Here is a 144,179-nt window from a genome sequence, read left to right as displayed (position 1 = left end):
CTCCATGTACTAAAGGAATATAGTTGGAAGCCGATCTGAAACTACGATCAGTAGGGAAGTCGTCTGACACATATTAAGAAGAACAATAGATGCAGAAGAAAATCTCAAACTGGTTCATCTCACATGCATTGCATTAGGAAAGTTATTCATGTTTAGTACAAGTCAAAAGTTTAAACATCTACTCATTCTTTATTGTTTCAGTTTTCCACATTTTAGATTGATAAAAAAGATTACACTTTATTTTAAGGTGACGTAGTTACATTGTACTTACTCATATAAGTACTGAGTAATATTAATTAACTACATGTACTTGTTACAGTTAGGGTTAAGGGTTTGGTTTAGGGTTAGTTACTTGTAATTATGCATCATTTACTGTTATTATATAGTAAGTACATGTAGTAGCGTGTAAATACGTCACCTTAAAATAAAGTGTTACCGTATAAAATATTACGAAATAACACAAAGAAGAATAATGGGAACCAATGACCAATAAATGTCTTATATTTGAGCTTTAACTTTGACTATAGATTCCAGTCCTACTTGTTTTGTTCCTATATGAATCATGTTTTGAACAAATCAAATTTACTCGTTCAAATATACAATCCCTTTTCGTTATTGAATGAATCAGTTTTTTTTCCAACTAATCAGTTAACAGAATCATTCAACTAAATATATGATTTCACAATGTTTTCAGAACTCACAAATGCTGTACATGTATGATTTATGTTTACACTGCTCATAATGGAGACTTGAATCAGGGTTATTATTGTTGACTAAAACTACAACCATAAAAAATAAAAAAAAATCATTATTTGCAATGAAATAAAATTAAATATTTTCTTATTTTATTTAAGCTAGTTGCCAAGGCAAGATTTCTAATTGTTGTTTAAGTTGAAGTACTAAAATAACTAATCTGAAATTCTGAAATACTGAAAACTTAAAACGTAATATAAAAATGAAAACAAATAAAATCTTATATTAATAGAATATTGACATTAATAATATATAAATAATTAATGAAACTAATTAAATCTAATATTAATAAAATATTGATATTAATAACAAATATATAAAAAATGATAATAATAATAAAAAATGAAAACTATAATAGTATATCAGTGATTCTAAAATAACATTGACTTGAATGTATGCGTATTTCATTGTGTTGAAACAATTACTGATGTGTGTGTGTTCACGCTTGGCTGATGTGTGAGTGCACTGTGCAGCAGAAGAGGATATGGTGGTGGCACTGTATTCAGCATGGCTGCAGCTGGTTGAAATAGGTTCAGAAGACAGTGGCTCTTCAGCACAAAGCTCATGAAGTCAGCATCCCTGCTCCCACCTGGCAGCCCCCGCTGGAACAGCTCTGCCTGGGAGAGACCAACACGTCACATCAGCTTTAATGCTCTACTTCCCTCCTCCAGATCCTCCAGCATCAGCGAGCTAACAGCTGCACCGCGTCCTCCGTGAATGCACACAAATGCACATGCACACATAAACACATGTGCATGTACACATGCTCACACGCACCTCCCATAAGCATTCTGTTTGCCTCAACACTCAAGGCTAGAAGACGGCGTTATGTACACTGCTAAACACCCAAACACCCAATTAGGCTCAGACTTTCAAATGCATGCAACTTTTGACTTGCCAGTAAATAGGATGCTTAATGAATGTACTTATAGTGCTTTATAATCCACATTATAATTAGTTGCATGTCTTCAACCATATGTTTAATATATATTCCGCCTATCCATACGATGCATTAAAACACTTGATACCATTCCATATGTGATATCAAAATTATTTGTTTTTTAAAAGTTGTTGCCATGAACAGGCAAGTTTTTATAATGTTTTTTAACTTTGATCAGCATTTTTTATGAAGAGATCAGTGTCATGTTCCTTAAAGCATCGGTCTTGAATGAATCAGTTGAGTGATTGATTCATTGTTTATTTCCTAAACGAATCGATGGCTGTGTCCGAAAACGTAGGCAGCCCGATCAGGTAATGACTTTGCGTTTGCGCATGAAGGTACCTCACGAAACTGATCTCAGACAGACTTCAGAGGCAGCGTAACGATTTAATGATCTACAGCAAAATAGAGAGAGAAATTACATCAGTGGAAAGTGGAAAATGTTGGTCAAAAACATACATTTACACACAAACTGACCACCAACCGTATCTTTCAGACGCTATCTTTATTTTTTAGCTTAACTGTCATGGAATGGAATGCACAGGATTGTGGGATATCAAAGGCAGCTAAGGATACATCTATGCTGCCTTCAAAATCAATCAGATCAAGGTATCTCAGGAGAGACGAAAAGAAACTTACATTTGGATTCGGACGTGCCTTGATGCCTTCTCACCTTGCAATGCATTCTCCGAATGCAGCATTTTTACGATTTCTGACACAGCCATACGTAATTTTGGACATACTATTTAACGGTTCAAATGTAGCACCTACTCAGACAGTACACGATTTCGGACGCACTAGTGTTTGAACAAATCGGATGTATGAACAGTCTAATGACACTCTCATAAAGACAAACACTTGTCGCCACCTACTGGCGTAACGATGTAATGTGTGTGAAGAATCACTGAAAATCCCTACCACTAACAACATAGACAGACAGACAGACTGACTGACTGACTGAGACTGTACTAACTAACTGCTGTATTTTTAAAATATATACCATAATTTGGTTCACAAAAGAAAGCGATACACCAATTAAAATCAATACAGAATGATGCTAATCACAAATGCAGTACATATGACCATTATTTATGAAACAATTTCATGCATTACAGTGCATATTGTTAACTAATTTATTTGCATCATATTTGTTACTATGTTGTGTTTTAGCATGGCTGAAACACTGTATTGACCAATCAGCATTCATGTACTATGTTGTATGCTATGAATAGGTCGTAAATAAAATACCTTTATTATGAATTATCTAAAGGATTCAAGTTAAGTTAATACCCACACACATTTTAATTTACATACATTTCAAGAGAATCAATAGCATGAGGCACATGGGCTGTCATTAAATGCTTTAAATACAGATGTGTGTCAACATCAATAAGCAAAGCTCTATTTAAAGAGCCTATAAGCTGTCAATCACTGATATTGAGAAACAGAGAATTTACAGTCTGAATGTCTGTCCCTGAGCCAATCTGATCTGAATTTAGTCAAACAAAATTAGACTGTCACATAATGCAGTATCACATTAGAATCACATTGGAGACAATCCAGATGTAATTCTATTTAGTCCAAACGCAACATCATTTAAATTTCATCAATAGGGAAGCTAAGATTATAGGGTAAATAAGACAACATTGTGAATAGAAGGAGTTTTTAACAACTGGTGGGAAAATATACTGCAGAGCATGGAAGCATGAAATAAAAAGCATGGGAACCGTCTCAAACCGGAAGAGAGAATTTGGAATACAATTAAAGCTTCCATTTATATCACGAATATCAATGATGTATGATGTAGGCTTGCTTCTAAAGTCCTTTGTATAGCCGTGAGATTGTTTGCAAAGATGCCAAATATGAAAGGCTTATAATCATGTTTCTGAGCTGGCAGACGCCCTAGCCAAGCTCTGCCCAGCACTCATGGGCATGTCCTGCTTCTTCCTGTGATATACCATTTCACTTGAGCGTGGTGAAGAGGAAGGAGTGTTAAATGAGCTATGTGTCCACTTATTTTCTCTTCCAAACCCTCTCTCTCTTCCTTCAGTGCCAGCAGAGTTGATTATAAATTATGCGTGTTGTCTATAGCCCTGTGACCCATACTGTCTTACTCGCTTTAGCAATGTACACACTACAATAACAAGCTGACAAAGGATGTCTATAATACCTGCAGAAAGCTATTAGATTTCCCATTCACCTCAATGGTGTAGAATTTAAGTACTTGCACATCATGATCTTGAGATAATCTCTTGGAGTTTCATCTGGAATTTAGTTTCATATTAAGAAAACTAATTGCCAACTTGTGAAACTATCCACATTTGAAGACTTACTTCACTGTACTACACTGTAACATAAGATCTCTGCCATTATGTGAGTAAGACAGCACTGCTATGATAAACTCCATATAGCACTCTTTTTTTCCACGAGGGCCAGGCTGTGACACTAAAGGGCCACACTAATGGGATCATGTGCCAATTTTTACTCCCACTAATTCACGCTTCCATGTCTGTCTGCATTCTTTAACACATTAATAAAGCCACAGTATTGAGTGTATGTCAGTGAATATGTAATTTACAAGATGGCATCCCACTTGCCAACTTGATTGTCAGAATACTATGTAAATGAAGTGCTTGACTGAAAATTCCTAACAATACAGACTCACCTAAAGGACAATAGTGTCTCATTAGGAGAGTAATTAGTGTAGTTCTTGCATATACTCATACAGAACTCTTTGAAGCACATGTACACGCTAACATGCTTCCAGCTGTATCAACATAACATGTGTGAAATGGGTTTTGTCTAATATGGTCACAACGTGGGTGGACAAGTTTGAGTCACTGATGATGTGAGAAAATGTATCAAGGCAGCAAGAGGATAAATATACCAGCTATAATGTGAAAAAAAGAGGAAACAAAACTTTAATGATGTCAGGAATAATCTCTCCCAGTGACTCAAGATCTCTTTTTTTTCTCTCTGAGGAAGTTCGAGTTTAAGCATATTCCATTGTGACAAGCTTTTTGTGTTTGAGTGGCCTCTGCAAATATATAGGCATGCATTCCATCTATATGATATTTAGTGTTATTTCTTTCTTGTAAAACAGTATGAATCGAAATGAGAATCAAATCTAAAGTGAAATTAACTGAATTTAGATTTAGATTTGGAATTTAATTTGGATACAAATAAATATTTAGGCCAAAATTCAGATTTCATTTTAGATTTGAATTCTGATTTTGAGCATAGGTTCAGATTCAAATTTGGATTCTGATTCTAGAAGCTTATTGGCGCTTTGACAGGACAAAGTTATGATTGGCTATGAAGTGTTCTCACCCTAAAGCAGAAATGTAGTCGCTTAGGGCTTTTGAGACACATATGTAAATCCTAAACTTGCTTTGAGAATTTGGTCAGTGTAAAAGCGGTTTAGTTCAGAATTGATTTGACTTGTTTCCCAGAAATTTTGAAATGCATACAGTGGTCCCAAAAAGTATATGATTTTGTGAACCGCACTTAAAATTGTATTGCATTGGGTAAGCAATATCCGACCAAGCAAGTACGTAAATAAATAAATAAACTAGTAAGCACACTTTTCAAGCAAGACTTTTTCAAGTCTATTTGGTTTTAAATTATTAAACAATATATATGCATAACACTTTCCTAAAATGTTAGTGGAAGATGTTAACTCTTATTAATAGTTAATGTGGTTCCTCTGCTACTAGGACACCTGTGTAAACCTGAGGGCATCTGACTTAAATCCACTAAAAATCACCAAAACATCAGCTGGTTGTCATAAAAAAAATAGTCCAGCATTGTTTGCTTAGTTGATGATGCTTAGTTTGACATTTTCATAACATATTGAAGGAAATTCAAGCATTTTAAATGTCAAACATTTAAGCTTTTAATACTTGTTGGGGCCTCTGCACACACACATACACAATTAAGGTATCTGTCTCTCTTGTTCTCTCTCTCCAGGGGTTGCAGCAGCCCCTCCTTGTTTCTTCGGTCCTGACTCCGTCTCTTTGCCTGTGGCTGGAACAGCTGTTGCAGGGGCTGAGGATTCTGGGTACACAACACTGGGGCACCGCTGCCAGTCATGCTCATCCTCAGCACAGCTGCCACTCTCCATGCAGAGAAGAGATCAACTCCAGCAAAACTTCATCGCAGGGCTTCTTCTCATAAGTTGCTTTGGTAATAAAGAGCCACACACATGAATGTGTGCAAAATGCGATTTTCATTCCTCTGGGTGGATGTGATACATTACACAATGAAAATCAGTCAGCGCTCTCATTGAAAAAAAGGCAAGGCAGTTTCCAAAATACATCCCATGGGACACAGTCAGTCAGCTCACTGATTACTTTACAAGGATCATTTCTCTAGCTGTCGCCAGGCCCACATGAAATCTGTAAAAAAAAAAAAAAAAATCTTTTCCCTTTTTAGCAATTTTAAAATCCATTCTGCAAAATCTGATTTTCTCCTAAAATCCACCTGGACCTATAAGAACGCTGTTGACTATTGAATGCTTTTAGAAATAAATTCTAAATGCTGGAATAAACAACAAAACTTTTGTCCAGATTTGCAGCCACTCCAGTTGAAAGTCAAAACCTGTAGTCTGCAAATGTAGGCAGTCGGAGTTGTCAGAAAATCATGAAGTGTACAACGGGCTCAGAGTCTCTTTAGTTTCTCACCAATTAGCTTGAGAATATCTAAAGCCTAAGGATCATGGTGATGAAAAAAAAGAAATAAAAGAGAAAAAATATATTTCAATTGTTTTTGCGTTCTAAGTTAACCCAAGTACCTTTGTGTTCATTCGACAAAAGTTTTGCGTTCCCCTGAGAGACTTTGCGTATACTCGCAAAACCCAAAGTTCCCCTGAGAAACTCATTCTTATCTGGGTCACGGCACCAATCCCATACACAAAAGAAATATATTTTCTGGATATGTTTTGGAATATATGCACATATTTGAAATTGGCCCAATAAATATATTTCATACTTATATTTCATATATTTTTGTTATATTTCAGAATATATTTCAATGTATTTTTTTCTGTACGGGTCCCCAAAAGTGTCAAAAATATATGTGGCATATATTCCAATCCAAATACATTGAAATATATTCTGAAATATAACAAAAATATATGAAATATAAGTATGAAATATATTTATTGGGCCAATTTCAAATATTTGCATATATTCCAAAACATATCCAGAAAATATATTTCAAATACAATTCTTTTGTGTATGGGATGTAACCCCTCCAGTTCTACCCGCCCCGCTCTGAGCAGGGTTTGAACTGGTGTTTCTGGCATAAAAAGACAAGCACAATAACAAGGATGCTAAAGACAGCAGTCTCTAGCGTCAGTCGCCAGTGCACCTCTTGGGTAGTGAGGTTTATCTGCACAGCTCATTCTAGGCCTCCATTACAAACGCAAAACATTTGCAAGAGAACACAAAAGCATTGACATATCATTTTTCCTCCCATCTCATATTTTTCCCACCACCATATCCCTTTAGGGGCTCTGTAAATATCAAACATGTTTGTTATTTTGAACTGGTTTTTGTTTTTATTTGACATACATATTCTAGCAATGAGGCGCATGTTTCTACATCCGCTTTGTTTGGATTGACTTGAAAGTCTGGTAGCGTGTGATCCTCAGACCTTTAGTGCATGATGCCTAGTTTTTCTCTGTATCCATTTACAAAGCCATTAAGTGTATGAAGCCTATAGTGTTTTAAAATCTATTTTGTTTTTTAAAAAGTAGTGTAGTCAATTCCAGCTTTAAGGCTAGCAACAGCCTGGATAATATAATATTCAAAGAAAGTTTAATCTGAAATGATTTATGATTTACAATCGCAGGGAGTGATTTATTGTAAGATGTTGTGCTCAAGGCCACATACATTTCAACTCTACATCTGCTGGTTCACTGACACAACCTTGAGATAAAGTCTCCAGTTTGTTTACTAGCAACCTTGAACTTTAGCTACGAGACCACTCTATACTGCTCGCGTAAATGCAATTTCCTTTACCTTACCTGTCATTTACTAACCCTAGTGTTGTTCCAAACCACTGTTGTTTATCTATCTATCTATCTATCTATCTATCTATCTATCTATCTATCTATCTATCTATCTATCTATCTATCTATCTATCTATCTATCTATCTATCTATCTATCTATCTATCTATCTATCTATCTATCTATCTATCTATCTATATCTATATCTATATTTATTTATTTTACATTTTAATGGTCTAATAATCCAGTGGCCTCAGCAAACTTCCAAGGGGACTACAGAATGACTTAAAGTTATTTAAATTAATATATAATTATGAATATAATTTAGTATTGTTAAAATATTTAATATGTAAAGAATATAAAACAATCTTGGTTAATTCATTTTTAATTTTAAAAGCCATTGCTTTACAGTTTTTCTCAGTCGCTTTGGTGCATTTCTCAAATCACTATTTACATTTGCACAACAGTTAATGCAGTTCTCAAAACAATTAGTACAAACTGCAAAACCTAGTTGATAACCTGCAAAAGCATGTCACTTTCTCAAAATGGATAGCTCATTCCTCAAAAGCAAGTATTCATGTCAATGAAAGTGTCAGTGTCATCAAGATGAAAAGTCCAGACACCATTGTTTATGAACAAGATAGTCAAATGGCTTTGTCATGTTTTCATTATGACCGTTTACTTTGTAAATGTTTTCCAATGCAAAAAAGTCAGATCTAAAAAATGCTCAAGACAGCACTATATACTATTTGCACAGCCATTTGAAAAATACAGTAAAGTTACACATTACTGTATTCAGTGAGGTAACTGAGTACAAGACACTGAATATGTATGTTTCACATTTTTACTGCATATGCTCTTTGCAGTTCTAATTTGTTCACAGCATTGTGCAAAAGAAAAAATACACCCTTATTTACAACAAACATAAACTCCCTTTGCGTAGAGCTGTGCACAACTGAAAACAATATTGCAGTACATATTGGAACATACGACATACATAGTACTGTAATCATTCATGTACATCCAGACGTTCCTCATCAGTGAAAGCTGAGATTCACCTGAGAGAAATTGTTCAATTTTGGAGACATTTTCAGGAAAAAAAATATTGTAAAAAATTTGTAAAATTTGCTTGACAGATTTTGACAGCTAGTTCAACATTTTTGTATGTAATGACTCAAGCAATGAAATGAGGACTATTAGTTTTATATGGAGTGACTATTCAGCATTCACAAGTATAGTTAATTTTGACTGACATGACATAAGCAAATGATAATGTTATAAAACAGCAGAGAGTTGTATGAAAGCAATTGATGCATGTCCAAAAGCATTTGCAATTTGTTGGAAGGAATGAGAAACTGCTACTATGATGTGCACAAATGACTAAATGTTGTGGAGGTTGAACTAACTGTTGTGCAAATGTAAATAGTGATGTGAGAAATGCACCAAAGCGACTGAGAAAAACTGTAAGTGGAAGGCTTTCCAATACGCTTTGGCCATTATAATCTAGTGCAATTCCCTTCAGTGCGTTCGGTAACGTTGTTGTGTCCATTCCGTACAACAGGAAGTCTGTCACCTCCCTCACTTCCTACACTCCGTTTGCTCTCACTGCTGTAGGAAATGACTGCTTCATTTAAACAAAGCAAGGCCTCGTACGCCGAAGACAAACACGTCCTCCCTGTCTGCTGCAGGATCATTGTTCCTCACTGCACAACCTTGAGACAAAAGACTTCCTCTGCTCGCAGCCGAGTCTAGAGTTAGCCATGCAGTGACTGAAATTCGCATAGATCCCATTATTAGACACCTGAATGTACGCAGAATTCCCATGGTGCACAGAGAACACCTCCTTCTCTGAAGCACAGCAGTTTGGCCCACATCTGTCAAGCAGCGGTGTGATAGACAAAAACCGAATATCAAATATTTCCAACATATGGCCATGAATTTTAGAAATGGGACTTTGGCTCTGAAATGCTTCAGTGAAGATCTTTGGGAACAGGGTGAAACAAACATTTGTCAAATCTCTGGTCTTCCTTATAACATCATGACATCAGAGTATGAGTTCTGCTTCTGATCCCTCTTAACAATTCCAATTCTTTAACTGTTTTATTACTGATTCTTTTAGCACTTTTAAGGAATATTTGAGTAAAAAAAAATCAGTTTCAGAATAATGAGAATTACACCAATAAATAAATGTAAGCAAAAGGTGTGTTTACATGCTTTTTAATGACCTTTCATAGTGTTTTTAGAGACATGTAGCCCATTGGCATTGGTAATCTTATAGTGCTGATGGTTACCCAGCATGCTTTGTGTCTAACTGATTTCTGAACAGGTTTGGGTCCAGTTACTTGCAGACACTGTGGAGTTTTGTGAATTGGGTTTGAATGTATGTTCTTTGTAAGTTAACAGTACAGAATTATTGCCTGTGTTCCAGAAGTGTGGTGACCCAACGCTTTCTCACGACCAATTCGTACGAATTCGTACGAATGATAAAAAGTTGGCTAATTCGTACTAATTCGTACGACCTCACTCGTACGAATTTGTACGATTTGTCTAAACCCACGTGATGGGTAGGTTTAGGGGCGGGGTCAGGGGTAGGTCATTCGTATGAATTCATACGAATTGGCCAATTCGTAAAATATGTACGATTTTGCAAAAATCTTACTAATTCGTACGAGTCAGGTCGTATGAATTCGTACGAATAAGCCACCTCGTAGAATTTGTACGTTTTCCCGTGAGATCGGGCTGGGTGACCAGCGTTATTAGTAGTGTTCATTTCAAATGTAGGCTATAATTTTGATTATTGTGTGTTGTTTAATGACAAATATAGAATATAGATAAATGTGTTGCTGTAGTGATCTGATCATTATACTGATTTGGACCTTTTTAAATCTCGTTCAGCAAAATCCTCCACTTGAGCAGAAATATATTAAAGGTTCATTTTCAGTAGCCAAATTTCATTCTATTGTCATGTGACAGCCGCTTAGGCTTTGAGTACAGGAAACAGAAATGATTAGTACATGACAAATGAACGAAAAAGCATCGGACTGGACCAAGGAGAGACTCGGGGGGGTGAACTGACAACACTATAGCTACGCTGTATGTTTCTGATCCTCTTCCTGCAGTTAAGCACACGCGAGAACCGCTAATGGAAGAGAACATCATACGGTATTTAAAAATATGCTTCTCATTTCAAAACCTGTATTGAGTGTTCAGTGATTGTGTCCAATGATTGTGTAGTAGAGCAGCATGGGTAAAAGCACTAGAGACCAGGGACGTTTGTCAGGAAGAGGCCCCTGGGAGAGAGCAAAGTTTGAAGTGAAAAGGAAATAGTCTTACCAGCACAGGAACCATAGCGTACAGAATAGTGCTGTATGTGGGATTTAGAGAGCTTACACTGACATTTTTACTACATTTATTTGACCTTGAAACTTCTTCTTCGTTTGATTGGCATAAAATACAAGGGGGTGAAAATACAGACCTTACTAAAGGAATAGTTCATCCAAAAAGTGATTTGTTTAAACATTTTGGTAAAACTCTTTATTGAGTGATTGATTGGTTGGGAAAGTCTGTAGCATACCATTCAAAATATAAAAAAAACCTTAAAATGACTTAGTATAACCTAATATAATTAGGCTGATTCAGTCATATGTCATTTTTTAAAAACTTTTTTCTTACTCCCCCAGTTTTGAAAAAAGAGTTCAGGAGATTTGCAAACAGTGTTTTAACTACCTGAACTTGTTTAATGTTTTACAGAAAGAGTGATTTATTCGACAAATTTGTTTAGGCTATTGAGAATTTGGTTCAGAGAATGGGGTTTAGTGTTTTAGCAATTCAGAAAAACTGTAAAGTACATTTTGGCAACGTAACTGGTGACTAACTTTTTGGCAAATATTTAAGTAAAACATAGTAGACCTTGATTTTTCCTCTACAAGTTCATTCCCTCTTTGAAGTTCAACAGTTAGTCAGTATTACTGATGACCACAAATTACAGCATGGCTCTTCTTTGAACAAGGGAACAACACTTTTACACTTACATTTATGCATTTGGGAGTCTTTTATGAGTGATTTATTGACTTATTCATTCAAATAGTTTGTTCAAATATGCTGTTGATTCATCGACAAACAAAATATCCAAAATCTAATACTTCCCTTCTATATAGTATGAGAAAAACTGTATGCCAATGGAGTAGTGTTCAAAAACGTAGTATTAGAAAAACAGTATAGGCAAAAAGTACTCAGATGACCTACTACTTCTGCCAAGATTCTGAAGTGTACATTTGATGGACACTTTACTGTCCCATGAGGCCACAGGAGAGGATTTGTGAATGGTGGTGAAGCGATGCAACTGATGCCGTAGGTCACATGACAGTGACAACGTGGCTGATGTAGTACGTCCGAATTTCATTCATACTACATACATTCATTCTATATAGAATGTACTTACATACAGACAGAGTTTCTGTATGCTTCCATTTTTTTTTTTAAAGGAAGATACAGTAATCAGTACTTCTATTTTTGTTGGACACAGAGACGATGGAATGGAAGAAGCCTGCCTAGATATTTCATTTGATGCATGCCAGGGGTGGATCAGGCATGCAAGAGGATTTTTACTGCTGTCCGGCTAGGGCCAATAGCCTGTGATGCTGACGAGATTCTCTGGCCTGTCCCAGACCAATGACGGGATGCTGGGGTCGAGTCATTTTTTGATGTTGTTGTTTGGTGTATTGTACTGTACAGTACATTAAGGAATAAAAATGTGCAAATGGATACATTTGTTGTGTCTTTTGTTGTGTTCATCATGTGAAAGGATTTTCGAGGGGGAGAACCACAAGTAAGTCATTGAACCTGCATATTAGCGACCAAGTTTAATTTATCTCACCAGTGTGTAAGACTATGTTGTAGTGTGTGTGTTTTTGAGGATTTGTGTGTCATGTCTGAGGGCAAAGTTTCAATTTCAAATAAACGCGGTTCTTTTGAACTCTCTATTCATCGAAGAATTCTGAAAATAAATGTATCATATTAAATATTATAAATAAAATATTACGCAGCAACTGTTTCAACTTGACAAAATCTACATATTAGAACGATTTCTGAAGGATCATGTGACACTGTAATGGCTACTGAAAATTCTGCTTTGCCATGCAGGAATATACACTCACCTAAAGGATTATTAGGAACACCTGTTCAATTTCTCATTAATGCAATTATCTAATCAACCAATCACATGGCAGTTGCTTCAATGCATTTAGGGGTGTGGTCCTGGTCTCCTGAACTCCAAACTGAATGTCAGAATGGGAAGGAAAGGTGATTTAAGCAATTTTGAGCGTGGCATGGTTGTTGGTGCCAGACGGGCCGGTCTGAGTATTTCACAATCTGCTCAGTTACTGGGATTTTCACGCACAACCATTTCTAGGGTTTACAAAGAATGGTGTGAAAAGGGAAAAACATCCAGTATGCGGCAGTCCTGTGGGCGAAAATGCCTTGTTGATGCTAGAGGTCAGAGGAGAACGGGCCGACTGATTCAAGCTGATAGAAGAGCAACTTTGACTGAAATAACCACTCGTTACAACCGAGGTATGCAGCAAAGCATTTGTGAAGCCACAACACGCACAACCTTGAGGCGGATGGGCTGCAACAGCAGAAGACCCCACTGGTGTAATGGTGTGGGGGATGTTTTCTTGGCACACTTTAGGCCCCTTAGTGCCAATTGGGCATCGTTTAAATGCCACGGCCTACCTGAGCATTGTTTCTGACCATGTCCATCCCTTTATGACCACCATGTACCCATCCTCTGATGGCTACTTCCAGCAGGATAATGCACCATGTTACAAAGCTCGAATCATTTCAAATTGGTTTCTTGAACATGACAATGAGTTCACTGTACTAAAATGGCCCCCACAGTCACCAGATCTCAACCCAATAGAGCATCTTTGGGATGTGGTGGAACGGGAGCTTCGTGCCCTGGATGTGCATCCCACAAATCTCCATCAACTGCAAGATGCTATCCTATCAATATGGGCCAACATTTCTAAAGAATGCTTTCAGCACCTTGTTGAATCAATGCCATGTAGAATTAAGGCAGTTCTGAAGGCGAAAGGGGGTCAAACACAGTATTAGTATGGTGTTCCTAATAATCTTTTAGGTGAGTGTATACATTTCAATATTTTCAAATAAAAAACAGTTATTTTAAATTGTAATAATATTCCAAAATATTACAGTTTTTAATGTACTTTTAATCATATAAAAAATGCAGCCTTGGTGAGTATAAGAAAATCTTCTTAAAAAAATCTTACTAACCCCACACTTTTGAACATATATGCACTGAGATTCTTGTGATATGTTGGTTGGATGCATTAAGTTGCTTGAATAAAAGTGTATTTTACATAAATGCATGCATTTTGTAAATAATATAACTTGTACAAGCAATGCAAGTCTAAACAATGTAAACCACATCCAACACGAAACTGAATTAACCCTAAAAGTTTTGGTCAAACCAATCTGAGTTCCAAATAACCAAAGCCCAATTTATCGTCCTTGTGGATTCACCCATCAACCTCTAATCCTGAAAAGCAAGAGCTTAAAAGATTTCAACCAGTGCTCTGATTTTAATTTGAAGTCTTTTGACCTTGTGGCTTTGTGCCCACTTGTGCAAGCTGAAAAGGGTGGCCACTCTCTGTGCATCTCCCCAACTTCCTGTTTGTCTTTGAGTCTGTCCTCTAAGCTGTCAGTATCCTACCGCAGTCTCTCTCCGCAGGATCCATCTCTCTCTTGACCCTTCCTCTTTGTTGAGCCTGCAGGGATCTGGGTGATCTGATCCATAATCACAGCTTTCTGGCCCACATCTGGCATTCTTTTTCCCTCAAACCCCCCAGTCTTGATCTTTGATGGTTAAAACAAGCACTGCCAACATCCAGCAGACCCAGTTATTGCGATGACCTCACAGGCATCAGTTCCTCCCATGCAGAGGCTGTTAAATTTGCTGATGGTAGATTATTGTAATGCGGTTGTTCTCATGTTAAGGACTGTTGTTACAGAGTCATGGCTTTGTATCTAAGGAAATGCCTAGGAAAGAATACAAACGTGTGTGCTAATTACATTGTGACTGATCAGATGAGGAAAGATGTGAAAGAAAGTGGCAGTCAGGGATAAAGGGACGGAAAGAGAGAGTCTGTTTCTTATTCAACTGCTGAGTCAGATGCACCACACCCATGAAACAATGTTTCCATTGCATCTGGCTTACTGAGATACTGTAGTCGACACATTTATTTGAGAGATTTTTGATTCTGTAAACTGAGTAGAGATGATAAGAACAGTTAAAGGAATGCTTAGGGTTCAATACAAGCCAAGCTTTTTTTTTTTTTTGACTAACCGCTACTTAAAAATAAAAGATAAAAATAGCAGTTACACTCAGAGGTAAACAGAGAATTGTTCTAGAAAGTTCAAAAGCAGAAATGTGAAACTCAAATTTTTGCACTGACATGAACTATTCAGTAAACATACAGTAATTATTAGAGCTGTTCAAATCTTTATGAATTCTTTGAGATTCTTAGAATATCCATTGGCCGACTGTATTGTGTTTTACATAAATGTACAAAATGGAATCCAAAATTAATTAAATAAGTTTTATTTCATGGTTTTACAGTTATTGCATTTACCTGATTTCACACATTGTTTCATTCCATTCTGTGACATTTCTTAAGACTGGTCAGATCAGTGTTGTAACACACACACACACACACACACACACACTTAAAGGGACACTCCACCCAAAAATGAAATCATTTGCTCACCCTTATGTTCCAAGACTGTATGATTTCTTTCTTAAGAAGGTATCTCAGTTTTGTCCGTACAATGAAGTCAATGGGCTCCAATTTTATCTGGTTCCCAACATTCGTCAAAATATATTTTATGTTCCACAGAAGAAAGAAAAACAATGCAGGTTTGGAACCACATGAGGGTGAGCAAATGATGAGAAAATTTTCATTAATGGATGGGTTACCCTGTTCAAACTGTAACATTGCATTGCATGCCATTTAATTCTTATTGATTCGATGATAACTAATATAAAAACAAAGACTTCCTTTTTTTTTAGCCCCATCTGAATTTAATTCATTATTTGCTATAAAAAAATAAAGATTTTCTGACAAAGTTCTCCATCATTTACTGATAAATGAAGCTGTGTCTGAGTCACAGCACTGCCCAATCAGTCAATGATTGAACTGTGTTTTAGTACAAAGGCACCTTTTAAAGAAACTAAGGTACCATAACATCATGTTTAATGATCAAGAACAAATCCATTTGAGCTTTAGAGCAAACCAACTGAATTTTTAATGACTGCAATGCTTATTACTTATTAAAAAAGACACTCTTAGGCATTTCTATTCTTTCAACCAAACTGATGCTGTCAAAACATTGATAATGTATTTCAATGTCTATCCAACGTACAAACATTACTTAATAAATACTTGAGAGCACTCTGAGTAAATAGAAACATAATCAACTTATTTATTCATACATTTATTTATTTAAAGTGTTCTAAAGCATATCTGGCATGGCCCCAACCTCTGCTAACCCCTGCAGTAATGACCGGGTCTTGCAAGGCGTGCCAAATGCGTTTGAGTCTTTCAGATAATTTGGGTAATTGCTGAGTCGTTGGCATTCACGATTTGAGATTCTGTTTAAAGGGGTGGTGGGGCATGCCTCATAGGAGCGAGTTCTCAAAGTGCCTCTTCCTTTGATGTGTGTCTTGTAATGGAGTGTGTGTGTCTATAATTATCTCGCTGTTAGATTTTGCTGCGTCCATCACATGACCCGATTCATTAGCAGGCGCGTGGACCACCCGTATCAGTGAGTCTTTCATTACATCTTCAGAAGAGTTTTACTGGACAGTGACACAGATCCACAGACAGGTGTGACCAAGTTTTGCATGATGTTATTTCTTTAGCAGACGAAAGCATATCAATATGCACACATCTCCCAGGGGGAAGAGAATAAATTTCACCGTAATATCAGTGCCATCCGCTCGAAAAACTCACAAGAAGTGTAAATTGATCTATAATGGATGAATTTGCCTGTTTACAAGGAAACTGTCATGTATTATAAAAAGACTAATTGGGGGCAAAACAAACTAACTTGAAAGTGGTTCATCTATCAAATCTATCTATCTATCTATCTATCTATCTATCTATCTATCTATCTATCTATCTATCTATCTATCTATCTATCTATCTATCTATCTATCTATCTATCTATCTATCTATCTATCTATCTATCTATCTATCTATCTATCTATCTATCTATCTATCTATCTATCTATCTATCTATCTATCTATCTGGAAAGGCTCTGTCAAGCCAACATTCAAATTCTTGACAAAGTCTTGATGAACTTTCCCTTTTTTTTTTCTGTGCTATTAAAAAACATCCAATGGGCCATTAGAGTCTGTTTATGTTTGTAAAAAGTAAAGGAAAAAGAAAAGGACAAAACTGCATCTCAAACAATAGCATCAGTCTCTAAAAATAATCGTTTTACAAAAACATTGAGCTTTATTCATTATTGTACAAATGTAGGTCTCAGTTCTGAACATGTTTTCTTGTTTGGGCCAGCTTTTCCTCCAGCCAGTTCCAGCTGAGAGGAGTGAGAGGAAACCTTCTCAAGGCTCTCATTGTTGTGCCTAATCCCCTTCAGACGGGACCCGGACAGAGAGAGGAAAAAAAGCACTTTTTCTAAAGCGTGCTCCGGTTCTATTCATGTACAGAGCTCTCGCTCACCCTCAGCTCAATAGGCCCACAGTGTCGCGTGTCTCACCCAGCGTGGCCAACAATGCCTTTAATTATGCAAAAGACCAACCTTTAGCCGCTTTACTTAGCTGAGCAGTGGTGAGGACATAACTGGACTATGCAGACATGGAGAGAAAGGCCTAATGAAACGGAAATGAGATCAGTGCATGTTGATAGGATGATATACAGAAATTAAGGCCTGTTCACACAGGAAGTAATGTCTGGATATAGAAGTAGGCCAAGCACATTATTAATCATCATTTAGGCGTCATGTAAACCTTGTAGATACCACATGACAACTTGCATCATTTCTTGCAACCTTAAGGAATGAATGGAGGGGTTGTTGTCTATATTTGCCCGTTTGACTGGAACAGTGACTGTAGGAAGAGGATATTCACATGATATTATAGCTATGACTGCACTGTAATTTGAAAAGGATTTTTTTTCTTAACATGGTTAAAGGCAGGGTAGGCAGTTTCGGAGAGGCTAGCAATAGCTTTGAAGGCATGAGATTCATTGAACACGGTGATGACATGTGATATCTGCGCGAGCAAAGTGCGCAGAGGTATGGAAATACATATGTGCACAGGCAGGTAGGACATCCTATCATTGCATTCGGACCGAATGCAGTGATTGGATGAACATTTTTCTGAGACTTCCACAGAAGTGAAAAAATATTTAGACCACTTCTATTATTGATTGCTATCAGGATGTGAAGAGTTTCAACCAGTATAACAAAAAGTCTTTATAAAAAATATTGCCTACCCTTCCTTTATAGGATGGAGTTACATGACCCAATCCAAAAAGTGCACAAAATGCCTATATTACTATAATTTATAAAACTTAATTTATAACTTATAATTTATAGAGTGTAAATCCTATATGAATATATTCAAAGCCGTGGTGATTAAAACGCAACAATAAATGTACTCTCTCTCTCTCTCTCTCTCTCTCTCTCTCTCTCTCAGTTTTTTAAAGCCTCTTATGCACACCAAGGCTGCATTTATTTGATTAAAAACAGCGATATTGAAAAGAGATCTCACTATTTTAAATTTATAATATTGTTGTATACTGGCATAATTTGTTATATCGTAAATAAACAGATTATTAAAAACACAGCAATATTGTGAAAACATTTATTTGAAATCTTTTGTAACATTATAGAAGTCTTTACTTTAACATTTGACAAATGGAATGTGTCCTTGCTAAATAAAAGTAGGCTATTAGTAGACCGATAGAAAATATATAAAAGTATAGGCTATATAGGCCTACATGTATATAGCAATAAGCCACGCAAGGCTCGAGTGTTACAATGATTTTAATGCTGCCTTCACATGCTATTGGAAATTTCCTACTTCTGAAGTCGTGATTACAAGCTCATCGCATTCAAATTTTGACTTGAGAGGGCGTTCATGTCCAATTTATTTTAACTATAGGAAACTAGCATTTATGATAATTCCAATAGCACGTGAAAACAGCATAAAGGCACAATGCTTCACGTCATGCCTACGAACACCAATTCTGGTCTACAATTGATATCCACCCTCTCATTGATTTTTGCTTAATTTGATTTAGCAGAGAAGTATCAACACGACAGCAGCGCTATCAAAGAGTGACATGAACACTGAACACGGTAAACTTCACACACTTCAGAGGGAAATGATAGGGTGACAGGGTGGCCGTGACTGTAGTGTGATCCGAGCAGAAAGTCTGTTTCATGGCTGTGAATTATCTTTAGTCAGTGTGAAATATCTGTTGTGTTTGACAGCGTGTGGTGTCGTAGGAGGTATTGTGTTATGGATCTGACGGCCCATCAAGAGCGCTGACAGCATAAACCTCTCTATCCATTAGAAGCCTGACAGAGGCCGTGACAGACCGCTTGATGAAGGAGAGGAGAGAGGGAAACGCAGAGCTGAGGAAACTGAGTCAGCAGTACACATCTGTTGCCGGAGCACCAGGGCAAGCCAGGGTAACATCAACCAAGCACAGATGAAAATCACTGTCAAACTCAAGCGGAAAATACTGGGGAAAATAAATGCACCTGTGGCAGCTGCATCTGGTCGAAGCTTAGGCCTAACCTATGTGGAAAAGGGATGCCAGTTTTTATGAAATGTGATACCTAAATGCCATTTAATTAATGAAATTATAAATCTATTTTAATGACAGAAATAACAATAAATAAAATTTATAATATATTATTCTAAGAATCTTTGATTTTAATGGTATTTTTTTGCCTTTAATATATATATATATGAAGACCTCCAATGCAAAAGCCTCTTAAAGCCACCTCTGTCAAAAATGAGATAATAATATTGAGTGAATACTCTCCGTTCATCAAATACTTTCACTTCAAACTCACTAAATCCCAGCCTCAGCCCATTCAGAAATCCCGGTACTCAGGTAGAAACCTATACATAGGAGCCTGATAATGTTAATATTAAAGAAAAACGTTAGATGGACTTAGAGGCTTTTGGATCTGAAGTCTCTCTCTCTCTCTCTATATATATATATATATATATATATATATATATAATTACTTATATATGTTTTATATGTAATTACTTACTCGAAATATATATTTTAATCCACTGTATGTTACTGAGTTTATTATGTTTTTTTTTTTTTTTAACTGGTTGAATGGCTGGGTTTTTTTAACTATTGCAAAATTTATTAAAGCAGAGGTTTCCAAACAAATCAAAATATTTTCTCGGGGATATTTATAGGGATTATTTTGGGAATAATCTTGGAAATGATTTATAGTTTTTTCTCACTTATTTTATTCCATCCTGTGAGTCTTTTGTAAGATAACAAAAGACACTTCCTTAATGACATCATCATCCAGGAAGTGACATCATGTTGGAGGGAAACCAACAGCACAAACATCAGTGAGTATTTGACGGATTCTGTTGTTTTATGGTATTAGTTAGTTTGCCTCGTTCTAAAACGTTGCATTCTGTTAGAGAAAAAAATGACAGATAACAGTTTGTTAATGTCACAATGTCAAAAGACGGTTTAAGAAATTAAAATAAACTTAAGGTTGCATTGGGAGTGTTAGAAACCCGTTAGAAAGTGGTCATTTTTGTAGTTCTGATTTAGGCTATATAGTGCAACTGTTTATTATGAGCCTGCTTTATTTGTGCAATTAAGACATTTTGGATGCTTGTACAGTGTTCTGGCCCCATTGTTTAAATTATTATCAACCATTTTTGTGTACACCGATTAAAACTGACATCCCTAGTGTGGAAAAAGCATACCGGTCTCAAAGAGAGAAGAGAAGTGCCCTGACTCACTCCACAGTTGTCTGCCAGGAACATGACATCTACTTATAGTTTAATGTTATAACTGGGAATTCACAGTATTTATGATTTTACTTTCTGCTTTTTCTCATAAAAGTAAAGAGATTCTGAGCATACTGAATATCCCAAGCAACTCCCAAGCAATTGTATACTGAGATCAGTTGAAAACAAATAGATCCAGCAAAATGTGTAGTAACAATGACATTGATTGAATAAAAAGTTGCCATTGAGTAGATCTATCATATTGGTCAGAACTTTTTATGTTTAACCTATGTTTTATGCAAAAGAACATATGATACCACAGACGGCTAGTATATGTAGGCAAGCATGTGTTTTGGGAATTGGCAAGTAGCCATTTGAAAATCCCTAGATGACTACTAATGAATTGAGCTCTCAATGACTACTGCTGTTTGGGGGCTCCACCCTCAGCTTTCATGCCATGGTTTTGTGTTTGGTGGTAAAATTCAAGTCTAGGATTGTTTTAAGACTATTTGATAATCGTAAACTAGTTTGTCTACAATGATGCCTTATACATTCCCTTTATTTTCCTGTAGCAACTGGTAGTGTGTTGCAGCATGCAAAGCATATGGATTTGCTTTCTGCCGTAAATGCACTGTATTGGTTTTGAAGGGTTTGCCAAAATAATACATTTACATGTTATTCTAAACCTTTTAAAGCTCAGAAGTGTACCATTAGTGCCTGCTTGAGGGTTATGTCATATTTTAATTTTTCAAGCTTTACTTGTAAAAATTTGGTCACCATATTCACTTATATATCAGTTCCATGATGTCAACGACCTGTTTGGCAGATTTGTGTAAAACAAGCTAGCATGCAGCAAACTGTTACTTTGTAGATTCTCCATTATTTTTCAGAAGAGAAAGAGCTGAAGTTGAATTTCGACCTCCGAACGGCAAGCTAATGATTCGTCTTCGGTTGGGGGCCAATTACATGATCTTCAAAGGCATTTTGGGCAATGAACTCTGATATTAGGAAGTGTGTGTAAGCATGCAGAGTCTTGGTGGATAAGTAATAAGACCCACTTAACTCTTCAATTATTTTCCATTACAGGGGAGCCACAGCAGTGTTTTGCCTGCTCAGTTTATTGGTAATGGAAGGCTTCATACTGAGGAGTGTTAATTGGTAGGTGTCAGAGCTAGAGAGTTGCGGGTTATGTTTAGAGCATCTTCATTAGCGCTTAGCTCCTTAAGTGAAACTCGTCACTGCCTGCGTGCACCTATGCGTATACAAGCACGCACTTTTTTATCGCACCGCTTGCTGCTGTTGCAAACACGGCGCATTTCAAGCTGGTCTCCAAGCTGAGGCCCTTTCAGAAGGGTGGATAAATTATGTACATTTTTTAGCATTTAACTGAAACTCTCTTTCATTGGGCGCAGCTGCACTCATGGGGACTTTCTTGATTTCTGTGGTGATTAATTCAGTTCACATCTTTATTTTCAAAAGCCGATTATTTCATTTAAAGCCATTACAGATTTATCCTCACTCAATGTCTCTGGATAATTCACACAGCCAGAATTAATGGGCTTTGCTGTCCTTTGAAATTGACCATCAATAACTGAACAGGGCAACATAGATTTTTGTTTTTTTATTTATATTTATAATTATAATAAACAAATTTTAAATTGTATTTAAATACATTACTGTTCAACATTTTTAAATATGAATATTTTATTGGCCATCGTTGTAGTAAAGACGTTTACTGTATAATGTTACAAAAAATTCTATTTCAAATAAATTCTGTTATTTTGGACTTTTGGACTTTCTATTCTTCAAAGAATCCTGAAAAAAAATGTACTGGAGTAATGATGCTGAAAATTCAGCTTTTAAAATATATTCAAATCAAAAATATTTTAAATTGTAATAATATTGCATAATATTACTGTTTTTACTCCTATTTTTGATAACATTCTGTAAATGTAGCCTTGGTGCACATGAGACTTTTTACAAAAAATATGTAATATCTTACAGACCCCAAACTTTTGAAGGGTCATGTATTTGTTAACCATAGAACATATTTATGTTGTAAAAAATATGTCTGATTTATATTTAAAACACATATTTGTTGAAATAAAAAAATGCAATATAATACAAATGTATTAAAACGTTTGTTTATTATAATTGAAAAATATATGAACAAATATCTTTGATAAAACATATAGTTCAGATGAAAAATGAGAACCCAAACATTAGGGTCTACATTTAACATTTTATTGAATATTGTTTAATTTTTATCATGTTACCGTTAATGCCTGTTTAAAAAAACAGTAAGCCACTGCAGTGACAAAATCACTTTAATGCATGGCCTCTAGTCGGTTATTGCCTTAATAAACTGCAGATTTCAGAGGGCGGCTTTCGATCAAGAAGGAGATAAAAGCCATTTGTTCTGACAAAGCATTTCGGTTTTGTTTAGTGAGTGTGAGGAAACACTCTACATGGACTATGTGCATACATTGTGTGGACGGTTTCATTAAACTTTAACTGCAGAGCCCTTCTGGCTCAAAATCTGTTTAGTTTAGCCCCAAATCCGGCACCCCTCCCCCTGAAAACCACCCTGTCTCCCACGTCTCACGGGACCACTAGATCCCATTTAAACACGGCCAAGTCACACGAACGCATTCGCCCTAGAGAAGTTTGCTTCCTTTGACAGACTACCCTTCACCGACGGCGCGTTTTCATTAAGGCTTGCAATTTGGACACTTTCCAAATCACCTCTATTCTTTCGGGCGAGAAGCACACTAATTATGCCAGCGTCTTAAGGAGAACTGGAAACACAATTACGCATCTTCCTTCTGGTGCCTGTGCGCAGTGGTTTGTAGGTCAGGGGGACGCGGGCCCATTTCATCACAATGAACGCATGAGCTGCATGGCTAATGTTTTAATCGTAATAATTAATACCACTTCGCTCTCATGCTGCTGCTAATTATGCATCCACACGTCACGGCGCAGACCTCGTTGATATCTGGAGAGAGGGGATTTCAGCCAGGTTTTCCAAATCCCCAGGAAGTCAGGGTTCATTTGGCAAGCCGAGCCATTTCCAACACTTCAGCTGAATGTAAAACATGTGAAAAGGGCTTTTTACTTTCTAGATTTTTAAGTGTCATGTTTAGTTGTACAGTATGTTTCGAGTATAGTGAGAAAGTAGACTGACAAATGGTCTATTCACACCAAGAGTGAAATGTGCTGCTGATCGAAGATCACGTTGAACTAATAGTTCAGTTCAGGGGTTTGCTGGTATATGCCATAATTATGCCAATATGTGGGCATAAAACGTATTTCTCCATTGTTTCGGCCATTTAAAAGTACACACAAAAAAATACTGGGTTGTTTTAACCCATGTTTGGGTCCAATATGGACAAACCCAACCGTTGGTTTAAATTTTGTAATTAAATTTTATACCAAATGATCAGGTTTGTCCATATTTCACCCAAAAATAGGTTGAAACAAGCCAGCATTTTTTAGAGTGTAGTCTTTCAGACAGAATATATATAGCACACTTTATCATGTTTTCTTTCTTTTGACGAAAGGCCTGTTCACACCAAGGACGATACGTTTTTTCCAGCTGTTAAACATTCAAATTGACATTGACAACCAATCAGAATCCATCCTGCTTTAAAGAGATCAAGTATTTAAAGCATCAGATGACTTAACTGCAGTGTGCACTTATAACAGAACGATATCAAGCGTTGGTGTGGTTGCTTTTATAGTTATCGTTATACAGTAGTTATAGTAGTTATAGTTATCATTGACTACGTTTACATGCAGCCAATAACCCGTTCAAAACCGGGATATTAGCAATAACCCGGTCGCGCACGGCCATGTAAACACCGGCAAAAACCCGGATATGCTCATATCCCGGTTTTTAAAAACCCGGATATTACCCCTGGGGTACCCCTTTTCTAACCCGAATATTTGGTCATGTAAACGCGTATCGGCATATCCCCATCAAAAGGAACATTGATTTGTGTTCTGCGCATGTTCTATTCGCAAGGAATCTTGGTCTTTTGAGTAGAGACGGCGCATAAAAAAACCCGCGTGCAGTATACCGGAAGTAAACAAGAAGTAGAGGTTAACATGGCGAGACGCAGCACAGCAACACACTTTTGGAGCGAGAAGGAAAGCGCAAACAAAGGCGATCGCTATCTGCCCCGAACTATTCATTATCCGGGTGCTGCTGCTGTTGTTGTTGCCTTTGGATACAGGAAGAAGAATTGGAAATGACGCATATTGCGTCTTAAGGTTGTCCGTACGTCCCGACGCTAACCGTGCGTCGCCGTTTACATCGGGATATTCCCAACTGATTACAAATTCCATGTATACAGGAGTAACTCTCTCTGCTCACGCATGTAAACGGGTTATTCCGAATGTTTCAGAAACCCAAATAGTGACCTTAACCCGACCATAACCCGGATATTGGCTGCATGTAAACGTAGTCATTGACTACGTTTACATGCAGCCAATAACCCGTTCAAAACCGGGATATTAGCAATAACCCGGTCGCGCACGGCCATGTAAACACCGGCAAAAACCCGGATATGCTCATATCCCGGTTTTTAAAAACCCGGATATTACCCCTGGGGTACCCCTTTTCTAACCCGAATATTTGGTCATGTAAACGCGTATCGGCATATCCCCATCAAAAGGAACATTGATTTGTGTTCTGCGCATGTTCTATTCGCAAGGAATCTTGGTCTTTTGAGTAGAGACGGCGCATACAGAAACCCGCGTGCAGTAGGCCTATACCGGAAGTAAACAAGAAGTAGAGGTAAACATGGCGAGACGCAGCACATCAACACACTTTTGGAGCGAGAAGGAAAGCGCAAACAAAGGCGATCGCTATCTGCCCCGAACTATTCATTATCCGGGTGCTGCTGCTGTTGTTGTTGTCTTTGGATACAGGAAGAAGAATTGGAAATGACGCATATTGCGTCTTAAGGTTGTCCATAACGTCCTGACGCTAACCGTGCGTCGCCGTTTACATCGGGATATTCCCAACTGATTACAAATTCCATGTATACAGGAGTAACTCTCTCTGCTCACGCATGTAAACGGGTTATTCCGAATGTTTCAGAAACCCAAATAGTGACTCTAACCCGACCATAACCCGGATATTGGCTGCATGTAAACGTAGTCACTCTTAGTGTAAATGGGCCTTGTGTCTTGGTGTGTAAACAAATCACTCAAGTTGTTCCACACCTGTTTGGCTTCCTTTTTGGAACACAAAAGACCATATTTTAAACAATTTCTTTTTTTCTTTTTTTTGTCCATGCAATGAAAGTCAGTGGAGTCCAATGTTCTTTGAACCCCAAAGTTCTTCACAATTCTTTTGTCTCTTTTGTGAACTGCAATGAGTAGATTGAATGAGTAAATGATGACAGAAAGTAATTTTTTGGGTGAACTATCCCTTTAAAAGTGTGAAATTAAATTGTGGTTTCCCGTGTCTGCTGTAGGAAGTTGCAAAGAGTTAGTTTATTGGGTCAGAAACGAGCTGCATGTGCCAGCTAAGCGATTGCCGTTCAGATGTTAACGGACAGTTTCTCCAGGCAGTAGACCTCGTTGGTTCTTCAGAACTTTCCTCAATATACAGATTCATAATGTCTGCTCATTTTCCTGAGGAAACACATCACTTCCCAACAAACAGGAACACTACAAGGCAGAAGGGTGCCTAGGTCAGAGGGAGGGAAGGTTGCTGAGGAGATGAACGGAAATGTCCGTTAGTGGGTGGAGGTCTTTGGAGATAATAAGAGAGCAGCTCCACCGCTTCAGATCAGGGCAGAGAGATAGTAGCCTGGCTGAAATCCTCACAAACACTCCAAACACAGATGTTCTTCAAAAGACCCCTGATAACGTAGAGATATCCCGCTTCATTCAGAGACAGACTCCTGACTCATACTGTGTTTAGTCTGTCTGCAAGTGTGACTTTACAGCCCCATTTAATTCAGCTGTAGAACATAAATATTTATGTATTTATTATACAGTACACGGTGTTAAAGGAATGTTCTGGGGTTACGAATACATTTTTTTTTTTTTTTTTTAAGATGCTGATAAACTATTTTTCTGATCAAATTTTGGTGACACACATTATTAATTTTTACTTGTTTTAATGCGTTGGCTGTAATATCAGTTGGAGACTCACACTGTGCATTTAATGTATCTATCTACCCAATTAAATAATGTCACAACCGTGCAGTTCATTAACATGCAAATGGCGTCTTATGAAGAGTTTAGTTAATTGCAACTCATTTGCATAATTAATGAACACTCAAATGAATAATGCTTTAGCGAATTTGTGCTGCGCTGTCATGAAATAAATTATAAACGACAGGCTGAGACCATTGTGTAAAATCCCACTGAACTGCATGAAATAATAAGCAGGTGAGGGATGTATAATGAAATCAGAACATGGGAGAAATATGTATGTATGGTCATTTGTACACATTACTTAAAGCTAGATTTTAGCCTGTCATAGTGACAGCATGCAATATCCCGTACAGGCTCTGTAGGGTATCTCTGTAATAAAAAAGACTGATTGTCATGGGGAAAAGTTATGATGGCAATTTATAATACAAAAATGACACAGAGGGTCTGTCAAGATGCTTTCGTAACCTCGTTGCTGTGTGGTTATACAATTACACTTGTAAGATTTCTGTCCTCTAGTTGGAAGAACAGGCACCCTTTATCCATTTTCAAACTGATAGTCTCAGTGTGAATTCCAAATGACGTATTTACGACCTTGAAGAACACTGTAAAAGAGTATTGTAATTGTAAAGTCATTCCAAAAGAACTTGAGCAACCAGATCCATTCGTAATGGGTCCTTTCATGAACATGGTACCTATTGGCAATTTATTTTAAGGTCATACCTGAAATTTTAAAACCTTCAATAGCTCTCAAATAGAAAACATTCCTTGCATATTTTCATGTTTTTTTGTTTGATTTTAACAAACTCCACATGGAGAAAGAAATATTCGAAGCATACGTTTTATTTAAAACCGTCTGTACAGCTATAAACATGAATATTGATGCATTATCAAGGTATTTAAAGTGGCAGTAACGAGTACCAAACACACACATATAAGGCATTAAACAGGACCTATTATGCTTTTTTACATTTCAACGTTCCTCAGTGTGAAATGTTGCTGTTTAAACATGAAAAATGTATGCTGAAAAAAGTATTTCTGAAGTCCCTGAAACACCTCAATTGTTGTCTTGAGTTTCCTTCTGGGAACGTAGCTACACGTCTCCATATTCCTCATTTAAATAATTCCCGCCCAAGGCATGCGCAAAAAGGGGACAAGGCCTGGTTAAGTTGCGTCAGTAGTGTGTTGTAACTCGCAGTTATGGTAAAGCCGTGTGACGTTTCTGAAACGCACTCAAAGCAGTTGACCAATCACAATAATCGGCGAACATTGCGCTTTTTGGAAGGAGGGGCTTCATAGAGACAGGAACTAAACAGTGTTACTGACAGACTGGGAAAAGAGGTGCTGCAACAATGTAAAATATGTGAAAAATAATGCATTTTGAATATTCAAGCATTAAAACCTGTTCAAGTAGACCCTAAAAACAAAATCAAGACTTTGTAAAGGGGCAAAATATGGCCTCCTTAATGTCTGATATGTGCTCCTTTAAAGAAGACAGCAGCAAAAATGATAAAAAAAAATTAGAAAACTAATTACAAGAAGATTTTTTTTATTTATTGTTTTTGTTTATAAAAAGCAAAAATCTCTCTATATTCTGGTTAACTGCTGAGCGGATGTTTGCTGTGTGCTTTATGACTCTTGCTCTGTGATTCAATTGTTCAAATCTAAATGTTCTTAATTATTTACTGGCAGTAATTAATTTCCTTCAGAAACTGCAGTTGTGGTTGACAGTAAGATGTTTAATGATATCGCGTGATCATGAACTGCAGAATCAGATGCTCCTAGTTTAGCACCAGTAATTTTCCTCTTTTCTATCATTTTGTACTTCTAAAAGGTCAATGTCCTACATTAAGACAAATGACTGTGACAAGACCTCACAAAAAAGAGGAAGCCATCTCTTCCGGTGTAGAATTAAATTAGTAACCTAAAAGTGAATATTCTACTAAGTTTGACTCAACCTCATGTTGTTCCATGTTTGCATGCTATCTTTATTGAGTTATTTTCTCCTTCTGTGTTGCATAGAAACAAAAAATAAAAGGATATACATTTAAAATTACATTAGTAAACTATTCCTTTAACTTACATTCACACAGCAGCACACTAACTTGTCTTTACTGTAAAATCTATATTGTAATATTAGGCCTCACAGCCATACTGACACAAAAACCCAAATAATAATTTCTCAAATTAAATTAAAGTATCCCACAATCCCCCCACTTTTGTAAAGTCAGTGAGTCTGGGATTACATTTGCTTTTACTTGACTTTAATCTTTCACAGCATTCATTTTACAGTCTTTCTGGGGATTTACTCGCTGCAATTGTATTAACCTGCGGCATTGAATTATATTAGAGTTTGTTTCCCTGCAGATTTGCTCATAAATCACATTCACTGTCATTACTGCAGTTGTTATGTGGCTGTTTATATACTGGACAGCGTTGCTACAAATCTTGAACCATAATGATATTGTTCTTTTCTGAAACACTTTGGGACGCCAAGTACTTTATGCACAATCGACTGACATTACATAAATAGCAGAACCTAATTTCACCAAGTGAAACATGTTAAAACATCTTTGTTGATCCTGGAACAACATTCCAATCAACCAATCAGATTTGAGGGACAAGTTTAGGATTACAACCAGGGTTTAGTGCTTCTACATCTGTGTTATTCACCTATCATTTCCCTCTGATTTTAGAGATAATTTATGGATAAGGTTAGGTTTAAAGGGATACACTTTTTGGGGGGAAATAGGCTCATTTTACAACTCCCCCAGAGTTAAACAGTTGAGTTTTACCGTTTTCGAATCCATTCAGCCGATCTCCGGGTCTGACGGTACCACTTTTAGCATAGCTTAGCATAGATCATTGAATTGGACAGGACCATTAGCATCTCTCTCAAAAAAATTACCAAAGAGTTTAGAGATATTATATAAGATATATAAGAGATATTTTTCCTATTTAAAACTTGACTCTTCTGTAGTTACATCGTGTACTAAGACCGACAGAAAATGTAAAGTTGCGATTTTCTAGGCTGATATGGCTAGGAACTATACTCTCATTCCTGCGTAATAATCAAGAAACTTTGCTGCCGTACCATGAGTCCAGCAGGTGTAATGATATGACGCAGTGCCTGAAAATAGGTCTAATAGGTTAGACAAACATAGTCCCGGTCATGTTGGAAGTTAGCGAGCTGGGGACTATTTTCAGGCACTGCGTCATATCATTACACCTGCTGGACTCATGGTACGGCAGCAAAGTTTCTTGATTATTACACAGGAATGAGAGTATAGTTCCTAGCCATATCAGCCTAGAAAATCGCAACTTTACATTTTCCGTCGGTCTTAGTACACGATGTAACTACAGAAGAGTCAAGTTTTAAATAGGAAAAATATCGAAACTCTTTGGTAATTTTTTTGAGAGAGATGCTAATGGTCCTGTCCGATTCAATGATCTATGCTAAGCTATGCTAAAAGTGGTACCGCCAGACCCGGAGTTCGGCTGAATGGATTCGAAAACGGTAAAACTCAACTGTTTAACTCTGGGGGAGTTGTAAAATGAGCCTATTTCCAAAAAAAAGTGGAGTATCCCTTTAAGGGTAGAGATAGCTAAGATACATTTTTTGGACAGGAATGTTGCTCCAGGATCAACAAAATATGTTGACCCAGGAACGTGTCTAACTCGGCAAAATCAGGACGTGCATCTATATAATACAATACAGAGCTCATTAAAACACTGTGCTTAAGTGCTCAACATTTGGTTAGGATAGCTCAAGTTTCTGGATTTGTTTTTTGCAAAGGATTTCATATATCTAGTGCAGTGGTCTGGGGTGGTCAGGAAGGAAGCTTTAATCTTTGGGGAATATTGCCGTTTTGGGTTTGGGAGGGTTAAACGGCATTCAGATCCTGCTGACTGCCGGTTTATTTAGACGAGACACAAGTAGGTCATTGATATATCACTAATTAGTGTTCCCCTCACATCCTTGACTTTGTATACAGACCTAGAAAATCCTCAGCGGTTTCAGTGTGCGCTTGAGTGAGCACACTCAAATGAAACCAAAGCAAGGTCAGATTCCCATCATGTTTATTTAGACATGCAGTTTAAGGTAAACTGTTAAACGAAGACGGTCTACTGTAAGTCTTTTGGGGTGGTTTGAAATAACACTTAAAAGACCCATTGTTACTGTGCGTTCCTGGTTGAAATGGACGATGTTGAGTAACTTCATGCCATTGAACTTATTAAACTGGCTTTTTGTTATTTTGTGGACAGTGATGCAAATGCAGTTGAGTGATTTCATGCCGTTCATCTTGAACTAGGAAAACAGTCATCAGCTAACCACAATTCCTGTAATGCTTTGTGGTCTAATTCATTTCTACCTCCCAGTTGGTTCTCCATGACTTTGACCCACTGGACCAAATTCAAAATCCACAAAGGCACTTTTCTAAAAAGTCTTAATAACCTCATGAAGATTTTGTTTGACAGTTTTACAACACAATGAGCGGTGTGGTGTGATGACCAGGGATAGAGTCTATTGTATTGTAGAGTCAGTGTGATACTGTCTACTGCCTAAGTTGCCTTCTAAGGCTGAAGAATAAGAATTTATAGTTATGTAAACTTGATTTCATTCAGACAACAATTTATAATAAAACCTTAAAGGGATAGTTCACTCAAATATGAAAATTCGGTCACCATTTACTCAGCCTCATGCGGTTCCAAACCTGTATGATTGACTTTCTTCTGCGGAAAAGTCATTTGGAATTACATGAGGGTGAATAAGTAATGACAACTAACCCTTTAGTTTGCATTGCATTCACAGAATTGCCACAAAGGGTGCTATAGCGGGTATTAGTGTAAGTCATATTCTACAGTCAGTTTTTTTATTTTTATTCAGTAGAGTTTGGTGGCAGCATGTTGCTAGGCTAACAATGAAATTAGCACAAAAACAAATCACAGATTTTCAAAACAATAGTTAATTTTAAATTACCTTTCATGTTGATTGGATTGAATTGAATTATAAGTATGTTTATGATCATCATTTATCACATTTAGTTTGCCATCTTCTGTCATCTTTGTCCACCATTTTTGATGCATTATGCATTGTGTAGATGCCTTTGCCAGGTCTGTAACATGCATTGTCTAAGAATTTGGCCAAAATACTTGAAACAGCACTCATGTTGGTATCATGTACTTAGGATGACAGGGCTTTTCACGCTTGAAATAGTTAACCCCGGCAACACGTAGCACATGTTTACATAAAAGCTCTAGCACTGTACTAGCGAGTTTATACTGAATGGATACTTCGGTCTTAAAAAGGTAAGAATGAAACGGCCTCTTCTTCACTCAGATTGATGCGTTTTCTGTCAGCATTTGACATTTCCTCGCTGAAAACACTGAATTTACTGTTCATATAGCCTACAATGTGAAGTGTTTCCATGACAGTACAAAGCACGCAAAAATTTACGCGATTGGTTGTCTGTTGCTAAGCATAGCTTTAACATTTTAACACCACATCGTTTCACACTGTACAAGTTTGGCACCGCAATGGGGGATAACACTCAAACGCGGCGATTTATAACCCCGGGTAAGAAGCGGTGCTAATTTCTACATTTTCTAAATTACAAGACTGAAGACCTCCGATGCAAAAGCCTCTAAAAGCCACCTCTGTCAAAAATGAGATAATAATATTGATTGAATGCTCTCCACACATACGTTCATCAAATAATTTCACTTCAAACTCACTAAATCCCAGCCTCAGCCCATTCAGAAATGTCGGTACTTGGGTAGAAACCTATACTTTCCTTTACCCGGGGTTAAAAGTTTAGAACGACGATAACCCTGTTAAGCACAGTGTGAAAAGCCCTAGCTGCTAATGTCTTTGCCCATTTCTCCTACTCTCTTGGTCTTTCTCTGTTTGGACTTATTTCTCTGTCTCTCTCTAAAGTCTGAATGCCATTACATTCTACGCTGGAGACTGTGTGTTAATAAGCTGGGACATCTGGTAACCAGCTTCTTTTCTGATTCATTAACTGACGTAGTTGCAGTGGCCAGAGGGGTTTACGGTAGATATTTGAGGGGAGGTTATGGTGCTAGAGGAGGGGAAGGAGAGGAGTGGGGACGGGGTAAACCAGGAGAGACGGGTGTATGTGACGTGAGAAAGACAGTGTGTGTGCCTGGGAAATGTGTGTGTGTGTGTGTGTGTGTGTCAATGGAAAGTCCTTGCAATGATAGGAGTACATGAATGTGTGTTCGGTCTGTTTGTTAATGACACCTATTTTGAGCTCTAGATCAATTCTTAAAAGATTATCCTGGTTGAGTACAAGTTAAGATCTATCAGATTCCTCAGGATTTGGCTTGTCAGTTTCCACCAAAAGTAATTTAGCCTTTTCTTTTTTCTTTTTTTTTTTTTCTCATAGGCTATAAAGATATGCAAGCCGTTTAAAAATAATGTCAACTAGACCTAAATATTATGTATTTGATATTACATATTAAGTAAATATCTCAGCCTAAGACTTTAAATTGCTTGTTAATATATGAGTGTATTAGTGAAGAAAAGAGGATTTGGAAATGTTGCAAGTCTGTCAGGCCTACTTTAAATGTGTTTTATACCATACAGAAAGAGAGAATAAACCTGTAAGAAATTGTTTAATTAATGAAGTGTAATGGTAGCCCCAGTAAATAAGATCATCAGCCCATCGCAAGAAAGCCCCTCCCACCTCTGAAGATGATTGAGCAAGAAAAATACGACTTGATGGCACACATTGAAGGATGAAATGGACAATGAAGTTTCCATATGTTGTTTTTACACAGTAATTAGAATCTGTTCTATGCTTTCTCTCACACACACACATATATATGAACAAACACTGATTTAAAGGCTTATATCTTGTGTGTTTGTGTGTGTGTGTGTGTGTGTGTGTTGCCTTTATAAGATCTACTGACACATATGATATCATTATTCCGGTCAGCTCTTCTGAAGATGCTCCTGTTCTCGGGCCGCCATCCTCTGTGGCCTTGGTACTAAACCGATGACACGGCTACAGATCATCCAAACCAAATACCTGCTGCGATCTTTGACCCCGGGAACAGACAGAGGTCGCTTTCTGAGTTCAAGTGTGCCCGTCGTTCTCAAAAAAGGCATTAAAATCTGTTTGCAGTTCATTTGAAATGTTTGGCCTGCTTTCAATTTATCGCAATCGGTACGATTTCCTGGAAAATAAACATAAATAAAATCAAAAGGGGAATGCAGAGCTCGCAAACTGCCTCATTTATTGCGATATCACGTCTGTTATTCATCACCATGGCGACCTGCGAGAGAGCCTTGATGCGTACCACTCACAGATGTGACCGGTTTGTATTCATTGGATATGCAAATGTGTTGATCCAATGCTCATTGTTATTCACTGCCCCTGAGACAAATGAGGTTGATGCTGTTTGTGTATTTGCTGTATGCTTTTAGTCTTGGGAAGGAGAGCGCGAGTGCAATGCGACACAGCTTGCTGAATGCTTCGACAGGGCTGAAAATGAATCCCGTGCAAAGGCGGTGTATTTTTCGAGGGTCGCCTCGAAGCAGCTGTGAACGCGCGAGAGAAAGCGAGAGGTAGAGCTTTGGCTCCTCTCTTCTCTAATCTCATCCCCCATGGAGGGAAGCATTGGGCCGTGAACCTGGCTGCGAGCTGATTGGCTGCCGAGGTGATGGGTAGGGGGCTGTCAGTGTGAGGGCCGCAGCTGTTTTGGAAGAGCCTGTGTCGGTATCTGCAGCATGTCTACGTGTGAAGTACAAAAGATGAATCCTATTTCTCAAGAGAGCCCCACATATGTCAAGTATATTGTCCCATTATACCAATTCATTTATCAACCCACTGAATGCCAATTAGATTCACAGGATGGTGCAGGTATACGGCGAGTGGTCGGTGCCAATGCTCTGCCGCAGCTGAGCTCCTCTGGCTGGCTACCGCTGCCTCCCTCTCCGTGGCAGGGCTTACCGGGGCATGGTAACCTTCCTAAAAGGGCAAGCGGCGTATTGGCGGTGACGCCCCGTGCCGAAAACGAGAGAAGGCTCGGAGTTCCCGTTTCAGCTCGGCCCCCCCCCGATGAAGATGTCAGGGAGAGGGACCCGACCCGTGTGCCAGTGTCTCCACAGCCTGGAGATCAGATGAGATGAGAGGATCGGATGATGAAGCAGCCCGCTGCTCGCCTTCAGCTGGGTACGTCCCAGCTGAGGCGAAATGAGAAAGAGGGAAGGGGAGGAAGCTAAATCTGAGAAGTTGGGGAGTGGAAAGAAAACAACAGAAGGGTGGAATCAGACATTTTGACATCGACATTAACGTGTTTTACTGTGATGGGATGACATCTGGATTGTGTCTAAATCTGGCATTTATTGTGGTGTCATTGTGGTCAGATCATTGAAACCACATCAGAAATCGACTGATATTGTGTGTGTTTTTTTTAAATGTCTTTAATTATTGTTCTGTTTCTTATTTTAGACACAATCATTCATCACTAGCATCTGAAAATGAACAGTCTGCGTTATAAGACCAATATTACATCTATCAACAAAGTATTAATTTTAGCCATTTTGTTGCCAAAATATATTTGCCTATGACTTTTCACTTTATTAAAATAATTTCAAATGTAAATTCTTTAGAAACATAAGAAATATTTTTTTCTAACTATCTGCAAACCCATAAACTCGTATATCTCTTAACTTTTTGGAGTTCAAAGTGGAAAATATTGTTTGAAAAATTGTTTGATGAAGATGTAACTGTTATTTTAGTAAGATTTATAGTATTTATTCATATTTATTCAAATTTTGAATGAGCTTTTATTTTATTTATTCCATTTTCATTGTAATTTTACTTTTAGTCATTTCCTTATTTGCTTGTTATTTGCCCCCACCCCCACCCCCCAGTTATGTACAGTTATGTACATAATACAGTTATGACTGTAAAAAAAAAACAAAAAACCTCACGTCAATTCAAAACGACAGCCAGTGATTGAAAAGTAATGATGACTAATTACGATCCCACGTGTCTGATCTGCCCGGCTCCCCGGCAGCGTAACGTCATATTGAAATAGTTCTTATTCCCATGGCTGTGGTTCACATTCTCCACGGCTGTGCTCATGTGCTGATGGATTCAATTAGCTGGGCTATATAAGCGCCTGTGGACGATTTAGTGACCGTTTGTTTGCCTAAAGGGCCTGGTGTTGCCTGGATTTGTACATCCGGTTTTATTTTGCTTGATTAGATTGTGGCGCTGGCTTTTTTGGAGTTGCAAAATTTTTACATAGAAGTAGTTTCTCAGAAATGACTTCATGTTTCCTTTTTTTTCCCTTGATTTATGGAAATGCTGCAATGCTGGGCGGCCTACTAAAATAGGCCAGAGGTTCTAAGCTGGTGTGTTGGTCAAAGAATGTACACCCAAACAAAGTCTTGGAAAAATGGCTAATATTATTTAATGTGTCATTTTTTTGGTAATATTAATTTTATATTTCATTTATTTTTCCCATTCATTCGTTCGTTTGTTCGTTCATTCATTCTCTGTAATGTTGGACATTTGATACATTTGTTGGACATTTGGTCTAGTGTCAAATCTGGGTCCAGTTAAGAAGTACTGAGTTTGGGTTCATAGGTGACTGTTTTAGAACACTTGTTCTCTGTCTTTTAAATGGCTTCCTCAAACAGAGGGTAGAGGAGAAAGATTTCAAGATTTGAGACCTCCTGGGACACGCATGCCACGACCACAGCTGGGGTTCATCTTTAGTGATAGCTCTGTGTCCCGTCACTGATGTTGCCTCTTATCATGTGTCTCCTGAGCCCCCCTAAACCTCCCAGACTGCACTTCCAGAGTTCCCAGAGTACAACTGTATTGCTCTGATGTATTTCTTTCATTGATGTAATGGTGTTGCAGTTATGTATCAGTATCATTTAAGTATTAACTTTGTCATTTGGAGAAATAAAAATAGACACAAAAAATATAATTTATATTATTATTCAAAAATATATTGCCAGGCTAGATATATAATTATATGGTAAATTCAATAAATTGGGAGACATTTTCCCACTGAGATTAACGAGATCCATATGTGCATAAAAAAAATCTGATGGTTTAGTTACTTACATTTTCTAGTTTTTTATGTATTTGTAATGTAAATATATTTATATTGTCTAAAGTAAGATAAATATATATTACTCAAATACATCATGTAAAATATTTTGTCATTTGACTGTTACATTGAAATGTAAAATCTGAATCTATATTTTGAATCTGAAAGTTGACAGTTTGATATATTTAACATAATCTAAAGCATGTTTTGCCTCTTTCTTTCTTTCTTTCTTTCTTTCTTTCTTTCTTTCTTTCTTTCTTTCTTTCTTTCTTTCTTTCTTTCTTTTATTTATTTATTTTCCTTCATGTGGAGTTCAGGGCCGTTGACACTTCCTGTGTTCTGCATACTTTTTGTGATAGTAAAAAAAAGTTATCACAACAAGGTTCTCGGTCATATTTTTTATGTTTATATTGGACCTCAAGAACATTTCTTTTCTTAACATGAAAAAACTGCTTGCAGTGTAAAAAATGTTTTATCTCTCTTTAAATTTTGCCGTCAGTAATTGCGAGGTGATGAAGGTAGTGATGTCATGGGGGTAGAGTTACTGGGACAGTAGCGGGGGAAGGAGAGAAGGTCTCTGTCCCACTGTGAGGCCACATTCTTGGCTCTGCATAGGTAAGAGGTGGATACCATTAGCATTTCTGCTGATAGGAATATCTGCCAAGAACAGCCTCCTGCAGAATCTCTGATGGTCTGAGAGACTTTAAGCCTCATTGTATGTAGACTGATTAGCAGACCAGCGGGAAATCTGTACACTTTATTAGCAGTTTCTACGCTGATTTTGAATTCTGGAATGGATTTAAACGCGCTAAATTTTGGTAAATGAAACAGGAAATACTGTGGTAGCTAAAAGCACAATTAGGCAAAAAAAATTGGATCTAATTGGTCAATAGTGTATTCAAACTGCAATATAATCCGCAACGTAACAGTTAAAATGCAAAATACCCATAGCAGATTGTTATTTTTCTGCTTACAATTTTAAGAATTAAGGTTCCAAAAGGGGGGGTTCATAAAAGGAACTTTTTTTTCTTATTCTGAAGAACATTTCAATAGTCTAAATAAACTTTTTCCACTAGAATGTTTTGTGCATTTGAAAGTTCCAGTTCTTCATGGAACCACCGATGCCAATAAATAACCTTTATTTTTAAGAGTGTTGCAATGTTTTATGTCAGCAATTGTAGTAACAGTTGAAATTAGTCAACATTAATGCGTAAACTAACATTAACTAACAATGAGCAATACATTTGTTATTAATCTTAATGTTTTTTAAATCTATGTTAATGTCAATTAATGAAATATTAAACTTATTTTTTATATATATATATATATATATATTTTTTTTTTTAGAAAAGCAATATGGCACTAATTTCCATGCTATATTGTGAAAGTAGTCACAGCTAAAGGGACATAACATTCCCAGTATAGCACAGCCTTTCTTACCTTATAGAACTTGTAGGTTAATTTTTTGGGGAAATCTACAGATCTTTCTGTAAAGTTTTGCCGTTGCAGTTTTCGTGTGGGCCTGCTTATTAGCAAAGCTGCTTTTCTGTCGCAGCTCCAGAGACTTCACCAGGGTCATGACGTGTTTCACATAACAAGGACGTTTTGATGGTAAAGGCAATTCATCAAGCATTACTTTCTGCTCCCAGAAGCCATAACAGCACAGAGCGAAGAGAGGAAAAATTACTTGTTTTTCTTCTTCAGGACTCTTATCAGGATTGTACAATGTAATCCTCATTTTATCTAAACAGATCCATTCTCCTTCCACTTTATTTGTAGTATCAGATAACATGTCCTCAATGTGTTTCAAACGGGAGCTTTCCAAAAGATAGAGGAATTTGGGGTCACATTTTATAATAACTCCACTCATGTGCTACTCTAATCTGCAGATTCAAAATAACCCCCTGATGCTGTAATAACCCTTTATCTAATTATGAATGGCTTTTATTCTTAATATATGTGATAGTTTGAATAAGCACAACTGCAGAAACACATCTGGGCAGGGTTAGCAGGGACAGTTTCCCATCACTGGAAGGTCCGGGCAGTGGAGAGAATCGGCAGAAAAACATTTAAATATTTAAAGGGGTCATATAATGGTACATGCACTTTTACAAGTTGATTGTTCTGAAATGTGTGTTGGCAGTGCCTGTACACAACCATCATAAAATGATAAAAATCCATCCAGTGTTTTTTTTTTATCTCCTTATATGTTTTCCCCTGTCTCAAATCAAGCCGTTCGATCTTGTGGCGTCACACGGTCGGACGCCCCTCCCACGATTGTTGATTGACAGCAGCGTTTCAACACAGACCCACCCTCGCTCGTGAGCGAGCTGTCAATCATAGTCCGCATTGTTGATACGCTGGAGCAGAATGGCGTCTAAGCGATTGTGGTGTTCTGTTCTTGGGTGCAAATAAGGAACACAGCAGTCATTTTGATGTTCCTAAATCCGAACCACTGAAGGCGCAGTGGCTGAGTTTTGTTTTCGAAGGGAATATTCCCCACGATCAACGTCAATGCTTTCATGTTTGCGCGAATCATTTCACACACCAGACTGCTTTACAAACGAGGGTCAGTATAAAGCTGGTTTTGCTAAGAAGCTGCTCCTGAAAAAAGGATCGGTACCAACTATTCGTGTTCCTGCTGCACCTCCAGAAGAACTGAAGTGAGTGTAACGTTTTATTAACCTTTATATTAATATTTACATTAATCTTTGCAAATCGCTAGCACGCTTCACGATGAATGCGGCTAAGGTTTACACTCAGGGTACATTACGGCATGTTTTCTATGTACGACGTTCTCAATATAATTCATAATCCCACGTTTATAATGAACAACGCGTTATGGTTATTGTGTTATTATTACAAACGGTGTAGGCACAGAACAGAGGGGCGGGGTGAGCAAAGCTCATTATCATTTAAAGACACATGCACTTAAACGGCGTGCTGAAAACAGAGCTGTTTTTGACCAGGTAAAATTAGTGTTTTCTTACAATACTAATGAGAATTTTTAATTAAAGTATATTACAAACTTTTAATTTAGACCCTAAAGAATCATATTAGCTTGTACAAAAATGGCATTATATGACCCCTTTAAACCAACCTATGCATGAACTTCTTTGTTCATAATATGTATGTTGATAAATGTACCTTAAGTGCATCTCCTGCCCTTTTCAGTCACCTGGATCAACAGATTTTGTTGATACTAATAACATTCCTGTCTGAAAATTTAGGCCTTTCCCTACCCCTAAGCATAATCTTACCCATAAGTTATCCCTAAAATCAGAGGGAAATGATTGGTGAATAAAACTGATGTAGACCAAGGGGATAATCTTTCCGAAAAAACTGAAGCTTCCCCGGGGGCCGCCATTGATTAGCAGACCATCACCTGCTGTTAGCATTCCATTGACTCCCATTCATTTTGGCGTCACTTTGACAGCGAATAACTTTACATCTGAGGAGTTTAAAGACTCAATTTCTGTAAAAATAGGCTAACGATTGCGTCCACGTGACTCTCTGTCGCACAGTAGAGAAATTACCGTATGGACAGGAGGAGAAGCTCGCGGGCAATCGGGGGGACGTGGAGGCAAAATGACAAAATAATCAATCAGAATAGCAAAAGTTTCTCCTGCTCCTAGCTCATGGACACCTCCTACTCACTCTCTCCGTCTCTGCAAGTTTCGGAAGGGAATGATTCAGATTTCTCTTGGCACAGCTACTAGAAGACAGACAGGTTGCTCACGTCACATCTACGTCGTCAAGCTCAGTTTGAGTCTGCGCAGTACGGTCAGCCATCAGGAAGTGAGTGCTTCTAATTGACTTCACTTTTCTCCGTTGAATCCAGTGGGGTCGCTGTGTCCATTTCTTTTACTGTCTATGATGTAGACGCCCAAAACTCTGGTAGTAAGCCTAAACTTGACATAAACTGTAAACTTGTCCCTCAATTCTGATTGGTTGATTGGAATAACAAAGATGTTGATCCCGGAACATGTTGTACTTGGTGAAATCACATTCACCGCCCTTTTACATTATCGTTTATTAAGTAGCAGAACTGTTTTCAGTATTAATATGTACGATTATCATATTTAATATAATGTTTTGAATTAACTTTTATTTTTAGATATTCAGTTTTATTTTTATTTTTAGTGTAGCCCACATTTTAGTCAATTTTGTTATGTGCTTTAGTGGGTTATTTAGCTTTAAGTTATTTTTTACTTTACGTAAAAATTACTTTACTTCAAAGTTTAAACTTAGTTTAAGTTAGTTCAGATTTTCACTGTTTTCTTTCAGCTTTATTTCAATTACCAAAAATTATATTTAATAGTTTTAGTTAAAGTCCCCCTGTAGTCAATAATTATATCCCTTAAAACTCATCTTTGATCACCAAAATAACTTTCCTTGAAAAAAATGTCTTCATGTCATTCAAATTGCTTGAATGTATACACCCTTGCCTCATTTAGTATACGCGGTTCTATTATGCAAACTAGCCCCGTCTCCAATCACTCACACCAGCTCAGAGATCCACCCGTTGACGATCACACATTGACGTGATTGGTTGCAAGGTAGTTTGTGACATCAGAAACACCAATGATTTCAATATGCGTTTTTGAGACAGTTTTTTTTTTTTTTTTTTACTGCAGTTTTAAGGAGAAAATAGTCAGCAGTGGTTTTGACTTATGAATTTGCACATGGTTTGTCTTAAAGCATATTAAAAACACCATAGACAACATTAAAAACTTGATTTTCACCACAGGGGGACTTTAACAATAACAACACTGTCAGACAAACAGGGTCACTTTCATACATGAATAGCCTATACTTGTTTTTGAATATTTTTAATGCAATAGAACAAATTCGTATTAAAACAGATGCACAAATTTTCAGCAGACTTTCCCCTAAAATCGCTGGAATGTAATGTCTGTTTTTTATGAACTGTTATATTGAGGGGAACTTCAAAAGTGAAGTTGTGAAGTGCATTTAGCTGAATGTGGGAACATATGTATATATACAGTATATATATATATACCCTGCATGTGTGCATGTGTTTTCCATGCTTTGCACATGGCGTCTTGTGCAAACATCAGCAATATGCATCATACTGACCATGCAAAATAACCATGAAGGGTAAGTCATCCCTTCTTTGACCTTTGCTCTTTTTTTTTTTTTTTCTTGCACATGTTAGGGAATTTAACAACTATTGCCCCTCTGAAAATTCAGTTCATTCTGTTTCTCTCCTTTTTCAGGACCTCCCAGAAGTTTCCACAAATCTGTCACCTTATGTCCCCCAATACTCTGTAAGAATTGTTTGTTTATCCAAAAACAGATTTCATAAACTCTTTTAGCAAGGGTGAAAATATCAGGGACACTCTCTCAGAACAGATTTTCTTAAGCATTTAGCTGTCAGCAGTGATAAAGGTGAAGTGTGTAATTGCAGTGCTTCTACTGCAAATAATGCACAAAATTGTTTTCAAAAAGGTGTCCCAAACACTCCCGATATTTGACATTGGTTGACCAGCCAAAGTTTCATCAAACTGAGGTGCGTTTCCCGTACAGCGACGTAACTCTACCACAGTACGATGTTGAAGAAATCAACTAGCAAGTCGCGACTGTTTCCCGAAACCATATTGTCGCAAATTGGTCGTTCAACCACGTTGGTTAATGATGTCACGCAGGTGGTGGAGTAATAACTTCTTTTAATGAATCTGTTTGAGATCGAATTAATGCTATGTTTTGCTATAAATTACAGACATGTCAGCTGAGGACTATCTCATATTTTTCTCAGTTATTTGCTTTATTTCCAGATTCAATCATAGGCTTGTTCTTACATTTGCTTTGCTTTGCTTACGGTGATTTAAATCTATTGACAAACTAAAAGGCGTAAAGGACATTTGTATGTCTTCTAAATAAAAGATACTGATCGTACTGAATGTCAACTTGCTTATTTGGCTCAAGATAAGGATTTATTAAAGGAATAGTTCACTTTAAAATGAGAATTAGCCCATGATTTACTCACCCTCAAGCCATCTTAGGTTAGGGTTAGGGTTAGGGTTAGGGTTAGGGTTAGGTGGATGGATGCACGTTTTTGAGCTTCAGTCTGTTGGTTGCAATCCACTGCCATTATAAAACTTAGAAGAGCCAGGATATTTTTTAATATAACTGTGATTGTATTGAAAGAAGAAAGTCATATACACCTAAGATGGCTTGAGGGTGAGTAAATCATGGGCTGATTTTCATTTTAAAGTGGACTAATCCTTTAAGTCAACATGTTATAAAAACAAGAAACTATGCTTCTAACCACAGGTCGAGAGCTGTCTTTCCAACCACACAACTTTGCAATGCTGTTTGCGAATGTTCGTTGGAACTATGGTTTCGGGAAACACCGAAAAGTATTTTAATGCATTAATTGTGCCTTTAATGCACATTACAATGCATTGTATGGTCTCGTGAATAATTGTAATCACATTTATAATACCTTTTTTATACACCTTTAGAAAGTATAATGCATTAAAACATGACAAATAACCAATTTCAGATTTAACAAGGAATCTGTGAATGTTATAATGTATTTTAATGTTGGTTACAATTATTTATGAAAAGATATGCATTGTATGAATACCTTTATAATGCATTACCCATAATGGGTTTAAGTAAAGTGTTACCAAGGTTTCTCGAGCACCAGATCAGCATGATTTCTGAAGGATCATGTGACACTGAAGACTGAAGTGCTGCTGAAACCTCGGCTTTGCATCACAGGAATAAATTATATTTGAAAAATATATTCAAATAGAAAACACTAATTTTAAGGTGTAATACAATTTCACACTATTGAATACTATTTTGACCATTTTAATCATATGTGTTAATGAGCATAAGACACTTCTTCTAAAAACTTCTTTTTTTTTTATCCCCAAACTTTTGAATGGCAGTATGCCGTAACTATTATTATGCAGGAAACATCACCTTTAAGATGTAAAATAAAAAAATCCTGTATAACCAAGAGTGATGCAGCTGGCTGGTCATTCATTGCCTTTCATTATCAAAAACAGAGTAAGGGAGAGAGACAAGTCTCTCTTTCACACTTATTAAAGGGTCTCTGTGGATTATTCCCTATGGAGGAAGTAGAGTGGCTGTATCTATTGATAGGTACTGAAAGAAATGCACACCCAAACTGTGAGTCTCAGAGCGCAAAAAAAAAAAAAAAATTGTGACACACAAATGTAGTTAAAGAAACTTGATGATGTCCCAGGCCTCACACTGTGCTCCTTATCCACAGCACATGTGTGCTTGCTATTATCACTCAGAGGGGAATTGTGTGTGAGGCATCCTGAGACTCACACATTTAATAAGGCCGTGTGTGTGTGTGCGTAATAATATGCTTTGTCATGGTCATAAGGCTCACAAAAGTGAAAAAGGATTTGTCAAGATAGGCTTGATAGATTGTCTGACAGACAGATAGACTTCACTCGCACTATGTGAGCTTCCACAAAGCTTTTAAGAACCACTACTTTATTTGTGTACTATTTGTGCTGTAAGACATTACCAACTGTCCATAAACCCATTGCATTCCTCCATAATTGCTTCCATGACCTATAAATCTAAAGTTTATGTATGAACAAATGTAAGCACTTTGTGTGACGTCAACCATAGAACTTGAAAAATCTTGTTGAAAAGTGATTTTTATTGCTAGCCTTCAAGTGCTGTTAAAATTGAGGAATGAGGAAATCATTGTTTAAAAAAATAGTATGTATGTGCCTAAATAAAAATGGTCATTTCAATAGTTTATTCACTCTTCAAATAATTTTTGTTTGACCAAATAAAATCCTAGGCAGATTTGATCTCCGTTTTACAACAAAAAAATCATGTCTTTTTCAAAAAGGTTATTCAACCTTTTTTTCTCTTTAGGGTCAACACAATTAATTAGTTAATGCTTAGTTAATTTAGGCTATGTAATTTCAAATATAAAATATAAGAATATTTAACTGCATTACGTTGTTTTATTTGTTTGTTTATGAATTAGATGAATACAATAAATTATACCCAAGTAACGTTCCTCAGTTATACTTTTTTGAGGTATTCAATGTGTTTTGGGGCGTCAGAGAGAAAATATGACGGTTAATACATGTGTTGTTCATCATTTTCCATTGTCCAGAGTCTGGAGACGAGCTCGTCGAAGTATCCGCTGTCCGGCGCTCTCAGCGCGGTCACGCCCCCGGCGGCGCGCCCGCGCTCACTTCAAAAGCTTCCTTTTACTCAGAGCGGCGTGACGTCATGAGGCGCGAGGCGCTCTCGAGCAGATGAGATGAGGGAGCGCAACAGGCGAGCGCACATCGCGAGCTCACAACTACAATGACAACTTCCTGATGTATTAACAAAAAGTTTATTTGAATTGTTTGCACTTTTGTTTTAAGTCAGCATTGGCTCTCTTCTGTATTCTGTGTGTGGTGCTATGACTGATGACGAGATGATTTCATCACAACTCATTAGAGATTTTCTGAGGTGGAAATCTGTTGTTTGGACCCTGTGGAACCTGCTGATTTTGTGTGACTGCTACAATCTGGATGTGGAGCATCCTTTAGTTTTTAATGGACCCAATGGATCATTATTCGGGTACTCTGTTCTGCTTCACCAGCATGCTGAGAACACACGGTAAGTGATTTAAACATGCATGAGAAGTTTTGATGTTTTCAGTAAATTTGATTTTCAGCTTGTTTTTGTTTATTTCTCACTAGTAGGTTACGTTTTCTATTTAATGTCAAGTACTTAAGTTGAATCAAATAAATAATAGTGAATAATTTAAAATAATTGTGAATAATTATGGAATTTACATTTGCATTCAATATTAAACTTTGGCCAGCATATGTTTAATACATTTGTAAAGTCACTGTTACTCAGTAGATGTCTAGTTTTTAATTCAAAGTCATATCCTGAAATGATGAACTAACCAAGATATGCCTAGTGGAATATTGTGAAAGGTATCACATGTTGTAGAAGAACTGTATATCTCACATGAGCATATCTGTGACAGTTTTTGTCCCGAGCCCTGGTTAATATCTGACCCTGAATTCATATTTGTACAATGCGAATTATCTGTAATTATCTGCTGTTTTTGACCAATTAATAATTCAGAGACTATATGAAATATTTGTAGGCTACTTAAATTCATGTCACACTGCAGGATTTTTTATAATGAATCATTGATGTTGGTCACAAATGGTCACAAAAGACACTTTATGCTTAAACTATCCAGCTACAAGTGGTAGACTGTATTCATTGTCATATTTTTTGTTAAGGCTGATAGTTGGAGCGCCCGTGGCTGATTCCAGCTTTTATCCTGATACCAAAAATCCTGGAGCCATCTACAACTGCAGTGTGTTGACCTCCCAATGTGAGCAGCTCCATGTTGGTAGGTCTTCCCCCTCTTACCTTCAGAAGTTCAGCTTTTCTTTCTGAATGGCAGAGGTTCTTTTTAAATAATGTTCTTGTTGAAGTTGATGTGGGGTCCAAAAGTTGACCAAAGCTTCACAATCCCATTTAAACCCAGAAAAACACGTTTTAGGATTTATTTTTGAATTGAAGCACAAGATTCTCTTTGAATTGTTCTCAAATCATGTTGGAGAACATGGTCATCATGTTTTGTTCATGTCAGCTGATCTAAAGTAATTAAAGCAAAAGGTGGACGAACCAAATTACAAAACCAAAGGCATTCTGAAATTTCCAATTGAACTTTTCACTGATTTTATTACTCTCATAATATAATGAAAACATGCACAATAGAAGCATTTAGTCTCAGACAATAAATAATCATTTAATGACACTTTATAATATTTGAATGTATTTGAACATTTTAACAATACTCATGGGTTTATTTCCTCTTCTTTGTCCTTCGGTTTGTTGTAGACTTACTCAGAACAACTGAGCATTTCCATTTGACTACGTTAAACTGTTTAGACTTCACACTTCTGAATTCGCTCTGACTGAACTCGTGTGCTTACTAGACCCCTGGCTGTGAAAACGTCCTGTGAATGTATTCCCCATGAGGGTTAACCAGACTTTGGAGAGTTTCCTCCTGTCAGGAAGAGGATGCTTATACTCCCTGCCCGAAACAAGGGATGGGGGGGGGGATAGTCATCTTTGTAGGTCAAGCTGCAAGATATATATAGCACGCAAATAAAATGGCGTTAAACAAATGATTTCTAAGCCATTCTGGGCTGGAGTACAACCAAGTTTCATAATTGCGTTCAGATGATGTGTCTGAAAAGGTTTCATTATTAGTGCCATTTGCTAAGACGAGTATCACTATTTTTATTTATGAACAACCCTTAGCCATAAGTATCAAATGTAGCATGTAATCCACGTTGCACTCTTTGTTCTTTAAACATGAATCGATGTATTGAGGAGTCCCCTGTTTCCCCTGGTGAATGATAAAATGGCTATAGACCTGGATTGAGAGCCGTATTTAGGGACCAGATTTGGCTCTTTTTTTTTTTCTTTTTTTTTTGGCCCAGTATGCAACCCCCTATCAACCACAGCCTAAAAACGAACAAAATACCTTAGCTACCACATGCACATGCCCTGGCAACCATCAACAAGACCACATTGTGAAGACCACACACATTTTCCTCAAATGTCAACTACTCACATTTTCCTCAGATAATTTTAAGATCTAGTTAACAGCCTTAAAGGCCTGTCCACACTAAGAATGATTACTATAAATATAACTATTATGATAACTATATTAGTGTCCAACGCACTATATTAGTCGTCTGCCACTTTAAATGCTCGAGCTCTATAAAGTGGGATGGATTCTAATTGGCTCAGCTGTCAATGTTTTTATTGTTCATTAATTGGAAAGAAAATCATTCTGTAGGTGATTCCAATAATATTGTTTCTCTGTGCCGTCCTGTTATCGTTATAGTTGTGGTATGGACTCTGCTATTCTTTTATATATATAGAATGATTTTTAGATCGTTATCCTTCTATCGTCCTTGGTGTAAATGGGCCTTGATGGTAGAATTAACAGTTTAATATGGTTTGTAATAACAAGAGTTCATAAGGGCAAAGCCGATGCTCAGAAACGCACAGCACTTTATTTCACATCAATATTTTCAAAAGCTATTTATTGCCTTGTGATGGTAAGTTTCACCACAAGCTTCTCATCCTGTGTTGTTTGTGTGTGTGAACCAGAGGTGTGAATTTACTTAAGGTAAAAAACATTTGTACTGCATGTCTAACATCTCTGCATCTCTAACATGTTGTACAATTTCCTCAAAGTAAACGGTTTGGATTGATTGTATATATTAATTTGGGCACATTGCACTGACTGATTTCAGGAGATGTACAGAACTGTGGAAGACACTGTTTGGCAGAGAATGATAACCAGTGGCTGGGTGTAAGTCTGTCCCGGCAGCCCTCAAAAGGCCATGTTTTGGTATGTCTTTAAGTCTAACTGTCAAAGCATACGTTCTTAATTGTGTTACCTTGAGAGTAAATGCATAACTATGATTAATAATTTTAAATGGAAAATCTCCTGTTTACTTCTAAGGTTCATAGAGAAGGTGCAAAATGTTCATAAACTAAATTGTTTTGGAGCAAACAAACAATAATGTAGTCTTATTCCTTAGTGTCTTAATGTATATTATAGTTTGCTTTGTCTGTTGTTGTTATATTGATGTTGTAGGAAGATTTATAAGGCAACCTTGAGTGTCATGAAAGGCGCCAATAAATTAGAAATGAATGAACGAATGACCACATGTAATATGTATGGTGAGTAAATGGGTGTTTACTCTATGCTGGTTTAAATTTAGGCATGTGGACACCGGTGGAAGAACATCTACTACTCTACTAAAGACAATCAGAACAAGCTTCCGCATGGTATTTGCTTCAGATTCAGCCCAGACTTGAAACACGTCACTCGTGTTATCCCCTGCTATAAAGGTACACATTTCAATTACTGCTGTGTTGGTTTTATTGTTGTTCACAGGTTCAAACACAGCATAATTACTTTATAGCACCATTTGAAGCTCCTTAGTGTCAAGTGAGCACCAATTTTCTCAAGGTTTTTTCTCTCTCTCTTTAGACCATCAAAGGAAGTTTGGTGAAGGCTACGGATCATGCCAAGCAGGAATATCAAACTTATTCACGGAGGTATTCAGAGCTTCTATGGCATTTTGATTGAGCTGTGATTGAATTCAGTTGTTTTGGTAATGATGTATTGTGTTTGTAGGACCTGATGATCATGGGAGCTCCTGGTACCTCATACTGGACAGGATCCGTTCTTGTCACCAACACCACAAGCAACGTATCAGCTGCTTATGTGGATGATGACAGTGCAGTTCTCTATGGAAGTTATTTAGGTGAGTTCTCAAGCTGCTAATGTTATTTGCTTTGTTTCAAATCATAGTAGGCAACATTATGAGGCATCGTAAATACAAAAGACTGAAGCCGACCTAATTGTCCTGCCTCATAAGATACTTATTATACGACTGAGCCTGGGTTCTCCCAAGGTTTTTTTCTCCATTCTGTCACCTGATGGAGTTTTGTTTCCTTGCACTGTTGCCTTGGCTTTTGGCTTGCTTAGTTGGGGACATTTGCAATGTTGCTGGGCAATGTTGCCGTCAAAAGGCAACCAGATGAGACACAGGGCCCATGACCGAACTAAATTATCCAGATAGAAATTTAATGCCCATTTTCAATGGGAAAGTGCCCAAGCAACAATCGCTCGGCAAGATTGCCCAGCAACATTGCTCAAAAAGTTGCCCTGTGTTTCATCACCTTAAGGCTGCGTGTATCTTTTAGCTCAGATCGGTCATTTATGAGGTTCCACGATAGCTAGGAAGCTTCCTTAGATGGCAGTTGCCTATGTAGGCAGTACACAGCAAGTCAACTCACTAGGTTTTGTAATAGAGCTATGGTCTATTTTATATAATGATTTATCTATGAAATTGCTAAGAAATAAGTGCTTTCTATTTTGGGGGTTAAGGGATACAGTGATCTGATTTTAATAAAATGTTTAAAATTAAAGATAAACATTCTCCAATGATCATCAGTCTTAAGACTTGCAACAGGAAACAGATTTTTTTCTGTTAGGAGGCATAACGTCTTTCTATATGAACAGGAAACAGATACTGTTGCACAATCCAGGAGCATCAAATTGTTGCAAAATATAACACGGTTACTAGGCAAATGTGTCACTTTGTTTTTCGTCTCTTGGCAACCGGCCCATAATTTCTAAACAAACTTACATTTTAGCAATGCCTCATTTTAGTCATTGTATGTACATGTGATTTCTTTGGCTCATCTCCTAAAGTAAAGTAGTCAAAGTCAAGTCGTATTTATTTGTATAGTGCTTTTCTCAATACGCATGGTTTCAAGCTTTACAGAAAATCACGATGTTAATGATGTTATCATAAATACTATATTGTTTATAATGCCTTATAGTCACATTTAGAACAGGGTTCCTGGTGTCATGGAAAACATGGAAAATCAATTTCCAAGTCTGAAAAGGAAAGACTATAGCGAATATAAATGTGGTATATTTGTTTTTTATCTGCCAGAAATATTTTTTTGTGAATACAATATGTTTTAAAATCAGTATCCAGTTATCACAAGCATTGTAATATCTAAATTAAGTGTTTTTTTCAAGCCAGAAAAACATATTTAACACCACTTATTCATGCTTCAAGAGTAACTTAGGGTTAGTTTAGGAATATATAGCTAGCTTCTTTAAAAAAAAAAAAAGTTTTTTATTGTTTTTACAGTGTTTGTGCAGACTCTGAATGGCCTGTTTGAATGTTTCACCTTTTCTTCCCATCAGGTTATGCTGTTGGTGCTGGACACTTTCTAGATCCTCAAAGTACTGAGATAGTGGGTGGTGCTCCCCAGCATGAACAGACTGGTAAAGTAAGGGTTAACATCACCACCACCACCACCACCACCACCATCTTCACCTATCTGATTATTAGCACAGACCCACGTTTTTGGAGTAGTTTAGTGTTAAAGTTCTCTAGTTTGGTTAGACATGCAGGCTTTTGTACACTTTTGAATACCCCATACTGAATATCAGAGATTCCAGGTGGCTGTGTATAAAATGGTTTTAGATATGAAACCCTCTCGACATCTGCTCTGTGAGGCAGTTGTGAAAGGTATATCGGTTAAACTAAACTCGTCTTCCATCTGTGCGGAAGAGGAAGTACGTTTTTTTTTTAAAGATGTGCTGAGTTTGCAGTGTTTATTAGTTTTGTCTGGTATCTAATGATTTTACCAAAGAAACCGAGACTGGAAAAGGAGTTATCAGGGACCTACCATGTATATTTGTGATAAAACTATACGGAAATGTAACATTCGCCAGCATATACAATCCATTGTTATGCCGCTGTTGTTATAGTTCCCATTTCCCATACTGCTGTGTTTTCTTTTACTCCAGGCCTACATATTCAGGATTGAGGGCAACACTTTGAAAATTGTTAATGTAACCAAGGGCAAGAAGGTAAGAAATTTCAAGAATTTTAAGTGTTCCTAAGGGATGTACTTGCTGAATGATCACAATGGGGATGTTTGTTCCTGTTTACAGCTCGGCTCTTATTATGGAGCTAGTGTATGTGCTGTCGACCTGAACGCAGACGGACTGTCCGATCTGTTGGTGGGGGCTCCTATGTTCAGCTCAGTGAGGGAGGAGGGACGTGTGCATGTCTACATAAACCTGGGAGAGGTGAGGCAGCGATATGTAAATATATATAGATTAGCATAAATTAACTGTCAGAGTGCAGTGCAGGCAGAAGAAGATGAGGAGTCAAAAGTTCCAATGCAAAACGTTTACTTATAATATAACTCAAATACAACTTAAATACTAACACAGATGAACACTGATTAACAGAACACAGGTGATGTAGATGATAATGATGATGATTAACTAAACCAAGGTAATACAGATGAACTGATAATGATGATTACAAATGACATGAAGACAGGATAAAGGACATGAAAAGAAACTAAACAGAACACAACTGTGACAACTTCACTGCAAAAACAAAATTTCTTCCTTAGTATTTTCGACTTATTTTTCAGTAGAAAAATGTCTACACATTCTTAAATCAAGATACATTTACACGAGAGGCAAAATTACTTTTTTAAAATTACAAAATTACTAGGTATTAAGTCTTGTTTCCTGAAAAATTGAATATCTGCCAGTGGGGTAGGAAAAATAAACTTAACTTATTCTTTTTGTAATTTATATATTATATATATTTCTCTATAAGTTTATACTAGCAGATATTTTTTCTCGTTTTAAGTGTAAATTCACATAATTTTGATCAAAAATATTTAGAAAACAGACGTAATATCTTATGTAATTTTGTTTCTCAAGAAGTTGTATCTTGATTTTAAGTATGTTTAGATATTTGTACTGGATATTTGTAGTACAGGTGCATACTTAATTTAAGGATGTCAGAAGTCTTTGAGCTCCATTGTAATGCATGTGAGAAAATTACACATCTACATATTTTGAGCTGTCTTATCTTATTGTGTTCTGTGTAAAGGACGTATTCTGGCTTTGATCGTGACCACCAAGGCCATAGCAAAAGAAGGTCAACAATTAACAACCTATACACCAAAAAGCACCATGCTTTTAAGACTTCAAATATGACTGCTTGACTGTCACCATTTGCTGCATTGTTTTTCCTCAATACCTAAGACCTCAAACAGTAGTTTGCAAGTACAAAAATAATGCTTTGCACAAAAACAGTTTGGTCAACAGGTTTATTTAATGAACAGCAGATCTCAGTCTGTAGGAAAAGTGTAAAACTAGTGCATTTCATTACATTTACATAGTGTAGTGTACAAAGTTGAGAGAATTTATTTATGATGAATTACAATCTAAACAATGATATATTAATAAATTACAGAAAGATGTCAGATTATTGCACTGATAATTGAGCATTTGCTTCTAACAATTAATATCATGCTTCTCATAGGCGGAGGGTGAACCAACTCCGGGTTAAGGCTAAGGAGATGCGCTTCTCCTTTAAAAACACATTTAAATTTCCTTGAAATACTTTAAAGTGTCACTGCACAACCTACACATTGCAGCATAAACACTCCCAGAAATATTTGTTATTAAAGTGTCTACATTTACAAGCCACTGTTAGTTTTAACTCAAAAGCAAATATACTGTATGCGTGCAGTGTGCAGAACTCAGAACCTTTTGTGTAGTGCAAACTTAAATACCTCTGATTGGCCATTGCTTCAAGAAATCAACAGATGTGTTTGTGATTGGCTACATTGCTCAATGCTTCAAAAACACAAACCTTTGCCGTTCTCCAGAGCGCAAACACAGATACACACTGGATTGTTTGCCAAATCTGTTTCACCAATATACTATTATTATCCTAGACCAGCATGGGCAACTTTTCCCTCTAAAAGCAGCTAGTGTCAAGTCCGTGGCCAGGGGAAGTCTAAGCCTTACCCAGCCTTACACACACTACGACTATGATGCTTCTCTTGAAAATATCCTTAGTGTCATTGTGTCTCTTTCTCAGGCTAATTTGAGAGAGGCAGACTTTGAGTTAGTCGGCAGCGACTCTTATGCAGCACGATTTGGAGAAACCATCATAAACCTTGGTGATATTGACGATGATGGATATCCAGGTATGGTATATCTAAGTTAATCTCTGACTCAAATTTGATGATGAGATGAGTGGTTGGTGTGGTTTAAGAAACGGAACTTGGTTAGGCACATATTCATGCAGTTACGATTAAGCACCACAGAAAAAACCACTCTTGAAAGAGTGAAACATGCTCACTCACACACCCTTAAACTAACTAAATAGTTTGCCAGTGCATCAGCATAAATAATTCATTTTCACAACAAAATGATTTATATAAATAATGTTTTCATGGTTAGAAACTCTTAATGGCATATTTACATTTGCTCTGCTTTGAAACTTATTACCTACATAGGCAGCAGATATTCTATTAAACCTAAAAATATACAGCACACAAAATATTGGGTATTTTTAATGAATTAAATTACACTACTTTTACACATATTTGTAATGATTACTATCACATTGTGAATGAATGTTTTACTGAGCCTGCACTGCATTATGGGAATACCTTTTCTTTGAAGTATAATGCAGTGCTACATTAGAATTTGACCAAAAGTTGGTACACTACCGCTCAAAAGCTTATTACAAAAACATAAAAAAAAATAAAAAAACATCTTACCCCAAACTATCAATCTTATAAGTTGCATATCTATGCTGCATAGCTTTTGGAACAGTCTTTGTTTCGATAGTGTCTTAAAATGTGTTTCTTGTTAGACTGCTCACTATGTTTTGGAACAAAGCTAATGCAATAATACCTGTGTTTCAGATGTGGCCATCGGAGCCCCTCAGGAGGACGATCTGCGTGGTGCTGTATATATCTACAATGGGAGGAGAAGTGGTATTGCACAAAGTTTCTCTCAAGTACGTTCTCCTTCTGCTGTTTATACTGATATTAAAGGCGGGAAAAGTTAGACCTGAGCAGTTGTCCCCATCCTGTGCGAACTTCCCTATTGTTTTGAGTCTTTCATGTTCTGTCTGTCCACACTGGAGTACTAAGAGGAAAGCGTCCAGTCCAATTGCTGTAATTTCCTGAAATCCCTCTCTCTCCACATATAGCTTCAAGAAGTGATCAGGGCTTGACAAATCAAAATCATGAGAGTCCAGTTATAAACGAATGTTTAGGGAGAGCTTCATCTAATTATATTAACTTCAGGCTAAAATGATTATATGCAGGATGTTTTTTAGTGATTAGCTTATAACAATACTGTGGTTTTCCAGTTATTGTAGAGCATGGCACAAACATGGGTTTGATTTCCATGTAACACAAACTGATCAAATAAATACCTTGTCAGTTTGTGTGTCTGAAAAGCGAAAAAGTAGGGCATAATGTGAAGTCATGAAGTTGCAAAATAAACTGACTGATCAATCAGAATCAATTATTCCAGAGAACTAAATGTAAATTAAAGGCATCTAAATGTGCCAACCACAGTGCACGAATATATAAGAGACTGCTTACATCGCTCATGTTACCATTATTCCATCAAGCCCCACTTTAATTTACAGTACGTCTTCACTAGATTTGTGTAGCTGTCCATTATAAATCAAGTCGCCAAATCAGTTTACCCTCATCTCATTTATGAAATGAATGTAAAACCGGATCATCATAAATAGGATCATTTGCATGTCTCTTGGAGTACAGTACAACAATTCAGTACAAATCCTGAATCTAAACATCTTCTGAATGCTGTCTTTGTGCTTTCTTCATCGCAGAGAATAACAGGCTCTTTGATGGGCAACGACCTCAGGATGTTTGGCCAATCAGTGTCTGGAGGAGTTGATATTGATAGCAACAATTACCCAGGTAACACTTTTAACACAACAACATGAATAGGATATAATTCCTCTGTGAATAAGATGAATGGATGGCAAAAGTCAGTAAGATTTTTTTTGTTTAAGAAATTAATACTTTTGTTCAGCAAGGATGTATGAAATTGTCAAAAGTGACAGTGAAGACATTTATAAAGTTACAAAAGTTCATCAAAGAATCCTGTTTTTTTGTGTGTGTTTTTTTTTTATCACAGTTTCTACAATAATATTAAGCACCATAACTGTTTTCAAAATTGATAAAAAAAAAAAATCTTGAGCAACAAATCAGCATATTAGAATGATTTCTGAAGGATCATGTGACACTGAAGACTGGAGTAATGATGCTGAAAATTCAGCTTTGCACCACAGGAATAAATTACAATTTAAACAGTTATTTTAAATTGTAATAATGTTTCATATTATTACTGTGTTACTGTTTTTAAATGCAGTTTACATAAAAATAAATAAAAAAAACTTACTGAACCCAAACTTTTGAAGGGTAATGTATACATGTCGGCTTTAGTCATTAGTGAGTAAAAGTGAGTAAAAGAGTAAAAGAGTGAGCATTAGTGAGTAAAAGAGAATGTCACTCCCTATAGTTGTTCAGTTCTGTTCTCACAGTTCTCACACTTTTATGTAAATGCGGTCGTCACTCCCTGCATCTTTGGGAGTGAATTCAGCTGTCAAATGTCAGTTGTCACTTCCGTAAAAAAACAAAAATGTTTGCACAAATGAAGAGCAGCAAGCATATGTAGCTGCTTTGTGTACGTACGTGACCAAAATATAACACCTCATGTTTGCAGAGCAGCTTTTTTTTATCTAATATGTTGTGGGTGTTAACTGTGAAGGGTTTCTTGAAAATGGTCTTGAAAGTGTTTCTAGACGCAATTCTATGATTCGTTGTTGTTGTTTTTGTTATGTTTTAAAGGTCATAAGCAAGTCAGATGTGTCTGAACTTCCTGATCTCAAACTTGCATTTCCTGTCTTGAAATAAATAATTTTTTGAAGCCAGAAAAATATGCAAAGTACTAGAATGGACTGTACTACATATTGTTTTGAATGAAAGTATTCTGTATACTGTGCACAGTATGCACATTTTTGGTAGCACTTTATTTTGCAGTTCTGTTCCACATGTACATACTATGTACTTTTTATAGTGATTACAATAACTGTAATAACTAGGTACTAAGCCAGGGGTGTCAAGCTCAGTTCCTGGAGGGCCACTGTCCTGCAGAGTTTAGCTCCAACCAGCTCCAAAAACACCTGCCTGGAAGTTTCTAGTAATCCTGAAGACCTTGATTAGCTGGATCAGGTGTGTTTAATTAGGGTTGAAGCTAAACTCTGCAGGGTTGTGGCCCTCCAGGAACTGAGTTTGACACCCCTGTACTAAGCTGAACCTACCCTTAAACCTAACCTTAACCCATGGAGTTTACTTATATTACCCAGTACTTTCTTAGGAAAGAACGCCGTAACTACTGTACATGTAAGTGCACGAACCGTAAAATAAAGCAGTCAAATTTTCTGTATGAGCGAAATACCATAGTTACCTTCTACATTTTCGAACGTGTGCAGTAGGCAACCAGAGCACAGTGTGTGGACTACTATATCCTACATTACAGTGGTCGATGTGTCAATTGTGGCCTTGTAGAAATGTTAATTTTTTTTAAGAATATCAGAGCACCAGTGAGTAATGAATGTGTTAAAGAATAACCAAGTCATGTGTGGTTTATGGGAATTTTTATGTTCTCATCCAGATGTTGCAGTGGGAGCTTTCCTGTCAGACTCAGCTGTGGTGTTCAGGTAAAAACAGCAGAATTTTCACTCACACTTGCTTTGCTAACCTTAAGCTTTAAGATGTGGTATTTGCTATGGGAATTTGTTTCAATTTGTTTAAGCTAAATTTATTTTATTTTCAGTTGCCAATAAGACTATAGAACTCCATTTAGCATAATTAAATTAAATCTTCCAAAATCAGCACAGTAAATGAAAAGAAGTCAGCATATTCCTATTCCAGGCCTAGCTGGAGTGAAGACTGGGCATAGTATTTACTCCAATGAAGCTGTTTGGTTAAAGTCTGTAAAGGCATTATTTTATAGCCTTTCTAGAGAAAAAAAACATTGAATTTCTAACAATTTCACTGTTATTGGCCATTGAAAAGAAGGATGCTTCAGCTGGCACGGGATGTTATTCTATTTATCTATTGAAGCACTCGTCCACTCCCCTGTATGGAGATCTCACGGCCGGTAGGAAAGTGGCACAGGACAGTGATGCTCTTTTTCCTGACCTTTCCCACTGCAAGGCCCCAATCTAGGCTTATCCTTTAGAGGGCTCACTCCCCTCGCCAGCCAGGGATTTCAATTCTTGAGGATTAGCAAATATTCTGTGCACCCCAGAAAGCCCGTTTGAGTATTGTGGGCTCAGCGAGTGGAGCAGTCTATGGGTTACTTAAGTGCAGTTTGATGGCTGTGTTATGCACGTTGACTCTCTTTTCCTCTATTTGTCTTTTTCAAGGGGCTTGGCCAAGTCAACACACTGTTATTGTACAAAACTATTTTTTTTTTATTTTATTTTTTTATCCCTAACCCGAAACCAAAATTTCTCCAATGCAACTTCTCTTAGATCTTTCAGATCCCATTCTGCCTCGGGTTACCATAACTTTTCTAATCAGACTAACATTTTTTTCCGTATCTGTGGATCTCTAAATTTCCACAAACAATTTCATACTGTAACTGCTCATTTTGTTCTCTTCATTCATCTGTATGACCTTCAAACTAAAACTAAAAAATCTACATATGACAAATTCCCATGTGACAACTAGCCCTGGCCATCCCTATAAACTGTATATGCAAACTGTGTGTTCATTTGTTGATCTGATGATAAATCCAGTAACTCTGGTTGTTTCAGGACGCGTCCAGTGGTGAAAGTGGATGCTGTCATGTTGTTGCCTGACAGCTTGAACCGTTCCATAGCCCAGTGTACTGACAAAGGTCTGCCTGCCGTGTGCATCAATGTTAAGGTGTGCTTTCGAGTCAGAGGGAAACAAATCCCAGGAAACATAGGTAAGACAGTAATGTTCCATCAGATATACTCTTATGTTAATCTTAATTTGAAAAGTGTTTTGAAGACAGAACCCATGACTTAAAATTCCCTCCAAATCCACATGCAGTGAGATTTGTGCAACATACTGATGCAAGATCCTTTGAAACTTCCTGCAGTGCTATCTGACTTTTTTAGATGCGAAAATGTCCTCTGATATTTTGAGCTCCCCACACGTGTTCCTCTTAGAATTGAGTACACAGCGTTCAAGGATGAACGTTTTGGACTCGAGCTATTTGTTTACGAGAGGCTGTGTGTCGGCTCGTCTTATCAGCACGTGGCAGTTCTGTGTTGCAGACCTCTTTCCCAGCTCTTTATCTCTGCCCCACAATCCCCTCTTTTGTTGTGGCGGTTAGAGGACTCAGGGTGTGTCAAGGCCTGGCTTCACTGATAGAGCCACACTCACTGAACACATAGTAAACAACAGAGCCATGCTTGATGACAAATATTAATGATCTTGAAACTGATATGAAGTAGTGATGGTAGAAATCTGCCACCCAGAGGTTTTGCAATACCGTTGTACCGCTGCAGATGGATAGAGGACTGCTGTGCGTTATCATCATGTGTAAGAATGAAGTATCCCAGACAAGTCAAGATTGGGAAGAGCTGTTGCCTTGTGGAGTTTAGTTGTTTTCAATCACAGATTCAGAATTCTATCCATTTCATAATAGTAGTTGTTCTATTTTAACCTAATGCCACCTGATAATTAATTTGTAATTAACATTTTGATTTGTAATCATTAAAGAGAAAATTATTAAATGAGATACCTTTCATTTGTAAAGGATTTATTTGACTGGATTATCCAAAATAGGTGTTCACTTTTTTTCTTTCTTTTTTTTGCAGCAAAAAATACTGTATTGTAATATATTGTGACATGCACTACTGATCAAAAGTAAGATTTTTTTTTTTTATTGAAAGAAATTAGTACTGTCTTTTATTCAGTACTGATGCATTAAATTGATTAAAACAGTATAGACATTTCTAATGTTACAAAAGTCTGAACCTGAACAAAAACAGTTTCCACAAAAATATGAACTGTTTTGTTTTACATTGATAATTAATAAATATTTCTTGAGCAGCAAATCAGCATATTAGAATAATTTCTGAAGGAATTTTCAAATTCATTACAGAACCTTACCAACCCCAAACTTTTGAACGGTAGTGTATACTCTTTAATTTAGTTTTTCAGAATCTTACAAACACCCTGCAGTCACATCATAAACCCCTAGGGGTTCCCTACAAGAGTGCAACGAAATTCTGAATTGTAATGTTAAATTGTTGTGATTTAGCAGGTTGTCTAATTCTAACTTTGTCTCTGAACATCATTCTCTTTCCTGTGCAGAACTGAAGTACAACCTAACAGCTGACGTTCACCACAAAGAGGGCTTTCCATCTCGATTTTATTTCAGTGGAAACGGGACATCAAATGTCACAGTGGGCAAAGTGAAGGCCAAGCATGAGCAGCTCACCTGCACTGCCCACCAGGCCTTCATGAAGGTGCGAGACTCTATTTATGTTTATTACCTCTGATGGGGGATGGGACTTTTAACACAGATTAGAGTATTACGTTATTGCTTTACTCCTAAAAAGAATGGCAGTGGTACTATATACTTCAATTACATTTTTATTTTGTTCATATTTAATTATTATCAACTGACAGTGATGCTGTTTTAGACACTACTGTTTTACAGTATTAATTAATATTTTGAATTAGCTTATATTTTTATAATTTCAGGTTTCATTTTATTTACGGTTAAATTTTTTGCAATTTTGCTATGTGCTTTTGTCTTTTTTTTTATTGTATTTTTTTTATTATTAGTTCTAATTTATTTGAATTTCAGTTATTAATGTATAATGTCACATTGAAATGCACAATTAAAAAAAATCTTAAATATTAGCTAAAAAATTATAACAATACTTGATTATGTGAGTGACCTTCACATAAACCTAGTATAAACGTCACATTTAGCTGCTCCTTTAATATATCAGGACTCGACGCTAAGGATTTCTTTGATCACCCCACATGTGAAACACCGCGTTATAGACTTGAACACTGGATATGAAAGTGCTGACTCAGACTCACAGCTGCGATTTGCCCACGTCACTCTGCTCTTCATGCTCGAGTTAATCACCCTCTCCAAAAGGCCCAGGTGGTGTGACTCTCTCTAGGTTTACAGCGTGACTCCACGCAGGAGGCAGGGATGATAAAGAGGCTCATATAGATAGTTTGTTGGAGTCGATAGCAGGTTGTCGCTGCTGGAGATCAAGAGGAAGAGCCAGGCAGGATGGCATGGGGGAGAACGGCACAGATAGAAAGAGACCTAGACAGTTGATGAAGTGCGGATAGATGGCTCCGTGAGTATGAGTGAATGTTCCAGGTGTTTGGTGGGCCTCTCTGGACGCCTCTCCCTCGGTCTTTTCCTGTAATCAGGACCATCTGATCCAGCTCATGTTTTACACAGTAATTAATGGAGGAGCGTGATGACTGCGCTGTTATTAATGGCTGCTGATGGAGACGAAGGCCATAAACAAGTGTGATTATCTGTCAGAGGCAAACCCAAACAAGGAGGCTGCTACATTTTAGGTATTTTAGGGCTTAATTAATGGGCAATAAGTGTAACGAATGGAACGCGTAGCAGATGTGGCGGACATCTTGTGCTGTGTTTTAGGAAGGTGACTGCTCGACCCCTGTTATCTTTTTTGAAGTCTGTGTTAGTGAGCTTATATATATATATCTTTTATCCCCTTGAAAGACTCGAAACAGGACTTTTTACGTAGTCTTTGTTTACATCAAAGCTAGTCAGAGGCAGACGATTTTCTATTTTAATCTTTTTATTTTATTTAATTTATTAAATTTTATAATTTTATAATTTATTCCTGTGATGTCCTTCAGAAATCATTCTAACACGCTGATTTGGTGCTGATTTAGTTTTTTTTATTTATTATTATTATCAATGTGGAAAACAGTTGTGCTGCTAAACATCCTCGTGTCGGACATTTAGCACTGAAAGGTTGCCTACCAGTCTAGTTCACATTTCAACATGTTTCTGTCTATTTCTAGACACATATACATGTACGGTATTAGGCTTCATGTTTTTACTCCAATCTCATTTCATAACATACATTTTAATCTGGCACCACCAGTTTAACATGTCTTACCTTAAAAATATTCTCACCTTCAAATCGCGTTCTTCTAATTCTTCTGAGGTAAATCCAAGTGAAACAGCACAGCACAAACACAGACTTCCAAACTCGATGAAAAGCAGAGAGGAGTAAGTGACTGAAGTTTCTGATTCTTTGTTTTGAGGCGATAGGGCGTTTACAGGTCTGCGTTCCTCCACGTGGATGATTTGCATGTCAATCGCTCGTGCGAGCGTGGGCGTGGTCACATTAGAGTTAATTAGGACGCGTTTGAGAAACTGTACATGCCGCTGCTTTCATACGGATTACTTAAAGCGGGGCTCAGTAGTTTCGGGATTTCTTCGCTGTATTCTCGCTTTTTGCTCGCAGGTTTCTCTCTAGAGCTCCCCCCACAGCTTCGGAATAGATATATGACAACACTGTTGTAAAAACTCGTTGGCGATTCTCAGACACCAGAGGCTAGCAGATCAACGACATCAAAGCAGATGGGACATTCTTTAAAACGTCTTCTTCATTCGGGTTCGAACAGCGTGAGGGAGCGCAATAATGACAGCATTTTAGCAGATTTCTTTTGGTCATAAAGCAATTGTTTACATCGCGAGACCTGATATCACGCGATACTTCCTGACGCGGCCCGCCGGCTCAAAGTTGCAAGTGCGGATTTTCCGCTCACGGGCACCAGGGGGGTGCGAAACGACCACCATTCAACCCGAAATAAGTAATATAACCATTCCAATGACTCCGAAGCTGTTCAGTTAAGGTAAAAAAGTTACTTAGTTCACCTTTAAACAGAGAATATTTGTTTTTTATATAATTTACATACTTTAAAAAGAGAGACTCCAAGCGTTGTATAGACATGCGTTTCAAGTATGTGTGACAGTTTCACATTGAGAGAGACGGCAGAACGCGCATCGTTTATTTTCTTTATTTTACAGAAAACACAACATTTTGTTTTTATTATGAGTGTACACAAATAAAAGAAGACATATAACAGTTTTGAATGATGTATAACACTTATATTTAAGATCAATATCAACAGAGTATTTTGAGTCTCTTTTGCACTGATAAGAAAAAAAGCGAGCAGCGAGGACGTGATTACGGACCTCAGAGGGTTAATACTTTTGTGGAAACTGTGATAAAAATTTTTTTCAGGATTCTTGGATGAATAGAAAGTTTAAAATAAGAGCATTGGAATATAAATCTTTTATAAATGTCACTTTTGATCAATTTAATGCATCCTCTTGCTGACCCCAAACTTTTTTACAGTAGTGTATGTCGTTTACAGTACAAGATGATTCATACATTTTTGGTCCAAAGTTAATTTTGCTTTAAGTTACATTTTGTGAATGTTTATTAGTACACAACATATGGATGGGCTCATAGCTTTAATTTTGTTTTCTTGGGTGTATAACTATCTGTGTATAAAGTGCTGTTTTAGTGGAGCAAAGTTTAAGTGCAGTCCTTAATCTCAACCAGTGCTCGCAACGCCAAGGTAATGGGTTTGATTCCCAAAGAATGCATGAACTGGTGAAATCTGAATGCAATGTTAGGTGCTTTGGATAAAATCATCTGCCAAATTCATAAATATAAATGTAAGTTCCACCTCAAAAGGAGGATTTAGACAACTTTACATCTCTAATAGCAAATGTTTATATATCGAACAATTCATATACAAACATTAACTTGCCTTTTTCTGGTTGAAACCCTGTGGCACACTTTCCTGCTAGATTTCAGTAAATGCATTACTGAAAATGCAAAAGTTTTCACAAACTAAGTGACACGTCATATTATTGTCTGTGGTAATCAAGTTTAAGTTGCATTTCCCAAAACTGAAGGTAGGCCTACATTCATATGCTGTTATCTTAACACGTTGCCATTGAGAGATGCAAATTTATGTGCCAGGCCTGGATTTTAAAAAGGAAGGTGTCACTTTCAGTTCTTGCTTTGAGAAAAATTAACTTAGTGCTGAATGTAGGTGTGAAGGAAACACCCAGTCATTCTCACGCTCTTATAAATGCCATTGATGGAATCATCTTCAGACACGCCTGTGACACGCCTGTGACAAACTAGATGCGTGTGTGCACGTGTGAATGACTGAATTCACTGACCAGATTCTGAGCGAAGGACACAAGTTCACAGCGTTGACTTTGAGTTTAGCCTTTGCTGCAGAAAATGAGCGTCTCTCTGAGGCTGTGGTTGTGGCTGCAGTCCAGCTCATTTACACTGGCCATAGAAGAGGCTTCCAAAACCCCGGTCACACATCTCCCCTGCAGCTAAATACAGGCCCCAGAGACCCCACAGGACAACTCGCAAACACTGAGCCCCCAATTAGAGATGGCCATCACAGCTGACAGAGCAAACCTTACCTGCATTAATTATCTGCACTGAGGTGAGGGAAGTTAAGATGGGAGGAATAAAAAAAGTCCAGCCAAAATCATACACTTCCGTTCACGAGTTTGGGGTCGGCAATGTTTTCGAACAAAGTCTCTTAAGATCATCAGGGCTGCATTCATTTGATCAGAAATAGATTATTAACAGCAATATTGTGAAACATTATTACAGTTTAAATGAAATGTTTTCTATGTTAATATATTTACAAATGTAATTTATTCCTGTGATGCACTAGCCTGACGTCGTCATACTCAGATTCTAGTCAGCATATGGTCTTCCCGACCTAAAAAATATGTGGGCGGGGCTAAATTCGGCTGGCATCCAGGCTAGTGATGCACAGCTGGATTTTCAGCATCATTACTCACATCAGTTCAGTGTCACATGATACTCCAAAAATTATTATTATAATATGTGATTTGATCGAGATTTTTTTTTTTTTATTATTATTATCAATGTTCAAAACAGTTGTGGCCTACAATTTTTGTCGAAACGGTGATAGATTTTTTTTGCAGGATTCTCTGTGAATAGAAAGTTCAAAAGAACAGCATTTAAAATTTAAAAAGATTCCTTTGTAATATTATACATGTCTTTACTTTTTACCAATTAAATGCTTCCTTACTGAATAAAAGTAACAATTGCATGGTACACTTTAGTTTAGGGTCCAATTCTCACTATTAACTAGTTGCTTATTAGCATTCATATTACTCGGATATTGGCTGTTTATTAGTACGTATAAAGCACATATTAATGCATTATTCTGCATGACCATATTCTCTTAAAGGAGAACTCCGGTCAATTTTAACATTGAGCTCATTTTTTTGTACATTTGGAGTGCTGTCAATACAGAGAACAACGACAAAAATCGGTGTTGCCTACAACGTGTTATTCTATTTTTAAAATTTGCACCCTGTTGACTTCAATGGGGCAATGTTTAAACCTGCTTTTAGCCTCTTAACATCCTTGATGTGTCATTACAAGTGCACAGAAAATGTGAGTGATTCCTTCAGAGTGAACACGAGTGAATCTGACTGCAGTAGATGTGAAAGATATGTATAAAAATGATGTTATTTAAGCCAGCGCAAATACCTGTGTTTACATCCTGTTTTCGGTTGAAGTCCAAAGTAGTCGATTGCCGAGTTCACGCGCGTGATCATAGGTAACTAAACCTATGCGCGTGAACTCGGCGCGTTCTCTGTATTGACAGCACTCCAAATGTACAAAAAAATGAGCTCAATGTTAAAATTGACCGGAGTTCTCCTTTAATCCTACCCAATACCTAAACTTAACAACTATTAATAGGCAGTAATTAGGAGTTTATCTAGGCAAAGGTCATAGTTTAAAGTTAGTTAATAGTGAGAATTGGACCCTAAAAAACACTCTTTGCAACTGCATTGGAACACGATGGCACTCTTAGCATTAGAGGGGTGAGTTTTGGATGGGCAAGCGCTCGTTATTTTCTTCAGAAAAAGCAATCATTTTGTTTTTATGTTTCATTTCTCTTGTATGCAGAAAGATGTCCGTGATATCTTCACACCCATCCATTTTGAGGTGAAATATGAACTTGGAGAGCACCGTTTGGCACAGAGGGACTCAGGGAGTTTGCCTTCTCTCAAACCCATTCTACAGCAGAAGGGTGAACTGGCCAATGTCGTGAAAAACAAGGTCAGTTTTTCTTCTCCATCTCTGTTTTGTTATTGTGGTTCATTTCTGTGGCCACTTTATTAACCTCAGCATAGGTCATCATGTGTTCTGATTTGAAATCGTTCTTTTTGTAGACCATCTTTGCCAGATATTGCGCCTTAGAAAACTGTTCAACCAACCTTCAGGTTTCTGCTCATCTGGATTTACCCCAGTAAGTTATCTTCACATAATCTACAGTATGCTAAGTGGGTGAATCTCATAGAAATCGTTGAGAAATGTCTGTTTCATAGTACACCACAAAATATTTTTAATGGTTTTATGACGACTTCTTGTGCATTGTCACGTTAAATGCACCTTTCCCTCCAAAATCCTTTCTGTTTTGTTGAAAAGAAAAATCTCAGTCTGATCAATGTAAAATAATAGTATGTAAAGTAACTGTATGCTTTCAAATTTGAAGCTTTCAGTAAAGCAAATAACATTTTTTGCATTATGGTAATGAGAATTTTGGAGGAAAATGTATTTATTGGCAACCAAAAAATCGTCATAATTCTAAAATTGGCTTCATTAACATTAAAACAGAATTTCTTGGTTTCTTGACTTTGCGTGAACAACTAGAGACGTGTGTAAATATTCTAGTTGTGCTGGTTCTGTTCGTGACTAACAGGAGGCTTTTTGAGATTATCTGCTCTCCTCATGAATACACCCATTAAAGCTGCATGCACAGTAGACAAAGCTTTATATTGAGGCATTTTATGCATCGCATTTCTTGGACTCAATCAATTGAGGCGCAAGTCCGAGTGTGCACATTAGCATTTTGGATCATGTTTGCAGCCGTATGCAAACTAATTTATGGACCCCCCTCACCCATTGGTGATAATACATGATCTGATTATTCATAAGGTGTGTGTGTGTGTGTGTGTCAGAGAGGGAAAGAGAGTGAGGGGGAGAGTGGCTTTCCAGTCTCCCAGATGCACCTGGTGCCTTTAGATGAGAAACATCAGGCTTGAGCCCTCAGAGCACAAGCTACACAAACAGATGCAGGAAAAACACTGGCTATAAAACACATTCTATTCCTTTAAATTCTAGAAAAACGAGTCTTGCAAATATTCTAAAATGAACTATATAATATAACTATAATAAATAAATATATATATATATATATATATATATATATATACTGTATATATAAAACAAAGTATTTTTATATAAAAATCATTTAAAAAATAATAAAAGAAAGTTGGTTGGTAAGACACTGAATATTTGATTTTGCACCGGTTTGCGCAATATATCAACTTTAGTAACTTATACTATCCGTCAGGATTTTGAAATTTTACCTTAGATTGTCATACACATAATTTGATTTGATTATGTGTATGAAAATTTCAGTTTTGTTTATGTAACCATGTGAGCTTAATATATATACCTTAGGAAAAAGCAGTTTATTTACACTAAACTTGGAGACATACATTTTTTTTTTAAACAAATATTGCACCGGGTATAATGACATGAATATAATATTTAATTATACTACACATATTTAAACAATACAAATATTTTAGTCCATTTATAATAAAATATAACATTTTATTAATAGCAATGCAAAAATGCTAATTTTAATTTTTGTTTTAAATATTTACTAAAAGTCTATTAATTATATATTTTTTCTAACGGATATTGTTCTTCATTCATTTTAACTTTTAAAGTAGCTTATTACATATTGTGTAATGTTTTGTCAAATATTGAACAGCTGTTAAAATCTGTAATTATAAAAAATTTGGGGCCAAAATTTTCAGCTGTTTTTGTCTTAAAGACAAAAAAAAACATTTTATGTCATTTTCAAATGAAGATGTTCAGTAGCCAAAGTCCATCCATCCATCCATCCATCCATCCATCCATCCATCCATCCATCCATCCATCCATCCATCCATCCATCCATCCATCCATCCATCCATCCATCCATCCATCCATCCATCCATCCATCCATCCATCCATCCATCCATCCATCCATCCATCCATCCATCCATCCATCCATCCATCCATCCATCCATCCATCCATCCATCCATCCATCCATCCATCCATCCGAGTCTTTACTTCACTCTGACTCAACCTCACTGAATTATATGGACTAAAGAATGGATCAAATATGGATCAAGTCTAAACTTTAAAATAGGGATGCACGATATATCGGCCACCATATCGGTATCGGTCGATATATGTTCATTTTGAATGTTATCGTTATTGGCCTGATAAGAAAATGTGTCCTATATATTAAAGCCGATAAATAATGTATTATTTCCTTCTGCTGAGACGCTTCAGATGTGCACTGTTTAACATGATGGTTTTGAATTGCTTGAAATGTGATTGGAGTCACTCATTATGATGATGAAACTTTTGTTTTTGTAATAAGGCTCTCAAAAAATACGTAAAATTTACGTAAAGAGAATTATCGGTTATCGGTATCGGCCAAATTGTTCATATCGGTGCATTCCTACTTTAAAATCTAAATAACTGTTTTCCCAACAGATCCTACATGAAAATGCCATATTTAGCTCTGGGTAATGGAAAAAGCTTCATGTTAAACATCACAATAGCCAACAGTGGAGATGATGCTTTTCTACCCAGACTTTATCTTCGGTTTCCCAGCAACCTGTATTTCATCAAAGTACTAGAGGTATTTTAATTTTGTCTCCGTAATTCTTGTTCAAATCTGTCTCAGATATCACAGGCAGCTTTTAGCTCTTTGTGTTGCTGATGCCCTTTAATGGACTCTTGCCATTGATGTGCTTTAATTTTGTGACCTCATTTCAGGAAGATAAATACATCAGCTGTGGAATTGCAGAGGAGAATAAAGTGGCCATCGGACTGGACTGCAATGTTGGACATTTATACATCCCTCCTTTCTCAAAGGTAAAAGTCTTTAGCAATGGAAGTTAAAAGAGTTTGTTGGTCACCATGTCTCGTCGGAATATAAACGTCTCTTTTCTTTCTTCCAGCTCAAGATCACATTTTTACTGGATGTGATGCAGAACAGCAGCGCTGGAGACCTTAGTATTAACATCAATGCTACGAGGTAAGAGATCCAGAGATCTCAGGAATTCATTACAATGGATGGTTTATACAAATGCATCTGAGCCAAATGTAAACATTTGTGGAGAACATCTTGCAACTGCGTAAACTTGTAAATTGATCATCAGAGCACAAAAGGCAAACAAAGGCATTAAACAGCACGTTCAAAGGTTCGGTGTGCTTTCAGTGTTACCATTAGAAACGAGAAAAACAGAGGAATGGATCTAAAGATGGATGTTTGCGTAGCCTATGTAATGAGTTCCTGTAATGAAATCTCAGGGTATATTAGGGTTGTACTCCAATAATTAAAGTCATTAAACATTTCCTCTCGTAGAAAGATCTTTTACAGATATACAATGACCCCAAAAAGCATTTGGACACTTAAACTACACTTAACATGTCGTTTCATTAGATAGGACAATATCAAACTAAGTGGCGTCTGCAAACAAATGCTAATTTCACCTTTTATCTGAGCCATTTTCTTGCATTCACACATTTTTAACTGGTTTACATGTCCAGACAGTTTTTGGGGTCAGTGTACGTTTCTTCAATAGTGAACATTAACCGATCTAATGTGTGTTTTTTCAGTGAAAGCTTTGAGAACACAGACCTTCAGCAAGACAACGTGGCTGTTCTTACGTTGCCCTTGAGATATGCAGTTGACCTCAATGTTCACGGGTAAGTTATCTGGCTTGCTTATGAATATGTGATTCCATAAGTGGATGTCGGAAGAACAACAGGCCAAATTACTGGACGCTTCTGTGTTCCCTTCCTCTGCAGATTTGTCTCTCCGACTTCATTTCTGATCGGAGAACAAGAGTCTGTGCCGGTTGACTGCTATCCTGAGAAGTTCAATTATACATACAAGGTATTTTAGTGCTCATCAGACAGATAACAATGTCATTAAGCACTAATGAATCATTTAACATGATTCGTTTGGTTAAAATGTCTATTAACTTACAGGTGATGAATATGGGTCCTAGTAAAGCTCTTGATGCGAGAGTAAAGATCAGCTTGCCTCTGATGCTGGTGCCATACAGAAACCAGTTAATCAGGATTATGGATTTACAGGTGAGATTCATACTTTTATTTAGCAAGGATGCATTAAATTGATCATACGTGACAAAGACATTAATCATTTTACAAAGGTTTGGAAAACTTTGTATTCAAAGAATCCTGAAAAAAAGTATCACTGTTTCCACAAAAATATTAAGCAGCACAACTGTTTCAATATTGATAATAGTATAAAATAGTATTATGAAGACTGGAGTAATGATGCTGAAAATTCTACATTTTAGTACATTTTAAAATGCACTGTATTTTTAAACAAATAAATGGAGCCCTGGCGAGCAGAAGAGACTTTATTTGTATTTATTTTTAAATGCACCTATACAGTATTTTAGAGGAATAGTTTATCCAAAAAATAAGATTTTCTTATGTTATTCACCATTGTGTAACTTTTTTTTTTTTAAAGGAGATGGTAGGCAGAATGTTTGTGCTTCTGCTTTCCAAACAATGAAACTGGACTGTGATTTATAGTATAAGATGAAAAAGAACAAAAATTACATTTAAAAATTAAAAATATCTTTTAGAGGTTTCATGGCATATTTGACCATCAATGCCATATCCCATATTGATAAACTTGATGCAAATTTGCATTAGTTCTCATGTGTCATGTGACCAATTGTGACATGTCAAGTTTGAAAAACTCAACTACTAAATTCGAGCGCTACAACAAGGAAAGATTATTATTATTAGACAATGGCTTAAATTTCATCTCTTCCTCATACAAAGCTGCTGTACGACTGCAGAAGATTTCTGAAATAGCTTATTGTCCTATCTGTAGCTTGGTGGTATAAATCACAATTCACTTTCCTAGTACGGAAAACAGAACTTCTGACGTTCTGCCGAACCTGTTCTCTTATGTTTCATGGAATAGATAGATGAACTATTCCTACTAGTCATCTTAATGATAAGCATGTAACATAATTAGCAATAACTTAGCTTATGCTATACATCTGTAAGTACACATCTTTATCTTTACTTAATCTTATATTGTTTTTTTCGTCTTGCAGACAACTCTTGGGCATTGCTTCCAGAGCAACGATACAGTTCAGATTATTGATGACTGTGACGTCCCGGAAGCTTCCTTTATTCAGGAACTTGTATTCTTTTTCTCCCCAAAAAGCAAGCGCACAATGGTAAATGAATAGTCATAGTAATGAGTTCTGGTGTGTTTAGTGTAAATGTTAGTGGAAGTTCTCATGCCCTGTTTTTCTACAGTTCTGCGCTCGTGAAGATAAGACCTGTAGGATGGTGGAGTGTCACTTCGGTGACTTGGAGGTTGGAAAAGAAGTTACCATCAATATGGAGGTGGAGCTCAACCCCAGGGTTCTCCAGATGTATCCAGTGAGTGTTGGTTAGAGACATGGAGAAAGGAGATGGACCACTTGTACAAAAATAAATCGGAAGAAATTGCACCCCTCAAAACTGTGGCTTCCATTTAAAAGAGCCAATTGCCTTTTTGCCTGTCTAATTGCTCTAGAATATGCATGCACTGGATCTAAAAAGTGATTTTTTTTTTATTTGAAATACACTACCATTCAAAAGTTTGGGGTCAGAAAGAAATGATTGGTTTTATTCAGCAAGGATGCGTTAAACTGAGCAAAATACATTTTATAATGTAACAAAAGACTTCTATTTATGCATCATCATGGTTTCCACATAAATATTAAGCAGCACAGTTTTTCAAACTTAGAATTGACCAACAGTTTTAATTTATTTATTGCACAGACAAAAAAAAGAAGAATTGCCTAAGATGCCATCCAGCTAGACTTTAAGCTTGGCTTGGTTGGGCCTCAATAAATGTTCCTCATAGACAAACATTGTTTGACAGATGGATTACCTAAACTGTTTGCCCAAATGAGCAACTAAAACACATGACCTTGATGCATGTTTATTTCCTATAGGGCAGACACTATGTCATGATGATACGAGGCGTGATTGACCTTATTTCACCAGTAAAGGATGCGAACACCATCTTACTAAAGGATGACATTTCTGCTAGAGTAAGTAGTCTGAACCTCTAAAACCAGTGATGCATAATGAGATGCTGCATTTACAACCTTTTGATGCCTGTTATTAACTTAAATGTTTGCAATGTTACAGGTATTCTTGCAGGCTCTGTACAACCGTAAGCTTGTGGCGGCTGTGAAAATATTTCTAATAGTATCCAGTCTGATTGTTGGTCTGATCATTTTAGCACTGCTTGTCCTCACCCTCTGGAAGGTATGTATCACATATGAAATGTTCTCGAGTATGACATAATGACGTATGTTCAACTCGTGCAAGACTCTTCATCATACAGGAATTAAGTACTAAGAGCATAGAAATCAATTCACTAAAGCTAGACCTGAAATATGTGAAGGTATTACTTTTTAGAGATGCATCATCTCAACTGTAACTGTAACTGTCAGTACAGTAAAACGCTATTGGAGAAGTGGAGATGCCATTAAAGCAGTGCTTTAATAATACGCCTTCAACGATAAACTTAAAGAATAATTTAAGACTCGTTTCTAAATTATCAGTACATGTGCAACTTTAGCATATTTTTTCAATGTTTCGTGTCATGAGCATTGCATTTTTAAGTATCTAGTCTAACTTTTAAAAACACATTGTTCTCTCAATTCCGCCATGCTCCATCCAAGATTGGAGTAATGAAACCTGATTTCTGGTAAACCTGAACCAGCCTTAAACAAGCTTAATTGAGCCCGAATAGTCATTCAGACAACCTACCAATTAGTAGATTTATCCCTACAAAGCAAGTATACAAAAAGAAGAAAAATCTTCAAAACAAGGCTTGTTGAGGTTGAAATTGAGATGTGCTTTTGCTTATTGACAATAATACATCCTCTTCCTTTTATTAGCTTGGATTCTTTAAGCGGAAGTTGAAGGATGAGAAGTTTAAACGGGACAGTTGGGACTATGTACCAAAGAAAGAGAGCACGTCATAATGTTGGATTTGCACCACATACAAAACCAGTCAGAATGGAATGGACAAACCATGAAGACACAGAGAGCTGGACTCATGATAACCTACGGCCATTAACCGTAATGGCTGAAAACATTCATCACAAAGCGATGAAGGCTGTTGAAAGAGACCGTCAAAGACTGTCAAAAGAATCTGCATTTTCTGTTGGCAGGATGAAGCCAATGCACTTTAGAGTACGGAACATGCTAATGCGCTCACGGACACGCTCCGGGGCTGCCGTGCCAAGGGAGAAAAGGACTTCGGAATGTACGGTCGCTATAGAACATTACGGCTCTGTTCCAAAACCTAGTGAGCAACCTATGTAGGCAGCATTTTTAAAGTGAATGAAATGATATATTTATATATATGAATATAATTAATATAATTTATTCCACACCAAAAAGTATTTAAAAAAAACCAAACAATCAAATTAAAATATCTAATAATATATGTACACTACTTTTTTATGTTAATGCTTTTTTAAAATAGGTCTCTCATGCTCCGCAGTGCTGCATTTATTTGATCAAATAACAGTAATATTGTGAAATATTATTACAATTTATCAAATGTAATTTATTCCAGTGATGTTTTCAGCTTAATTACTGCAGTCTTCAGTGTCACATGATCCTTCAGAAATCATTCTAGCATTCCAGCTCAAGAAACATTTATCATTATTATCAATGTTGAAAAGAGTTGAGGTGCTTAATATTTTTGAGGAAACCATGATCACTGTTTTTTCAGGATGATATTTGATGAATAGAAAGTTTAAAATAATGAATTTAATTAATTAACGTCATATAATACATAAAACAAACTTTTGTTAGGTGCGATTAATCATGATTAACCGATTAGATGGCAACCTGCTAACGTTAAAATCAAACTGAAACTATGGTTGGTCGTCTGTAATTTATGAGTTTTGGTGCTGTCTTAAAAAAAAACAGCTGCCTACGTAGGCTGCATGGACGGCAAGGCAGCTCGCTAGGTTTTGGAACAGAGCCTAATTGTTTCATCGCAGGTTTGCCTACGATCACTGTATTGGCAGTGATATCTGCCAATAGATGTAGATATAGTTGTATATCTATCAACATATTGGCTATTGGCCTGCTGTAAAGGAGAAATTGCACTGCTGTAGCTTTTCTTGCTAAGGTTACGCTTGTGTATCTCCGAAGAGAGACTCGCTATTTTACACCCGCATGTTAGTACACCCTCCACAGAGGTGACACAGGATCTTTCCGTCGCCCCTCCCGAAACAGAATATTGCTACGATAGGGGTTTTCGCACCTATGCATCACTGCGGTATCGGTTCTCCTTGCAAAAAAAAGGAGGAATGACACGCATTCTCTCTCCTCCCAAACTCTCGCTGCTGAGTTCAATAGTTAGAAGTTTGAACGGAGACGCCAGATGGAAGGAGCGAGCGTTTTCCGCGTGCTCTGGCTGGGTGCCATGGAAACGGAGCAAAGGAGGCTGCTGTTGTGTTGTCTGTACTGCGCTACAGAAGAGTGACGAGATTGGCATGTGTCTGGCTTCCAGCCATTGCTTAAGTGTGTGTGTGTGTGTATTCATTTTATATGGCGCAAATACACACAGCGCCATCACCTCTCACGTGCCCGTCATTCAAAGATCCACTCATCTCCTGCCCCTTTTGTCTGTTCAATTAGGAAATATTTTAGCTAAGGGTGCTAATGAAAATGTTTACAAAAATAGCATCGAACGAGAATTAATTCAATAATTAGGTAAACAATGGGAGTTTGCAGAGCTGAAGCTATAAATGTGCACTGAAATATAAACAAAAATTCGATGAAATTACAAAGAAAATTAGTTTTTGTATTTTCAATCAAAGTTGGATGGTCTGATTTAATTTATTTACAAAACCTGATTATCATGCCAAATATGTTATCTTATGCTGTGTGATTTTTGGTGCTGTGTTATAAGAAACAAAGATGATGTTGATTAATTGTATGAATAAAAAAAGTTTTTTAAAGAAAAAATCTAAATTTAATAAAAATAGTGACATCTTCAAATCCATTTCCCCCAAAAATACATGCAGAAAATGTGGGAAAGTCAGCTGATTTTGTTGGCGCCTGCCAGAAGTGTGTGTTGGTGTACTGTATGAACGAGACCTGAAAGGATAGTAAGACCAAACAGTCCTGTCAGAATCAAAGCTAAAAATGTGGGACATAACCTTTAGATTTGGGAAACCATATCAGATCGGGTGCTTGTCAGTGTTTTTTATGACAAAAAAAAAAAAAAAAAAAAAACGCTACTGTTCAGGGACTAGCACATTGCTTCTTTTTTTTAATCAGTATTTTTAATAGGTTAATTTTTTTATTAGTTTTTCTTTACAATTTTTTTTGAAAAATGTACTTTGGTTTAATTTAAATTCTTATGCACTGGAATGTACTGTGTGTCATTTTTGTTTTTGCTCTGATATAAAATGTTCTATCCATGTTAAAGCTTTGCTTTGTGCAATTTGTTCATTCAGTTTCTCTTAGCGCTTCCATCAAACACAATCTCTCTTTTGTTGTGTGTGGTTGTGTGTTCAGATACAGCTGCATTTAACTGGCGACTCCTCCGCCTCCTCCACGTCGGCTCCGAAGAGTGTGAGGAGCTGCGGGTGAACCCTGGAAAATAAACAGGGCTGTCACTACATTTAAACATTACAAGGATTTATCTGAAATATGCACACATCCCTCCCTTTTTCTTCGAACCTCACACTGTTCTGTTTATTCTTCTGACACTCTTTCTGCAGCTTTAAGAAGATGAATTAGGAATTTTCTTATCAAGTGCTGCTTATATAATGTTTGTAGTGCCTTAAAACAACACAGCCTGCGCTTACACAGGTCATGTGAAGTTCAACCTGTGAAAGTATACTGTGGCTATCATCACGACTACTGTTTTGCAGATAAATAGGGATTTGACTTGTTCACTTATAAAATGGAAAGTTCTGACTTGGGCAACTTTTATGTTCGTTTTATGGTGCTTTTGCCCATAAAATCTGCATATCTGTGCATCCGTAGGTTTTTGAATATGATATTATAATATGTGCAACCTAAAAAAGTTTTTTAAATTTACTATGGTTAAGAGTCTGTTTTAGAGGCAACAGCTCCTCTTATCCATTGTGACATCACTGCAATACACAACCTCTAATAATGGAGTTCTGCTGTAAATTTGTCTCGATGGTTGACTCGAGTGTCTCACCTGATCAGGAGTTCAGATGTGACCTCTAAGAGATCTCCGTCAATGTTCCAGGGGTATGTTCCTTCAGAGGAGATGATAGGCATTGTTTTTGAATCGCTCTCCTCGTTCTCCTCCAAGACGTCTTCAGCCCAGCTTCCCTGAGAGCGTGGTCGCAGCCTCACAGCCTTTACAGTGTGTGTCTCGATGAAAGAGAAGCCAAACTGCAGAAGGATACAAAAGCGTTATAGAAGTCGTCGATATATATATATATATATATATATATATATATCAGAACTCTTCTGCCTGAGCTTTTATTATGTGTTTTGTAATGTGCAGCTGTTTGCACTGTTTATTTGAATCTGACTTATTTGAGGCTGTAGTTTTATGTAGTTCCACAAGGAGGCAGTGATGAACAACTGATCCTCATCAGCCCCGCTTCAGTCCTGTGTGTGTGTGTGTGTGTGTGTGTGTGTGTGTGAACTGGAGTGAACTTGGATACAGAACCAGGCCAGGACTGGGCTTTCAACACATCATATTGTATATTCTTTTATTAAGATAACCGGGTATGTCTGTCAAATTCTTGCTTAGAAGTCATTATAATACCTCACTGCAGAGATCTTATGTAAGTACCATTTACTTTTTCTTTTTTTTTAACTATGTATATTAGTATTCTGTTGGAGTAATAATGGCTCTGACCCAGCAGTCATTATTCATCAATTGCATGATTTATTTGATTTATTTCTGTTCTGTGTCTTTGTGATGAGTTCACACAAATTGATTTGACCGTAAATGTCACAAAAACATGACCAGGTCACTTTCACCCGTTTAAAATAAGGAAATTTAATTTCTGTATAAAACTTGAGCCTGTACATAGAACCAGTGTGTATTTATTTAAATGACATTTAAACAAAATCTCCCCTAAATTCTGATTATTGTAATGCATAAAGATGTTTTACATTTCAGTAATTTTTTTAAAACCCATTATTATCAATGAGTTTCATCAGATTCTCATTACTGTTCTGCAGTACTTTTTACCGCATTCCATTTTTTTATTTAAATCAGCATAAATCATAAATTAAAAGCCAGCACTACCATAATGTAATACAAATAGCAAACACTAAAACATTTATATTTGCCATATATGTTATGTGTATGAGATTTGTCTTGTTTTTGCACATAATTAAGCACATTTTCTCGACATTTCCCAAATTCTCAACACTGTAATCTATCTTAAAGCAAGAGGAAACAGTTTTTACATTTAAGTTTTTTTTTCCTTTTTTGATGGTTTTGATGAACTCATGTTCTCATGTAATATATTTGCACTTTATTTCAGTGTAACTCAATGTAAAAAGATGAACGAACACCATGATATAAATAATACTATACTGTATATATATATTTCACATTACAGTAATGTTTTTTTGTTTGTTTTTTTGTCTTAATGGGTTAGAAATAGCCCATTTTCTTAATGCAAAATGTAATTTCTTACATCTTTCTTTGATGTTGAGGCCAAATATGACCAAGACCTTTTTTTTCTTTGTGAGATTCAACCACTGTTAAAATGCACTTGACTTTCTACATTGCTTTCCTCATGTAAATGAAGTGAACACACACAAGCTCTTTTAAAATGGACAATAAAGGCCTAATAGTACAGCAGAGACCCTGAAATTGACACAGCTTTGCACAATGACAGGAGAGTGAAGTAGCAGTAGGTCGACGCCGCAACATACACAGATTATTTATAGAATGTGGGTTAACAAACATCTCTAGATTGGATTGCTTAAGAAAAAAGAAGAGACAGTCTCTGAAAATGGGCTAATCTGTATTAGCCTGAAAAGTGTTTTGTGGGAAGCTGACAATCAGTGACTAATTTGACTTGACAGTATGCTAATTCTGCTTAAGCTGTGGAGGTTGTTAACTCTATTTGCGTGGGCTGGATTTCCTGTGTATCAGGCTGATGTGAGTTAAGAAAGTTCTCTGGCTTCGCACAGGTGACCTCACCTGGTTGTTTGTGCTGCCGTATCTCTTCAAGTGCTTGATGAATTCTGACCTGGATGTGTTGTCAACAACGATCAGCGCCATACTGCCATTGTTCAGCCTGCGGTAGACAGAAAATGTTCACATTTATTGTGCTTAGGTGTAACATTTGTTAATGCAAACTATTACTTGTGTGCCTGTCGTGTATGGAGATAACACTGAGTCCGCGGCAATGCGCATCATGACGAGAAAGCCAATTCAACATTATAATAAGCCCATACACTTTTCATATGGTTAAGAGGTAATGCGAATTGTATAAACCAGTTTCTATTTTGTTTACCCACAGGTCTATAAATATATATGGAGCGTCCCATATCTACACATCAGTGGACAATGTAAATGGGAGCTTCAAGGTAGAAATAGGTCCAGACAGAATTAGATTTCCACTAAATTCAAACCTCTGTAAATATGTGCATAAAAATGTGAAAACTGCCATCCTCGATATTTAAGTCAATGATGACCGAATTCAAATTTTGGGATGACCTATCCCTTTAATTCAAAATATATTCTCAGAAAGAAAATCTGTAGTCTGAAAGTATTTTATGAGCTATGCAATGCAACCAAATTAAATCGGTCCCACCGTGTTCAATCAAATTGTCTAGATTGCAAGCACCTGAAAGCTTTGTTAATGTTAAACGCACCCAAAAACGTTCTGTCGTTAATTACATCTAGCGAATGTATCGTGTTTAAAGGACCTTCAGATATTTTTAGAGCAGAAACAAACAAATGATTTCTTGCAATGAGAACCCCGTGACCCCCACTAAAGATGGTGCTTACGAGAAGCTGAGCTTAACTTGTGTCGCTCTCTAAATACAGCAAGGAGAGGGGGTTGTCGAGGCCCGTGGACAGATGCTCAGTCCTTAAGTCTAACCAGCCACTCCCTTTAATCAGAGTAATTATGTGCTGATTAGTCCAGTTAGGTGGCTTTGACCTTAGGAGTCTGATCCAACCACTGATTCCAATCTTCAGGATTATGTTGGCCTAGTCTACCCGGCTTCACACACGAAACGCCCACGGCATGGGCCAGAAAACAAGTCTGAAGACTCAGTTGGCCTTTCATGTTGCTGACACACTGACCTGGTCTCAAGGTTTTACAGTCCGCACAGACATCAGCTACTGAGCCCATCTTATTTGCTTTTTTTGGGCACATAGTCTGAAGGATTGAGGGCAGTGCTTAGTTTGTACATTATGAGGTCTCAGAACAAGATTTGGTGACAGATTTGGGTGATGTGTTTAACAGAATCGCCACTGCGAGCGTCATGACAAGAACTAACATCACTCCTACTGTATTAATGAAATAGTTCACCCAAAAATGAAAATTCTGTCATTAATTGCTCACCCACTCAAACCCGTAAGACTTTCGTTCATCTTCAGAACACAAATGAAGATATTTTTGATGAAATCTGAGAGCTTTCTGTCCCTCCATTGACAGTCTACTCAACTACCACTTTGATGCTTCAAAAAGTTCATAAAGAGACTGTAAAACTAATCCATATGAATAGAGCGGTTTAGTCCACATTTTCTAAAGCGACTTGATCGCTTTATATGATGAACACATTGAATGTATGCTTTTATTCAACAATGATCAGCGAACATAAACAGAAGCTCAACTTAACAAACCTCACTGGTTCTTACAGAAGCTCAAACGTGCTGCGTAACACATGAGAATGAACCTCATTGGTTCTTACAGAAGCTCAAACGTGCTGCGTAACACATGAGAATGAACCTCATTGGTTCTTACAGAAGCTCAAACATGCTGCGTAACACATGAGAATGAACCTCATTGGTTCTCGCACATCAAGCGCACATGCTTGAGCTTCCGTTTACGACAACTGATGTGTGTATTGATGAATGTTTATATGTAATAAAAGCCTAAATTCAATCTGTTCATCATATAAAGCGATCGAGTCTTTTCAGAAAACTTGGATAAACCGGTAATTCATATGGATTAGTTTCAGCCTCTTTATGAACTTTTTGAAGCGTCAAAGTGGTAGTTGAGTAGACTGTCAATGAAGGGACAGAAAGCTCTCAGATTTCATTAAAAAGATTTTAATTTGTGTTCTGAAGATGAACTAAAGTCATACGGGTTTGGAACGACATCAGGGTGAGTAATACATTTTGGGTGAACTATCCCTTTAACATAAACAAAGCTTTCAGGTGCTTGCAATGTAGACACTTTGATTGAACATGGTGGGACCGATTTAGTTTGGTTGCATTGCGATGGTCGTTTATAGTTTAGATTGAGTAGAACAGGTGCGTTGATAAAGCACCACGAGTGCTGGTGAGTTTCCTAATGACGTTTATAATGGCAAATGGAAATCAGATCCTTTTGCTAACAAGGAAGATTTTAAAAACACAGGTGAGACGGATTATTTACAGCTTGTGTTTGTGCATGCAAATGTGCAATAATAAGACTGGTGACTGCATCATCCTTTTTTAAGAGATATTGCAAGTTATTGATGAAACATATTTGCAGGTATTTCTTTCAGAGGTGTACAGTAGAAGAAGATGTAGATGGATCTAATTGTGTTGGCACCAGATTTAGCTTGTTCTAGTCAACAACACAAAATGAAAGTTGATGCTATTTACTATCATAATACACATTGCTGATCTTATTGTGCATGTTCGTTCTATGTTATTAAAAATCAAAAAAATTCTTCATAAGAAAGATTTCAGATTTCATTTTTGAAATCAGATCAATTTACTCAGTACACTGCCATTCAAAAAGTTAAGGTCAGTAAGCAGTCACTCCTACTAGCCACCTTGGTGGGTTGAAATCTATATATAATATATACACTTTTGTCAAAGGTGTTGTCAAAAATATTGATTTTTCAATACATACATCTGAAATGCTTCCAATACTCATTTAGCGCAGAATAGATACACGATACCAGCTGCGGTTTCTCACTCTCTCATCTCTCCGACAGTGAGTTGACACACAAACCCGTCTCCCCACACTCACTTCTTTCATTTGCTCTGGATGAATACTGTTGGTGTTACAGGGCTTAAATTTCGGCGTGGGATTGCCCGTATTGCGCATAATTTGACTCATTCCCGCAGATTTTGTGCTTACACCCAATGTGCGTGCACAAAAAGCTGCCTCTCGGTAGTAAATGAAGTTCTTTTTCGCTTCTTATTACGCTTAAACAGTCAAATACACACAAAATAATGTCAAAATGCCGGTCTTGGTGGGTATTCACGTAAACACAGTTGGTTATGTTTTAAATGAATGTAATCAACAGTTGAGAAACAAAACACAGTATAATGACAGCAGCCTTATATACCTGCAACCAAATTATGAGATAATATAAGAATATCAATATAGCACTTTTTCTCAATGGTATCGATGTCAAAATAGTGGCCAGTGAAAATACTGAGTGGCAAATAACTTGGAAAACTACTAGCCACAGTTGCTGGTGAGCAAAAAAAGTTAATGTTAAGCCCTCTGTTTTTAAAAGAAATGAATACTTTAATTCAGCAAGGATGCATTACATGTATCAAAAGTGACAAACACTAGTACATTTTTACAATAAAATTTCTATTTTAATTAAATACAGTTATTTTGAACTTCCTATTAATAAAACAATCCAGTTGTATCACAGGAAAAAATATTAGCATATTAGAATGATTTCTAAAGGATCACGTGACACTGACTGGAGTAATGATGCTGAAAATTCATATAGATTTCATTTTAAAATGAATTAAAATAGAAAAGTTATTTTAAAAAATGGAACAATATTTCACAATATTACTGTTTTTACTGTGTTTTTAATTAAATAAATGCAGCCTTGGTGAGCATAAGAGACTTTTTTCAAAAACAAATTCTTACTGACTCCAAACTTTTTTATTTATCATGTTATTTATCATATATCATTATGAAAGTAAAATGTGTTGACTTAAAATGTAAAGCATTTTGGAAGGATGTTGTCAGTTTGAGGTAGTGTGGAAGAGGTTCTGACCTGGTGTTTGGAGCCAGGCCCCTGGGGGCCATTGAACACAGGCAGGGAATAGCCATGATGCTGATATTCAGGTACAGGCCGTGTCTGGTCTGCCAGGAGTCACCCTCACCTATTAAAGCAGAGAGAGTGTTTCCATGTGCAAATAGTACTCACACTGTTGGTGCACTTGAATGTTTTTAATGTGAAAGCAGATCATAAAATAGCAGTGTGCATGAAAGAGCTGGTCCTTGAGCAGCGACCTGGATGATTTTTTCTAAATGGTCAGGTATACTGTACAGGTTACTTTTTTGACTTTTACATTACATTATATGATATGATATGCCTTTTATGTTTAATGATGATTCCTTTTGGACTATTATGCCTATTATTTTTTTAATGATGCTTACTTTTTTGACTATTATATTATATACCAATTATTTTTAATGACACTTTTTGTCTACTACAATACATTACAATACAATACAATACAATACAATAGGTAACACTTTATAATTAGGTTCCATTTGTAAATTTAGTTTAGTTACATTAACATGACCTAACAATGAAAAATACTTCTAAAGCATTTATTCATCTTGGTTAATGTCCTTTTCAACATTTAATAATACATTATTAAAACCAAAAGTTGTATCTGTTTATATTATGTAATGGAACTAAGCTTTAAACAATATACACTAGTAAATAATATTAACAAAGAAGTATAAATACTGTAGCAAATATATTGCTCATTGTTAGGTTATTTTAGAAATTATTGTAAAGTGTTACCATAATATATTATATTATATGTCTATTTTTCTTTTTCTTTTTTCAGTGCACTGCATTGTCATCCAGACCGCTGCTGAACTGATATGTATGAGTCTTGAAACATGTAACTTTTCTCAGCGCTGATGGAGATGGACCATAAGAACCAATCAAAGTCATTTGTGATACCAGGAATAAAAAATAAAAATAAAAATCTTTTTCAGATTTGTGGTGTATAGATGCTTGTTTTCGCCATGGAATAAAACAATTTAAAAGATAATTGCGACTTTTTATCTCACAATTCGGACTTTTTTTTCTCCCAATTGTGAATTTACATCTCGCAATTCTGACTTTTCTCAGAATTATGAGATATAAACTTGCAATTGCGAGAAATAAAGTCAGAATTGCGAGATATAAACTCGCAATTTAATCATAAAATCAGAATTGCAAGATGTAAACTCGCAATTGTGAGAAGTCGCAATCACCATTTAATTTTTTTTTTATTTAGTGGCGGAAACAATCTTCCATAGTATTGTGTTTGAATGTCCAGTCTCCAATAAAGCAAAAAAAAAGAAAGAAAGAAAACTAGGCCTATTTGAATGCAGCCCAATGGAGAATTCAGCTTTTAATTCGGCCGGTAAACACCCCCTTGAGGAGCTACCCCTTTGTTTCTCATAGGAAACACTTATTAGCCGAGAGCTGATTTGCTGCCCAATGAAGCAGATATACGCAGGCTACAGCGGTGCAATATCTTCAAAAATGTCTCCTAATTTAGCTGTACTCACAAATGGCTTCTCCATCTCTGTTTCGCTCTGCTCTGTATGAAAGAAAGAGATGTTTTTTTAGTGCGCAACCATCAACAGCATTTGAGTAATAATGGAGTTGTATGGGCTCCTCCCAGTGTGGGGCAGCCTGCCTTATTAGCATTAGCTGGGTGACCTTCAGCATTTCCAGCATTTTGATTTCCTTCCAATGGCCAATTAAGCAGGGGGTGGTTTATTTAAAATAACATTCAAATAATTACGCTGAAATTTGGATGGAGATGAGGGTCGAGAAAACCTTAAAAATGTGCTTTAACACACTTTGTCTGATCCTCGGCTCCTCTGCTGGTTATAAAGGACAGTTCGCAGTCTTCAGGTCTTCACAGGCACCATCGGTCAGTTGGGAAGGGACACGAGGAAAGAGAACAAACACGTTAGATGGGGTGTTATGATAAGGATTTCTAAAAGACAGTGCCCATGTGTGCTGTGCCAGGCTGGTCTGACACTAATCCCAGATTTGATAGAGCACCAGCCAGTTCCTTGGAGCCCACCAGATGAGAGACAGCTACAGCTGACAACTCAACTGAGAAAGAGAGACTGCTTACTTGAGGTTTGCCAGTGTTTTAATGAGAGCGAACTCGCGACGCTGGCTGGGTGGCATCCAGCGGTGTCTCTCTGCCAGTGCAAGCGTCCGCCCACCGAAACCAAACATGGCAGAGAAACCGAACCTCACCAGACGACCCATACAGCTAAAGCTGCACACGTCCACAGGCTGATGATGACCTAGAACAGCAACGTAACAATGTCAGTATGTAGAGGAACTAGGTACACCATAGAAAGAGTTCAAAACCAATAGGAACAGTAGACACTACAGCCACTCAAGGGGTGGTAAGACCCATTACAAATGTAGATTAGAGCTCTTTTAAAAAGACCAAACTCAAAGCAGTATGGCATGCATCCTTTATTAAGAAAGTGATCCCAAAAAGCACTGCGACAAGGGCCGCGTCCGAAAGCTTAGGCAGTTGATTTGATGACTTTGCGGACTTTGACAGCATAACAATACAACAAAATAGAGAGAGCTTTGGTGAAAAATAAGCAAATATTTAATAGTAATTTCTCACTAGAAAGAAATAAAAAGTGGTAAATGTACATTTAGGCCCAAACTGACCACCTTTCAGACACCATCTTTATTTTTTAGCTCAACTGTCACGGATTGAACGCACATGATTGTGGGATATCAAAGACAGCGAAAATCTATCAGGTGAAGGTTTCTTAGGAGACAGGATTTGAAGATAACTATTGGATTTGGAGGTGCCTTCCTACCTTGGAATGCATCCTCCGACACAGCCAAAATTGAGAGGAAACAAAGATATGATGGTTGAAAAGAGAGAGCCGGTTTTAATTATAAATATATATTGTATTCGGTACCAAAAATTGTGGGGGAAAAAACAGTTCAATCTAATTTAAAATGGTTGATTTTATCCAATGTTTGACTATTTTACCCCAATATATGCTCTATTGAAATTGTCAATCGAATGCCCCGTGCAGTTCATGTTAGGAGCGCTAAATTGAAGTTGCTTATAAATGAAATGGGTCATTTATGAGGTGTCATTTAAGAAACTGTCTGAGAAGGTAGCTGCCTATGTAGGTAGTGTTTATTTTGTAACAGAGCCATTGAGAGCATGATAATAACAGATGCAAACAGTTATGTAGCCTAACTATGTTTATTAGTGATATATTGTATGTGAAATTGTATGTGTGTGTGTATGTGTGTATATGTATGTAGTATATTTTTTATATATATACAGTGAGGAAAATAAGTATTTGAACACCCTGCTATTTTGCAAGTTCCCCCACTTAGAAATCATGGAGGGGTCTGAAATTGTCATCGTAGGTGCATGTCCACTGTGAGAGACATAATCTAAAAAAAAAAATCCAGAAATCACAATGTATGATTTTTTAACTATTTATTTGTATGATACAGCTGCAAATAAGTATTTGAACACCTGAGAAAATCAATGTTAATATTTGGTACAGTAGCATTTGTTTGCAATTACAGAGGTCAAACGTTTCCTGTAGTTTTTCACCAGGTTTGCACACACTGCAGGAGGGATTTTGGCCCGCTCCTCCACACAGATCTTCTCTAGATCAGTCAGGTTTCTGGGCTGTCGCTGAGAAACACAGAGTTTGAGCTCCTTCCAAAGATTCTCTATTGGGTTTAGGTCTGGAGACTGGCTAGGCCACGCCAGAACCTTGATATGCTTCTTACAGAGCCACTCCTTGGTTATCCTGGCTGTGTGCTTCGGGTCATTGTCATGTTGGAAGACCCAGCCTCGACCCATCTTCAATGCTCTAACTGAGGGAAGGAGGTTGTTCCCCAAAATCTCGCAATACATGGCCCCGGTCATCCTCTCCTTAATTCAGTCGCCCTGTCCCATGTGCAGAAAAACACCCCCAAAGCATGATGCTACCACCCCCATGCTTCACAGTAGGGATGGTGTTCTTGGGATGGTACTCATCATTCTTCTTCCTCCAAACACGTTTAGTGGAATTATGACCAAAAAGTTCTATTTTGGTCTCATCTGACCACATGACTTTCTCCCATGACTCCTCTGGATCATCCAAATGGTCATTGGCAAACTTAAGACGGGCCTTGACATGTGCTGGTTTAAGCAGGGTAACCTTCCGTGCCATGCATGATTTCAAACCATGACGTCTTAGTGTATTAACAACAGTAACCTTGGAAACGGTGGTCCCAGCTCTTTTCAGGTCATTGACCAGCTCCTCCCGTGTAGTTCTGGGCTGATTTCTCACCTTTCTTAGGATCATTGAGACCCCACGAGGTGAGATCTTGCATGGAGCCCCAGTCCGAGGGAGATTGACAGTCATGTTTAGCTTCTTCCATTTTCTAATGATTGCTCCAACAGTGGACCTTTTTTCACCAAGCTGCTTGGCAATTTCCCCGTAGCTCTTTCCAGCCTTGTGGAGGTGTACAATTTTGTCTCTAGTGTCTTTGGACAGCTCTTTGGTCTTGGCCATGTTAGTAGTTGGATTCTTACTGATTGTATGGGGTGGACAGGTGTCTTTATGCAGCATTTATTTAGGTGTCATTTATTTAGGATAATAAATGGAGTGGAGGTGGACATTTTAAAGGCAGACTAACAGGTCTTTGAGGGTCAGAATTCTAGCTGATAGACAGGTGTTCAAAAACTTATTTGCAGCTGTATCATACAAATAAATAGTTAAAAAATCATATATTGTGATTTCTGGATTTTTATTTTTTTTTGATTATGTCTCTCACAGTGGACATGCACCTACGATGACAATTTCAGACCCCTCCATGATTTCCAAGTGGGAGAACTTGCAAAATAGCAGGGTGTTCAAATACTTATTTTCCTCACTGTATATATATATATATATATATATATATATATATATATATATATATATATATATATATATATAATTATATTATATAATATATAGAGATTTCTTTTTTAACAACACACTTTTATTAATTGAATCTTGTCTTTGCTGAATAAAAGAATACATTTCTTTCAAAAAATAAATTGTACTGACCAAACTTTTAAACGGCAGTATATAATCAATATGTATTTGCATATATGTGCATGCATGTATATGTGCATATTTAAGTAGATGTAAATGTAAATGTGCATCATATAATCACCAAATGTAATTCTAGTCCATTAGAAACAATAGAGTCATCTATCAAGTGTCATTGTGACATCTCATGAGTTAATTCATTGCATATGTCGGAGTGAGCAGGAATGACTGGATCTGGTGGCCCATTGGTTGAGTCCAGTCCCTGTAGCCCGGCACATTCCTGACCTCCTTCTGTCTCCCCATGCATACACTCTCCCTGCTCATGAATTATTCATTGGATCCTTCCAAATCCCGCCAGTTGGCCTTATTCACATGCGTAAATATTGCTTAATTAGAAATGAACAAGCCCTATATTGGCCTTCCTAAATAGGCATTACGCTCTCATTCGTGTCAGGTGTCTTATGTGCCGTTGATGTTTCTCTTTTGCCTTGCAGCAACAAAAGCCAGACACTTTGTGGAGTAAAGAAAGAAAACGTGTTGTTTTAAATTCAGTTCGCTTAACAGGAATGTCTTCTAAGGAAAAGCTGTCTTTTGCTGAGCGAGTGCCTACACTTAGCTCAGCGGTTCGTGCAGAGAGCCACAATATTTTGATGGAGCAATTAATCACAACGGTACGAGGATGTTTCTCAACGTTCCTGCTGAGATAGCGAGTGTACCGCGGTGCACAGAAAAGGTGCCAATCTCAGCGAACAAAAGAAATTCAACACTCGTTCTTAAAACTCACACCTCCCTTTAGTCAAAAGCTATGAGTTACACCGCCATATGGCTCAATTCTGAGGACTTAACGATGAGACGCATTCTCTCACACGTGGAGGTCAGATCGGGTTAATCATCCGAGTCTGCAGCCAAGCGAGAAAAGAACTGGGCCGGAGAGTTTTAGGCACTCACCAGTTCTGAGGGTTTGTCATCCGATATTGTCACACAATCCAGATTTGTTATTTTAAAGGGATAGTTCACCCAAAAAATTATATTCTGTTGTCACTCATGTTGTTCTAAACCTGTATGACTAACTTTCTTCGGTGAAACACAAAAGAGGAAACTTTTAAGAATGTTTAAACTGTTTTTGTCCATACAATGAAAGTCAATGGGGACCAAACAACATTGGACTCCATTAAAGCTACACTGTGTAGGATTTTCTCCCATCTAGCGGTGAAATTGTTTATGACTACCAACTGAATATTACTTTCTAGCCCCTCCCATTCCGAGTGCATTTTAACTCCTACGGTGGCCGTATTATTTCAAATCTGCCGGCAGTCGCGAGTAATCTCCCCCTCGCATTCGTCACGGTGCCACTGAGTGTAAAACGCGAAAGGCGAAGCTTGAATTTCCAGGTATGTCCCTCTTTGGCTAATGTATTTTCAAGATGGAGGCGCAACATGGCTGCCGCCATTCGAGCGACTCGCTCGTATGTATTCTAAATGGCAGATTCTACGCTTACGAGAATACTTGATTAGTTGGTAGAAGTAATTACACATTAATTAGCACATATCATTTTGAAAGAACAAAGTGTTTTGTGCTAAGAATCAACTTAAAAATTACACAGTGTAGCTTTAACTAATTTTGATTGCATGGAAAAAACACTGAGCCATTCTTCAATATATTTGAGTTCCACAGAAGAAATAGTCAAATATAGCTTTGAATTTTCAGTATTTTCTTCAGACAGAGCTATCATAAGACTTAAGAATATGGTGCATGAGTCATATGGACAAATTTTATGGTGCTTTTTGTGCTGTTTGTGTACATTTTGAAGCCTGATTGTCAATGTATGGAAAATAACTATGAGAAAATTCACAAAAAAAAATCTCTTTTTGTCTTCTACAGAAGTAAATAACACAGTATAGCATTCTGGAATGACTTGAGAGTCTGTTATTCACGCAAAGCTATCATATTTAATACTTCAGAAGTATTAAAATAGAGTGCACCAGTTATATGGACTAATTATATGATGTATTTTAATGGTCATTGTATGGAAAAGAACACTTTTGGGGAAAGTTACTTTGAAAAGTATAATGCATTACGATTTTTGCGTTACTCTCTTAACTAATTGTGTTACTTAGTTACTTTTTAAGAAAAGTAATGGGTTATGTTACTTTTGCATTACGTTTTCTCACCTGGGTTGGGATTTTTTTTTTTGGGGGGGGGGGGGATCAAATGTAAAGGCCCTTTCACACGAAAATGTAAATAATAAAGCTGAAGGAAATGCAAATTCACGAGTGTACATTAGAGGGTGCAGCTCAAACAAACTTTTCAGCTGAGCTGCCATTCTGGATTGCAGAAGAATAGAATGCAGGAGAAGAAAGTTCAACACTTCACCAATAAAAACAAAAAAATCTTAAGTCATTTTTGCTTATGGTTTAACTGAATCATTGAAGGTCAGCAGCAAGTACATCGGTCAATAAAGTGAGATTAAATGCATACAAATAGTTGTTTTATTTAACATATTTCATTATTGGAGGTTTGTGCAGTATTCTGATTCAGAATTTCACTGATTTTATTCATTTTGAGGAATACTGAATCTTTTTTTATGCAAGTGAGATTAGTAAAGGTATTATAAACTATAAAATTAACTTGTTTGTTTTTTCTTCACACAAAGCTATAGTATGACTTCATAATACTTAGAATATAGTGCATGAGCCATTTGGACTACTTTTATGGTGCGTTTTATGCTGTTTTTTGTATATATATATATACATATTTTAAGCCTGATTGTCAATGGAAAATAACTATATGAAGATTCCCTAAAATGAATACCTAAAAATACTTTTTTTGTCTTCTCCAGAATGAAATAAAAGTGTACAGCATTCTGGAATGACATGAGGGTGAGTAAATAATGACATGATTTTCAATGTCCATGTAATTCTTGAGTGAACTATTGCTTTAACCCAACCAGGAATTATCTATGAAGCCTGTGAATGGAAAACAAAATATCACCATTTTCAGTAATCCACATAGAACAATAATAAAGTAACAACAAAGAACCTAATTAAATTGAACTCAACTTAATTCGGTAATTCTATTGTGCGGTTCTGATTGTGTTCATCCCAATTGTAATTCAGCTATAAAGCGCCATTTTTGCCAGTATGTGTTCTTTCTCTTTTTTTGGAGGACGTGAGCTTAGCTTGTGCGTGTAATCCCCTGACACAAGCCAAATCCGCTTGTCTGTTAAGCTAAGCCCAGGAGAGCTTGCACAGTCGACACAATGGCCCAGACATATTGGTGCTAACTTCAAAAACGCTTCACAGACAGACAGACAGATAGGAACATGCAATCCTAAAGCCAAAGCGAACACTGCCAGCCAGAAGTAACACTTCCAACGACGGCCCACAGCCACGTCAAAGAAGCTCGGCGTACGTGGCGGGACCGTACGGGTGATTGACGACAGACGTATCTCCACCTCTCCCGGGACTGTCTCTCGTTCCATGGGACCTGTTAACCATGATCTCCAAAGCTGGAGAGGCAGAGCCCGCGTGGGGGTTTTGCCGTCTCTCGGCCCCCATAACAACAGCCTGTGCACTCTAATTAAACAACAGATTACAGAGAACCACCACACGCGCCGCTATTGGGATGCACGAAAAAGAGCGAGAGACTTCCAAAGGGTGAAAAAATTAAACCATTGCCGCTGCACACATAACTCAGTGGAATTGAAAAGTAAATAAGAATCCCATTTACATGTTATTATCATGTATATTTGTGCTCCATAACCGTGGTTCCTCAAGGCCTTACTGTTAGTGTACAGGCAGCTGTAAGGCAAGAGAATCACTAGAAGCTAATGCGTGAAGGAGAGAAAGAAACTGAGATAAATACCCATGATGATGTGCAAGGTCGCAGTCACAGCGCGTCTTATTCCATGCACAGAGCACGCCACCACGTCAGTAGAACCTATGGAAGGAGAATTACACACATCTTAATACTCTTTAAGCAATGGTTAGCGATCAAGCTCCAAAAAACACACAAAAATAATTGTCTTAATGATCTTAAAAATGTGACATAATATGCGCAATATTCCAAGTCTTAAACCAGATAACAATGTCATAAATGTTGGTCTGTTTGTCACACAAAGTTATTGCATGGCTTCAGAAGACTTGGAATCAAGAACATGAGACAAACTTCAAAGCACAAGGAGTTGTGGGCAATATTAGGGTGAATTTTACAAAAACTGACAAGAAATGGTTATATTTCCCCCCAAAATCAAAATCAAACTATTTTTATATTATAAACAAATATTATCTTATATACAGCAGTGGTAAAAAGGGATGCCCGACCCAAGAAAATTGACACTTTCTCTTCACGCTTTATTCAAATATTATACAAAAAAAAAATTGTTGAAGATTTTTGCTTGGTTTGTGATAACACAATGAAACATGGCAAATTGTGCGGACAGAGTTTTTTGACTAGGCTATCATACAAAGAAATTATGAGCACATGCAAAAACAAGAGAGAACCATTGAAATATTAATAACTGATTATGTCAGTATATGCTTTTTCCTGTCAGCTTTTTGTTTTTCTATGCCTTTTTTGCATAGTAAAATAAAACCTATAGTTGTAGTTTGCCATTTTGCCAAATAACTTTGTCAAATAAATACCTTAACCAAGTTTAGTCTTTTGTTCTTCTCTCATATTTAAAATATATAAAACATTTTCCTCATATTTTGATGGTGTAATCGAACTTGTATGATCATTAAAAACAACTTTCTCCTCCGGACATCACTTTTGGCCACTAAAATTAATCAAATCATATTATATACCGAATGAGGTATTTCTGCATAATTGTCATTCAAATTTTTTCAAAATCGTCTTAATGTTGCTAAAAATATTGCTTCTGAATCCATTCTGATAGCTTTGTTTGATTATCAGTGAACAATGACATAAATTTTGGTCTATTTGTCACACAAAGTTATGGCTTCAGATGACTTGGATTTTTAGAAACATTAAGACAATATAAAGAATATTTTCATGATTTTTTATTTTTTTTTTAAACTCATGAGCATGAGTCATGGTTAGAAATACACTTGCATTAAGAATTACCAATAGCCTATTTTTCAATAGACACAGTATACGGATTTGTATTTGTATTTTGGGTGAATTGTTCCTTTAAATTGACTCATGCATTTCATAAACAAGCAGCCTTTCTATTTGGATCAATTCTATTCTCTGCACAGGTGATTTTGTGATAAAGCTTTTTCTCGTTAGACACACGCTGATGCTGATGCTATGAGACCATCTGAATGCTGTGGCATATGGTCCCATGATGTTTGCTATAGTGTGTATCTCTGCACAGACACTGTTTACTCTCAGTGAGTGATGAGATTCCATTAAGAGTGGCTACAGAAACGTGAAAAAATGTAGCTTTGCTTTATTATAGTAGACTCTCTCCCCTGCATATCAATGTTCTCAAGCACCTGCTACAGAGGACAGAACGGGAACTTTTCCATTCAATTTCTATTTGACCAATCACGGCTCACATTAAGTCCTCAATCTATGCACTTCATATGCTCCAATTATGCAAAATTTTTCTTTCTTTAGCACGTTAGAACATAGATTTCAGCTTTTTTCTATTAAATGAATATCTATACTGTACTAAAACTATGTACTTCAGGAAAGTGTGTAGTCAGACAGTATGCTACTGTTATGACATACTGCAAAGTAACTTCATAGAACATGGAGTTGTGGCAACTATTAGGACGAATCTTACAAAAACTGTCAAGAAATGGTCATATTTCCCCCAAAAAATCAAACGGAAAAACATATTATATTATATTATATAACACAAAGTTATCAAGTGGCTTCAGAAGACTTGGAATATAGCCCATTTTTTTAGTCATGAAAAGAAAAATCTGCATTTCTCTTTTTGTGTTCCACAGACAGCATACGGATTTGGAACAACTTGACGGTGAGTCAAATTTTTGAGTGAACTGTTCATTTAAAGGGATAGTTCACGCAAAATTGAAAATTCTGTCATCATTTACTTATCCTCGAGTTGTTATATGCAATTTATTTCTTCTGCTGAACACAAAACAAGATATTTTGAAGAATATGGGTAACCAAACAGTTGATGGACCCCATTGAAAAATACTATAGAAGTCAATAGGGTCCATCAACTGTTTGGTTACCCATATTCTTCAAAACATCTTCTTTCATGTTCAGCAGAAGAAAAGGAAAAAAAATCATACAGGTTTGGAACAGCTTGAGTATGTGAGTTGTGATGCAGCATTGATTTAAAAACAGCAGCAGCTTCGTCCATCTAATGAGTGAGGTAAAGTTAATCATTACAGGATGAGGACTTTGTTAAAGGGCATTAATTTAAGTTAATATCACCTTGTGCCAATTAAGGCGGTTTACATTGCTGGCAGCTTGCGAAGGGAGAACAGGTGTGTGTATTTGTACTGATTACTACCAGAGACAAACAGCAGAGAGTGGCTTGTCCTTGTCGGGTGAGTAGGCATTTCCTTTCATGCAGTTATCTGGCTAGTGTGTTTGCTCAGATCAACAGGGTATGAAAGCAAATGTCTGTAAATGAGAACAGGACGGAGGTGTTGGATGAAATCGTTCCCTCCCTTTCTGATGATGAGACGGCCAGGCCTACAGTGCTGGACACACACTCACACTCCAAGTGAATTTGGCTGCAAGTAAATGTGCCTCTTCCCACCTACCAGGTCACTCCCTCACACACACATCCATGATGCTTCCTGGCCTCTCTGGGAGTTTCCATATGTTGTGATGATTTCAACACAAAAGCCAGGCTCTGAGCCGTAGCTCAGTAAAGGTAACAGCGTCTGGCGGACTGAGTTCCAAAAACCAGAGAGCTGCCTTACTATACTGTAGCTAGTAGGGATAGCCATTTTAATTATTTTTGAGTAATCAGATGAGTATATACTTTATTAATCAGATGGTTTTTATTATTATTATTATTATTATTATTATTTAAATTTATGTATGTTTTATTGTACTGCATTTTTTTTGGTGCTTGGCTCTTACTCAAATAAAATGAAAGACAGCACATGGCTAATAAAATCGCAAAACACATACAATAATAATTTAATACAACTTAAATAGAATATATTTGAATACAATTTCTGAGACATTTCTCTCACTCTGATCACCTTTTTTCCAGTTCATCGCAGTGCATTATGGGTTTGTCTTCTCAGCAAAGTATTTATGTGATGATGCTTTAGAATTTGGCCAAAAGATCTTACGGTATCTGTCCTTTTGAAACAGCCTTCTCATCAGGAGTGTGCATTTGATGCCTTAAAATACTGTCTACGTAGGCAGCTCGCTAGGTTTTGGAACAGAGCCGACTCACTCCCTGTCATAAACGGCAAGCTGTGGCTTTGCTGTGATATAGCAAAGTGAGTCCTACAGGGATACGTTCTGGTGCAAGTCTTGTGAGAAACCGTAATATAAGGAGTGTTTGGTCAACCGCCAATTAAAAGAAATATAATGAATGCGGTTACTTAGTCTCAGTGAGTGTGATATTAAAATCTCATTATCTGAATGCTAAAATTACCATTTATTGCACAGATCTGGTAAAGCCCACTTGAGGCTCGCCGAAGTGTTGTCGTTCAACGTTGTGCGTACGTCAGACAATGGCTTTTTTTTTGTTGGTGTTTGACATTGATCGTTTTGTTTTTTTGTTGTTCGGTGGTGTCTGCAGTGCCGCTGCCGTGCGGTAACTCTATATTTCAAGCGTGCATCTGTCTCTCCCGCAAGGCTCAGAGCAACAGCCTGTGCCAACATCATCGGGAGTTCCATATATTGCCCATCTCCATTCCAGAACCCGGTGACGAATGGTGCAAGCGCCCAGATATTAGAGTAGGGGGGCGAATAGGAAGGAAGGGGGCTTTGAAAGAGCGAGAGAAAAAAAAAAAATTGTCCTTGGAAGTGCGAGCACTTCTGCAGAACAATTAACTTAATTAAGCAGACAGCATGAATATTCATAAGGCAGTTAATGTCTCCCTCATCCAGGCAGATGAATGTGATGCAATGACTCGCTAGTCAAGCATGTCTAAGAGTCTCGTGGAAACTGCACCAACATTTTGGTTCTTTGCCTGGAATATCAAAGAAATTAACAGTCCCCCTGAAACCCTTAAAAGCAGGCAAATTAATTAGAAGCCTGCAATTTATATGCCATACGTACCGATGAGTATATACTATGGTGCATAGAGAAAGCCTTTAATTGGGCAGGGCTCTCATTTCTCAATGTTTATCCTGCATCATGTAAATAAGGTATTTGAAACACTCTTTGTAATTACTTTTATCTTCCGAAAAACTTGAATGTTTGTTCTACTTGACTGTACTATGAATATTGACAGAAAAGAGCATAAAAAAATGACAAATTAAAGCGTTAAAGAAACTAGTCTGTTTTCCAGCTAAGATAATTAGATGTCAGTGTAGCTGCTATGCGAGGGCATTTCATGTATATTTTATTGGTAATTACTTGCAGTAAATCACTGTAGTTGGTGCAGTACATGGGTGTTTTTGCATAGCTGTAACAAAGAGAGTGATTCGACTCCATTTCCTCCGTCCCAAAGGATTGACCTGGGTCTGATGTCACACCAAATGACACATCCAAACCTGTGCAGGGAAACGACAAAGGAGGGGGTCGTTTTTTTCCCCTTCGCATTTGTGACAGGAAACTGTTTACAAATTCTCCCGTGGGATTCGGTACTAATGAAGAGAAACCATGACCCCGGTACGGTCAGTTTGCAGCGGGTGCGGAGTTGGAGGGCTTCCATTGCTCCTAACAACAGCACTCCATTTTGCTGCGCCTGAAATGACAAGTGAAGGTCAATCTCTTGGACGGAAAAGTAGGGGCCGCTATCGCACCAATCTATTCTGCTCTCCCCTCCTCTTCCCACCCCGGTTTGGCAGCTCTTTGGGGTTGGTTTGTGCCACAATCCCGCAAAAAAGAGAGGTAAATATCTGAGCTTAGTCAGTCCTGGACAATACGCAGGGCTCAGGGCCGCTGATCCAAGGCCAGTGGAGCCCGTTTCAAAGGCAAATCGAGGATGCTCCATTTCAGACACTCTTGAAGGCAATTAACTCAGTGTGCGAGTTGGCCATTCAGAGGCCTGACTGTGATTAAATCAATTTGATAATGATACACTCGCTTGCTGCTGTTATGAGCTGCCTGTTTGTTTTCGCTAGAGGAGTTTCAAAACACAATCAAACTAAATCATTCTGACAGCACAGAAACTAGAGACCGAAATTACTACAGGGTTTGATTTTCAATTGGCAGCACACGCCTCTGATTGTTTTATTGCAGGAATGAAGCATAAAAAGTTGCATTGTTTACCCACAAGACTATTACTATACATTATCATATTTTACTACTAGTCACATTTTGACATGCCGTGATTATCGATTATATTTTATACGTTTTATTTCAGTTTCTTCTCTTACCTCATGCAATCAAAATGGTATTGTGGCGTGTGTATGCTTTCAAAGTAATAATATAAAATGTGTAATTAAAGTGTATGTATATATATATATATATATATATATATATATATATATATATATATATATATATATATATATATACATCATATATACAGTAAGACCAGAAACTATAATAATAATAATAATGAATAGTGTGTATTTATTTATTTATTATTATTTCAATTACAGATTATATTATATTTTTATTATTATTATATATTAATTAGATCAGCATATATCCAGCTTTTCCGGATGATGTCATCACAAATATAACCCTTCAGCCCCTCCCTTCAAACCACCTGGCTCCATTCTAGTATGTAACACCCACTTTCCACAAATAATACATTTGTATATATATATATATATATAGCTTGGAAGCAATTTCACTTGCATAATCTGATGTACTTCTCTGTGAAACAAGATACACAACAAGAATAACCATTGGTAATATAATTTATTGTTTTGTGGAAAGTGGGTGTTGCATACTAGAATGGACCCAGGTGGTTTGAGGGGAGGGGTTAAAGAGTTATATTTGTAACATCGCCCGGAATAAGCCGGAATTATGTTGATATAAGTTAACAGTAATGTGCATGGGATGAATTGTGCACAGTAAGACCAGAAACATGTATAATAGTAAATTGGGTCAAGTAAATTGGGTCAATTTTGAATTCATGTTGACTCAGCGAGGACTGAACGCTCATTCGCGTTCACTCTCCTGAGAGGAGCTGGACATTTTGGGCTGGACTGGGGACAGCTGCAGGAGAAAAAGATACACCACCCCTGATCCTCACCTGCTGGTATTATGCCGAGAGGAAGTGCTGCTTGGACAGGCGTGAAGATGGAATCTGTGTCCCTCCCAGCGTCCATCTGGGCTCGGAGAAGCAACCCGTGGGCCACCTCAGCCACAGAGCCATCTCCCCCAACACATACCACACTAGAGAGAAAGCAAACGGATTGGCGGTGAGTCATGTGACCCAAAGTCATGGCCAAGGGCTGGCTAACACACATGTAACGATTAGGCTGTTGTTCACTGGATAAATGTAAATCCATATGGAAGAGTATTTGATTAAATATACAGATTACACATGGCATAAAATGGCATAGTTATTCCTTAAATATGATTAAAAATTCCTACTAAGTCTTTATTAGAGGAATCCATTTCAATTAATGGAGATCATAATTCCCATTACGTCGTATTGAACAATAGATTAAACCATGGAAGTGTCGAGAGGGAGGCATGTATTCTAATTGGGAAATGTCCTTTTTTTTTTTTTTTTTTAAGAATAGCGGAAAATCTGTCAGATCGCAGCAGCAAAATAAATCATTAAAAATGGCTGAGCCCACTAATCTGCTTTAAGCACATTACTAATAAATGAACACAGCCTAGTAAAGCTGATTACATTTAATTCAGAAATGCCCTTTAGCAATACTGTACAATCTCACAAATAGATTTGTTTAGCAGACACGGCCAGCACTAATAGGCAAGTAGTCATGCCACTCACAAAATGAGTTCTGTGACCTTGCAGTCGCAGGTGTTTGGGATAAATCTGCCTGCAATGTTTTGATCCGCCATATATGTTAATCCTCGAAGGACGCTGCGAATCTACCAAATCAGGAGAGTAAATATTAAGCGTTACATCAAAGCTCACCTATTCACCTATGGGTTATTTTATGAAGGAGTGGGTGGGACTAACCATGTTTTAACATTTTATGCTTTTCACAGGTGTCAGAGACTGTGCCTTATCTTCATCTGTAGAGGTTAAAGCTTCAACGGAGAGGCCTCACCAAACACACAGTGTGCCGAGACAATGCAGAGCTTTATGGGAATGACGGATGGGGTCGAGATGAACAAGCCCCATTCCACATTAACCAGGGTTCAGCGCTGAAGTTAACATGCTGCATGTAGGGCAGTCAACTGATTAAAAATGCTAAGCAGATTAATAACATGATATGCCGATTAATTAAATAAAAATTAATGGCATATCAATATTTAAAGGAAGCCCCCAAATGAAGATAATTCAAATACATTATTGCATAACTTTTTTTTATAGAAATGACAAAAATTGGCTTTAGATGGTGTGTATATATATATATATATATATATATATATATATATATATATATATATATATATATATATATAATCATTGAACATAAGCTCATGTTTACTCATGTCAGCTTTTATCTGTTCAAGGCAGACTTTGCATTGAGTCTGACATTTCTTTTAATTATTTGACTATGTACAGATATGTCTTGGCGTTTAGTTTTGTCACGTGCTAGTTAACTAGTTACTTAGTTGTTTAGACTTGCATTTTTGACTTTGAAAAAACTGAAAGTGAAAAATTCGGTTACACTTTATTTTAAGGTGTCATTGTTACAGTGTAATTATACAATTAAGTACTGAGTAATATTAAGCAACTACATGTACTTACTATAGGGTTAGAGTAGGATTAAGATTTGGTTGAGGGTTATGCTTGACCATGCATGTAATTATGCATAATTTACTGTTATTATATGGTAAGTACATGTAACATATGTAACAAGGACACTGTAAAATAAAGTGTTACCAAAAATTCTTATGCAATTCTTTATGCCATGTACTGACAGGTCAGAGGGCATGATTCATTAAATTTGAAATAAATGCATTATTAAATGTGTTTTTTTTTTGTGTGTGTGTGTGTGTGTGTTTTTTTTTTTTTTTTGCATTTTGACAATAGCACTAAATTTAAGTTGACAGTAATTCTGGAGTCTGGGTTGTTGTGCTTCTACCAAGTTTCCCAGTCGCAACTTCAACTTGAGGAGGTGTTCAACTTAAAAGTTTCTTCTGGGAACTAGCAATTATCCACTTCTGAGGACAAATGGAACGCACCATAAATAACTATTGTAGGAGTTATTGTATTAGAAGCATGATGTGTATCACAGTTTTAGATGTTGTTACGGTTATGTTAGGGATTAACTTTTTGTCAAAAATGTGGCATTAGGGTGTGTGAGATATCATTGGTTCAGATAACATATTTCAAGTTTTTGTTGATTAAACCAATCTCCTTCATTGTATTAACAATTTTTTTTAAATTTTTTTTAGTGAACTTAAATTAAGGCAACCAGGTTACTTACTTTTTTAAGTTAAACCAACAATATTTTTTTTACAGTGTATATCAGATAAGCAAACCATGTTAGAGGAAAAGTAGCCTTTCCTATGTAAAAATTCCTGCAATCCAAGAATAGCTCTTCAACTCTGAAGGAAGGGAGAGTCTCTGTGAGCTGACGGTGAGAAAAAGTAACGCACTACTTCCAAAAATGTAATGTTCCCCAATGTGTCACGTCAGTCTCATTGTGTGGCACTTATCTCACTTCCCATCTATCAGGAGTCAATGTGGTGGCAGTAAAAATTGCACAAATAAGGTCTTTCCATTCAGGGTGCTGATAATTAACATAAATGTGTGAGGGGAATAATTGCATCCATCGCTGATGTGCCATCACTTTTTTAACGTCTATTGTGTGTGGCACACCGCGCAACTTCATGTGAGACGTAACTGAAATAGCACCGTTCCATTTAAACTGGGAAGCATCAGTTGCTGAAGTAATTAATGAGTGATGATCTATTAATGAAAAAACGTGTGATTAGTATTACCTTTGCCGAATTAATTCTTCAGAAGTTAATTAATCGAGTTCAGAGGAATGAGGACAGGGGACTGAGTTTAGAGTGCTATAACACGTTTCCTCGACAGGAAAAAAGAAAAAGAAGAATGTGGAATTATGCAAGTCTTGCGAGGTGCTTTTTTTTATCGTTTTCTAATAAAACACCCTATGTTGTTCGGCATTGCAAGCATTATTGTCACCACATTATAAAATACATTTACAGTGTGTGGTTTTTTTGTTTTTGTTATACGTTTTCGGTCATACAATGACTTTTGTACCATCTTTTTTTGGTCCATACATTAACATCTTTTTTTGTGTTCTACAGGAGAAAGAAAGTCATAATGGTTTGGAGCAACATGACAGTGAGTAAATGACAATTTTCATTTTTAATTGTGAAGACCAGTTTGCATGACTCTATTGTGCGATTGAAACATACCCCATGAGGCTGTAACAATAGTAAATTCCCTACTTGAAGATTATCCTGTTTAGCAAACAACAGAAAGAGTGATCTTTTTTTTTCTCTGCCGGGTTAAGTAGCTTAGATATCCTCAGTGATTTGTCATGCCGACAGAAAATTTAATTTCAACAAAATCATCAGAGCATCGTTTCTATAATCCTCGAAAAAGAATAAGCTTTGTGAAATTGGAATACACAGACAGACCATGACTGATGCCGAAATTCCACACAGATATTATCCTCAGCGTTAAGTCTTGAGTCTTACTGCTGCGCTGTACAAGAGCAAGACAGATCTATTATCTATAATGAAATCTATTACCATAAGTGCAAAGATATGATGTATGATGCCAAAGGGTCATTCATACCAGTGTTGACGAGTAACTAAAGCAATAATCCTACTAATTTAAAGCTGATGTAAGCAATTACACACTTCACCTTTAAATGCCTTTTTAGTAGTATTACAGAGTTTTATAGTGTATATTTGATAATATTACATTATAATATTGATGTCAACACTCTGTTCTGTGATTAAATATTGCTTTTTTTTAGAACAATTATATAATCTGATTTATCTAAATGATACACTACCATTCAAAAGTTTGGGGTCAGTAATACATTCATACTTTTATTCAATAAGGATGCATTCAATTAATCAAAAGTGACTGTAAAGACATTTATAATGGGAAAAATGGGAAAAATTCTGCTTTGTCATCACAGAAATAAATTACATTTTAAAATATATTAAATTTGAAAACAGTTATTTTAGGTTGTAACAATATTTCACAATATTACTTTTTTATTATTAAATAAGTGCAGCTTTAGTAAGGATAAGAGACTTCTCTCAAAGACAGTTAAAATGTCGTACCGACCCCAAAATGTAAAATTAAAAACACTATAAATATCCATATGGTAATTATTTATTTGCATGCGTTCACACCATGTTGTAATTACTGCAACTATTCTGAACTGTGATAAGCCTTCACGTGCTTGCAGAACATGGAATTCCAACGTGTAAACTTGTAATTTTCTGAGAGGTACAACTTGTACCACATGGCCGATGTATCACCTGACCACTACAGATTTTGGGTGTGTTCTCACTTGTAGTTCGGTTGTCTTTGTTCTTTTGGCCCGCACCAAAAAATGAACATTATACATTTAGTCCTGCTTCGCTTAGCATGCCGTGCAAAATGCGCTCACTGTATGTGCGTGTATATGATGGAGCTGAGAACTCGTGAAGAGCTTATGAGTAAAGTAGTCAAAACAGCAGTGGGAATCCCTCCATCACACACACACAAACGAAGATCTGCTGCGAGTAGACACGGTTCTGATGCCTGTACCGAACTGTGATGGGCAACATCACGACGACTATGATGAGAAAGAACAGTTATGCTTGACCATTCTGTCCTTTTTAGGGTCGCATCTTCTGACATCAGGGCCTGTTTTTGGTTTGTTTACGTGTCTTTGGTCCATGTTGCGTTCATATTTCAGTCGAACCGCACCAGAGTTCGTTTGAAAGAATCTTTTCAGGGTTCTCGGTCCGCTTTTTTGGTGCCCACCAGGGTTTAGATGGCAGCGTTCACACTTAATCAAATACACCGCACTAACAGAGCAGTCGCACCAGAGTTTGTTTTAATCGAACCAAACCTGCCAAGTGTGAACAGGTGTGTTCAAGCGGCGCTGTGCAGACCGATCACTGTATGACATCAAAACGCAAGAGCCATTCCAGCTCTGTATTGCTCCATTGCTCCATGTTTTTTCGCTTGCTCTCAATTATAAATAATGTAAAGCAGTCCTGCACTCATCTCTATCTTCAGTGAATATAGTGTGATACTGCCCAGCCCTAGGCCTCACAGTAGACTTTCACACTTTGAAACCGTCCTATCAGGCCCAGTGATCCCGAACCCTGTGGTTTTATGTCAATAAAGATTTTAAGTTCCACTACGACCTCTTACAGTGTCTGATCTCTTTATTTCTAGATTCACAAGAACCCGGCCACCAAGCCCTCTCACCACCTTCATACACCACAGATTAATCACCATTCAACATGAGTGTGTTCTTCGCTCGGTGCTTGCCCTTGTCCTTTTGTCACTGCCGTGAACCTGCACGCTGTGTTTTTAATCAAAGACCACTGTGCCAGACCCAGCACGTCCCCTCCCACCGAGCCCAGAGGATGCAGCGGAACAGTAGGGAGGCAGTAACGGATGAGCGTTAAGCCGGGGCCGGAGATATTTAAGAGGAGCTAATTGTGAGAAGTACTGGAGCACGTGGAGAGAGACCGTACGATGTGGTGTGAGCGATGCCCCGCACCCGCGGTCGGCTGGATGGCGGTGCTTCATCACTGCTTCCAGAACAGGTAATTAAGGAGCCACCTGCCGAGCTGCACCAGAGAGACCTGCTCTACCGGAGAGCTCCGCACTGGGCCCCGCGGCACGCACCTCCAATCAAAGTATATCACTCATTTTGTAAAAGTCCACCTCTGCCTTTCTCTCTCTCTCTCTCCTCCCTCTGTCCCAAACACTACTTTATTTATTATGGCTAAATGTCATCTCGAGAGAGGCATGAGGATGTGAGGGACAAGGCAGGATTACTCTGTCATCTGGCTTTGAATTCCATGCCATCTTCACTCGTGTCATAAAGCTAGTTCACCCTTCAAATGATAGTTGTCATCTTTGTTGTTCGATGACTTTCTTATTTAGGAGAATGTCAGGACTGCTCTATTCCATACAAAGAATATTGTGAATATATTGTGAATATATTATTCATCGAAAATCTTGCTTAACAGCCATGGTTCACTTTCATTGTTTGTAAAAGAGCAGCATGAATGTTCTACTATAAATGACTCATTTTCTTTTCCACACAATGACCAAAAGTCATAGGCTTCACAAGACACAAAGTTGATGAAAGAAGATTCATTTTTGGGTATTTTTTAATTAGTGTAGATTACATTAGCTTATCTTTTAGTTCTTATAGTAATTATATGTATATAATTTTCATAATATAATTTTTTTTTTTGTTGTTGTCATTTTCAAAAGTGATTGTTTTTAATGTGGTTTTATTTATTTGAAATTGACATTTTAACTAAATGAAAATGAGCAATGTGTCCTTGGCAACATGCTGAATTTTTATTTTATTTTTCTATTGGTTCAGTTCCGTTAATGTTTAATTTATTTCAAGTAACTACATATATTAACTACAATAACCCTAAGACAGGCAAAAAATACCTTGCTTTACTGTAATATAATGAAATTGGAAGCAATTTTTAAAACATTAAAGCTCTCTCTCTCTCTCCATATATATATATATAATATAGTTTTTTATTTTTATATATATATCAAAATAAATGATAAATAAAATATCATGTACACACACACACTGTCATTTTGCAATTAAAGGTGCAGTAAGTGATTTCTGAGAAACGCTGTTGATATTTGAAATCACCAAAAACACACGCCCCTACCCAAAAGGATCACACCCCTATCTTGATATCCGCCCTCAAATTCACTATGACGCTATGCAACACTGGCACCCCCCTCCCCCCTCCCTTACTGCTGACTGGCTAAAAGTGTGTTTTGGTGCTCGGTCCAATTCACTTTCAACAGCGTTTCTTTTAGAAATAGCTTACTGCACCTTTAAAGAATTTGGAGTTTAGTCAATCCAGAAAGTTGTACTAACCCACAGCCAAAATGCTTCATAGACTGAATCTTTGAAGATTTTCTTTTTTTAAGTACAAACCATGAAGTATACATACCCATCATATTCTTCCATGCTGCAGTCTTTCAGAATGGACAGAGCCTGGCCCTTTCGCTTAGTGACTGCGGAAAAGAAAGAGTTAATGTTTTTTTGTTTTGTTTTTAAAGGAAAGCACTCCAAACTGCCTTTAGTACCCTTTTCCAGGCATTGGCAAATGGCTTGAGCCGAACATATGGTACTGGCTGTAAAGCAGAATTTATACTTGCATGCTGTTTGCATTTTTAATCAAGATTATGAGTTGTGGTACAAAGAGGCAACTGCTCTTGTATTCAGCTTGCCCAAGCTGCGCAAAACAAGATTTTTCCCAGCATTTAATGTGTGGTTTGCTATTTACAGTACTGTGATGTAACAAGGTAAACAAAAGGTAATGAGTCAGAAAAAAAGAGGGTTAGATGTGGTCAGCAGAGTTACAGGCTTGATCCAGTATAATTGTCGATTCAGGTTTGGCGTAGTGTGGCAGAAACCCCTGTCCTGTGTGGCACGCAAAAATGCCACTGAATGTGGGGGAAGAGGGGTGGCACGCCGCAGATGGCATTGTGCACGCCCGTGCCCCACTTAGCATTTTCTGGGGCACCTCCGCCACAGAGCGGGTCCCAGCTGTGACCACCCATCAAAGGGCTCACCGTGGCTGATGTGACACTTGCAGATGGATGTTTATTTTTTTGTTGTTGTTGTTTGAGAATGTGTTTTATGATGCACACAGAGATGCAAGTGTGTCTGCTCATTATGACATGCCTGGCTATCCCTGGTACCAGCTCAACTACAGATGATCATCATTTTAAGGTTTTTTTTTTTTTTTTTTTTTTTTGAAACATTATAATGTGTCTTTATGTGTTTGGGGTTGGTAGGATTTTTTTATATTTTTGAAAGAAATCTCTTATGCTCACCAGGGCTTTATTTATTTGATCAAAAAACAATAATATTTTGAAATAATATTACAATTTAAAATAACTGCTTTCTATTTTAATGTATTTTAAAATGTAATTTATTCCTGTGATGCATAACTGAATTTCCAGCATCATTCCTCCAGTCTTCAGTGGCACATGATCCTTCAGAAATCATTATAATATGCTGATTTGCTGCTCAAGAAACATTTCCTATTATTAATCAATCAATGTTGTACACAGTTGTGCTGCTTAATATACTATAGAGAAAAATATATGATACATTTTAATAGGATTCTTTGAATAGAAAGTTCAAAAGAACAACATTTATTTGAAATAGTTTTTGTTTAGTAACAATGAAACATTTGATCAATTGAATGTCCTTGCCAAATAAAAAAATTCATTAATTTTCATTTATCCATTCATTCATTTAATTTATTATTATTATTAATAGTAGTAGTATCATCATCACCATGTTTGGGGTTAATGATCTTGTAAATAAAAAATATTAATCAGAGTCTAACAAAATCATAGTCAAATGATGTTTTAAATAAATATTGTCACTGATATAATTTAATAAACAGAAGTACATAATTATTCCAGGCATAGCCATATAGACTCTGTGATGAGTTCAATTCTTAGTGCTGACCTGTAGGGGGAGCACTTGCAAATCAAAGTGTAATTAAAGGATCATGTGGCCCTGACCTTGTCAAACAAAACCACAACCCAGGCATATTTTTCATATCTCACAAACTGATTGAAAATTCTGGCCTGAACTGTGCGATATCATTCATTTTAGTTCAAAATTAACCTTTTAAAAAGGTTAAAAACAGTGTATCTAAAACAGTGCTCAATCTACAGAGCACCAGTCTTAGTCTAAGCACATTAAATGCTAAATTAGACTCTTAAATGACCATGTAAATGCCAAAAATGACATTTCCACATACAAGCGTTGGTTATCGGTAAATAGCTGTGAATTAAACATAGTAATTGCCTTTCTTGAACATGACATTGCACGACTGCTGCCCGAGCTAATTCGATCATATATATTCTCAAAGCTCTGCGTTCCGAGCGGCAGAACGAGATATTTAATTTCTATTAGGTAAAATGTTGTTTAATGGCTCCACCTCGAGCTCTCAGCCTCTGCCCTCGGGAGCAAATCATCAGGAAACGGATTCTATTACTGTTCAAATGGCTTTTGGAATCAGGTACCCACATTCATTAGAGCACAGATTGTGGAGTCTCCTTTTTAAAAGCAGGGGGCGCCTGGTGCGTGTTCGGGTGTGTGTGTGTGTGTAGTAGTCCGTGGTTGTATAGTACATATAGTACGGGGTCCTGTGTGTGTGGGAGGAGGTGGGTAAAGGGGAGGAGAGGGGGGAGTCCCGCACTGTGTTAGAACAGATGGGTGCAGTCCCTCCCCCTGGGTCAGGTTACTGACGGAGGATACACTTCTCCTGTCATTATGAGTGTGAGATGCATTTAGAACAATCCACAGCAGTGTTGTACAGCTGCTACTTCCAGTATGAGCACACACACATACACAACCTCAAGCACACAAACACACTGCTGACGAATGGATATCGAGAGATTTAGGATTCAAAGAAAAGGAGAGCTTGGTTGTGAACAGCATGTACAAATATTTGTGCGTAAGCATCACATTTGTATGCATTTGGTATACATTTTATTAGTTCTTGCATTATCTGGCAATGTTTTTGGAGTTGCTCACCATGCACTACTGGTACATCAACACAGCAACATATAAAAGAGCAAAATAACTAAATCCAAAGAGAAAACTATTCACGAGTTACATAATCAGATTATTTTACTAGTTACTTGAAAAACTAACACATTTTTAATTTACAACAAAATATCTGAGTTACTTTTTCAAATAAGTAACGCAAGTTTGTTTTCCCATTTACTGACTGACACCACTCCTGTCCCCATGTTAAGAGAAATCAGGAGTAAGGTGAAGATGCGTTGTGTGCGCTGTGTAAACATGATGCTTATTGTAGCTCTAAATGCGAGCAGGCATTTACTCAACTCGCTCAAAAACAGATTCAGGATTCCTCAAAATTAACATAAACAGTGAAATGAAACCTCAGGATATTACGCAAACCTCCAATATTTAAATATGTGAAATAGCACAAATGTACTTTATGTACTTAATCTCACTTTGTTAACCAATGTCTTTGCTGCTGACCTTTCGAAGATCCAATTCAGCCATACTAATAAGCAAAAATTACTTTAGATAAACATATTTGTGTTTAATTTTTTTTTGTTTTTATTGCTGAAATGAGAGTGTTGAACATTTCCTGCGTCCTATTTTTCTGCAATCCAGAATGGCAGCACAGCTGAAAGGTTTGTTTCAGCCTGAGGCTTATTCATTTCACATTTGGTGTGAAAGGGCCTTTACATTTACCAAAAATAGAACTTTTAGTTTTTTTGTTATTAAAAAAACAAACAACCAAGCAAGCCCAGCCGCCCAGGTGAGAAAAAGTCATGCAAAAAAGTAACAACGCATTACTTTCCATAAAAAGTAACTAATGCAATTAGTTACTTTTTTACTTTTGGTGAATTAATATTGTAAGAATTACTTTTAAAATGAACTTTCCCCAACACTGGTGGCGGTTTAGTCTAAATTTGTATGATATGACTTGTACAGAAACGTATAATTTTTAGAAAAAAGTAAGCATGAAGGTCCACCCCTAAGTGAGGAATAAGCAGATTGTACAAAAACGTACGAATAAGATTGTATGAATTAATACAAATTAAGGAACATTCACACCGTAAAATAGTAAAAAATTGCCATGAGAGTGTGTGGATTAACATGTTTGCTCATGCAAAGCTCGATACCATGATGTTAGGGTGCTGTAGGTTACTGCATTGATATATGGTTGGAAAGGTTCTTATGAATCTATGTAACCACAAGGTGAAAATCCAAATCTAAACACGTTTTTGTCCAATTTTCTAATTAATATATCTAAAATTCCTTGAAGCAAGATACATTTACTTAAAAGCAACATATTAAAAAACTCTTTTCAGAGCATGTGTTTTATTGATTTTCCCCCACTTATTTTAGGTATAAACAAAAAAGAAAAATCTGCCAGTGCAGTAAGACAAAATGCATTTAAATTCAAGATAAGATAAATTTATGAAAACAAGTTTTTTATATCATATAGTGCTGCTTCTCAAGTAAATGAAAGTTTTGTTTTATATTTTTAGATATATTAATTAGAAAATTGGACAAAAATGTGTTTAGATTTGGATTTTCACCTTGCAACCACATAGATTCATAAGAACCTTTCCAACCATATATCAGTGCAGTAACCTTGTGCAGTAAAAATTATATTAGTCAAATGTAAAAAAAAAATTCTCCTCTAGATGTTGATTTTTAGTGTAATGCATGAGAATTGGCAATTAAAATGGTAAACAACACTAATTTTGCTTTTAAGTGTGTATTCAAATGATGCATTAACATAGGGACCTTGACATTCCTCACCCTAAAATATTGATTTCCTATGATCCACTGCCAATGCCTAATGGCGTAAAGCACCAGCTTGTTAGCATATAGGGAATTGTTGAGCACTGAGTGATGAATCCTATGAGCGAACAGACCCTGAGGGCAGACGCTAATGCACTTCGACCTCGAGTGAGGCCTGAGGGGGCGGGGGATCACCTGTGCGTGGAGATTTTAAGATGAACCTGAGAGGAAAAGCCACCTACGTAACCGTTTGCTATCCCATACAGTGCAGATGTGTGAGACTCACCGGTGACATCGGCTTGTATGTCAGCGAGCTTGAAGAGCGGGGCCACTTTGTCCAGGTAGATCTGGTACGCCTCTTTCTTGTGGCTGATGGGGTTCACAAAGACTTTGAGAGATTTAGGACGGTTCTTGAAACCTGCAGAGCAAAATAAAACAAAAGAAACAAAGAGCGGGAAGATTCATCAAACCCCTTGTGTCATGAATCCCATGGGCATTCATTTAAGTGCTTGAAACTCATCCAGTTTAGAGAAGTGCACATCTGCTAATGTGAGCCAAAGCCCCTGTCCTTCATAATAATGATTTCTTGCCGTGAGTTCAGCTTTTGTCTGTCACCCTTGCTGCAGAATGGCTCTCACACAGCGTGAGATCAGTCTTCAAAAATTGAAAAGGTCAGATCAGTGTCTGTTGTTTACAGTGTCTGAATATCTGCCAAGAATGAGGAGAAAGCTTGAATAAATACACCATGTAGGCTCTCTGATGCTGATTTGTTGCTTAAGAAACATTGTCTTATTATTATCAATGTTGAAAATAGTTATACTGCTTTATATTTTTGGGTAAACTGTGATACTTTTTTTCAGGATTCTCTGATGAATAGAAAATTCAAAAGAACAGCATTTATTTGAAATTGAAGTTCGTAAGCTTATGTCTTTCCCTTTACTTTTGATCAGTTTAATGGATCCTTACTGAATATAAGTAATATTTTTTTTATTTTTTTTTTATCATACTGACCCCAAACTAGCGTATATATTTGAAGTATTGTGGTATCGTGGAATCTCTCCTCCCCATCACTCTTTCTGACTGTCTCTATATGTCCTTCTTTGCAGTATTGAGTAACAGTGGATCATAATTAGCAGGAATTAGGGAGCTGCTTTCTCTTCTGGACTTCCTGGAGTGCCTGAGATCGATGGAAGCTGAGGTGAAGCTCAACACTCTCTCTCCTTGCTCCACCATCTCCCTCATTACTCTAATCCGGCCCCTGAAGCTCTCGACCCTCGACCTGCTAACGAGCCGCTACCCTCGGCTTGCCCTCCGCCGTACCCCCTGCTGACATCACAGTGCAAGAGTTCCAGGGGGTGCCCAAGGTCACAGTTCAAATAGACACAAAACGTGCGCGCGAGTAGATGCAGGATGTGAGGTGGGGAGGCTGGGGGGATTTGGGATCTTGAAAGAAGATTGCGAGACTCGCTCAGCGTGGGGATGCTGATCCAATCTCCCACTATGTGGCTCTTGGGGGCCACAGTGCCGGGACGCTGGGGTCCTTGCGGGGAGCAGGTGCGGGGGGGGGGGGCGGCACCAACACTGCTGTTATAGCTGTGAATGGGGCTCAGGAGGCTCAGCAACACTCATCCTCACCGAGGGGGCTTCAGGCCCACCGCACGACACATGAAAGCAACGTTGTGAGGCTACGCTCATCTATTGCATCAGATTTACGTTAGTGTGCACATTTGCGTCACTGCTTCATGAAGCTCAAAATACCCACAAAAAAAAAAGGTGCAAGAGTATCTCCTTTTGGTTTCTTCTTTGCCCAAAATACCCTAGCACTGTTCCAAAACCATGTGTTCTACCAATATAGACAGCATTATATCAAAGTTGCGAGACAATAGCTGTGTTAAAAGGTAGGTAGCTTTCTATGATGCAAAATTTGTACCTCATATAATATATACTAGAGACTCTAGTATTAAAAAAAGAAAGAAAAATGTTCACCATAGATGCATATACAGTAGTCCACATTTGAAGTGGTCCATCAAAGTTGTCCTATAAGACAAGAATGGGTATTGTTCAAAATTCATGTATAACTTTGATGAAAGGTTTTGATCCACTTCATTGACTACTGTTCATCCAATTTATTAGAGTTTATCATAATTTTATTATCATTTGTTTGTTTTAGAGTATTACATTGTTAGTTCAGCAACACGCTAATGCCAAAAAGTGTTCCAAATAGGTTACTTATGAGGTTGTCTTCAAGTTAGGATCCTGTCTTAGAAGGTAGCTGCCTATGTAGTAGACAGAGAGACAGCTCTCATTAAATCATTACCCTGAAATGGGAAACGATGTTTCTGTTGTTTAAATGATCATATCTGAGCTGTTGTTCAGGATAAATCTAAACACCACAGAGGGGAGACTGAGGACGTAGCCTGCTGCTTGCATGCACGATACCGTGTTACTATGGCACATAATCCCATGTTTGTGTGAGCGATGCACAGTGGCTCCCAGGAGCTCACTGAAAGACAATCCAGACGAAGGGGCCACACTCAGGTTTCACCTCCATGAGCCAGCCCTGTTTGTGTTCCCGCAAAAGGCCACTGTGATTAGCAGACTTCAGAGAACCTGCGTTCACACGTTAATTCTAACCTTTTGGGGATAGCAGACGACTCATCTAAATATTGTGTTCTATGTCGTTAATCACATGTTTTAAGGTAAAGCTGTAAGCCATTTATTCATATTTTTTGCTTAAATGGGTGAATTTCACAAAACCTGTTTAGAACATATCTGTGTCATATTTGACTAACAAAAAATAATGCATAATAATCCATTTAAGGTAAAATATTTATTATTACAGTACAGTAATAGTAAGTACCATATATTTATATATACTTTATTGAACAGTATATGTTCATAGTGAACAAATCTAAACAAATCTGATATATATAAAATGCATTTGTGCAGTTCAGATTTGTTCAATATGACCTGGATGAAATATGACCCTGGATGTTTTTGTGACATTCACCCACATGCCCTTCATGTAAACAGGTTGGTTCTGTTTGCCCTCTCAATAGCTTTGAAGTGACGTCCACATTTCAGACACATGTACCTGCCACCTGTGGACATTCCATGAGGTCAGCACTTACTACAGCGATGCAGCCGTCCTGTGACTCATAGGCTTAGGCTGTTTTACCCCTGAGGGCTATCAAGACCGGCTAATGTCACCCAACACAGCGGCTACATCTGTCTCTGTCCAGCCCCCATCTCAGGGCACAGAGGGTGCTGATGGGAAAGGTAAGGAGCATCTGAATGGTGTGGCTAAGGGTCTCCCTGCGGAGAAGATGATTCGGCACAGGGGAACACTTTTCCCATAATCAGGGGTAAATTACCTGAGAGCGGGGTCAGGTTACACATTGATTTCAGAGACAAACAAAGCCCCAGGACAGCCCGTAAACACCCGCTCACTGCGCTAATGAGAGGACTGACCATGCAGTACAGTCATTGTTTGATTGCAAAGCATCAATGCTTCATGCTACAGTGCAGCGTTATTTTGTGATTGTGAAGTCATTCTGTTCTCAGGGTTATGCGCCCGTCTTTCAATTCCAATTAAATTCTTGAATCTGAATTAAGGTTACAGAATTGTAATTCAGTTTTAAATGTAAGGAGATTAATTAAAATCAGTTGAAATCCAAAGATATTCATAACTGTGATTTTGACCAAAAAAAAGCAAAGTTCATCAAGATAAACTTTGAATATTAGATTGACAAATTCTTTTAAAAGTTTTGAAAAAAGAAGTTTAGAAATGTCTTTTATAGATAGATAGATCTGATTAGAAAAGTTATGGTAACCCAAGTCAGAATGGGATCTGAAAGATCTAAGAGAAGTTACATTGGAGAAATTTTGGTTTCGGGTAAAGGATTTTGAAAAAAAAAAATTGTTTTGTACAATAACTTGTGTGTTGACTTGGCCAAGCCCCTTGAAAAAGACAAATAGAGGAAAAGAGAGTCAACGTGCATAACACAGCCATCAAACTGCACTTAAGTAACCCATAGACTGCTCCACTCGCTGAGCCCACAATACCCAAACGGGCTTTCTGGGGTGCACAGAATATTTGCTAATCCTCAAGAACAGATGTCTTATTTTTGCCCTGAAATCCCTGGCTGGCGAGGGGAGTGAGCCCTCCAACAGATAAGCCTAGATTGGGGCCTTGCAGTGGGAAAGGTCAGGATCGGAGAGGAGCTGGATCCGGCAGGCCCGAGGGGAGGTAAGCGATCTGGGGGCCATACAGGAGATGGAGCGGGTGAGAGAAAAAGAGCGTCACTGTCCTGTGTCACTTTCCTACCGGCCGTGAGATCTCCATACGGGGGACGAGTGCTTCGACATTTCCTTAGATCCTCTGCCAAGAGCGGAGCATCTGGCATGGTGTCAGGGACTGGCATTAGCGCGCATTAGCAGTGGGGGAGACCCAGCCCTCTCCAGATTTGTCCCCTCCAGCAGGGGCATCACCAGGCAGGAGCTGCTCCAACCGCTAGACGAGGTGGGGAACTGCGGTGGAGGTTTGGGCTTCAAATCAATACACTTGCTTTCATTGGAGCAATTAATTCACACAGGCCCCATATAATGAGAAAAACCGCGTAGAGGCTCGGAGAATAAAATTAAGTGTGTAATGCATCCTATTAATTATTCCATGTTAAAATGTGGAACGCACATGCATATTGTTCAATTAGAGCCATTGTAGTTCTCGGTGTGGACAATAACACCTTTCCTAATATTAGCTAGGCAGGGGGAAAAACAGCACCATGTGTTAGGTGCCTCCATTATGTCTGCGTACATGTCTATCTATCCGGGGGCGGGTGTGACAGACAGAGAAATGGGGAAGATCCGATGGGAATACGCATAAAGAATCCACAAGCAGCACTTGGTGAAAGTGATACTGCAGTCGTACCTACAGCAGAGTCCACAGGAGCATCTGTCCTTTCACGGTGCCGTTTAGGGGAGGGAATCTTTAGGCACCACAAGATTTGATTTGCTTTTGAAACTTTCAGAAAAAATGAGCAAAAATATTACCTTTAGGGTTACAACAGCTTGTCACTGGAGTAGCACTCTTAATGGGACATTAAATGGGACACCCCTAAAAGGTTCTTGTAGTACTTTAAGGGTACATGTTACTACTCTAAGAATATACACCTTTAGGTACTGTCCAAGTGATAGGCTGTTGTACTTCTAAAGGTATCATTTGTCACATTTTTCTGTGCATGAAAGTAAGCAGATAACAGTTTATGAGCAACCTTAAATGTTATTTAACTAGTCTTTAATTATTAACATTTTACAAGTGAAAAAAATCACCAATACGACATAGTACTTATTAGGGATGGGACGGTATGAAAATTTCATATCACGATAATAGTGACCAAAATTATCGTGATTATCAATATTATCACGGTTTTGTTAAAACGAGATGAAAGTGTTCAAAAATAACTGATGCTCACACTGAAGTTTTATATTTGTAAAAACAACAAATAAAACAAGCAGCTCTATGCACTTTTTTAAGCAAGATTATATTCTTTGGCATTTCCTTCCTTAAAATGACCGTCGTCAATAACAACGCATTATAACACAGCGCACACATAATATTTTTGTGATCATCTTGTTTGGACGATTGTTTTGTACGCTGTACAAAATTAATTTATAAACGGGTAAGATTTAAAACATTAATCTGCCTTCCGCCATTCCTTCTCGAATAAAAAAACAACAACATTGCGCGCTGCGCCTGCGTCAGCCTGTTGCTGGCTGGACATGATTTACAGTGAGTTATTAAAATCGCGATAATCAAACACGGTTTAAATGATCATTCAATTTTAAACGATAATACTAAACGTCAGTACATTTTATCGTGGTTTATAGTGAAACCGGTAATCGTCCCATCCCTAGTACTTATATTCAAGATGCAATGTATGAAACCATGTTTTAATATCGTCTACACCGTCTACATACATGTTTTATGTTGTTTTAGGGATTTTTAAATATTAAGTGTAAAATAAGACAAAAGTACTCATTGAGGAGTACAACATTGTCAATCAGCATTTTGTTTATGCCTCTACTGGTACCAAATGGAATTGCAGTCTCTTTGAGCTTCCAGATTATGCCTCAAATAACAGTAGTTTTGAGCTTGAAATCAACTTGTCTGAACAATGGAAGGGGAAGTATTAGAACTTTTCTATTTGGTGATGCTTGTGTCCTAAATATTATAAACTTAAGTTTTAATATAAATTTTAAATTGTGATTTTATGAAGTTTTGTTGCTAATTAGAAATAGAGTGTTTTCTCTCACAGAAGGAAGAAAATCATACAAGTTTGGAATGAAATGAGTAAATGTGAGTAAATGATGACAGAATTGTCATTTTTATTTCTTTAACTCGTTCACTGTAGACGTGACCTACAATGCTCATCCGTACAATTATATTTTTTATTTATTTTATTTTATGTGAAACAGTATCTAAGTACCCTACTATAACAGGCATATACACAGAGTTTGGGCTAGCCAGAAAACATCCCAGCTAAAGTAAGAGCACTCCAGTCAATAAGATACACAGACTGATCCGTTTCCAAGGAGCCAAGGGGAAAGAGTCACCATGGATACGCAGGTTGACTTAATGGAAAACCTGTTAATGTGTAACATTATCCACTCGGCTATCGAGCTATTGTACATCAACTCATGTAAATGCCGTGCAAGCTCAGCCAAAGGCCCAGCTTCCTTCAAATGTCGAACGCATTCTTAAAATCGCGTTCCGAGGGAGATTTTGCTTTCCCTATTATCTTGTTAAACAACTCAAAGCAATTTCATGCACGGCGCACAATAGCAACTGTTGTGCTTTATGCCAAATGCACATATGAATTCAGATGGGTCACAAAAGCCTTTGGAGGAATGAGATGGACCCGGTGCTTGACCCTTGAGTTCTCTCCTCTCTCTGTTTGTCTTTTCTCCTCCCTTTAGGTCTACAACAATAAAGTCCAGCTTGACGCAGGAGTGTGACCACATGCTTTGACAAGAGCACCAAGAGCACATTATGTGTCCGGAGTGGAGCGCCGAGGGCTTCCCGGGCTCTGATTGACCTGCCTAGACTAATCTTTCAAAAGAGGGTTTAAGGACACAAGGAGTCTATTCCAGTTCAACTCGACGACTACATTGGACCCAAGTAGACTGTAGTACAGGTGCTACTATTGTTGCCGGTCGTATCCCCGCACGTTTGGTCTGTGGCCTGGCCCGACCGCTCGCTCTCTGACCACAGGGTTTAATCTGTCAGCTGGGCGGCCGCACCTCATGTGTCAGCGCACATCACATGGCTTGTCAGAAAAACACGCCGATGCTGCGTATGGCATTCAGAGCTCACCTTGAATAAAATCACATCGGGGGATTGAGGGTCTGGGGGCTTTTTTACCGAACCGTTCACCCTTTGTGCTGAGTGTCAGCTGGGACACACCCTCCATTGTGCCGCCTCCCTGGGAAACACCAGGCCGGGATCCGCTGGGCTGCTGTAACAGGTGAGCACCCCTGTAATCCAGCGTGCCCGCTCTCATCCCCCGAGCCAATGATTCGGCAGCGCAGCCAATAAAATAACAGAGATAATCCACCTATGGAAAACATGCGTCTGTGTGCGTGTGAGAGCATGTGCATGCGATGCAGGGGGGGTGGGGAGGACATTTCCACAAGCACCAAACTGCCACGCTTTATTAACAACTGTAAGAGTTAAGGAAGGTTTAAATATAGCAGGTGATCATGAATAGTGACGTGGAAGCTCATGTAGCACATGACAGCTGTGCTGCTGTTTATCATAACTTACATGGAGAAGGTCATGAAGGGCCCTAATCAATGATCCTTTATAACTATAGGAGAGAGAATGTACTGAAATAAGGACAAACTGATTCATCAAACACTGTAAAAACAAACACTATAGTTACACTGTAAAACTAATGATCTCATTATTTTAGAAAAACTCACCTAATCATTGTGATTTCTCTAGCTCTGGAGCTAACATATTTTTACATTTTATTTCTTTCCTTTTCATTCATATCAGATTTACTGTTGAATCAGAAGAGTATACTAGCATTACATTTACTATTTCTGCCTATGCTATTGTTGATATGCTATTTGGAAAGACATACTATGCTAATATGCTATTCAGAGTAGTGTAGCACACTTTTTCTGTCATATCCACCAGCAGCCATATCACCCTGTAGCCCAAGACTGGTTGCCCACTGAAGCTAAGCAGGGTTGAGCCTGGTCAGTACCTGGATGGGAGACCTCCTGGGAAAACCAGGTAGCTGCTGGACGAGGTGTTAGTGAGGCCAGCAGGGGGTGCTCACCCTGTGATCTGTGTGGATCCTAACGCCCCAGTATAGTGATGGGGGCACTATACTGTAACAACCACAATCCTTCGGATGAGACGTTAAACCGAGATCCTGACTCTCTGTGGTCATTAAAAATCCCATGGCGCCCTTGTAAAGAGTAGGGGTGTAACCCCGGTGTCCTGGCCAAATTCAACCCATTGGCCCTTACCAATCATGGCCTCCTAATAATCCCCAATTCCATTGAATTGGCTCTATCACTCTCTCTCCACCTATAGCTAGTGTGCGGTGAGCTCACTGGTGCCGTTTAACTGTGGCTGCCGTCGCATCATCCAAGTGGATGCTGCACACTGGTGGTGGTTGAGGAGAGATCCCCTGATATGATTTTAAAGCGCTTTGGGTGTACAGTAGTACATATGAAAAGCGCTATATAAATGCCTCATTCATTCATATCTTTAAATGGCAGAAATAGTAAAAGTAGAACGTTATTGTGATCTGTTTGTCTGACCAACAGCAATCTGTTTTGTTGTTGTTGTTGTTTTTTAAACTACTTTTAAACTACATCATCGCCAAAACAGCTTTAAACGTTGCATTCAGTTAACCTTCCTCAGGCTATAAAAATATTTTGTTATAATGCAAGTTTTAATACTTTTGTCATTCTGCGTTGGTTATGCTAGTATTGCTGAAATTACATCAGGTGCATTAATTCTTCAGTAAAAACCTGTTTATTATTTGATCTACACTGCAAAGAAAACCTAATCCTGATCCAATCTTCAAGTTGAAAAATACAAAAATCCTTAAATTTACTTCCTAAGCACCATTGCTTCAATTATTAAGACTAGTTTTCAGAGAATGCAATTTGGATGAAGTGTTTTCAAGCTGATTTTAAGATATACATGGTAAATGTATCTTGTTTTAAGGTTTTATATATACATATTTAAGACGTTTTAGATATTTTTACTGAAATGTAATCCCTTTTAGAAGTAATTTTTTGTATTGTGTAAAGTGTGGCTACTTTTTTTAGGTGTATGAATGCATGCATTGCTAAAAAATAAATAAAAATAAAAATCCTTTCAGAGGAAAATGACCACATTTACCAGCATTACAAGGTCATTAAGCTGGAAGACATGATGAAACTTTACACAGACAAGGTCTGTAATTTCATGTCAAAACATATAATGTTTAACTCTTCTGGCTATACTTCTGAAACAGTGTATATTAATGGTTTTGGAATGTCTCGATGTACTTCCATTGTAAGACACCACAATGAATCTCGTCTTTGTGTATTCATTTTTCTCCTCACAGCACTAAATAAGCATGTCCTCTCTCCTCCAGGCTCCCTCAAGGCATATTCTTTAATTATGTTAATTAATTCATGTTCTGCCCAAAGTACACGCAGTCCTCACTCACAATTACCCGCAAAAAGCCAGCATTTCAATCTTTAAAGGGCTACAGCTCAGAAACTCTTTCGTGTGAAGAAGTTATACAGCCAAAAGATTCACTGAGGTGGGGGAAGGGCTTGATAGTATAAAGTTGTGAGGCCTGGACAATCCCCTCCCTAATTCCCAGTGAGTAATGCACCTCCTGAGCACTACTGTTACATCACCTCTTATTCAGTGCTGTAACTGAAATTCCAGGGATTAGCTGGTGTTAATACAGCATTATGACTAGGCCCTCATCGGACAAAAACACTTTCCAGAGATTTCCTCCACACCATTATCAAGTCCTAAACTCCTATCCCATATCCAATCTAGTTTTAAATATAGTGTACTGTTTTCAGTATTTATGTGGGGCACACATCGGGCAAATAAGGATTTCTGAAATTGAACTTTTAGCCTAATTGTGAGGCGAGATTATTTCAGCGATAATGTGCAGTGCTGCATTCTCTGCAGACTGGGATTAACAGAGATTACACATGCACATTTTCACAAAGGCAGCGTCTGAATGCTCAACGCTCATTTAGCTGACAAAGGAAGTTTATAGTATTGCTTATGAAAGAAGAAATCATTTTGTTGGTCCTCGGGAGAGTCTTAGACATCCCCCACTATTAAATCTCCTCCTTGCGTCCCTCCCCTAGGTTTGCGGGAACCGGAGAATGAAGAGTTCTGACGCATTTGGAAGGACACCTGTCTCCCGTGCAGCACAGCGATCGCTAGGCAGGCCGCTGGCCTGTCTTGGCAGTGAACGCTAGTGAGAGAAGCACAGATAATTACAAACTCCAGGGAGGCCATAGGACCAACCTGTTCCTCCAGTCTGATCCAGCAGGTCCTTGCGGCCAACACCACCCTTTTTCAAGACCCCCTCCGACCCCCCTACCATCAGGCACACCACATAATGATATGGTCATCACACAAAGGAGACGGTGCCCCTCGGCTCTCTCAACAAGCGTACCTTATAATCCAGTCCGTGGAGTTTTTATTCATGACTTTATTTTGTGCATGCAGCCAGGATGTTGCTGACACAGCTAAAACATCATATGTGTAGAACTGATGCATACTTGAGAAATCATTTAATTATTTTTTGTTAACAACTGTTTATTGAGTTTTCTTTTTGAGAAATCATTTAATTATGATACAAAGGCTCTGTTCCAAAACCTAGTGATCTACCTTGCTCTCTTCTTAGGCTGCATTCTGATTGAAATAGAATGATCTGCATAGGCAGCCCAATGAGTTACACAAATAGACTAACAACAGAGTTTTATTCCTGTGATGCAAAGCTGAATTTTCAGCATCATTACTTCAGTCTTCAGTGTCACATGATCCTTCAGATATCATTCTGATATGCTGATTTGGTGCTCAAGACACATTTATTATTATCAATGTTGAAAACATTAGGTTTATTTTAAATATTAAAAGTAATATTTTAGGTAACGCTTTATTTTAAGGTCACGTTACTACATGTACTTTACTAGTAATTTAAATTATACATAATTGCAAGAAACTAACACTAAACCAAACTCTACCCGTAACTATAGTAAGCATAGATATCATATATAAAGGCTAGATGTCTCGTGCGCACTGCTGGCCAATGGAGGTCGACGTCCGCACGTGGCGGCCATCTTGCGACAGTGTACTCGCTCACTACTTCAATGGTGCATGTACTTTTAAATAACCATAACTTGCTCATTTTTCTACCGATTTTCAAACGGTTTGGTTTGTTATAAACGTCAGAGATGTAGTTATGACACTGAATACATACACTGCATACATATGAAAAATTATAACATACATTTTCAAGCATTCGGAATTATAGCCACGTTAATAACGTTTGTAAGAAACCAAACCGTTTGTAAATCCGTCAAGATTTCAGCGAGATAAGAGGATTTGTGTGCGTGCTGATCATTCACCTTAATGCACAGAGCACTGTCACAAGATGGCCGAACGATGATGCCGGAAGTGACTGCGCCATAAGACATCTAGCGTTTATATATGATATCTATGGTGGTAAGTACATGAAGTTAATATTACTCAGTACTTATTTGAGTAAGTACAATGTAACTATGTCACCTTAAAATAACCATATTTTATTAATATATTCATATTTTGTGAACATTTTCAGGATTCTTTGATGAATAGAAAGTCCAAAAGAACAGCATTTATTTAAAAAAAAATTCTTTCTAACAAAAAAATATCTTACTGACCCCAAACTTTGGGTGTGTACACAGCACACAAAATATTGTGGGTAAAATGGTTCTTGTAAGTATTTGTGTAAAAAAGGCCCAGACTTACTAGTGAATTATTTGTATTTTTGTTATTTAGAGGTGAATTGTGTGTTTAACTCAATTTTGTTGTATTAGTAAACTTTCTAGCTTATTACATTGGTAAACTTTCTAGGCTATTATATTGGTAAACTTTTAAGTCTATTGAACAGGTAGATTTTCTAGTCTACTGTATTAGTCCACTTTCTAGTTTGTTCCATTATTGACTCCTTGTATAAAAGGAGGATCCAACATGTTCCACCGGATTGCTGCGAGACTGGAGCGAGGAACCGCTGATGGGATACTTCATAGCTCTGTTTAATTAGTTTGTTTTAATCTTCATAGGACTCTAAGATCTGAGCCAGTAAGACTACACTGTTTAATATAGGAGTACTTTTGAAAACGATTCTTAGTTTGAGACATCACTGTTCAAACCAGACAAAGCTCCAAGCTCTTCAACCCATCTGAACCAGAATAGAAAAGGTTTCTTCTTCAGAAGTTTTTACAATTTCTTATACAATCTTATACGGTGCCATAATTATGCCACCTACATCTTGAAGAGCGCACTTAAAATGCTACACTCACTAAGTTCAGGAACAGAGTAATTGTGTCCAATTCATTACCGAGTTGAGCAGTCTTTATTCAATAAATGTCAGCAAACACAATAAAATATAAAATGAAGCAAATGTTGACCAGGTTAATGTTTGCATGTCATAAATGTACGTCATAAAATTCAGTGAGGCTCCAAGATAAAATAATTCTAAAATGCCTAATGCTTGATATGTGATATTTTTTCAGTGTCTGGTGGATGTTCAACTGTTCTGATGTGTGAACGTACCGCTGAGGATCTCTTTAAGGCTTTTGAACCAAGTCTCACAGTGGTCCGCGCTCAGGTTGTTGAAATGGATGGCATGGTCCTTGAGTTTGAGCCCTTTCTTCTTGCACTGAAAGAGTGTGATGCCCAGCAGAGTTCCACCCGTCTGCTGCCCGACGGAGCGTCTCCGCTTTACCTTCACAGCAAACACATCCTTTAGCTCCACATACTCCTCCTGCTTCTTCACATCACGGTCAGCTAAAGCAAACACACAAAAGACATTGATGTCATGTTATACATTTTTTCACCTCCTCCTGTAATGTGTTTTATTATTTTTTTTTCATTTCGTTTTTTTTATCATATCATTTGACCCCTCAGCAGTAATAAAATGTCTTGTTTAATTGAAAGACTGTAAAGGCCAGTGTGAATTGAGGTTCATTACTTTTCTTTTGTAGTTCCAAACCTACAGAGCCCTACAAAAACTTTTGCGTTCCTTTGCGCATATTTTCTTAGGGAAAAGCAAACATTTGGGTGATTTGAAGATTTGACTTTTTATTTTTCTTCCCATCTCGTTTTTTTTTTCTTCCAACCACCATTGTCCCTTTAGGGGCTCCATACAAACCTGTATAAATTTATAGATTTACCTGTATAAAACCATTCAAAACTGTTTTTGCCCATAGTATAAAAGTCAATGGGGTCCAAAACAATATCAGGACCCTTTGACATTCATTGTATGGATAAAAATATGTTTAAATTTTCTTCTTTTGTGTTTTACAGATGAAGGAATTGCATACGAATTTGGAACAACGTAATGACGATTAAATGTGAATTAAAAATTTTTAACTATCCCTTCTATGAAAACTAAAACAACGAAATGAAGTTTTAATGGGTGAGAATTCAGACTTTTAACAGCGTTGCACTTGATACCCCAGCGTTACGATGGGCTGTGAGTTTCCTGTTCTCTCCTGACCCCCCGCTGTAAATGATTACCCACAGGCAAACTCCAATTAAACCGCACTGAAATCTGTCGCCGAGCCTTAAGATGGACCGAGTTCTGTAGCTGCCTCTCTAAATGACAGTCTCTCTCCTCGTGTGAAAGCTTTTCTTCATTAGGAGCACCCCGAGCCGCACCTCCACGTTTCAGAACATTAACTACCCTCTCACATTACTGCGCAAGACACCAGCCGCCATCTGTTCCTACTCAGGCTTCTGCTAGAACCTCTCTATACCTCCACCACTCTATTTATTTAACACCGGAGCTTCGTTTCATTGTGGTCACTCTACAAAACCCTGAGTCAATTGAATTAGTGGGAATAGGAGATAATCTCTCCCGGCAGAGCTTTCCTTGAGCCAGGGCAAATGACAAAGTGGCCCGTGTTAACGGCTGTGTAGAGGAACCTGCCTCCGAGAGAGCGAGGGAGGGTCCTGAAGGGTGTGGAGGGAGAGCGGGACGAGGCCGAAAAGGGGGGGCTTCTCCTCTGCTACATTACAGTAAGCCGGTGCCCTGTCTGAATCAATCTTGGCACATCTGCCTGATGCTGACCGTAAACAGGATTAAAGAAGGACTTATCTGCTTGATGCTAATTGTGTTGCAGTTTTTGCACATGTCCACCCTTTTTAATAAAGAGACTCCAAATGCTGCTGTTCAACTGCCCTTTTCAGGCCGCGGTTGTCAGCATGTGCACAGCGCTAGTCAGGTTGGTCTGGGCTCTGATGTTCTACGGCTTTGGCAATAGGACCCAATTAGTCCCCCCAATTAAGAGAAGGAAAATTGAGTTTAAATGAGCTGCCCGCTAAGTAGAAGCAATGAGATGTAGATTGAGATATACTCCTGGTAAAGCATGAGACTGACTAGCGTTTCCTGCTGATCTGCTCTAAAACAGGCCACACAATAGGAACTTTACTTTTTGCTAATACTGTGCTCTCTCTATTTTTGGGAGACCATAAATTCTTGCTTACACAAACTTTTTTTTCTTATCTCTATTGTATTTTAGCCACTTTACAGCTCCACACTTGCTAATCTATTTTTAAGGGAATAATGATGCAACTTTAACAACTGCATTAAAATTGGCAGCAAAATTAATCTCTTGACGTGGCTTTGCTGATGCAATTAGGAAGCTAAGGCAAGTATTAGAAAGCTGATGAAAGTTAAAATTATGCTAGAAAGAAAAAAATAATTAATAAAAAAACTACCAAGGTCATTTGCTCATGAGTCATGACTGATTGTTCCAGTTTCTTTTTGCGATGAGAACAGGAAGCGTCATAAAGTTAAGGAATAAAAGCCACTGTTTTATTCCAATTTTTTGTTTTTTTTTAAATGTGGTCATATTCCAATTATGTATGCATCATGAGGAGGTGTTTACTCGATTGCCATAATCCAAATAAGACTACATTCTAGTTACAAGATTGCTGAACAAGACATCTGGGATATGCCTGTATTAATAGGAATGTTGAGTCGCATAAACACCCTGTACTGTAATATGCAAGTAATAATGGTTGGTATGTGATACATATACATATACATATACATGTATACATACAGTTGTATATAGCTGTATTTTTCACGAAAATAAACAGAAATCAGACATGCATATGCAATGTACTTCTGCTTATTTAGCACTCTTGTCTGGTTTTGGATGTCACTGGCTGAAAATATGTATCACAGTTTCCACAAAAATATTAAGCAGCACCTATTTTCATCAATGATAATAATAAGAAATGTGCCTATAAAGTTCTAAAAAGTTCTCCTCTTATGTTCCAGGGAAAAAAGTAAATACCAATTTTGAACAACATGAATGTGAGTAAATGGTGACAGAATTTTAACTTTTGGGTGAACTATCCCTTTAATTGGAAAATGTGGTCTCCATGTAAATGTGATTAGTGCATCACCTGTGGCATACACTCATACTAACAAGTTCATACACTAGCCTATATAACCAAAATGATTGCATTTTGCAGCAGTTACACACCTTTAAGATGCATAGACAGAATATGTAGATTTCTTGTAAAAGCCGTCACACCTCTTTTGTGCGATCTAAAAGGGATTTGAGAGTAATCCATGCAAAAAAACGCAAAGCTGGGGTTAGAGAAGGGGGTTGAAGAAGATTTTTTTGCCGCTGGTGCCTCTGCTGCAGGGCACACAAGTTCACAAATAAGAAGGGCCATATGTTCAGGGTCATTGGTCTAAAGGGGCTGCAAAGGGCCAAATCAATATGACACGTCTGGTAACACGCGAGGTCATATAACGCGGAGCCCTCCTGAAGACTGACTATGGATATGTCGTCTCCGGAGAGCTCATCTCTCTTATTGACAATTACATGCGTCTCTGTGTGTAGACACCACTCACAGCCAGCGATGACACACACAAGCGCACATGCTATCATCACTGGCTGCCGATTCATGTTTTCTGGATTACATCAAATCAGGCTTGATCAAATTAAATTCAGTACAGTTGAGTCGGGCGTGTTGTTGCAGTTGCTAAATTTTTCCCTAAAAAATGTGTGTGTATATATACAGACCCTTTCCAAAAAATTTGAATATCATGGAAAAGTTGATTTATTTCCATAATTCCATTCAAAACGTTAAACTTCCATAGATTATAGATTCAGGGCCCACAACTTAAACGATTTCAAGTATTTAGTTGTTTATTTGTACATAATTTGGGCTTCCAGCTCATAAACCCCACGAAAACAGGATTTCAAAAAATTTGAATATTACATGAAATCACACAGTAATTACACAGTGATACCATGGTCACTGAACCAGGTTTTGGTTATTTTGGCAGTGTGGACAGGTGCAAATCCTGCTGGAAAATGAAGTCAGCATCTCCATAAAGCTTGTCTGCTGAAGGAAGCATGAAGCGCTCTGAAAATGTCCTGGTAGACGGCTGCGTTGAGTGGACAGCACAGTGGACCAACACCAGCCGATGACCAACACAGACTGTGGAAACTTCACACTGGACTTCAAGCATCTTGGATTGTGTGCCTCTCCATTCTTCCTCCAGACTCTGGGACCTTGGTCTCATCAGAAAAGAGGACTTTGGTCCACTGTGCTTTATTAAATCCAGAGTCAACGCAGCCGTCTACCAGGACATTTTCAGAGCGCTTCATGCTTCCTTCATTTTCCAGCAGGATTTGCACCTGTCCACACTGCCAAAATAACCAAAACCTGGTTCAATGACCATGGTATCACTGTGTAATTACTGTGTGATTTCATGTAATATTAAAATGTTTTGAAATCCTGTTTTCGTGGGTTTTATGAGCTGGAAGCCCAAATTATGTACAAATAAACAACTAAATACTTGAAATCGTTTAAGTTGTGGGCCCTGAATCTATAATCTATGGAAGTTTAACGTTTTGAATGGAATTATGGAAATAAATAAACTTTTCCATGATATTCAAATTTTTTGGAAAGGGTCTGTATATATACATATAGAAATGTAAATGTTGCTTGTCTATGGAACAGTGCTATAGTTTTGTATTTGTGGTTTTCTGTGTTGTTGCTAGGGCATTGCATGGTGATTACTGGCCCAAATAGCAATGTTGTCCTCAACAAGCCGCAGGATTTGAGGTATTACTATTTATGTCCATAGCACAAATGATGCAGAATGAGTTGTGTGTCAAAGTTTAATACCTTACAATAGGAGTTTGTTCAAATCACTAAGCCAAAGTATGGTAATAGTGATGCATGTCTTAGCAAAAATTAACTTAAATGCCTACGTTTTTTTATTGAGCATTACATTTGTACAGGTTCTCCCTTTTGTTTTAATTTTTCACGTGTATAACAAAAATCATTTTAAAATGATTTAAATGAGCTCTTTATGTTAGGAATTGCTGGTTGTCATAAAAGCTATATGCTAGGAAATTAGTTAATTAGTTAGCAATTCTGTTGAACCTCACATGGCGGATATCCAGAGAGCAGAAAACAAAGCAGGGAACGACGAGTCTGTGGCCCCCAGCGTGGCAAGTGTCATATTCTGGCGCACATGAGGCTGATTTCAGATGACAAGATGGGAACAGCCCTTCATTTGAGGCACAGTAAGACACGGGGAGATTAAATAAAACTGTGCACTCTTCTAGAAAACTTTATTGCTTCCAGATGGATACAAGCTTCCTCTCAGCAGCGCTCCGGCAAAGGCGAGACGCAGGGGGCCCGACATCATGTCATCATGCAACTAATGTATGGACAAAAAGAATCAATTCTACACCGGGAGTGATTTGAGCTGCTAGACTTTGTTACAGTGAGATTTCAATATGCATGATGTCTGATGCATATGCATTGGTTTTATTAGTGGTGCTTGAAGCATCACCTTTAGCATTGCTCATACTTAAGATTAGTGATTTGAACAAAACCCTAAACTGTAAACTTCATGTGATTCAAACATGAATGAAACCTGCAGCCAGTTGAGGAGGAGTGTGTTGTTACTTTTCTAAGTGATTAGACTAACAATTGTTGCAATGTAGACAATAAAATAGCCAAAAAATCTCACATTGAAGGAGGTACCCAAGCCTAGATACTCTTGCCAGTAGGCATTTAAAACTCTGTAAAAATTACAACGAGATTTTCTGGAGTAAAAATGTACTTAAGAAACAACACTGCATAAAATATTAAGACTTGTTTTCATAGACTATACAACACCCTATTATCAACATTTTTACAGGTATAAGCACCACTCCTTCCTTCAGAAAATGTGAATCTAGTTGTGTCTCCATATACTAAATATCCATGAATGTCTTTTAAATCGGTCTGGCAGAGAATCTCTTTGCCTCATCTACTCCCTACTCATTGTTGATGCGTGCAGCGCTCTCGCATATGAAACTAATACCGTGGTTTGAAAGGGGACCAACTACGGAAAGCCCGTGCCAGGTCAGCAAGCCACTTTTTGCCCCCATGTTGTGTGGGGCCATGTGGTTCCCAGCATGGCGTCCGAGAGCATATTTTCCACCTGTGCCTGTGGAAGCCTGTGTGCCCAGACCCACACACCAAAACCCAATATTTACATTTTTATATTGCCGTTTTCAAGCCCCCAGGATGCAAACAAAGGAGGCAGCGTCTGTTTGTTCCCTGTGTGCAATTAGACTGTGACACTGTATATCCCTATTGCAATACAGAGGGGTCACACACTTGAACTTTGACTGTGTTCGATACACAAGCCAGCTGATTGGCGTGCACGAGACAATCTGCTTGCTAAAACTGCCATATTACTGTATAATTTTTGGTTTTGATCAGCCCACAATATAGTCTGTGCATGCAGATTTCCATCATTGCACACATCTCTTGCTCCTTGCAAGACTGTTAATTAAATGTAATATATTTTGGCAAATGTATGCATTCAGCTACTAATAAGAGTATAGAACTCGCCACTAGAACTTTTGATGGTTTCGTATTATTTTTTGTTTAGTTGTTTTTGTTTTGTCAGTGGGATCCAGAGTTGTTTGTTGTTATTTAAATTCAATATATTTTGGCTAATTTATGCATTCAGCTACCAATAAGAATGTAGTACTCACCACTTCACTGTTTAAATCAATTCCATCTATTTTTCCGTCAAGGTCAGTGCAGAAAAAGTCTGTTGGTTTATATATTTATAAATATTTTCTTTTAGCTATGTTTTGCAAAAGGATGAAAGTCGTACAAGTTTGGAACAACATAAGTGTGAGTAAATGAAGACAGATTTTTCGTTTTTGGGTGAACATCCTTTTATTTAAAAAAAAAAAACATCCTTGTTATATTTGTCCTGGTGAAAACACTGCAGATTAATTCAGGCGTACGACAAGAGGCATTTCATGCAATGCAAAACTGTTCTTATGCTCATTCTTATGCCGTCGTACAGTTTTGGAAGTACGTGCGGCTCTCTATGGCTCTGTAACCAGAGGCTCCTACTCCGAGTCTCAGGTGTTAGTAGAAGAGCTGAGCATGTCTCAGCATAATGACTCATTATTGATGCTAATGATGTTCTGCTCATTATTTTTAAACAGGCTTTAGAAATAAACAATTATCGTCACCTACTTTTCATTATGCTCCAAGCCAAAATAATTTGAGGATATGAAGGAGGGGGAAATGTGATTTGTAAGACTGGATAGCTTAAATAAGTACATAACTTCATTAATGTGGCTAAATTACTAAATTAACATTACGTATTGTTGTATCTAGTGTTGCAGAACATGTTTTTGCTTGTTGTTTGATGCTTATCGAAGAGCATACAGTTTTATAGCAGGGATGTGACACTGCTGAACGATCTTGTCTCTGCACTGCAGTTTTCCATGCGGAGGACAGGGAATGTGTCTTGACTAAAAAATGTCCCCCTTCTGTCCCTCGGTACTGTGAAATGGGATCAGATAACCTCAGCGGTGCAATTAGCCTCAGAAATCTGAGGCTGAGCCAGTCAGTCCAGTTCCAGAGAGCTACACTGGGGCAGATGCTCCATGCTGACCGCAATGGTCAACCAAAGTCCTCAGAGTTCTGGGAAAAACAGGTCATTTTCAAAGATCTAATAGTACCGCGCTTGTGTATGGTAAACCATCCAGCGTTTGCTTGCATGACATGCTCGTTCAGTTCGGCGCTCATATAAATGGCTAAAGTGATCGATGAAACAAAAGCTGAGAACTAAAGTCAATATGTTAGGATATAATCTGAAATAAAATCATTTTAAAATGCATGCAGAAGAAGAATGGCTTTTTGTATCTCTCATCTAATGTATTACTCCCTCAGAGTCAGAGATAAGTGAGCATGCATTCAGGATAAGTAATTAGGTTCTCTCCATCATAGAAAAGAAAATCCCTACAATGGTCATATCTGATTATGGACTTAAAAATAGCAGTTTAAACCAGTCCTGTTCTCTCTTTTTTTTGTACGATTGCTCAGAGGTTGTTCTTCATAGCTCAGAACTTTTAATTGAGTTCTGTTATCTTTCAAGTAAATTTGACTTTTGTACGATGGCCGAAAGAGTTCAATGCGCTGCAACATAAGAAAACACATGCAAATAGATAAAACACTTTTTTATCAATTTGACAACACGTGCTGCAAATCAAACGCAACCAAATACAGAAACGCACTGCAAATACTCACACCACAACCAAATACAGAAACGCACTGCAAATACTCACACCACAACCAAATACAGAAACACACTGCAAATACTCACACCACAACCAAATACAGAAACACACTGCAAATACTCACAACACAACCAATACTCACAACAAGTTGAGCTCTCTTGGCCACCGTACTTTTGTGTCAGATATTTCTCCTAAAATTGTTTAGTAGCAATAAAAACAGACACAAAAGTAACAACTGTTGAGACGTACTGTAGCTCAGATAACTTGGTCTAAATAGAATCAGATAAATATTTGAGTTCATTTTAATCTCAGATTTTGATCTCTTCTGAAACTCTGACGTGAGATCATAAGGGTCTTTTTCCAATACAGAAATCTGAGAAGCAGAATACTCAGTGTAAACTCATTGTTGTCTGGGATGAACAAATTAGATATTAAAGAGACATTTTTGTTTTTGTAACTTGAATGTGCAAAGGCTTCCGGTGTCATTTGCTTACAGTTATTTTAGCTGCACAAAAACAGCTTAATATCGCAAACTGGTACTTGCAATCATACTATTTTAATTAATTATCATAATCATAAACAAACTGGTTTATAATGCAAATAGTTTTACTGCACATTGTCATTCTTAGTTATTTCCCTATAGCAACTAATGAATGGGAAGTCTTGCACATTCAAAGAAAATAGCTTACTTCGGTGTTGCAAAATAAGGTGGATAGATTCATCTCCTGAAATATGATATAGCAGTAAAGTTCAGTGCAAACATTTTAGACGCTTTTCAGCAACATGCAGCATTTACTTAAACTGGTTGCCTTCTGTATCCAGTTTTATGATTAAAAAAATAAAAAAATAAAAGCATACATTTGCAATCTCTGCCCCATGAGCTTTGTTCGTATACGTTTACAGAGCCAGAGGTAAAAGCAGCACACACATGGCATGAACCCACCAGAGTGATCTAAATGAACTGCGTGGACTGGAGGCGTGAACTGCCCTGGCACCCAGATCAAATCACGGTGTTTGTATTCAACAGACAAACTGAAGTAAAGCCAAGGCCAATGCTAAGCAAATTCAGGGTTCAAAAAGTCAAACCCAGATCCCTTTGGCAAACAATCCCAGTCTCCCGTGCTCTTCTGTGGTTGCGGCTGAATATGAGGCCAATTCAGCGGGCTCTGCTTTCATTTGTAAAACGTGAGCTAACTGGCATGTTCACTCTGGATAGGCAGCGGGCTGTAGGTGATGCCTCGTGAGCGGTATTTTTAAAACATACGGTAGAAATAGTGCTGACCTCTAAAAAAAGAAACTCTATATATTATTTACAGTTTGTCCTGTTGTCAGCCCTGGCTGGTCTTAAAGGGATAGTTCATACAAAAATTAAACTTCTGTTATCATTTACTCATTTCGCTCCAAACCCATATGATTTTGTTCCAACAAATTACAAAGAAGTGTCACAAAAGTACTTAAGGACAAACCTAATGATGCCATATTTGAATGAAATTTACAATGAAGGGCAAGATTTTCAGTGAATAATGTCTAAATTTCAGTTCTTCATCAAACAAAGCTTTCATATGGCTTCAAAATACTTGGACTAGCCTATAGCACATGAGTAATATGGACTACTTTTATATCTTTCTTCTGCACTCTTTAAAAGAAAGGTTCCATTTTTTTTTTTTTTGCACTGGTGCCAGCATAGAAGAACCATTTTGGGTTCCTTAAAGAACCTTTCAGTGATCAGTTCACTGAAGAACCATGTTTTTCTTAGTGTGAACATTATAATAATCTTTTTTCCCTATAAAGAACATTTTGTGTAATTGAAAGTTTCCATGGATGTGAAAGGTTCTTCATGGGACCATCAATGCCAATAAAGAACCTTTATTTTTGGTGCTTTCTTTATCATTTTGAAGCTTGATAGCTCCGGTCCTCATTCACTTTGATTACATGGAAAAGTCAGGATATTCTCCAAAAATCCATTTTGTGTTCCAAAGAAGAAGAAAAAAATTGTGAGTAAATAACGAATAGCCTATATTTAGCCTACACTAACAGTCAACATTTTTTTAAAGAAGTATCTTCTGCTCACCAAAGCTGCATTTATTTGATCAACAATACAGTGAAACAGTAATATTTTGAAATATTGTTACAATTTAAAAGAACTTTTATCTATTTTGATATACTTTAAAATTCATTCCTGTGGCGCAAAGCTGAATTTTCAGCATCATTACTCCAGTCTTCAGTGTCACATGATCCTCCAGAAATCATTCTGATATTCTGATTTGCTGCACGAGAAACATTTCTAATATTTTCTCATTTCTAATATTTTGGTGAAAACTGTCTATATCACAATTGTTTTTGTTTTGTAGGTCTAAAGCATATGACAACAACACAAATAAAATGCATAATCACAAATTAAGCAACGAGTAAACAGAGGTATCAAATCATCACTGAAATCCAACACACAGTGTTGTCATAGAAACAAGCACTGAAATGCCACATTGCAATCAAGTAATTTGATATTGTGTTTGTCTAGTTGGGTAATGTCCTCCCAATCTCTCTCAGTTGTCTGTATTGAGGGATCAGGGGCAATATTCTGATCTGTTATCCCTCGGCAGAAAAAAAGCACATGAGCGTCAAATAGAGAACCCCAGTATATCGAGATCTCACTGTCATTTTTTGGCATTTTCAAGGGAACATTTGGTAAAGGCCATAGGGGGTTATTAGATGAATGCTTTCTGTGTAATGAGAGCTCTGGCTTAATAACATTAGCTTGGATCACAGATGAAAAGTACTGTCTATAAAGCTTACGCTGACTGAAAGGCTCTCTTGCACTCGGCAGCGCTCACGCTTTAAAGTGCCTGTACAAAACAACAGTCAAAGACAGGAAGTACATGCCTCAGCTTCAAACTGCTGGGCGTGTTTCAAAATTGTTTCATTTTTGTTTCCTGATCTCCGCTCTCTCGCAGCAAATTCAGAGGGCTTTTTTTTTTAATGAATGCCTCAATGATGACAGCAAACGAAAATTCACACATCAAGTAAAAAATTATATGATCAATAAGTTATGACAACATATCTTTTTACATTGCTTTAACTCATCAAAATAAGTTACTTAACAACTTTAAATAACAACTTTTTTTATAAGTTACAAGATTCAACTAATTTTTTAAGTCGGTTTAATGTAATTTAAGTTGAAATGACTTAATCGTTCAAGTTGATTGTACTTACAGTAAAAAAATGTAAGGCAGCAACTTACAGTGTATATGGATATGCGCAAATATTTACTTAAAATGTCTAGATTAAATGTTGGATTCCTTAAATATTACCCAAAGAGAAAAACTACACATGCAGGCCTATAGGGTTTCAGTGATATCCGATATGAAAATCAAATCCTCCTAAAAAGTCATATGTTATCTTCTTAGAGTAATGATGCAGATGGTAGTTTTGAGTATCATTTACTTGGACATTTGCTAACTGTCCACAAGACTGACAGATGCCCTACTTTAGGTGGTCACAACAGTCAGCCGGAGTCCATTACCAACACAGCTGTTACACATGAGTTTCTGGCAGAACTGACATTACCCCCTTTTTCCCCCCTTTATTTGGATTGCTATATTGTTGTAGCCCTATTTGCTTGTGTAATTATTACAGTAGGGTACAACGGAGCTAAAGGCCCGCCCACAATATGCTTATTTTTGGTTCTGATGTTTACAACAATTAAAAATATATTATTTTATTGAACACTGATGGAGCAGCACAATATTTGTGAAAAGCTTAGTTTTATTAAAAAAGCATTTAAAATGGCTTTTTATAATTATAATTTGTTACATTTATAAAGCGCTTTTCTGGGTACTCAAAGCGCTTTACATATGGAAGTGGGAATCTCCTCAATCACCACCAATGGCATCCACCTGGATGATGCGACGGCAGCCATACTGCGCCAGAACATCCACCACACACCAGCTTATTGGTGGAGAGGAGACAGAGTCTATTTTAGCTATAGTGAACTTTTTTAATGTTGCAACAAGGGCACTTTTTACCTCAAATACTATCCCTTGACTTATAGAGAGTTATTGAAAAACTATGGATTTAATCGCCTCGAACAAAACTGGAAATCATAAACAATGAACTCAAACAATAGAGCATGGTACTAGCAATGCCAATTATGAATGCATTATCTGATAAAATGTAGGCCTAAGTCATTTTGGATAGAAGTGTATGCCAAATGCATAAAACATATATGTCTTTTATCTCAAATTATATGAGATGATTTCAGTGATTTTCAGAAGCTAGCCTATATCTGCAACATTTATTTGGATCAGGATGACCTAAAAGACAAACTTTTGTCATTAAAGAAATGGCCTCGTGGATGAGGTCACTTTGTTGTGCATGCAGTAACAAATGTGTGTTTGGTGGAAGAATCCATATATTTCTGAAAATGCAACTTTCTTGATGTGTGAGTCTAGAGCTCATGTTGTAATTGTGCATCATGTGTTTGTATTGATGTACAAGAAAGAAACATATAAATAACCAAAATTTGATTATGATGATGATGATTTGATTATTCTAAAACTCTAAATTCTAGAATGATTCAGGCAACACTTTATTTTAAGGTGTCTGGTGATGTTGTTACATGTTACATGTTCTTACTACAGTATTAGTAAAAGTAACAGTAAATGATGCATAATTACAAGTAAATTACCTTAAACCAAACCCTAACCCTAACTGTAACTCTAGTAAGTAAGCTACATGTAACGTTAGTTAATTAAAATGACTAAGTTAATCACTCTTACGTGTGTGTAAGTAGGCCTACAATGTAACTACGTCACCTTAAAATAAAGTGCAACCATGATTCATTCTTAAACGTTCATAAAACCAAGTTTATACAGTCTTTACTTATGTTTACTTACGAGGCGTAGTCGTGTCTATAAACACGATAAATAATAAACTGTTTGCTAATATGACTTTGAGTTCGAGACACACAGGAAGTAAACATGAGTAGCGTTCAATCACCATGGAAACGGGGGCAAACACAGCTCAGCGCTGCTCACCTGTAGGGGTCTCGGGCTGAATGGGCGTCCATGTTACCCGCGTTGCTGTGAGAACCACGTCGTGGCTCTTTTTCCCGATTTGGAAGATTCCTCTCACAATCGGTTCGTCCGGTCTATATTTCGTTTCTTTTCGCCCCTTAACGTCGTCGTCGGTGCATAACTGAGGGGCCGAGACGGAGCGTTTCTCGCTTTGCTGCTCTTTTCGCTTTTTCTTTTTTATCTTGACTCGCTTTCCCGTCCCGCGAGGAGGAGACGCCGGTTGCGTCTCGCGCAACTCTTCCTGACTCTCCGACCACGCGTTGAGGACATTTATCGATTTACACGGGGATTCAAACATAATGTGAATGTGTGCGGGGCAAACTCGCCTTTGTGTACTAATTTACCGGTTCGGCGCGCTCCCGGTCGCTAGGCTCCTGAGGAAGTTCCTCATCTCCATTCACCTCTAGAGCGCGCGCTCCCGCCCACCGGACTTTCTTAGCCGAGCACGCGCTCTGCCCTCACTCACATGTGGTCTATTATTACTATTTCAAAAAATCATTCGAAAATGTGTAACTTAGTAGCCTAGTATAAAATACTATGACAAGCCGTTTCAGCATTTATTAGTGTTAGTAACAAGTATGTCATGTCTAATGATTAGTTAGGCTAGACAATGAAAAAGATAATAATCCCTATTGGAGAGGCTAAATGTTAAAAATAAGTTAATTAAATTATACTAATTAGTAGTACCTCTAGTAAAAAGAGTTAGAATGCATGATATGCCTACTATAAATGAATAGCTGATATTTGAACATTTCCCTAAATAGCTAATTAAATGGCAAAAAGTTTTTATTGCATTATTTATTAGCGATTTTGAAATGTAGCCTACTGCACATGGATATTAGTTTTAGAAAATAAATAAATGACGGCTTGCAATAGAAAAGTGAACAATGATCTTTTCATTTTGTCAGACATTGGTGGCCCTCAGATGTAGCTTAAACTTAAAATGTCAACACATATAAGCTGCCTCAGACATGCACACCTGAATTTCTTTCCATATATTTCATGATAGAGGCCTGGTTTATTTGGTGTGCTAAAACATGAGCCATCATAGGCCTACTAAGTGAACGGGTGTGGAAAAGTATTCCTCGGGCAGCACCTTGGACAGTTCCTGGAGGTTGCCAAAGCTTCTGAGTCCCAGTGGACGTTTCTCCTTCTATGCCAGCTGATTTTTTTTTTTTTTTTTTTATGTTTTGTCTATATATTCAACAGTCTCAATGTTAAAGTCGTATGAACTAAAAATATATATATATTATGGACGATGTTAGACAGTCGTGATTTCTCATATTGCTCTATCTAGCCTCCTAAAATCTTTCATCCCGCGCAAGTGTGACTTCTTTACAGGAATTTACAAGAATTTAGATTTTATATTATATTTACAATATTTTAGATTTTATTTTATATTGTTTTCTTTTACTTTAATCCTAAATTGTAATTTTGTATATTTATCTTCGTACCCTATATGCTCGTCCAAAATGTGTTGGGGGTAGGCTATTTCAATAACTCCTTTCATTATAATCTATATTTTGCGTGAGAGACAACTTGGACTTCGCTTAATAACGGACAAAGGCTTTCTGCTCTTCAAATAAAACACAAATATCCAATGTATTTTAAGAAGATTTTGTTTGCAAGAAAGGCACGAACAGTTGTGGATTATAGACGACTCGAGGACAAATTCATTTACTCTGATGTATGATGTGATTTTTTTTCTGATTCTAGAGGTATTTAGAGATACAGTGTGTATTTAGAAGTTCCAAATATGTTAGACGAAACCCTCTTCTATACAAAAGTGGATATCTGCGCAAACTCTCCGCTGACTCTATGCTTTTTAAACGGGATGTCATTCATTCGATTCGTGTAATAATGAGATCTTATTTTGAGGAGACTTTCTGGTTTCAAATAAACCTGGGTAATGTCTCCGTGCTGATTTAATATTTATTTTGGCTGTAGTACGCATTCAGGTAAGAAACATTCTTATTGCGCACTAAAGGACCAAATCGATAGAGCATCTTAGGATTATGTTAAAACTACCGACAGCGAATATCCTGTGTTTAATAATATTCAAGCGCATAAATTCACATGACCTTGAGTTTCCATATTAATAGTCAGTTTCAGAAGTCTAAGTTACAGATTCATCACACGAACTCTTTGATACTGTAGCCTAAATGTATTATGTTTCTTCCTGAATAATTAGATTAGAACAAATATGTGTGTTCATAAAATAAAAATCATAGTATATAAAGGTAAATCGTTATTCTAGAGGGGTGGGCGTGGTGCATGTATTTTACATAAATGATTATACTAATGTTAAATTCCAAACCATCTGTTTTATTTCTTAAACCTTCATCATGAACTGATACACACATACAACAGTCTCAAGAATCACTTTTAAATCAACCTCTCTCTCTCTCTTTTTTTTTTTTTTTTCTTTTTTTCTGGTTGCACCTTCGTTGTTTGTTCTTTCGTCACAGCCAATACAAATTCAGTCGAAAATACACGAATAGTTTGAGCAGACTAATTCAGTCCATTATTTATTTTCCATCTTAGAAAGACAGGCCTTTCGATCAGCTTTTACACAGGGTGAGTTTAAAAGGTGATAGTCAAGCTTTTATGTACAACACTGAGACTCTTAACACCGAATTTTTTTTTTCTTTTCCCATCACTCAAGCAATTCGAAATTCCACAAAGGATCACTGATTGAACATAACATTAGACGGGATTCAGAGGATGGGATTTGTGCAACTCTGCATGATTTTACAGTAATTCATTGCTAAGGCAACATTACAGATTTTGAAGCACTTGCCTGCTGGTTATTACTGGAATGAGTACTGTTTTATATAAACACAGGAGATAAATCAGTTTTATAAAACATTAACATGGGGGTTGCATGGAATGATGCTAGGATTTGACTTTATAAAAATTAACAATTCTATACAAAATCACAACAAAATAATTCAGTATGGGATAGATAAGTAGTAAAATGTAATAGGTTGAAAAATATATCAATCTCTATTCATTTCTATAATTGGCCCAGTATTGGATTAAAAATTGCATAGTTTCCAAATTATTGCTTGTGATTTTGTAGCATGGATAATTAACACATTCTGAAGAAGGTCACTCCTGTTCCCACCTGTGTGTGACCGCAACGTAGAAGCGCTATAGAATACAATACATAAGGTGAACGAGAATAAACGAATTCTCTTTTCTCCTAAAGGCAGTAACAACAATAAATACGTACATAAGATTAAGCATATAATGTTGTTGCTCTTTTTGCATCAGCCATAACAGAATACCGTAACGAGCAGTCTCACAAATGTCCATTAGAATCACGACTCGTGAAATATCGCGTTCAGTTGGGCGTTCATGACCCGCTCGTGATGAGAGTGCCCGTCGTACGACATAATGTTCTCCATCGGTATATCACAGCGCTGCGTAGAGCCCGCGTAAAGAGACGCGTGTGTCTGCGCGCCGGCCAAGCCCGCCGCCTGATAGTGCATGGTAAAGGCGTAGTTCTTCTCGAATTCCGAAGAAGCCTCGTGTTTGAAGGAAAAGTTCCCATTGACGCTCAAAGGTGGGCTTAGAGGCCCGTCAAACGAGGGGCTGGTGCAGTCTGTGAGCGCGGTGTCAAAGAACGGCTCCAGCGCGCTCCCGTACGAGTGCGGCTTGACGTGAAAGATGTGAGAGCTGTCCATTGTACCGTACGGAGGGCTGGGAAGACCGGGCGTCTGGTAGGAGTAGGGAAGAGTGGAAAAGGAAGCACTTGCTGTTTGCATATGAGGGGGCATCTCCTGGCTCTGCTCGGGCAGAAAAGTTCTGGGGTTCAGTTGGAGGCATCCTGCGACCAAATTGGTCGTCGGCTGGGACAAGCCCTTGCACAAGGCCTGCACAAAAGACATCAAATCAGGGCTTTTGCCAGACCTCAGGATTTCCGAAAGAGCCCAAATGTAGTTTTTGGCCAGACGGAGCGTTTCGATCTTGGAGAGCTTCTGCGTTTTGGAGTAGCACGGCACAACTTTGCGCAGGCTCTCGAGCGCATCGTTGAGACCGTGCATGCGGTTCCTCTCCCGGGCGTTCGCCTTCATGCGCCTCATTTTGAACCTTTGCACACGTGCCTTTGTCATTTTCTTCTTCTTGGGTCCTCGTCTTTTCGGCTTGGTGTCATCGCCGTCTTCTTCCTCCTCCTCTTCTTCCTCGTCATCCTCATCTTCGAGTCGGTTGAGTTCCACATCGTCGTCGTCCTCCTCCATGTCCTTGTGCATGGGCTCGTCGGTCTTGTTCACGTCTCGCTCGTCTTGGGAGCTGCTGTGACACTTGTCGGTCCAGTTTGTGCTGGTTTGAGACTCCAGCATCATGCTTTCCTCAGTGTAAGACTTCGTCATGTTGGAACTCTGAAAATGGTACATAAAGCCTTTAAATATAAATTTCTCCGTATCGTCTTTCATAAGAGAGTCATGCAACACTTAAAGTATGACATGCACATCACCTGTGGATGAATCATAGCTGCTTATTTATGCAGCTTTATTATGTAACACCATCAGTGTTTCCTAATCAGATAGAGCCCTTGCTGTTGTACATTTTGAAATAAAGAATGGATTAATTTTAAAAGGATTGTGCTTCCTACAGTATGATGCAAAATGAAGAAAAACATATTTAAAAACTGCAAGAAATATAAGTATTTTTATTATATGGGTATTAAGAAAAAATCTCTGAATCATTGAAGAACCTTAATTTTTTAAGAGAGTAAATTAGTTTGAATGTATATTCTCATAAGTAAACTGGTATTGCCTTCCTGCTTAACGCGACTGAACAAGATATATCCTAACTTGGTTATTGCACCGTATCAGATAGAAGTTTATAAATGTAGAATGTATTCTATTAGTCTTTGTGTATGATTGCACATTATGTTACAGCATAATTGTTTCCTTATATTTAAATGTTTGCTAAATTTTCCTCAACAGTAATGCAATTCAAAGTGGTTGAAAAAGTGCAATAAACCTATCAGTGCAGGTTGGCACTTCTTCACCAATTTAACAAATATATTTTCATTTATAGATGCATCAGCTAACACAATAAATGCCCTTCGTAATTAAATTTCCGTTCAACTAAGTTCAACGTGGACAGTCATCTTCATTATAAGAATGATCTGAATGATTTCGAGCTAATAGTCTAAACAGTTCAACACAAATGAGTGAAATACAGACAGTATTAATGAAGACAGTAACATCACATACCTAGGATTTGTTGAATGTCTTGTTATGATAGTTTCATGCCCCTCGTGGTGTGGGAAGTCCTGCGGATTGAAGCCTAATGTGTCTGCGCCGATGTGATGCTCTGGTTATATAGCGGTGCTGCTGATGCTGGAGGATGCGAGTGGATGTCTGTCTGTGCCGCTGCCTCTACAGTCCCACCCTGAGCCCGTGATTGACATCTGGCCCCGCCCCTTCCCCCGGCACGCGCCATATGGCCGACTACGTCAGGAAAACGGCCTCAAGCGTCACGTGATCTCTTCCATTTGTATTCGCCAGAGCTCCGTATTCCGTCCCTTTGTGGCCGAAAGAAAGTGGCCATCTGTCGCCAGTTAGAGACTCCGTGGACCTGTTTGTACCCGCAGGATGGATTAACCCTTTCAAGCGTGGGACACATTCAATCACGGCCGACTCTTTCTTTAGCCACATCCCGTTGTCTTAATGCGGACAACTCTTTATGCGTGTCCATAAATTAGCTCATAATCACGGAGTAGTTTTTGTCACTAATTATCAGTGGAAATAGGTCCTGTCTAAAAGAATAGGATAAATAAGCCTATGCCTATATTATTATTATTGTGTTATCATTGTTAGGTCTATTTGTATGCTAGCCTATTCTTGTAATTAGGCCTATTTTAAAATAAAACAGTTGAATTTGATTCTGATACAGGAGAAGTTATAATATTGATGTTTTTGTGGTTTGTTGGGGTGCTTGGGGGATTTGTCGCTAATCTTTTGCAAATATCTCGTGCTATTGATTAAACAGTAATTGCAAAGTCTGGCTCGAGACCCCGGTAATGAGTCCCCCTCTTTCAACGCTGGTCGGTCGGCACGCGAGCCGCACGCGCACTGACAAAAAGCCTGTTTCACGGCTCACTAACCTGATCCAACGTCCGAAATCTGCTGTTTTCTATTCAATTTAATATCATCGCCCTTCCAACCCCCTAAAAAAAAAAGTAAAAAAAAAATAGACCAACCGTTGAAAAGGCGAATATATAAATGAGAGAATAACTATAGACAATGACATTTAAACGCACGTGCATTTGTGCTCTGAGGAAATTAGATAGGCTAGACTATTTTTTTCTGGAATTATTTAATATCAACAGGATGACATCTGACAAGTAACAAAAACCTTAATCTAATCATGCCCTTAAATAAATAATGACTTTAGGTTTAGGATAGGCCTACTGTTTAAATAACCTAATTTTAATTAGTTCAGAAACACACCTTCAAATCAGTCCAACGAATATATGCAGAAATAATTTTAGGTTTGCTCAGCTTCATAAGAGCATCTTAAAGATGTTTGTTGGTTTCACAGTTGTTTCATCGAGGTGGGCTTGTGCAATTATTTTTATTCTATCTAAGTGTGAGTTGGGCGTCTCGGCTATATCCGCATGCTGTTTGTTCATGCGTGCAACATATTTCATTTCCATTGTTTGCTTATCTGTGCTTATCTCTCCTGACATCTGTTAATGGCCCACCGCAGACATTTGATAACCAGGTAACCATGAATTGTCCACGAACACTCATGGGCTCTGAGTGCTGCTAATCTTTCTCATAAAAATCGACAAGTTTGTGCTGGTCAAAGGTCCGATAGGAAGCCGTCTGTTTGCGCGTGTGTGTGTCTCCCTGTTGCCATGCAAACCAAGAGACGTGAGGAGAGTGATTTCAGCACCACTGACAGCAACTCACTGGACTTCTGTCACTACAGTTCATGCTTTACTTCTGCATTTCTCATTTCTTCGACGTCCTACACATTGGCACTCTTTATTTTTATGTGGTGTTTATTAGTCTATAAATTACAGGCATATAAAAATATACAGGCTCTGTATGATGTCATATTACATTGAAAGGCTTTGGACCGACTGAGTTTCTCTGGCTTAATACTGAGGCGAGTAAATAAAGAGTTATACAAGATGCCTAAATTGAAAGCCTATGGCTAATATATATATATATATATATATATATATATATATATATATATATATATATATATATATATATATATATATATATATTGAAAGACATAGGCTACTTATAAATACAATCAAATAAAATATCACACTTTTACCGATACCAAAATAACAGAAGTAGGTCGCATCCTGCATGATTTCTTTAACATTAAGATGTTCCTCTCCCTCCCAACACAACACAATATGAGGTCATACCAATGATATTTATTAATAATTTGACCTTTAACACCCTCTGCTTGAACCAACAGACCTTTCTCTGACGGAAAGAAACAGTGAATCCAAACTAATCTCTCTCTGCTTGAACGGGTCTCCCGACTGAATAAATCCCTATCTCCTATTTCACTGCGAGTTTCGTTGCTCTAATTACTTATGCAAAAATGCAGATTTGTATTAATTAGTTTGTCCGCTGATTAGTTCCGTGGTATTTTGGCGCAATAAATCATGCAGAGGCACTCATTTTGGCTGGTGACCCATCTGTGCAGCTCTGTGGATGCGGGGTTTCTCTAGTTCAAGGGCTGGTTTGGGTTGCAGGTAAGGCCACCTGCTGCATGACGGGGCCAGTGCGGCCTCGAGAGCCCGTCAACATCACTTCCAGCGGATGACTCTTTTAATTCAGACTTATTTAACAAAAAAATAAACGGGTAACAAGGATAAATCATTTCCATTACCAAGTCGATAAAACTATATAGAGTAATAAAATACAACAGATCATGTAGGCCTTTAATAGCACATATATATAACTAACGATCTGTAAATCTAACGAAATAATGCTTGTTATAAATTGTATTTAATAAAGTGCTTGTGTATTATATAATAGGCATATACAAGCACTTTTTAAATAATATATATATCGAATTATTTTGGTAAAGTGTATTTTTAGGAAGCATTTAGACCTATGTCTAATGTTTAATTTCTGATGCATTAAACTAGGCTATCAAAATAAATAAACAGTAAACCCTTGGCTTTCGCTTTATTAGCCTAAATTTAAATGTATTGCAAATACATTATATTGTTTATTCATTTTACGTTTAATATGCTGGTATGCACTTAAATCCTCAATTCTCTGGAACCCTGTGTGTGAGATCAGAAGCTTCGGTCTACAATTCTGTAGAGTCTAATCATGGTCACGAGCGCCCTCTTCTGATTAAATGGAGAAACTACGTTCTTTTTCACAATGCCTACTACAGCTTTCCCAGACACGTTAGAATAGAATAGAATAGAATAGAATAGAATAGAATAGAATAGAATAGAATAGAATAGAATAGAATAGAATAGAATATTAAACAGTTCATGAAATATATAGCTACTGAGACCACACTTCAAGCTTTTCTTTGTTACAATATACCTTCATTTTTTGTTTTATTGCGTTCACTTATTCACCATACAGCTGTTACAAAAATATGCTAATATTGGAATTATTGTTTGAAGGGAAAATAAACAAAATTATTGTAATTTAAGAGGGGTTGAAGGTGTTTGAAACCAATGTGAAACCACTGCTAGAGCAAACAAGCATCCGCAAAATTTCCCCATGTGACAACTAGCCCCGGCCTCCACTACCTCAATAATCTTTAACATCAGTTTTACTGTTAAATGTACTAAAGTTCTTTTACTTCACAAGCAAAAAATTTAAAGGCCATCAGCATTATTTGGGCAACCCAAAAATGTATAATGAACTCATGCAATTCTGCAGTTTTATAGCATATGTTGCTTTTTTCATTCTTGCAATTATGATGAAACCTATCCTGCTAAACAGCACTGTGAATTCAGCTTATCAAATAGGCTAATGATGGTATATTATGTTTTTTTTTAAGGGGCAGATAATATGTTCTACTCATATATCATATTTTTTGGAAACATTTAGGATTCATAATATCAAAGGGATAACCATTGTTACGCTCATCTGAGATATATTGCTTCAGAAATACTGACAGTGGTCCATAAATCAAGTTGTAACCATCCACTGGGTAATAACATGAACACAATACCTCTTCCCATCTGTTTTATGGCAAAAGAACAGTAATTAAGATTCCACTGAGAAATGTTGGCAATACAATTGAATTTGATTAGCAATTACTTCAATTTTGCTGCAACAGTCAGGCATCACAAAAACAAATTTCAGCAGTCCTATTTTATATTAATCATTCTTTGTGAATTGACTGAAATAATTACATTACAGATGTTTTAATATAAAGGTATGTCCGTTTAAAGAAACAGTGTGGGGTGTTATTCTGATATAAATATATCTCTTGCCAACAG

The 144,179-nt window shown here is 37.5% G+C and overlaps 3 protein-coding genes and 1 long non-coding RNA gene across 4 annotated transcripts; 2 read left to right on the top strand and 2 right to left on the bottom strand.

Annotated features, from left to right (window-relative positions):
* The first annotated feature begins 10,754 nt into the window (after positions 1-10,754).
* Positions 10,755-12,469, top strand: LOC311297772. Its single transcript, XR_014628878.1, has 2 exons — positions 10,755-10,867; positions 12,231-12,469. It is a non-coding gene; the product is annotated as an uncharacterized lncRNA (long non-coding RNA).
* Positions 12,470-45,296: 32,827 nt separating this feature from the next.
* On the top strand, positions 45,297-73,208 carry itga4 (integrin alpha 4). The gene is made up of 28 exons (XM_084421978.1): positions 45,297-45,672; positions 46,317-46,429; positions 48,357-48,454; positions 48,831-48,960; positions 49,103-49,170; positions 49,250-49,379; positions 50,840-50,925; positions 51,449-51,511; positions 51,596-51,733; positions 53,559-53,667; positions 54,394-54,488; positions 55,338-55,428; positions 57,188-57,233; positions 58,338-58,492; positions 59,872-60,026; positions 65,571-65,723; positions 65,837-65,913; positions 68,227-68,374; positions 68,512-68,610; positions 68,697-68,773; positions 69,358-69,447; positions 69,550-69,637; positions 69,733-69,840; positions 70,845-70,970; positions 71,053-71,178; positions 71,739-71,837; positions 71,938-72,057; positions 72,696-73,208. The coding sequence occupies exons 1-28, from the start codon at positions 45,473-45,475 to the stop codon at positions 72,780-72,782; spliced, it is 3,075 nt and encodes a 1,024-aa protein (XP_084278104.1). The 5' UTR covers positions 45,297-45,472; the 3' UTR covers positions 72,783-73,208.
* A 1,860-nt stretch (positions 73,209-75,068) lies between these two features.
* Positions 75,069-135,137, bottom strand: cerkl (CERK like autophagy regulator). The gene is made up of 13 exons (XM_084421985.1): positions 134,672-135,137; positions 121,609-121,842; positions 109,030-109,161; positions 104,377-104,440; positions 97,325-97,467; positions 90,900-90,974; positions 84,077-84,254; positions 83,793-83,849; positions 83,496-83,527; positions 81,973-82,081; positions 77,978-78,074; positions 75,998-76,197; positions 75,069-75,420 (listed from the first exon to the last, which is right to left on the bottom strand). Exons 1-13 carry the CDS (start codon positions 135,006-135,008, stop codon positions 75,339-75,341), a joined length of 1,740 nt encoding a protein of 579 aa, XP_084278111.1. The 5' UTR covers positions 135,009-135,137; the 3' UTR covers positions 75,069-75,338.
* Positions 135,138-137,014: 1,877 nt separating this feature from the next.
* On the bottom strand, positions 137,015-140,304 carry neurod1 (neuronal differentiation 1). The gene is made up of 2 exons (XM_084421702.1): positions 139,939-140,304; positions 137,015-139,095 (listed from the first exon to the last, which is right to left on the bottom strand). Exon 2 carries the CDS (start codon positions 139,084-139,086, stop codon positions 138,034-138,036), a length of 1,053 nt encoding a protein of 350 aa, XP_084277828.1. The 5' UTR covers positions 139,087-139,095; positions 139,939-140,304; the 3' UTR covers positions 137,015-138,033.
* Between the last annotated feature and the right edge of the window lie 3,875 nt (positions 140,305-144,179).

Source organism: Rutilus rutilus, assembly GCF_951802725.1.
Source record: "Rutilus rutilus genome assembly, chromosome: 10".
NCBI lineage: Eukaryota > Metazoa > Chordata > Actinopteri > Cypriniformes > Leuciscidae > Rutilus > Rutilus rutilus.
The sequence above is the reverse complement of the archived record's forward strand: the minus strand, read 5'-3'. Positions and strand labels throughout refer to the sequence as shown.

Coding starts and splice junctions, on each gene's coding strand:
- itga4 (XM_084421978.1), top strand. CDS start 45,473: ATGACTGATGACGAGATGATTTCATCACAACTCATTAGAGATTTTCTG. Junction 49,171..49,249: donor TATCAAACTTATTCACGGAG/GTATTCAGAGCT, acceptor TTGTGTTTGTAG/GACCTGATGATCATGGGAGC. Junction 50,926..51,448: donor AGCATGAACAGACTGGTAAA/GTAAGGGTTAAC, acceptor CTTTTACTCCAG/GCCTACATATTCAGGATTGA.
- cerkl (XM_084421985.1), bottom strand. CDS start 135,008: ATGTTTGAATCCCCGTGTAAATCGATAAATGTCCTCAACGCGTGGTCG. Junction 97,468..104,376: donor AGCATGGAAGAATATGATGG/GTATGTATACTT, acceptor CTTTCTCTCTAG/TGTGGTATGTGTTGGGGGAG. Junction 83,528..83,792: donor GGAGCCGAGGATCAGACAAA/GTGTGTTAAAGC, acceptor TCTTTCATACAG/AGCAGAGCGAAACAGAGATG.
- neurod1 (XM_084421702.1), bottom strand. CDS start 139,086: ATGACGAAGTCTTACACTGAGGAAAGCATGATGCTGGAGTCTCAAACC.